This window comes from Desmodus rotundus, chromosome 6 (assembly GCF_022682495.2).
Source record: "Desmodus rotundus isolate HL8 chromosome 6, HLdesRot8A.1, whole genome shotgun sequence".
In the NCBI taxonomy this organism is placed as follows: Eukaryota; Metazoa; Chordata; class Mammalia; order Chiroptera; family Phyllostomidae; genus Desmodus; species Desmodus rotundus.
Window position 1 is genome coordinate 138,891,805 of NC_071392.1, and position 141,112 is coordinate 139,032,916.

At 46.7% G+C, this 141,112-nt stretch overlaps 1 protein-coding gene, 1 non-coding gene and 1 pseudogene across 5 annotated transcripts; 2 read left to right on the top strand and 1 right to left on the bottom strand.

The window, feature by feature from the left end:
• Positions 1–58,914: 58,914 nt before the first annotated feature.
• SH3TC2 (SH3 domain and tetratricopeptide repeats 2) lies at positions 58,915–103,797 on the bottom strand. Of its 4 annotated transcripts, none has more exons than XM_071221808.1 (17): positions 103,450–103,797; positions 94,352–94,450; positions 90,783–90,910; positions 87,726–87,831; positions 86,024–86,272; positions 84,771–84,999; positions 83,931–84,004; positions 81,785–81,980; positions 76,895–77,028; positions 74,572–74,613; positions 72,767–74,464; positions 72,479–72,659; positions 68,127–68,277; positions 66,107–66,229; positions 63,792–63,942; positions 61,403–61,599; positions 58,915–59,756 (listed from the first exon to the last, which is right to left on the bottom strand). In XM_071221808.1, exons 1-17 carry the CDS (start codon positions 103,499–103,501, stop codon positions 59,565–59,567), a joined length of 4,002 nt encoding a protein of 1,333 aa, XP_071077909.1. In that variant the 5' UTR covers positions 103,502–103,797; the 3' UTR covers positions 58,915–59,564. The 4 variants fall into 4 exon arrangements, with proteins under 4 accessions (XP_071077909.1, XP_045041063.2, XP_071077910.1 ...); XM_045185128.3 differs by having other exon boundaries at positions 84,771–84,978; positions 103,450–103,796; XM_071221809.1 differs by having other exon boundaries at positions 86,024–86,167; positions 103,450–103,795.
• LOC112319771 (small Cajal body-specific RNA 11) lies at positions 64,581–64,731 on the top strand (annotated as a pseudogene).
• On the top strand, positions 89,552–89,657 carry LOC112319756 (U6 spliceosomal RNA). The gene has a single exon (XR_002976358.2). It is a non-coding gene; the product is annotated as a U6 spliceosomal RNA (small nuclear RNA).
• Positions 103,798–141,112: the final 37,315 nt, after the last annotated feature.

The following is a 141,112-nucleotide window of genomic DNA, read 5'->3' on the forward strand; positions in this document are numbered from 1 at the left end:
TATTATATATGAATATATATATTTTTTTTCAGGCTCTTCTTGCCTAATAGACTTCCTGGACTTCACATAGTCTTACCCCTTCCCCTCACCCCCAGGGCAGTGGAGAAGCCCTAGCACACACCCACAGGCATCATAAAGCCCTGCTTACGTAACTGTTTGTGCCTCAGTTTCCTCCCCTTTTGAATGGGGACAATGATTAGTCCTTCTCACAGGGTTGGTGGTGGGGATTAAATGAATTCACAGAGCCCTTGGCACAGTGCCTGGACTGAAATAAGTGCTCAGTGACGGTTAGGCATCAGTATTATTAGTACTGCCACTTGATCATTACGGTGTCTGTCAGCCAGAAGCTGTAGGAATCGGTCATCATGAGATGCACCATACAAATGTGCCTGTGTATAGGGACCGTAAATTATTCCCCCACCCACCACCCCGCTGCCGCTGCCTTTGTGGAAGTAAGAAGAGATATGTTACTTCACAAGATGGAAAAATTTTGTTTCTATTGGAAGTTGTGTATTATAAGAGAGTAATTCAAACTTTCTTTCACTCCTTGACTCCTTTGACAAACGTTTACAGAGCTCCCATTCTGTATGCTGGGGTTGGTGCTAGGAATATAAATAGAAGAGACAAGTAATGGGAAGAAAGAACTCGCATTAATGATGCCAGCCAGTCTGTGTTTAGCAGCTCGTGACCCAGGCAGACATTCATCCAACAAATATTTATTGTGCAACTACTATGAACCAGGCAGCCTGCCGAGGAGCAGCAATGATGAAGAAAAACTTGCTTATCCCCCTGTGGAGTCTGCTTTCTAAGGGGTATGGATAGGAAGGGCTACAGGAATTGCATAGAAAGGAAGGAACCCAGGACACGAGGGTGTGGGCAATGGCATGGGGGAAGGGAAGGCAACCAGAGTGCAGAGAACAAGATAAGACGCCAGCAAGTTCCATTCAAGAGAAGGATAAGGGTGTAGCCTCAGGTGAGGTGGGGCAAAAAGGAACAGTATGTACCAAAGTATTTATCCAAGGGTTTTCCAAGAACATTCCTGTTTGCTTCTATTAACTTGCTCCTAGGAGGACAGGGACACAGTCTACTTTGGGGGGAACCAATTTCATTTGTTTATTTGCTTGTTCTAAATAAGATCTTCTATGAACAATTATTGAGGAACAAATGACATAGGCAATATGATTTTAAAGTGACCCATTAATCTTCCCTTCAAATAGGTCAGGGTCTTGTTCCACAGAACTTTTCATTCTGGGAAGTTCATTTGAAAAAAATTAATTGCATTTAAGGGAACCTGAGCATGACTTTGAATATGGTGCACAGGAAAGAGCTCAAGATCTGGAAAAGACCCGAGTTTGGATCTTACATTTTTACTAATTGAACTTCCTCTCTCCAAATGCTTTTTATCACAAAACGGGAATAGCGCTTGACATAACATGTGAAAGCCTGTAGATGCTGACGCATAGAGAAGCCATTTGTGTTTATGTCAATAATTTCCTTTCTTTGTTTTTATGTTTTCCTTGTCCCTGAGCATGATGAAATAACATTATTTTTGTGGCTCCTGTATATTTAGCGTTAAGAAGGAAACGTCCATACCCAAGGATGCCATTGCATTTCTCTTGGACTCACGTGTGGCCCGGGAATCTCTGGTACAACCTGTCATGGAAGCCTCTCCAGGTCAAGAGCCTCCTTGGGCTGATCCTAAGATCCCAGGAAAGCAGGTGGGGCTCTCGCCTCTGCTTACTGACAACCACTTCCAACTTCCAACTTCCAAGCTTCCCAGACCCTTGTGTCTGTCCCCACACCCTGGGAGGACCTCACCTCTGTCCTTCCCACCGTCCCTGCCTCCTCCATCCCAATCACCCTACCAGCTCTTTCCCTCTTTCTTCACATCTGAATCCACCACTTCCTACCTGCTGGTCCTAAAGATAGGATAATATTTGTTAATCTTATCCTATCCTTAAAATGAGATAGGATAAAATAGGATAATCTAAGATAGGTTAAGATCTCCATGCCTGGTGTTTTCTTCTTTGTCCATGAAAGGAACCTGAAAGAAGAAACTACCCCATACGGTTGTTTTCAGGATAAAAGTGATTGCATTTTAAGGACTTCATGCAATCGAAGAAAATTGTCAGTACTCAGAAAGTATTGATTATTGTTACTATTCCCTATATTTTCTTCCTCCCTCCTCCCCTCTCTCACTTCCTTCTTCCCTATTCTAACCCTTTTCCTTCTTCCCTTCCATTCAAACTTTCCTTCTTCCCCTCCTTCCCTTGCCCTCATATGCCCTGCCTCCCTTCCCCCTGACTGCTTCCCTGGCCGTGAGTCATGGGAGTTTGCTCCCACACTGGCTCCCGAAAGGCTCTGCTGGCAGAGGCAGACACAGGCCTGGGGCGGGAGGCGGCAGCTGCCTGGCCAAAATTCACCAGAAGGCATGGCCTGGTGCTTGACTTTAGGGTACTTCGAGGACTGGCACATGCGTTTGTGGAGCCATCAGGCCTTATTTGGGGGAACTATAAGAGGGCTAAAGTCCCCAAGGACTGGGAGGGGATAAACATGATATTGCCCATCTTTGCTAAACAGGGAGAAAGATGGATTCTGATCATCTTAAGCTGTTCTTTTAATATCTGGGAAACTCTCCCCAAAGTCCTCTCCCAACCTGCAATGCCAGGACTCTCAGCTGAGCCCTGACCTTCTTCCCATCTTTTTCTTCTGTGTCTCATTTCTTTCCCAGTTGGAAATTGGCAATGAACTCTGACACCCACTGGCTTTTTCTCTCTTCTCTCCTGGGCTCAGAGCCCTGTCCCATTACACTGAATTGTCTTAGCCCTGTCCACAGGGGTTAAGAGCATGACCTCTTGGTAACAGGAACTGGCTCATAATCTTGTGTATGTCCCCAGCCCACCGCACAGAAACCAGGACTCCTTACTAACCTGGGGAAGCTCTTGCAGCATAAATTTAAAGTCGCGCACACAGAGACAGGACAGAGTCATCAATGTCATGGCCCTGAGTGTGGCTTTGATTTGATCTCAGATGGTCCCAGTTTTCACTGATGTGATAGCTGATTATCACTAGGCTTTTTAGTGAAGTACGGCCTCATACTTCACTAAATAGCTTCCCCTCTGCCCCACTAAGAGAAGTACTCTGTGGAAAGCTTATTCCCCCACAGGGAGTGGCTGATGAAAGATAATATTGCCCTTGGTCTTCTCCCCAGAGCAACTGAAGGGGCCTTTCCTTTTCCTGCCCAACTGGTTTGAAGCCCCTGATTTCCCTTGTGCGTGTCTAATCTCACCTCCACACAGGCTTTGTGGCTTGGCCAGAAGACCAAGAGGCAGTTGCCTTCAGATTTCCATGCCAATCTGGGGTGAGCAGGTTGGCATCTCTCTGAGTGTCTTGTTCTCCTTAAAAGTGGAAAAGAGAGGAGAGGAGGTCAAAATGATGCCATGTGAGAAAGATTCAACCTGCTTTGCTAACTTGGAAGATGGAAAAGGGGGCCACGAGCCAAGGAATGCAGACCAGCCTCCAGAAAGAAATGCAGCCCTGCTGGCATCTTGATTTTAGTCCAGCAAGGCCCGTGTTGGACTTCTAAGCTACAGAGCTGTAAGACGATAAATTTGTGTTGTTGGATAAGCCACTAAGTTTGTGGTGCTGCATTACAGCAGCAACAAAAGTGGCAAAAATGCCATGCACCTGTTTGTGGAGGGGTTGGGCTGCAAGTGATTTCTGAGGCTTTTCTGCCCCTGATACCCTCTGAGCTGCAGCTCTGTACTCATAAACAGCTTTTAATGAAGCAGGGGAAGGAGCACAGGAATAAGTGGCAGAAGTACTTGTCACTGGAACATAACAGGGAACCAGCCCAGGGCCAGAGTCTCAGCTCTCGCCTATCTAGCCCCACCCATTGCCCTCCTCGACACCCCTAACCCCCAGCAAGCAGAGCCCCTCCCCCTCCAGCAGCCCCTCCTCAAACTGATGGCAGCTCAGTAGGTCTGGAGCCAACAGAGGAATAGAACACCCACACATTCATCCTCATACCATCAGTCCCTGCAGAGCTACCTTGTTTGGGCTGTTTGACAGACATAGGTCCAAAGTCACCATTTATTTTAACATATGAGCAATGAGAAACAACATGAAGTACCATATCTTTCGGACTATAAGATGCACCGGAACATAAGATGTACCTAAGTTTTAGAGGAGGAAAATAGGAAAAAAAAACCCTGCCCCCACTGCCGCACCCCCCACCCAGCAAGCCAGGTAAGCTACATTTGGACTATAAGATGCACCCCCATTTTCCTCCCAAATTTGGGGAGGAAAAGTGCATCTTATGATCCAAAAAATATGGTATTGAGAGGGAGAGGCAGGCATTCACCTCCCCCACTCTCCTTGTCTCTTTCTGTCCCCCCTCCCCCCACAGATGCTCCAGATTCTGGCCATATGCCCAAACTTCTTGAAACAGAGCCCTGCCAAAACAACACAGGGGACTCTTCAGTCCAGAGTGTGGTTTCATATCATATTTTCAGGAGCCGTGGGAGAGTTGAGTGGGAAAGAGTCAGCCAGGTGTGGAGGCTGCTGGTGACAGGCAAGCGGCCATTACCTGGGGTCCAGGTCTCCAGGCATTTGAGGGGAATGGGGAAGTCTTAATGTGGACAACTGGAAAGGGGGGATCTCAGGAAGAGGACTGGGCAACTGAGGTTTCTGAGCAGAAAGGGAAGGGGACATGGGGCCAGCATCCCTCTAGGAGGGACCTCCTGGAAAACTTGGATGGGGGCCCCTGGCAACAGAAGGCTTAGAGATCTCTGCAGAAAGATGCTATCTAGCCTTTGTCGCCAAATCTGACAGCTCCATTGCAGCACAGGGAGACACACCTCTCAGGCTGGACGGTCCATTCTCATTCCACCTTCTCTATTTTTGTCATTAGTATATGCCGTCTACACCATTCTTTGCATTCATTTTTTCTTTCAGTGACTCCACTTTTTCCTTCAAGAGATTTATTTTTTAAAGGACATTTTGTATCACTGTCTGTGTAGAAACTTTTAGGGCTCACCCTTTTCAGCCCTCATCTCTTTCCAGGCACATGGGAAGACGGTAGCCCTGCACCCCACCCCTGCCACACACACTCCCTTGAGCAGGGAGGAGCCTCGTGATGTTTCTGGCCTATGGATTGTGGCAGAAGTGATGTGTGATTATTCTCATTTCTATTCAATATTTTATATTCTTTTATTATAGGTTTCAGGTGTATAGCATTCTACCTTGACATCTGTAGACACTACAGCGTGATCACTACCACAGTCTGGTTACCATCCTTCGCCATACCATTGACTCCATTCACCCGTTTGGCCCACCCCCAACCCCCTTCTCCTTTGGTAACCACTAAGATGTGTGTTTACCAAATAAATACAAAATGGTTCTATCTAGTTTTATATACGCTCTTCAGATTTAGCCATAAGTCATAGATTCTAGAGATGTATGGAAGGATTCATAACAAACTGACTGTAGTATTACCTCCAAGGAAGCACCTGAGATCCAGATGGGGAAGGGGGCACCATGATAAAGAAGAACTTTAAATTTACCTGTATTGTTTGAGGTTTTCATGAGGAAACAATATTCACATGTTACATAAATAAAAATTGCTTTTGAGGTGAACAGCAAATTGAAAAAAGGAAGTGAAACTGGAAAATTGTACTAGAACTCTATCTGGAAGCATCTCAGATATCAAGCTAAGAGGTTGTGCTTCATGCTATGGCAGCAAGAAGCTAAGGGAGATGTATGAATGGTCATGACTAGGCTGATCTGGGCAGGGATAGCGCCTCCTCCAAGGGCAAGCACAGACCTGGAGGGGCAGACAGACATAAAGTGCCCAGAAGACATCTGAGTCCAGTGAGGGCCTTGTAAGGGTTGGCTGTTGCTATTCCCTTCTTTCCACCCTGACCATTCTCACGAACAAGCCACGTTCTTTCTGCTTCAAGGTTTTCATATGTGCTCTTCCTTATTGTTATCCTTCCTCCATTTTTCCCTCCCTCCCTTCCTTCCTTCCTTCCCCTTCTCATCCTTCAGAGATCAGCCTAAATATTAGCAGCTCAGTGACACTTTTATGACCTGTCCCTCCAGCCCATTGTGTGTGTCTCTGTCAAAGCATCCTATGGGACTTCTTCAAAATACGCATCACAGTTTACCATCACATCTGTGGGGGGTTAAATTTTTACCTGTCAATTACTTTTCTGCCTGCTCACAAGTCTATAAATGTCACAAAAGCAGAGACAGACTGTGTTGTGTTCACTGCCATTCCCACGGTGCCCAGTAGAGTCCTTGGCATAACTTAGAGGAAGAAGTAGCAATAGTAATGATAATAACAGTAATAGCCATTATTTATTGAGCACTTAGTAGATACCAGGCTTTTGTTGACATGCTTTACATGCATTAACTCATTCAAATGTCATAACAAGCTTTTTGAGTAGATTTTAATATCATCCTCATTTTCTAGATGAAGAAACTGAGGCACAAGAGAGCTTAAGAAACTTGACCAAGGTTACACAGCTGACAAGTTTCAGAGCTGGGATCGAGCTTTTAGCACCTGACCTTATCTTACTGAGGATGAATTAATTCACACAATGCTGGTTGGTGGTAATCCTGATGTCCTGATACACCAAGTGTAAATAGTGCAATTTGCTTTAGAATAAACGAGAATGATTAGTCCAATCCACAGAGTGTTTGTGGGGAGGTCTGAACCCCCAGGAGGAGGGGACAGCTATTGTCCATTGAGAGGCGGGCAGCCAAGCTCTGTATGATGGGAGTGATGGCAGAGACATGGGGAGCTCACCCAGCTCCAGACCACGTTACCTGGTTCCTTAGAGAATGCTCCCTGCCAAGGCCAGTCATGGCCAGAGTTTGAGAAAGGAACTCTGGGACCAGCAGAGGACTGGCCACTGGGGAATGATGCCAAGGAAGTAAGAGAAGCCAGCCTCTGGGCCAGGCAAGACATTTCTGTCTTGCCCTATCCTTGAGGGGCAAGATCTTCCCAGAAGCCACATCCTACCAGGTCTTGTTAGATGGTTCCCAACAGCTGCCAACTGTGATGCTGTGTGTGCAGATGGCAAGAGGAAAAAATAGTCATAGGTTAAGGTAGCTAAATTCACCATGTTCTCACTATGTGCCAGGGACTATGTGAGGGGCTTCAGGTGACAACGTTGTTCTCATAACAACGTTGGAGGTTCCTTCAGCATTCATGTTGTCAGTAGATAATTATGAAGCTCCTGCCACACTGATGAGCTAAGCACTGTTTCTAATTCTGTTTTACAGATGAGGAAAGAGACTTGGAAAGGTGAAGTTATTTGCCCAAGTCAGATATTGGCAGCATTAGAGCTTGAACTCGGGTCTGCCTAATGCCAAAACCCTCCTTCATTACCTCTACTCTAAATTGTCTTCTAAATTTGAAACTATCATGGATTTCTATCTATGTGTCAAATACTGCACTATAATCAGCATTAGGAATAAGTCAAGGACTATATGTTGCCTGGCCCATAAGTAATAGTAAATATGAGCTGTATTACTCTACATATTATGTTTCTATACTGTGCTAGTTAATTTTACATGCCAACTTGGCTAGGCCACAGTACACAGGTAGTGGGTTAGACACATCTGGATATTGTGGTGAAGGCTATTTTGCAGATTAGGTTAACAGGTGTTTCAGGAGACTGAGGAAAGCAGATTATCCTCCACGGTGGGTGGGCCTCAGGCAATCAGTTCCAGGCCCCAACAGAACAAGACTAACCTCCTCTAAGGGAAGGGGAGTTCTGCCCCCAGATGGCCTCAGGGCTCAGACTGCAATGTCAACTCTGACCTGGATCTTCCTCCTGCCGGCTTGCCCTGCAGATTTTGGAATTGGCTACCAGCATAATCACATGGGCCAATTTCTTAAAATAACTCTGTCTCTTTTCCTCCACACACACTCTCTCTATATATCACATCCCATTGGTTCTGTTTCTCCGGAGAAGTCTGGCTACTACAGACAGAACAGTGACAATGACTGGATAAGCAGCGGAAAGCTGGGAAGGTCTGTATTGGAGGAAACAATGAAAACTGCTTGAATTCTTTTAGAAATTCGGCTCCTAGTGAAGAATACAGCCTATAATTGCCAAAAGCATCTCCACTTGTATGAAAAGAGCTGATTTTCCTAATTTGGTTAGAAATTAACTAGCGATTAACCCTAGTTCTGCCCATCCTCTTCTCCCATCCATAAGACGGGGGCCTCACGACACCTTTGTGACAGGTACAGGAATGACTGGAGAAAAACCCCTGCCAGTCAGGTCCTCCCTTTGCCACTTCCGAAGCTCAGTGCAGGTGGTGACAGCAGAGGCGCCCCAGTCTAGGAGCCAGAAACTCTGTGCACTGGTCCCAAGGACACTACTCACCCACCAGCTGGGTAACTGGGGGCAGATCTCTGTCACGGGTCCCAGCTTTAGTTCTGTCCTCATCAAAATAGTAATGATAACAATCACTGAGGATTGTTGCAAAAATCAATGTAAAATCCTGTATGTGCTATTTTAAGGGCAGCAGTTTTTCATTCTCAGAAAGAGCCAGGCGTCTGTTGAGTAAATGTGAGCAGCGCATGGGCTCCACGTCAGGGCAGGGTCAGCCCTGGGTAGCACCCTGGGGTTGGCCAGCATGGTTCATGGTCACCACTCTCATGCTTCATAGCTTCTGACAGAGCCATAACAACCCGTTCGATGGCAGAGCCATCTCAGCCCTGAATGCTTGCTCACATTTTCTCTTCCTAACAACCCCATGAGGTTGGTTGGCAGCCCAGGAGGAAGGGGTTAAACTCGTAACCCCTTAGTAGAGGCCACCAAAGTAGAGGCCAGTTCCAACCCCATCTGGACTTGAAATCCAGGGTCTGTCCCTCCCATCACCAGGTAAGCCCAGCTCATAATCAGGACTTAACCTAAGGATTCAGGCACCAGGAGAGCCAAGTGACTCAATCACAAACCCTCGTTCTGAAGCCAAGGCCTTCTCACCACAGCAAAGCATCTGGGAGACAGATGAAGACTAGAAAGAGAAATTGACTTGAGAAAAACCAGGGGAAGCATCAGCAAGATTCTAATCAGAGAGGCTGGCCGCCAGCAGCACTGAGAATCATTTGTCAAATGTTGCCTGGAACTCCAACTTGATGTATCACTTTTCCTGTTATCTTAGGATTTAGGGGAAATGAAATACATTTTCATATGACTAAACTTGGTCACCAGCTCATTCTGTGACATAGAGCAAGTCACTTAGTATTTCTGACCCTCAGTTTTCTCTTTCTATTAAAAAGAAAAGAAAAGAAAAAGTAGTACATTATCATTTTCCCACACTTCAGGCCTTAGACCTCTGGGGTCCTGATGTCAGGCTGGTTCCCTCTGCTTACCCCTTGTGGCAGCGTTAACGGAGCCTTTCTGTGGTCATCAGACACTCTGTTCCCTGCTCAGAGGCAGTGGCTGAGCCGATGGGCTGCACGACTGGAGTTTGAGCAATGGCGCTGACACTGCTCCATGTGTCAGCCTTGTCACCTTATTAATGCCGTCACTTCACATCTCCAAGACTCAGTTTCTTTATCCTCAGAACAAGGTTAATTTTTCTTCACTGAATGGAATCTTGGAAAAGAAAGTGCTACAGGTAATTTGGGTGAGAAAGACAAGCCCAGAGAGTTGAAATCAAGGAAAAAATCTGTCAATTGGGAGAGATGGGGGCATGGTCACTTTTTCCAATATAATTCCCTCCATTCATGTTACTCAACAGAATCATGATGGCCACAGCTGATGCTCATTTAGTGGTTACTATCATGTTCCGTGCTTTTCAAGCATGGTTTCATCTTCACAATCATAATTATTCCCACTTTACAGATGAAGAAATTAAGGTTCAGTGAGATTACCTGTCTCATCGAAGGACACACCTAACAAAGCAGCAGAAACCTGAACTTGAGTCTAATTCCAGGGCCCATGCTCCCACCCATAGGGGAGCAGGGTTCCTGAGCCAGGTACCACAGTCACTACTCCTCCAGGCCCAAACTGATCACCCACTCCCCCCAGAGGCTCTGTTGCTTGTCCCATGACCAATTGAGTATGATTCCCGATAAGACACTGCAGCCCATGACACCCCTTTTGCTTCCTTTTGAGTCATCTGTAGAGAGCAGGACCAATAAAATGGCATTGGTCCCATCAAGATAGCATAAAGTATATAAAACAAAGTGGAGTCACTCAGGTCAACCAAAATGGCTGTCAGCCATGACACTTTGGTTCAAGAGGGAAACTATCTAAGTCACACTTAAGATATCTGCCCACATGGTAAGAATAGACCTGTCTGGCACGGAGACACCCCTAACATCCCCACATGTAACTGGAACAGCCATGTCTGCAGAGACCACCCACAGATAGATAGGCTCCTGGGGAAACTCCACACTTGCCAGCAGGGGTATCAAGCAGAACAGCCATGTACCACCCACAGGCTCCTGGGCAGATTCCCCACTTGGCGCCAGGGGTCCCAAGACATTTATTGAAAAGACCCAGAAGGACGGAGTGCACCACTTTCAAGGGTATAACTGAGGCAGTTTCCAGACCACTGCTGAGACAGCCAAGCTCCACACACCAGAGGGCTGCTCCACACCATGCTGATCTCCCTTGGCATCGGCTGCCAGAGGCTCTGCCCTGCTGGACTGGGGACTTCACCTGTCCCACTGTCCACCTGGCTCTAGAGATCCTTCCTTGCAGGATGCTGACAACTCCCTTGCCCACTGCTGTCTCCCAGACCTGCAGACTGAGAGAGACTCTGGGACTCACGTTCATTATCCTCTGTTGATTGCTCTGTGTGTGTGTGTGTGTGTGTGTTATTATTCTCTTAGATTGTTAGAGTGGGAGTAAGATATTAATGTATATCGATGTTCTACTTTGAGTGAACCTGCATCCAATAAAAGCTGGGTGAATAGCATAGTTTCTCTGTGTGACTCTTGTCTATTCCTTGGTGCCGAGCTGCTCAGCAGGCAGCTAGCCGAGCAGTTGCCTGGTTGACTTATAGGAAAGACCATCACATCATGAACCTACGCTCGTGACATCATCCCTCTTCCTGTCTTTTCCTTTCTGATCTTTCCTGCGTGCATCACCAGATTAAATGACCCTGAGCACAGCCTTCATCATCATCATGTTGCAGCGAGTCAGCACCTCTTCCCTTCAAGGAGGGACAGTCGCTCTGGGTGACCTATGCCACAAACACCAGTAAACCTGGTGGCTTCCAAACAGAGTTCCAAAGTGGCACCTCAGGAGAGAGCATCCAAAAGGCTGGGTCGGCCTCATCTTTATGACACAATTGTTCCCTGCATAAAGCGTCATTTGAATAAGGCTAACCTTGGGAAACTTACTAACAGAGCGTCACCAGGTGCAGAGTTGGGAGACCCAGGCTTACTCCGGTCCAGGCCACCACGTAGCTGTCTCTGGGCCTCTGTCTCCTCACTGGCGATAAGGCAATGATCGGCCTGTCCTACTGCAGCGGTAGGGATCCAAAGACAGTCTGTGGACAATCCTCATGTACACGTATGAAATATCCATGAAGGGAATGTGTCAACAAACCTATGTGAGGGATTGTGATTAAAATCAATGCCTTTGTCTAGCATTTGAACCCACCTTTTCTTCCCTCCTCCCTTTCATAGGTCCTGGCTTCCTCTAAGGCTAATCTCCTGTTCATGCTATTTTTATTTCATCTTCCCAGTCCCTCCAGATGCCAGCACCTCTCTCTGTATCAATGAAAATCATAGGGAGGGTCTTTGGCCCCCAAATCCAATTCATTGTCCTTTCTGATCCAACAGCCTGGGCTGCTGATGAGCCACCAGCATGAGCAGTCCTGCAGCCTTTGGGCTTAGGTACATTGCATCGTCCCTCATCACCTTCCTATCTCTTCCCCAGAGAGGTCTGACCAGCCTGGGATATATGACAGCTCCATTGTCACAACTCTGAGGACTGCTGCCCTTGGAAGCCTAGCACCTACTCCAATTGCCCCCATGAAAGGGAAAATGATGGACAAGCCAAGAACAAGAGCAACAGGTCAAGGAGATAAGGGCTCTGATTGAAATATTCCTTGTCAAGAGCCAAGACGTGTGCTTGATGCGAGACATCTCAGCCTGAGCTCCTTTTCAGTCCAGAATGAGGGGATTGGAGTGTTCCCTACCTGCCATGGATGGCTGCTTCCTCAGCAAACTCAAGGGCATCAGGTTCTTAGCTGCATTCATGGGACACTGAGTCAGGGCTCACCTGCCCCAGGTGGGCAATGATTATAAATATGACAATAAATAAATGCTTTAACCTGGAAGAGCTTAACTCTAGACTTTGAACTGTAATTCTTTGTGCCTCCTGCCACAAATCTTCCCCCACCTCCCCCCACCTTCTAGAAATTAAGACTGCCAAACTGCCAATATGCCACAAAGCTGAATTCAGGTGTTTCTAATTAACTAATAAAACTTACTCTGTGAAGCATAAATAGGCATGACTGTCACTTAGGAAAATTAACACGTGTGAAAGAACTCCAGTGGAGTGAAAATTCACATCCTAAATGGTTGACTCTTTAGTCAGTGAGGATACAATTTGAATCACAAAAATTGAGTTTTGCCACAACTTTTTTGGAATACACATAATAGAATATAAATCAAGGCCATTTGGAAGCCTGATTCCTAAGTCCTTTCTACAGCAAGGTCAAGGGTAATAATTTCCAGACCTTAAGGTGCATCAGAATCACGGGAGGGCTCAGGTTCATGCAGATTCGGGGGCCTTCCTCCAATCCCACCTTATCCCTGGGGGTGGCCCAGGGATCTGTATCCTTGACCAGCTCCAAGTGCTTGGAAGCAGACGGGCTGAGCCACACAGCGGGAGGCAGGTACTAGGTCTTGAGGTGGCCATCCTCCTGGCCTGAACACAGCTGTCCCAGAGCTTCCACAGCCCGGAGGTTCATGCCTGACAACTGCCCAGTGGGAGGCCATGAGGGAAGATGCCCCTCTTCACCCAAGACTTGGACCCCTGCCTCCTGTGACTGTGAAACCTGCACAGAGTACCCCAGATATCTAACATACAAGCCCTTCCTAGTCAATACTCATGCTCGGAGAGCTTTTCCAATTACATGGATGGGAGAACAGAAAACAGGAAGCAGAAAAAACCTGCCGAACAGCACCTGGCAGCCCACAGGAGCACATGGACAGAAGCCTGGTCTTCAGATCCCTCCGCCCGCCCTGGCTGCTCAGCCTCCGGGTTTCTGCCGAAGCTTCTCAGAGAGCGAGCTTGAGAACGAAGTAGGGTCCTGTTATATCCTGTCCTCAAACCCCGCCTTTCTCCTTTGCACTGATCACGATGGGTAACCATGCATCACTTCCTGATGTTCATCTTCCCAACAAAACAGTCGACCCTGTGAGACAGGGGCTATTCTAGCACCTACCCCTGTGTCCAGCACATAGTAGAAAGTCAATAAATATTTACTAGATGGATGGACAGGCAGAAGTGACAATGGTCTGTCTCACATAATGGAAAACACGAATATTGAGAAGGAGGGGTCGGCCACGGCTGGGAACAAGTCCATGCCGTAGAGCCAGTGAAGGCAGAGGGGACTCTCCCAGGTTTCAGAGTGCGAGATTGGACCAAACAGGCTCTGGCAAGCCTTCCTTCTTAAAGCGGTCTATGTAGTTTTAAATTTTAATCGATGACTCTAGGGGATGCCGAGAATAAAAGTGATGCAACATTAGACTACCACTTCTCAAAAAGGGGCCCAGGGGTCCCTGAGGCTGCCCAGCTTTATGGTTTCACATCGCCCTCTAGTGCCCAGGATCTGTTCGTGACGTTTGAAAAACTGGGCTTTAGTTTATAGGCCTGGCTTGAGTGTAATTAGTAACTCACATATGAAATGCATTGAATCCGTTAGATATTTTAGCCACTCGACAACTAATCCCTCAGTGCCTGATATGTGCCCAGGACAGTGCCAGGTGAGAAGACAGAGCAGTGAGCACGTCAGCTGTATCACCCGCTTCTGCAGCATGTCTTACAGGGGGTGGGGCGTTCGGTGATCACACAACACTGGGTGACGTGTACAGAGTGTTAACAGAGAATACGGACCCACTTCAGGAAGGCCTCTGTCCATGCTTGAGCTTGGATTTGAAAGGTGAGGATGAATTTGCCAGGCAGAAGTGAGGAGGGTGAGGGAGCAAAGGAGGAGGCAAAGACTTCCAGGCAAGAAAGAGCTCCAGGAGCTTGAGGGAGAGAGAGAAGGCCAGGTGCCTGGTGTGGACAAGGGCACGAAGAGAGACTGGAGAAGTGCATGATATCATCACCCCCATCACTTTCCCATCAATGTGGAAACTGAGGCCCAGAGATGGGACATGAGCTGCTTGTGGTGACAGCTTCTGGGTAGTGGCAGAGGAAATGAGGCCAGTGGCCAGGGGGACACTGCAGGACAGAAAGGGCTGTGGGGACAGACATAAGGCAGAAGCACAAAATGGCCTGTGGGGGAGAGGGCAGCACACAGCCCTTCCCGCCCGAAGAGAGCTCAGGAAGTGTGCGAAAGGTCATGGAGGCCTCCCTGTGCATTTGACAGGAAAGAGCAAGGTCCCAGAGGATGACCGGCCACGAAGCTACGAGAGACACAGCTCCTCCCTCAGCCTGTACACTCTGGTCTGGAAGAGCCCACTGCCCCTGAGGTGCAGCAGCCTGCCCTCACCCAGCCGCAGACAAAGTTCCAGGTCCTTGAGGGACTGGTCCTCTCTCAACCTGTAAGTACTTCAGTCCTGGGATCCTTCTGCCATCACCCTGGGGTTGGGGGGTTTGGGGGCCACGTGGACGAGCCCTGCATCCCCCTGGACCCTGCCCCCCATACCACTCCATCCGGACCCACAGCTGCTACCGAGCTGAATTACTGCCGTGTCACTTGGTGGCCCTCTCTCCCCTTGGGACCTGCCCACAACAGGTCCCTCTGTCCCCTTCTCCTAGCCTGCCACTCACTCTCCAGGACTTAGCTTCTTCTCTCCAGAAGCCATCCAAATCCACCCCCACCACCCCCTCCAAGAGCTTCTCTTCTACACATCCCCATGGAGCACTCCCCGAACTGCACTGTGATTGCCCGTGCTCTCGTCCATCTCTCCAGCAGACCTGAGTACTCAGAGGTCACGGACTATGGAGATCTCATTTCTCCTGTATCCTCAGAGTCAGCAGCTAGGAGGTGCCCAGCACTGTTGCTTAAATAAATAAATGAAGGAAAACAAATCACAGCTCTTCCTCGCTTTACAAAGTTTGCATCAACCCATGATAAAGTCAAAATACACTTACTACACCTAACCTACCCCACACCATAGCTTAGCCTAGCCTACCTTAAATGTGCTCAGAACACATATTATTGGGATATAATCCAATCGTAAGTCAAGAAGCATCTGTAGCCATCTTCTTGTTCTCACCAGAAGCAGGAGGCACAGCTAGGTGTTCTGTAGACACGATGGGATGCACAAACAAAACACAATGTGCAAAAAGCGCTGGCAACACAGTACACTGTAGAGAACTGGTTGTTTACCCCTGTGACTGCGTGGCTGCCGCTGCCCAGCATCGTGGGAGAGAATCCTACTGTATACCACTAGCCCAGGAAAAGATCAGACTTCAAAATTCAAAGCACAGTTTCTACTGAATGTGTATTGCTTTCACATTTTTGTGAAGTCAAAAATTCGTTCGGTGAAACCAATGTAAGCTGGGGACCGTCTGGACTCTAACCCAAATCACCTGCTTTTCACTGCCCTGCACTGCAGTCCTCATTTCCATCAGTCCATCATTCTCTGTCCTCTTTATCTCTAGAGGAGCTTGCTTACTGCCGTCATCTGGACCAAGAGAAAGAAAACAGTTCTGTCCCAGCCCCAGAAATGACTCATCAACCTTATTACTTGTGGCAGCTGCTGGTGTCCTCTAGCCTCCTGGGGGAAAGCAGAGCGAGAAGCAATAAGGAGCTGTCTGCATGTCAGACTTATTATACATTCAATCCACCACCAGTACTTGTTTTCCTGGCGAGTTTCCTGCCACCTTCCACAGCATTCTGAGGCTTGGATCTCTCAGGGTGAGCCTCCAAACCATCACAGACCCCACGGACAAAAATCCTGTGCAAAGTAGCCCCACTGCGAATCAGCTTATTCCCTAGCATGCATGAAAAGGGGGACAGCTGGTTCTGGTCTATCAGAGGCATGAGTCTATCAAAGGCCTACTATGTGCCAGGCCACGTTAGTTGCTTTGGGTCCATACAGAATAGTCAGGCTCTGTCCCTGCCCTCTGCAGAGCTAACGTTCTAGCAGGAAATATAGAATCAAGCAACTTATTACATGATTATTCAATGACAAATGAGAGGTAAGCAGAGGAGGAAAAGTGCAAGGTGCCAGGAGGGCTTGGCCTGAGTGACCTGGAGTCACGTTGGAGGTCAGGGCTGCTGTCCTGAGGCTGTGACCTTTGGGATGAAAGCTGAAGGATGAGTAGGTGTTAGGCAAAGAAGGGGAGGGAGTGTGCATATGCAATGTGGGCATGTGAGCACATACATGTATGTGGGTGTGTGCAAACATGTGTGAGTGGGTATAGCCATATAAGTATTGTGTGTCATGTGTATGCATGTGAGCACGTGAGTGTGAGTGGGTATATGCCTCATATATTGTGCGTGCACACACATGTGTGTACATCTGTGTGCCACTAGTGTGTCATGGCCATGAGTGCAGGTGCATGTGTGTGTCCCAAGTGCATGTGTGTCTCTGGTAGAATCTGACATTCTTTAGCCCCTGGGCATCCTTCCCACCATACAAGTCATCATGGTGAAGCAGACCTCGAGGCTTCTCTGCACAGAGCACTGAGCATAGTTCTCAGGCCTCTCTCAGCTGGCAGATCATTTCAGTAACAGTAACAGCTACTCTGTGTTAATGTGCAGCCGTCACTGTGCCAGTCACTTAAGGTGTGCTCTCTCATTCGCTCCTCCAGCTACCCCAGGATGTGGCCATGCTTACTGTCCCATTTTGCAAAAGAGGAAACAGAGGCTCGGGGAGAAGAAGTGTCTTTCCCAAGGTCGCCCGGCAAGTCAGTTCTGGAAATGGAGTCTGTGACTCCCAAGCATGTACTATAACCCATGGAGCTCTCTTTCCTGTCACTAAGGCAAGAGACATGGTGGATCAGCCCTATGGCACCCCCTCCAAACAGTGAATGGAAAAGGTCTTCAATGAAGTCCTGTCTCGGTTCAGAGTCCCTGTGTGACCTTGGTGAAGTCCCCCAGCCTTTGTGGCCCTTGAGGATTTCCAGAGCTCTGCCATTCTATGGGGACAGCTGGGTTCCATTACCCCACACTGCAGGCAGGTGACATCATCCCTCAGAAGCTGTTTCCTCATCTCCAAAAGAGAGTTCATAATGGCGCCTCCCAGACAGTACTGTTAAAGGGATTAGCCGAGTCCATGCGTGCAAGGCACTCATCCTGGAGACCACCCCATAAGTGAGCTCAGTGCATGGTAGCTGTCATTGGTGTTGAGGAACCCAACAGCCTCCTAATGGTCAAGTGACTCTGGCAAAAACTATGCAGCGGTCGAACTTCCCTCATTCGTCAAACAGGAATAAAAATAGTACCGACTTCATAGGTGTGGCTGAGACATAAATGAGATAATGCACTCTGCACAAAGTGCCCTGCAAGTGTTAGCTAATATTGTTATTTGCATATATAGTGCAATATTATAAACAAGGATTATTTGGAGTCTAATTTTATTCCAGGTTAGGGCTTTAGAAGCAAATGCAAGGATATATGTGGTTTGACAGCTTTGCTAGAAATTGGAATGTCTGTAAAATTCTTTTTAAAAACCCAGACCTGGCTCATGGGTCAATGGAAAGTCCATCTCCCTTTGGCGTTGAGGCTGGCAGTTCAGTGCAGTTTATTCTGGTGCTGGCTCACAGTTTGGTTAGGTTCAAGGCCATAATCATGAGTAAGTGATTCCCCTTGCCAAACAGTATAATCAAGGTCATATTCTAAATATTTATACTACAAGAAACCAAGCCTGCCTAGCCTCCCAGGTTCACAAGGGAACTCACTTTGTGGAATTCATTCATTCATGCAGCTAAGAATTATTGACCACGCACCTCATGCCAGGCAAGCTGGTGGCTGATGGGATAGAACCCGTGGTCGGCCTTGGTCGATTCGGGAGGAAACTGCATCAGGGCCCTCAAGGATGGTCACTGCTCCCAGGCTGTGCCAAGCCCCAGAGAGAACAGAGGGCTGTGTGTCGGGTGCCTCCCACAGTGTGGCCTGTCCAAGCTGGGGAAGCTCAGGGGTCATCTCAGCCAACACATGCAATTAATGGGTAGGGAAGCAGGAGCCCAGACAGAAAAAAGGAGCTACTGAGATTGCAAAGCTGGATTGGCATCCTGCTCTCCTCGCTCCTCGGTCATCAGAGTCCCCTCCCTTACCCCCAGGATTTCAGGTCCATCTCATACATAATAGAGGGTCTCCAAGACATTTTAGACCACAGACAGCCTCACACAAAAGAAGACATCATAAGAATAAAAAAGCCTCCTCATTAATAACAGTATTTACCATTTACGAGGCGATTACTTGGTGACAGGTACTTTGTTAAGCAGTTTATATGCCTATCAATTTAATATGCAAAATTACCCCATTGTGTAGGTCATTATTACTCCATTCTACAGAAGAGGATGCTGAGGCTCAGAGAGGGGAAGGGGTTTCCCCATGATAACACAGCTAGAAGTTGCAGAGCCATAATTAAATTTAACTCTGCCTGACTTCAGAACTCAGACTTGTGGCCACTATGCCATGTCCCTCAGTAAAACACAGGGCACGGGGTTCCAGAGTTGCCTCACCCTCCTCCTGAGCTCACCCAGGCTGGTGATGGTTTAACGCATGCAGCCAGGAAAAAAGAAGGAAGAGCAGCAGGTGAGCAGTGAAGAGGCTTGAAATCTAGTCCTAGGATTGAGCACCCACTAAGATACAGGACTGTGACCAGCTCAAGGGGAGTGAAGATGGAGTGATGGAGAGCTCACTGTCTGGTGGGGAGATGGATGGACCGTGTACAGACTGTTCTAGTGCCCATCCCAGGCTCTGGGTGGCACCACATGCAGTGAGATAACATGTATTGTGTGACATGGAGCGAACCATTTCCTCTCTTCAAGAGAGGGAGCACAGTACAGCGACTAAGCCCATGGCCCTCTAGAGCCAGACTGCCCAGGGTTAAATCCTAGCTCTGCCTCTTACCAGGTGTGTGACATGAACTCATGAGGTTTTTGCACTTATTGAATGTCATGTTTTACTCCTGTAAAATTGAGATAATAATACCTATTTTCTAGTGTCATTATGAAGACTAAATGAGTTACTATTTGGAAAGCACTCAGAACAGTGCCTAACACATAGTAAACACTGTACATTTTTGTTACTTATTAAAAAATTATATAATTTGAATCAAGATGCTTTGGGCTATAAAATAACATAATACCTGATCTAAAGTGGCTTTAATGAGAAAGTTTAATTAGCAACTCCCATAACAAGAACTATCTGAAGAGCAATAGTTCCAGGCTCACAGATGTCCCCAGGAGCTCAGGATTTTCTCAACCCTTCTCCCAATAACCTCTGTATATCATGGATGCCTTACCTCATGTCCCAAGATGGCTGCAACAGCTCCAACCATCACACCCTCACAAAGCCACACACAGAAACAAAGGGAAGGGGACACAGGAATCTCTCTTGAGCATATTACTTTCTTATAAGGGAGGAAAATATTTCCTAAACACCTCCCAGAAGACTTCCCTTATTATTCGTTAGCCAGAATAAGACCATGTGATCAGCCCAGCCATTACAGAAGGCTAGAAAAGCAAGATTCTGGCATTTTCAATCATTACTTAGAGCTGGGCCCCACAACAAGAAAGATGGGAAGAAGAAGAGCTGTTCAGTGGGCAGCCAACCTGCTTTATAAGATAGTCTTGAGAAGAAAACGTGAGCAAAGTTACAGGAATACTGTGAGAGAGTTAGCCACTTCCACTACACATATGTAAGACATTGTTCTCATTAATGACAATAACAACAGCAATTCCAGTCCCTGTGCATTAGAGGTAGAGTCTACAGAAAAGCAGCACACCAGTAATTCTAAGTATTTCCCCATGGACAAGGCAGACAAGGGGAAAACAAAAAGAAGCCAACTGCCCAATAGATTTAGCTGCTAGAACCGACATTTTACACCCAGACCCCGGGAATAGTTGGTCACCAATTTCCCCTCTCAGTTTGGCATATTATAAATAAAGTCTTGAGAGAAAGAAAATGAAGTAGCAGTCCTCTAGGAGGAAAAACTTTTATTTAGATAACACTTGGATGGGCCATTTTGTAGTGAAAAGTCAGCCCTCTGGCCGTGGTCTACATCAGGGATCAACTAACCTTTCCTACAGAAGGCCAGATAGTGAATGTTTCAGGGTGGGCCTCTCTAGCAACCACTGCTCTCTGAATAGTGCAGAAGCAGCCGTGGACCATATAGCAACAAATGAGAGTGGCTGTGTGCCAATAAAACTTTATTTATACAAACAGGAAAGGACTAGATTTGGCCCACAGGCCAGTTTGCCAACCTCTATTCCACACGGCAAGTTACATAAGACGACAGCCTATGCCAAGGGTGTCAAACTCAAGTGTATACAGGGCCATGCAGGTAATACAGAGACGGGAAGCAGGCTGGGACTCATAGAACTGGGCAGTTGCAAAAACCAATGTTGTCATACCCTTCCAGTTTTTTCAAGAAAACCAGAAATGCAGATAGTTTCCAATTTTTAAATGTTACAACCAATGTAAACCCGATGCAGACCCAACAGAACCCACCCGCGGCTAGCACAGCTTGCAGGCAGCCGGTTTGTGACCTTTGGCCTGCAAGATCACCGTTTCTGAGCAGCACGCCAGGACAGCCAAGTACACGTGACACATGTGAGTGACATGATCCAGGAAACTTAACACAAAGCCAGTCTGACTTGTTGGGGATGGAACGCATAGCCGCCACCGTCCTGCTCGGTGGGCAGGTACCTGTGGGAGGCCAGACACAGAGAGTGCAGCCATTAGCCTGTCTGTTCTGTAGTTCTCTTCCGACCTCATGAATGTCCTGCTTTCTCTACACGGTGGTAGCACTGACAGTGTTCTGTGACATCGGGCACTGTGGAACCTTCCTCATACAAACCCTCCCGACATACCTCGGAGGAGCCCTGGGGTCATGGGTGCGAAAGGACTGAGCAAACCATCAAACCACATACACAACAACTGGACCGGTTTTGGGCTTCCACAGCCCCAAACGCTACCTCAGAGGCTCCTATCATGAGTATATTCTTTAGAGGGAGGTCGAAACCCCTAGTTCCATGGCAAGTAGGATAGACACACAGCGAAAGGACTGGACCAGCTTTCCTGCTGGTACAAAAGGCTCCCCACACTGTGCCCGGCACTGCTCTGAGGGAGCCTGGACACCATATCAATGCCCGGGGCCACAGACAGCTCAGTGTGTGGCACCCTATCCTTGGCTGTCTTCAAGCCACTCGCCTATTCTGTGGCTTCTTTGCTCTTCCCACCAGTTCCTGTAAATCTGAAGCATCCCAAGTACTTTGGCGGGAGCAACTTTGTTGCCCAGCTGAGCTCTCCATCATCTTCCATCTTCTGCCTGCTCTTTGCCTGCAATCTGACCTCGTGAGGATACACTGACTTGCCTTTGTTCATCTCTCAGTAAACCATCCTCTCAGTCCCTTTAGCCATATCTTGGCAGGGTTGGGGGGGGGGTGGAGGGGAGAGGAGACAAAACAGAGAGAGAGAGAGAGAGAGGGAGAGAAACAGAGCAAAGCATTATAGCTCAGACATTGTTCAGCTCTGTGTCCATTGAATCAGATTTAGTTCAAATTAGCTGCTGGTCCAGCAGTTTTCTGATCCTTCCTCACTGCCTGAGCTTCCTCAGAGCTGCCTCAGGGACCCAGGGAGGACAGTGGAGGGGGATGCCACTGGCAGGGGTGACTTCAACAGAGCAGCCCCATCTCAGCTGTTTTGTATATTATAGTCCCACATAAAACTAATGGAAAAAATTATTCCATTGCTTAAAAAAGAAAGTTGGAAAACTCCTATGCTAGCCACTGTCCCCAGATCGAAGCTCCTAGATGAAGAAGCCGACAGGTTGGCTCAAGGGAAGAGATATTATTTGGCAAAGGGCAAATGGACTAAGTTTTTGTTCAAAATAAAAATAAGTTTACTGAGTTTCATATGGGAAACACGTGTCCACACAATTCACATAATCTGCTTTGTTGAATGAAGAATAACATCAAGGAAATGAGGACTGCTTCTCAGCCACTAAATTTAAATATCTGTTTCTACCTGTCTAGTGGTGATACGAGGCGGCATTTCTAATCCACACTGCAAGGAGATGGCAAAGCATTTCTCGAAGCTGCCGTGAGGCCCTGCTCACTGCTGCTTCGTGGCTAGACCACTCCTTGGGCACCCCAGGGAATTGTCTGCAGGGCAAAAACTCTTGTCATCCAGTTTCAGCTTTCTCCTGTGGGGTCTGCACATCTCTCCTAGGGGATGGTAAGCCCAGGTCCACAGACTAGCCAAGGGACCAGGCGGGCAGGCCTTCCAATGCAGAGCTCACAGGGAAAGGCAGAGAGTAAAGGGATGAGTCTGTCAGCTGAGCTCAAGTCAGAAAGCCCTCACATACCCTGCTGCTAACTCAGCCCACAGCTCAAGCTGTCCGGATTTGCAGGTGTGGACCCTGACCGGCTCTGAAAGAACAGAGAAGGAATTAATCAGATCATTTAGAATGATCCGAGAAGAAGCAAAGCCTCTTAGAACCTTGTGCCTAGGAGGAAACAGGTTTCAATGTTGCATAATAGTTAAGTTCATGGGCTCTCGAGGCAGGCAGACCTAAATTCAGGATACCTCGAAGTCTCTGGCTAAAAGGGAATTTACTGGAAGGTGGGGGGCAGCTCACAAAAGGGAAGAGGAGAGAAAGTTTAGGATGAACTCAGAGCAGACAGCAGAAGTTACCTGGCAACCCAGCCCTGAGCTGGAGCTGTGATCAACAAGCCTGAGGATTTCTGCTCTCTGACGATAAGCTCAGGACTCCAAGGCCTGGAAGGGAGAAATTCCAGTTGAACTTTACCTTGCCTCACGAGAGTGATTTGGAGAAAGTGTCAAGCACTGTAGTAAGAGAGGAAGACATCTGATTTCCCATCGCACCAAGACCATAAACGCTGAGAGGGGGAGAACTCCCAGAGGGTAATTGGGGGCCCTTGGGGAGTGGGACTGCTGCCTGGGACCAGCAACAAGGGACATCTATGAGCACACACCACTGTGTGCTCTGAGGACTGGTGGAGATAGCCCACATAAAGAGCTAACCGTGATGCCTGGCACACAGAAAGCCCTCCATGAAAAACAGCACCTTCCATTGTAACTCAGGCTCCCACAGGACCCCTCCACAGTGTGCCTGTCCAATAGTTACCTCCAGGTGAGGCCTCTGCACCTCAGGAATTGTGGTCCTAAGCTACCTCGAATGTAGAGGCCATTTGGCTGTGGACCTTCAGCAGATTTACTGACCACGAGTCCATCCGGTGTTGTTGGAGTCCAACAATAACCAGATGGCCCAGACAGAGACTGCCATGTGGATTCTGTCCCCTCATTATTCTGATAATGTCCTATCTGCTGTCCCGTCTCCTCCAATCAGTCTGAGTAAAATTTGGGGCCCTGGCAGCTTAGCTGCACCACACCCTTAGGTCAGGAGAGGAGAAACAGAAACTCTTAGCAGAAGACAGCCTTAGAGACCTAATGCTCCTCCTTAATGTTCTAAGTCAGGAGCAAACTCCTTGGTTCTCATGCCAGACCTCAAAAACTCTAAAAGCTTTTGCCAGACAGGAAATGCCCACCTGCTTCTCTGCTCCCAACTACTGCCCTATTAAAGGGCACTGTAAAACCCTGGTGTCTGGAGCACATTGACTTAATTGGAGGCATATTTGAACTATAAATCAGTTATGCAGAAAGAGAAGGGTAAATACAACATCATTCTGCAGTTGTCTGGCCAGTCAAAGCCACCCTGCCCTGAAGGTCATCGGCTGGGCTGATGGGTGCAGACCCTGGGTACTGTCTCTGAGCTCACTTCCACTTCTATGTTGATGGGTGATGGGAGTACCAGGACCATAAGTCAGTAACACACATCTTCATCTTGGCCACCTCTAGCTTTCTCCCTCTCAGGTGGCCACTTCCATCATTTGCGCATTCAACAAACATATACTGAGACCCACTGGGAGCCACTTACTGCATGGGGAGTTAAGTAATAGTCCTAGCTATTATTTATGGGGTGCCACCAGGGAGCAGGACATGGTTGGGATGCTTTCTCCACATTGTTCTAGTCCAACACCACAGCAGCCTGCAGAGTCTGGAGCTTTATTCTTTTTGCAATAACTAGTGGTGCTGCTTGAGTGGCTAGGAAGTTTGTCAGCATACTGCCACAGTTCTGCTTCCATTTTCTTGCCCGTGGTGCTCCTACCCTCAGGAAAGGCTAACCGATGAAACCAAGGGGCTGGAACTGGGCTCAGGGGCAGGGATGGCCCCATCTGAAAGGTGGTCTCAGACCCCCTGCCCTTCCCCAGGGAAGTGCAAGGCTCCACCAGAGCTGGGAGGCAGACCAAGGAGGACAACCCATCTCTGTCTTTCTGCTCCACTCACTCTGGTCCAGAGGAAGCAGTTCCAGGTGGCTGCTGGAAGTCAGAGCCAATGACAGCTACTGGGAGAGAAGAAAATAGGAGGTAGAAGTGGGTAAGGGTCAGCAATGACTCCCCTGAATCCAGTGGTCTCCCCTGGACTTGAGGACAACACCCAGCCCCTCTGACACCCCTGCAGGGCCCAAGACATTGTTTCTGTGGAATCCGCCCACCAGTGACTCTCCCGGCGGGACCAGCTTTTTGGCTGTGTTTAAACTGTCACCCAGCCAAAGCAGCTTGGTGGCATGCCCAAACCCCAACCCAGCAAACACACCAGGTCTGTAGCCCGCGCCAAAACTTTTTAAAAGTAGAATTTGAACCAAACAGCCAGTCAATTTAAAAATACTCCAAGCAGAGAGCCAATGAAATTTGGAAACAAGGAAAACTGAAAGTAGAAGGTAAATGTATTCATTCATTCATTAAACTTTGCTTTTTTCCAGGGAGTATCTAACATGTCAAGAGCCAAATTATTTTTTTAAAAAAACAACAGTGTACATATGCTCTGCAAATCTTAACGTTATCACAAAAATTCAACTTGAGTTTCCAAGCAAAACATATTGTGCTTGAGTGTGTGTGTGTGTGTGCGTGAGTGTGTGTGCCTGCCCATCTGTGCCTGCTCACTACTCCACCAGGTCTGGAACGCAGGGCTTCCCTTCCCTTTTGCTCCCAAACTGAAAAAGATGTCACAACCCCGTATTTTCCTCCTAAGCCATACATTTGTTTTTCAACCATTGGCCACGCGCTAAGCCAGACGTTTCAGATTCCGTGGCCAAAAGCCACCCACAGCCGCCGCACACACAAAGCTTACATTTAAGTCCGTGGAGACCAGCAGGGTGTGCTCTGGGGCTTCCGGCCATGGCCCCGGAACTGGAAAGCACTCGGGGGTCAGCCAGCCGGGGCTTTTCCAAACCGTAGGCACCCACCTCGCAGTTTGTGCCACCTGCCAGTGCCACCTTCGTACATGTCTTGAAATGTTCTCATCCACAGAAACACATTTGTTTTCAGAGAAAACACTGCATCGCTGCCATGCACGGCAAACCAGGATGACTTGTCATGAAAAAGGTAACCTTAAAAATCAATAAAATGACAACAAAACAATGGGATTAAATTCTCACAGAGGCGGGTGTGCACAGTTTAAGGAGGACTGAGCCCGAAGTCTGCTCTCGCTTTGTGACAAAGGAAGATGGGGGTTCGAAGGCGTTGAAGGTGTTAGCACTGCTCTGAGACATTCGCGGTCCCTGACTCAGGAGGATACAGTGTTCACAGTTTTCCTGCTGTGCGATTTAATTGTTTTTAATGTTGTGATACTGAGTCACAGGATTAAAGGAAAATCATGATCTAATGTAGCCCTCTCATTTTCCAGAGAAAGCTGGGGCCCAGAGACAGGTAGCGACTTGCCCAAGGTCACACAGCAAGCCAGTGGCAGAGCCCATCCCGAGCCCCAACGCCTGTCCTGTGAACAGGGGACTGCAGATTGCCACACTTATATTTGCTCGTCACCATGGTTGAAAACCAGTCCTGATCCACTGGGAAGAGAAGAAACCCAAATCCATTTCAAACTGGCAGACGTGGCAATCCCTCTCATTAGCACAGTGAGATATGTTTTATTTTTTCTTCTGTTTTCTCCAACCACTCATTTGCCATGTGTTACAGAAGTTCTTGTAATAGAAATATCTACTAAGATCCCACATAAACCCAGAAAGTTTATAGAGACTTCTGAACATCTGAGAGGTTTTTTAAAAGATTTTATTTGGTCATTTTTTTAGAGAGAGGAGAAGGAGGGAGAAAGAGGAGAAGGCATACGTTAATGTGTGAGAGAAACATCAACTGGTTGCCTCTCTCACACCTCCACCTGGGTACCTGGCCCACAACCCTAGCATGTGCCCTCACTGGGAATTGAACCAGTGACCTTTCAGTTCATAGGCCGACACTCAATCCACTGAGCCACACCAGCCAGGGCCCAAGAGTTTAAATAGGATCCTTAGACAGCCTGCTATGATAAGGAATTCAGGGGGAAAACACGTAGCCCTGCCTGGTAAAGACTCTGTGTCCTATAAAAACTCTCAGGTGTGGGCCTTCTGGCCTCTGCGGCCTTTGCCACACAGTGATGGTAATGCTTTAAATCAGGCCTTGGAGAGACAGGAGGGGAAAATCCTCACTCCACCGAGAAGGTCCCCTGCAAGTTGCCTGCCCCCGATCCACCTCCAAGAGCAGTTTTCAGCGGTGGACCCAGGGAAGTCACAGGATGTCGGAGCACACAGAAGCTGCCAGCCTGCAAGGAGGTGCAGCCCGCACCCAGTGCTGCCTCTCCGGGAAGGGGAGGCTGGGCTTTCCAAGCTACTCTCCCAGGACAGGAAGCAGGGAAAGGGGGATATGGCAGTCATGGGACCTGGCCACGTTTTCCTCTTTCCTTTGAAGCTGGCACCAGAATATTTCAAGGCTCCTCTGAGGGACTGAAATCCATGTCTTATGGTGACCAGTCTCGAGTTCAGCTTTTCCCTGCCTGAGGGATGAAGGAAGCCTCATTATGGGAGCAGCATAACAACCTCGGAGCCCTCCAGGTGCCGTGTGAGCACCCAAAGCGGAGAGAAGCGACTCTCGCTCCTAATGTGGAAAGTTGCAGGACTTCCTACGATGCAGCTGGCGTTTCCTGAAATAGAACAGGATTTGAGCAAACGGTTTGACTAGGCGGGCAGACACAGCTGAGTGTGGCTAATGTTTCATTCGGGGTGACTCAGACCCTCGCTGCTGGGTGCGCACATTCTGGCTGGGCCTGACTGCGTTCCAGTGATCGCGCTCAGCCTTCAGGTCTCCCTGTTGCCAGTGCTCATTGTCTGCCTGCCTGTTTGATTTCCTGGAGAGGCCACGCCTCTGTCCTTCCTCTTAGGTCATTTGTACTTAGTTCCAGATTCTATTTTGAAATGTATTAGGTTTTGATCAACCACGCATGTTCCTTTCCAGAACATCTCCTGTCCAGGACTGCCTCCACTTGGGAGAGATGGTGATTTATTGTGTTTCTGTCAACCAGAGGCAGGGTTTCTTCTGAAGCCGTTTCAAACTGGGGCGCAGGCCCAGTTCCTACAAGAATTAGTTGGGGAACCGTGCATTGAGGGTGCTGATTCATCAGAGACCACCTGAGACGGGCTGCCTCACCAAGACTCTATTCCCACGCTCTCCTTCCCTGTCCCAGATTGGCCCAGGCACTGTTCTGGGACTGCAGACATGACAAAGCCCGGTCGCCAATGCCCCAGTTACACCCCAGCAGGGAAAGGACTTCACAGAGTTGCTGTGAAAGCTTGTGGGGGATGCAGAGAGGCAGCGTGGTCTCCAGCTTGGCTCCAGGCTCTGCTGCCCCCCTGCCCCCCAGCAGCCTGGTGGAAAGAACCCCCACTTTGGAGTCAGACAAGCTGGACTCAAGTTCCAGGACATTTCTAAAAGCTGCCAGATATGGAGGCCCTGCTGTGTGCCAAGCATTATGCTGAGCACATGACATGTTTCATTTCATTTACTCTTCCAAGAAATCCTCTGATGCAGGCAGAAATATCCTCAGCCCCCGTCTGCAGACGAGAAAAACAAGCTGAGGTCCCAGAGCTCCAGTTTCAGCTCTATAAATTGTGTTCCCCAATCTATGTGATGCAAACAAACACCTCACAATGGGGTGATCATGAAAACCAAGTGGGCTGACAATGGGGAGTGTCACCCAAGGCTCTGTACTCCTTGGGCCGGCAGTGGCAACTTCACCCTAAATCTTCATATATATATATATAATTGATTGTGCTATTACAGTTGTCCCATTTTCCCCCCCTCACTCCACTCCGTCCTGCCCACCCCCTCCCTCCCACATTCCCCCCCTATAGTTCATGTCCATGGGTCATACATATAAGTTCTTCAGCTTCTACATTTCCTTCACTATTCTTACCCTCCCCCTGTCTATTTTCTACCTACCATTTATGCTACTTACTCTCTGTACCTTTTCCCCCTTTCTCTCCCTCCCACTCCCCTGGTGATAACCCTTCATGTGATCTCCATTTCTGTGGTTCTGTTCCTGTTCTAGTTGTTTGCTTAGTTTGCTTTTGTTTTAATTTTAGGTGTGGTTGTTAATAACTGTGTTTGCTATCATTTTACTGTTCATATTTTTTATCTTCTTTTCCTTAGATAAATCCCTTTAACATTTCATATAATAAGGGCTTGGTGATGATGAACTCCTTTAACTTGACCTTATCGGAGAAGCACTTTATCTGCCCTTCCATTCTAAATGATAGCTTTGCTGGATACAGTAATCTTGGATGTAGGTCCTTGCCTTTCGTGACTTGGAATACTTCTTTCCAGCCCCTTCTTGCCTATAAGTTCTCTTTGGAGAAATCAGCTGACAGTCTTATGGGAACTCCTTTGTAGGTAACTGTCTCCTTTTCTCTTGCTGCTTCTAAGATTCTCTCCTTATTTTCAATCTTGGATAATGTAATTATGATGTGTCTTGGTGTGTTCCTCCTTGGATCCAGCTTCTTTGGGACTCTCTGAGCTTCCTGGACTTCCTGGAAGTCTATTTCCTTTGCCAGATTGGGGAAGTTCTCCTTCATTATTTGTTCAAAGAAGTTTTCAATTTTTTGTTCTTTCTCTTCTCCTTCTGGCACCCCTATGATTCGGATGTTGGAACATTTCAAGATGTCCTGGAGGTTCCTAAGCCTCTCCTCATTTTTCTGAATTCTTGTTTCTTCATTCTTTTCTGGTTGGATGTTTCTTTCTTCCTTCTGGTCCATACCATTCGAGTCCCAGTTTCCTTCCCATCACTATTGGTTCCCTGTACATTTTCCTTTGTTTCACTTAGCATAGCCTTCATTTTTTCATCTAATTTGCGACCAAATTCAACCAATTCTGTGAGCATCCTGATTACCAGTGTTTTGAACTGTGCATCTGATAGGCTGGCCATCTCTTCGTTGCTTAGTTGTATTAGTTCTGGAGCTTTGATCTGTTCTTTCATTTGGGCCATTTTTTTTGTCTTGGCATGCCTTTTATGTAAAGGGGCAGAGCCTTAGGTGTTCACCAGGGCGGGGTAATGCCCTTGCTGCACTGTGACACTATAGCGTGGGGAGGGTTCTGATAGGGAGTAATGGCACTTTCTCCTCTCTCTGCCAGTTTTCAGTCACTTCCTCCGTTACCCACAGCAAATTGGGCCCTTCTGGTGCTCATTCCTGAGTGGATGGGTTCGTGTATGTTTTGGGACCCTATGGGTCTCTCCAACGAACTCTCACATGAGGCTGGGAGTTTCTCCCACTGCTACTTCAACCCTCACAGCTGTTTTCAATCAGAGGTTTGAGGTTTTATTTCCCCACACTGGACCTGTGGGTTGCGAGGTCTGTGGCCAGGTCTACCAGCTGCTGCCTCGCTGCCAGCTGCAGCTTTGCCCATCTCACTCCACAGTCTGCTACCTCGCTGGGTCCACCAGCCACCTCCTTGCCGCGAGTCCTCTCTGCCCCTCCTACCGGTCTGGATGAATGTTTCTTCTTTATCTCCTTGGTTGTCGGACTTCCATAGAGTTCGATTTTCTGTCAGTTCTGGTTGTTTTTTGTTTTTAAATTGTTGTTGTCCTTCTTTTGGTTGTGCGAGGAGGAACAGTGTATCTACCTATGCCTCCATCATGGCCGGAAGTCCCTCATAAAACCTCACCCTAAATCTTGTTAGAAACACAGACCTCGAGGTCTTGCTCCAAACTTCCTGAATCAGGATCTGCATTTTAACAAGACTCCTCCATGATGTGTATGAGCCTCAAAGTTTTGAGAAGCACCAATGCAAGAAGTTATTAGCCTTGGCTATTAATTGTACAGCTGGCATCTGACTCATGCCTGTCTTCTCCACTTGGTTAGTAAGAGTCTGTTACTCTATACCCTGATTTCTGCCAAGCCTGTCCTTCTTCAGCTCTCAGGGGAATATGAAGTGACTGGGGATACAGATTCTGATTCCACCAGTCTGGGGTGGATCTCTGGAGTCTGCATTCCTAACTTGCTCCAAGTAACACAGTAGGGGTTCACGGAGCTCACTCTCCATGACAGGGGCAAGAGAAACCTGACAGATCAGCTGCCTGAGTCAGCAAAGAGGAAGAGCAGACGTGGCACATGGAATGACTGTCAGGGAGGCACCTTCACCCCACAAACACATCTAGAGGGTGGACAGCGTCTCTAGTCCTCCCGTGCTCTCAGCACCTAGCTCTGTGTGTGTCACGAAGAGGCACTGTCATCTCTACAGGAAGGAAGGAAGGAAGGAAGGAAGGAAGGAAGGAAGGAAGGAAGGAAGGAAGGAAGGAAGGAAGGAAGGGAGGAATGGGCATCATTCAGTTCTCACTTCTCCCCTGCTTGACACTGCCCAGTGTCTTCCTACGTCTAGGAACCCCACTGAGGCTCACCATGGGCCACAAACGGGATCTGACCTGGGTCCTGCCACTTCCCTGACTCCTTCTTATCTGCCCCCCCCCACCCACATGTGTGCGCACACACACACACACACACACTCATTTTCACAACACCAGTTTTTTTCTTCTTTCTCAAGCACACCAAGCTCACTTGCTTGCCTCAGGGTCCTGGCACCTGCCCTCCCCGAGACATGGCGTGCCCTTCCTCCAGCTTTCCCCATAACTGGTTTGTCCTTGTCATTCATATCTCAGCTCAGACTTCACCTCCTCAGTGGCTGTCCCCGACTGACCTGTCGAACCTGGTGCATACACACCCCACCCCAAAACTCTCTCTCGTGCTTTTATTTTTATTAGCCCTTATCAACCTGCAAATAGTTCACTTGTTTATTTGGGTATTTTTTTTTAATTTCCTATCAGAAAGAAAACTCTATGAAAGCAGAGACCTTGCCTACAGCCCCTGGCCCATAGTAGGTGCTTAATAAATAGTTGTGGAATGAATGGATGAATGATCAAATATACCCCAAGAAACCCAAAATTTGTTCCTATCTTTGCAACTAGGGAGGGAGAGACTTAACACTACATGAGGCCAGAAGAAAGAGCCATCACTACCTCCTGGATAAGGAAGTGGAGGTGGTAATCAGGAGGTCGACTCCCTGAAGGAGGCAGCATTTAAACTTCACCTTGATGGGTAGAAAGGACTTTGACAGGAAATAAAAGGCAGAAGTGGCCATCCCAGGCAGAAAAAACATCTTGGGCAGAGATGAAGAGCATGGGGATCAGGGGCTGGGGGAGGGGCTCAGGGAACACAGTATGCAGCTGATGGGCGGAGACTCACTACCTGGCCCATCCCTGCCTGGCCCAGGACACAGGCAGAGACAGCTTCACTGTAGATGTGACAGAGGCTGACAGGTTCCTACCTCTGAGAAACTGAGGTCACTGACTTCCTTCAGGCATGCCTTGGCCACACCCTTAGCCAAGGTGACAGAGCCCAGCTCTCTGAAGAAAGACAAGGCATTAGGAGGGACCAGATGGGCCTGAGTGTTGACCCTCTTCCCTCCAGTGGGCGGCTCTGAAGCTTGCCAGCTCCTGTCTTCTTGTCTGTAAATGGCCAGATAGTTGTAATTATTTCATTAACCTCCTGTGATTACTGTTTCAGGTCCAAGGCCTCGTTTACATCTAAGGTCCACAAGAGAAGGAGCCACACTGGTCAGCCTTATTTTCAGCTCTACTGCCAGAGCTCAGGGCAGGGAGACTGGGGTCAAAAAAGCTCAACAAGACTTGTTCATTCATTCACCACTATTGATCAAAACCCACAAGGTGCCGGGCCATCCACTATACACTGAGGGTACAGGAGTGACATACTCCAGCAGCAAAGTCTGTACCTCTCAAGGGGAGAGTTCCCATTCTATTGGGTACAACACCTTCTGAAGACTGGATGCTGCCAGTCTCCCTGTGTAACCTTAGCAAGCCACTGAATCTTCTGGGATGCATAGAAAATAGAAGGGGATCAACTAGATCACATAGTCCAGAATTTCAAACTAAATTTTGAGGAATTCTGGGATTCTTTAGTGCTTCCTATTCAGCAAACAATGATGTGTTTCTCTTAAGGAAGATTGAATTAGCTGAAGTAACCCTCTTTTTTGTTGTTCTGTTTTGTATTTAGGGATTCCACTTGAAAGTTCATGTGCAAAATAAGTTGCACTGCCAATGGAAAAGCTGGTTGGAAGCCACTTCCCTGGTCCAGCCTTTCTCTGGCCTTGGCACGGGCCAGGGTGGGAGAAGGTAGTAGCCTCCAGGGTGAGGGCAGAGGAAGGCAGTGGGAGGACACTTGAGGAAATGCAGTGAGGGGTGCTAGCCAGAGAAGGAGCAACCTGATAAAATGTCCAGTGATGTGAGGTGGAAACAGGCACTCCCCATGCCTTGGGGACATGGAACTGTTAATGGACAGAGAATTTTCTGGGAGGTCCAAGATCAGGTAAGAGGACCGGGCCTCAGGGAGAGATGGGATGGGGGAGGCTAGGCAAGGGCCCCCTGGGAGAAACTGGGACCTAAATACAAAGAGACAAGGCTCGTATCAGAACTGAAGCCCAAGCCGGGGGTCTGGCTGCCTTCTGAAAGGGGAACCATGACCCATGGCTAAGGTCAGGGTCAGAATTGCAGCGAGCTGACTCTTCTTTGACTCAAGCTGCCTGTCCAGAGTCTTTAGGTCTCCAGACTAAGTGAGACTAAAGCTGGTGCAAAGTCACGGACACAGCAGGGAGGAAGCAGAAGCACAGCTCCCTTGACCTGGTCCTCTGAGCACCTGTAATGTAACCGGGCTAGATCCCAAATCCAAAGAAGGCTGTCTAAAGCTGCAGCAGACCGTGCACTGTTTACTGAGTTTGGGGGAAAGAAGGACGGGAGATCCTCTTAACTGAGTCCTGGCTCGTGTCAACGGGAATTGGACAGACGCTTGGGCGTTTAGCACTGGCTCACAGGGGACCTGCAGTGGCTTTTTCTGTCTCTAGCTCAAGAGCATCTGGACCAGTGATAATGGTGATCTGAAAGTTCTGTCTACATAACACCAAGGCAACAGGTCGATTCAGGCCAAAACTAATAAATAAAAAATGCTACTATTTCATAGCGAGTGTGGGAGAGTGCTGTTTGCTCTTAACAATCTTGGGGGGGGGGAGGGGCAGGCCATTCTGTCCCCACCTCAGACCCCTCTACCACATCACCCCGTATTATTCTTCAGGGCACTTAAATTCTTTTCAACAATGGTTTTCCCAAATGGAATATAAACCCCTGAGACAGGCAATGTGTCTGTCTTGTTTAAGGCTTTATCTCCAAGGCCTATATCTGATAAGTACTCAGGAAATATCTGCTGTTTGAATGAATGAGGCAGATCTGTCAATGATGTCTTTTGAGTGAAGAAAAGGTGCAAATACGCCTAAAGAGATCACTATCATCAGAGCGGTAATGGAAATTATCCTGGAAATGGGGTTCAGGAGAAATGGAGAAGGCAGATTCAGTTATTAGTGTCCCTACTTCTGCAGTTTGAATTGAAAAACACTGAGATACCATCTCATTACTATGGAACACACAAAGACAGACCACTCGATAACAGGCCGTGCAGGCGAGGACCCAAAGAAAGAGGCGCTCTCACATAGGACGAGGGTCTGCCATGGAGTCAGCGACAACTAGAGAAACAACAAATACACACTTACACTTGAGATTCTGCTGTTTCCTTTTTTGTGGAATTTATCGTGATCACAAGCACATGAAATGACACATGTATAAAGTTGTTTGTTGCAGTATTGTTTATAGAGTAAATGTTGGAAATCATCAAAATTGCTGTAAAGATAAATCAGGATGCATATCACATACCCATGTGGGAAGTTTTCCAAGGTAAGTACTCCAGTGGGGGAGGGGGGAACAAATGCAAAAGAGAGCTTATTGTGGGCTATAATTTTTTTAATGGGGAGTGGGTGCATCACTGAGTTGTTTGTGTATGCACAAAATGTTCCTAGGAGAATAAACCAGAAGCTAATAAAAAGTCGGAAATGAGGGCAGGCGAGAGAAGGAGGCTTTTATGTCATTCCTCGTTTAATTTTTGATTCAGGAACCATGAGAATGCATCGACTGGTCATATAAATTGCTAAATAAATTTTTAAATAAAAATGACCTATTTCATCATGTGTGGGCCATACACACCATTTTCGAAGGCTGGAGCAGCCAGAGCCTGGAATCTGCAACAGAACGAGGTGTTGGAGCTGGGTCTGCTCATGCGCAGACAGTAGCATTGAGGCTGATGTGAACTCTGGGGAAGTCGTTCCCTCCCCTCAGTGCCCACATGCGATAATGAGGGCAAACTAGGGAACTTTCAAAGGTCCCTTATTACTCTGACACTTGGAATCTTATCTAGGGCGAGGCTGTACTTCACAAGAATGCAGCCACATGTTCTATACACTATGTCCTGTTAAGGCATTTTGAGTACTGCATTTTCTTTTAATTTGCTTCATTGGTTTCCTTTTTTTTTAAATTGCCACTTATCTTCTTTGGTAACAATTCTTTCTGAGAAGCTCCCACCTTGTCTCCGCAAGAGGGTGACCTGGGCCATGAAGATGACAATGACCTGGGAGGTAGTGGTGGAGGGGACCAGCCAGGTCCTGAGTGGCATATGACCCACAAGAGGCAGAGAGCAAGGAGCGTCAAGAAACAAACTCAGATGCAGGCTGAACCCATGGACTCAGTTTACCCAGCTGGATGTTACAAGAAAGCAGATGCAACTCCCTTCCCCCTACTTACCTGTACCTGCAAGTTAAACGGCTCCAAGTAACCAGACTTCAGATGAGATAAGAGACGCTGGTTTCATGTCACTGTGGTCAGTGTCGCCCTTCCTGTAACAATACTTTGCTTCCCTATTCGGGGAGTTTCCTGCCTCTCCCCGATGTTCCCAGTCCATGTGCTGCAGCCCTGGGTCCCGGTGTCCCAGGCTGGCCCAGCAGTGGAATTCTACCCTGTCATGATGATAGTCAGGCCCCCGGCTTTGGCGCAAAGCGTTGAGAAATAAGATGCTCCCTTTGCTATCACCATCAAAGCTGGGGGAGGAGGAATGTAAGATAAGGAACTGCTGGTCACCCTGCTGAAACTGCATGAGGCTCAGGAGCTGACGGAGCAGAGGCAGGAGATGGCTACACCTTAGAGGGACTGTCAACCTGCTCTTGGAACCGGCTGAGTTCTTAAGTCATATGAACCAGCACATTCTTTATTTTGTTATTGTTCTTTAAGCCAGTTTCAATTTCACCTCCTCTTTTTCACAGTCCAAAGGACCTGGGGACATAGGCCAGCTGAAGTGGAGTGCGGGTGACTGCCTGAGAACTACAACGTACGGGGAAGAGTCCTGGGGCCCTGCCCTGGGCTGATGACTCGTGAGGAAGGTGTGCCGGCAAGCCAAGAGAAAAGAAGATCTGTGAATTGGTGCATTCCTTTGACTAAGATGCAGCCCTTGACTCAGTCCTCTACCTCATCTCGACTGGGCAGTGCTTCACACTTTTTCCAAAGGCTTGGTCTTTCAGGTTGGGCTGTGGAAAGGAATTTGTCAGCAAGAGTCCCTGAAAGGTAAATATCCACATTTCCTTAGAGGTTTTGTGGGTACTCCTGCCCTCAAAGAACTATGCTTGGTGCTGTAAGTCAATTTATTCCTGATACCTGCCCTCAAACAACTTCTGCTCTGAAGGAAGTATCTACTTCCTGTGGGTATCCTGCATGCTTTGTGTTCCACTCACTTCCATATGTGGCCCTCATCCATATGTGGTCAGAATGAGGGAGGATGCTAAAATCATACTGGATTATTATAGAGGTAGCATTTAAAAAGCTTACAAAACAGAGAAGAGAAAGTGAGTCATAGGGACAGAACAATGAAAAGTTACTCATTGATTATTTGTAAACTGTATATCATGGTTCCCTGACTTGGGCAGGCTGATCTGGTTAACAGAAATTCTTCTTGATGGAACTATTATTAATTTTGACCCCATTTGACATCCTCAGAAAATAGTGCATAAGAATAGGGTGTCTTTTTGACAGAAAGCTATTCACTCAAAACATTTTAAAATCAAAACACACTATAGATGTTATGACTCTTTTCAGGCAGATGTTTGACTCTCATGAAGGTATAATTTACACACAGCAAAATAACTCAGATTTATTCTCTTAGCACATTTCAAGTGTACAGTGCAGTATTGTTCACTGTAGTCGCCACACTGTATGTGGGATCCCCAGAACTTATTCATCCTTCATGTCTAAAACTTCGCACCCTTTGATCATCGTTTCCTCATCCCCACACCCCCAACCATTGGCAACCACTATTCTCTCTGCTTCTAAAGGTTCGACGTGTTTTAGGTTCCACGTGTAAGTGACATCACACAGTACTTGTCTTCCTGTGTCTTGTTTATTTCACTTAGTAACATGCCCTCCCCTGTTGTTGCAAATGGCAGGTTTGTCTCTGGGCTCGCTGTGGCCTTATTCACAACAGCCAAGATGTAGAAACAACTGAAGTGTCTGCCGATAATGAAACTGTGAGGTTATATGTGTATAAACACACAGCAGAGTATCAGTCAGCCTTAAAAAGGAAGGAACTCTTGCCATTTGAGTAGGGTGTTCTGAGCCAATCGTAACCAATCCACCCAGTGTGAAACTGGGTATGTTGCTTAGTTGCTTTAATCCTCAGTACCTTCATCTCTACAAGGTTTTGTGAGGATGAAGAGAACCATGTGTGGGGAAGAGCTCTGGAATCATGAAACAACAACCAACACATTAAGTATTAATAAGAATACTGACATGACTGATGAGATTAAATTTCTATGGGCAACCTTATCAAGCCCCAGTGTTCTTTAAACCTAATAGCATGGATCATGTGATTATTAAATGTTAGAACTAGAAGAAACTTCAAGATCTTCCCCCAAGTCCTAGCTCTTAATGACAGGAAACAGAGGCCTGGAAAGGCCAAGGCCATGCAAAGTGACTAGATGCAAAGCTAGCTGGAGAATCCAGAACTTCTGACCTGGTGCCTGTGCGCTCAATTACCCTGCACAGCCTTCTACGGGCTGGTGGGAGCCATTGTCAGACACAGCCAACCTGTCAAAGGCCAGTCCCCACCGTGATGGAGAAATCACCCAGCTGAAAGTGACTCCCAATCACTCCTATCCCATGTGCCTGATTCCCACCTCCACTCATTTTGTGTGCGTGTCTCTGCCCCACCGGAAGTTAAGCTCTGCCAGACTATGGGCCTCTATTAGCCATATTACTGCACATTGCCTGGCCCATCCTAAATCCTCAATAAGTGTTGAATGATGATTAGAAAAATAGACTTTCATCAAATTATTCATGCTTACATCAGGTTTGACTAAATGACAGATCTCTTCTTTGACACATTGTTAAACCATGCGTTTGGATGACTGGTACATGGCATGAGCCAAACAGGAGAGCAGGAACTGCTCCGGCACCCAGACACAAGGGGCCTGCATCCCATTCCCATGCTGTAATCGCTAGTCCTGCTCTGTCTTGCTCTTCTAAAGCACACGTTGTCTAAATAGCATCAAGCATTAACTTGTTAAATCAGTTACACCCAAAAGGGTTGAGATTATTTAACAATGAAATAAGATGAGGTCATATCAAGAATTCAGAGGAGAGGCAGGGTTTTCAAAGACTCCAGTTTTATGCCAGGGAGCTATTGTTTATGAAATGATTTTTGGAAAATGAAGAATTAATTCAGTAATAGTTTCTTTCATAGGAATTCATTATGCTTAATTCTCCAATGTAAAATTCTATATACATTCTATTATCACTTTATTAGTCTCCCTTTTTAGAAGAAACATGTGAAGCAAATGCCTCCAGATTAAATTTAAATTAAATTTGAATTATTGTAATTCGTCTACGTGGAGGAAAAAATACGTAATTGCCAACCATCTTTGTTCTGAACAAAGATTGTTTCCCCTTGCCACATTGGGAATGTTCAGTAATCTTCTAGCTGGATTTTAAGTTGTTAGAGGTCAGGGACTTTGGGAGTTTTGTTCATTGAAGGAAACTAATAATTATTTGTTGAGAGCATAAATTAATGTGAGGTTATTTACCAAAATTGAAAACTTCCCATGACTTATTCAGGGAGAGATCAGACTGTGCGACCCCCAGCTCTCAGCTCCATCCCAGTACAGACCTGTGCGGCCTTCACACCCATGGTCTCAGGCTCATTCATGGTTCTTTGCTCAGTGCCTCCCTATACGAGCACTGAACTAATTGGATGCCAGAACCACTACAGAAACAAAAGGCAGCCTTGCAGCCTTTGGTGGAGTGACAGAGGCAGAAATATGAGGTTAAAACTTAGATGAACAACATTCTGGCCACTCCCACATACTCAACTAGCATGTGAAGCTCGCCAAGTCATGTCCTCAGTCTAGCCCTCAACCAACAACTGAGGAGGTTCTTCAGATCATGGGTTTTCTCATCTAAAATCTCCACTCTGTGGCCTGGAGTTAAGTTTTTATACTGAGCACACCCAAAAGGGAGCCCCTGTCCACTTCTGACACTACTGCAGATGTCCACAAGCAAGGCCTAAGCCATGCCTGCCCACCTGGGGACTTGCCTCATATCCTTTCTGCATCTCTTAGAGATAAGACTGATTTCTCTCAGCCCTACTTAGATAAGAAACCTGTGCATGCAAGGAGTTACATGGTAGAAGTTTCAAGAAAACCAACTGGATTTTATGAAAATGGGAAACAAAGCATCTTTTTCCTTTTTCCATGGAAATGAAAATAATTTTCAAAAATCCGACCCTAGATGGAAGTGCTATCTGGTCTCATAAAGCCCACTTCATTTCTAGGCTTCAAATATGACCCCCAATGAACCACCCACCCCACCATTCATGCTCCCAAGCAGTCCTTTCCCATACCAGATCTAGGCTAGACCTGTGTGACCAACAGAATGTGGCAGGGTGACAGTGTGTGACTTCTGAAGTGAGGTCATAAGAAGTCTTGTGGCTTCTACTTTAACCTCCTGGAATCTAGGTCTTGGAATGCTCAACCTTGGATCCCAGCCACCGTTCTGAAAGAAGCCCATGCCACACAGAGAAGAAGCCACGTCTTGGCACTCCAGTTGACCACAGCCCCAGCTAAGCTCCCAGCTAACAGCCAGCATCAGCCGCCAGCCCTGGGGTGCCATCTTGGATGCTCAGCCCAGACGAGCCCTTGGCTTCCTCCAGCCCCAGACACCACGGACTGTTACCACATGACAGTCCCCAAGAGAGAACTGCCCAGACGCACCCAGTCAACCCCCGAGACAAAGAGAGACAATAAGGTGTTGTCACAAGTTTTGGAGTGATTTAATTTATGCACAATTAAAACCTGGAACACTGCCTCAGATTCCTTGACAAGTGTCATTGACCCCCGTTGAAGCTGTGTACACTCACTTCCACAGGACTTTGCCCTTTGTTAGCAAAGGTTCACAAGTAGCCGGTTTTTGTTTCAAACACCTCAAAATTAAATTCTGAAGTTAGGATATTTTCCTATTGAATTTGCAAAGGTTTGCACTGGATGTAAAACAATATGGTCGAGTTTTTTAAAACATATTTTAAAATTAGTTTTATAAACTTGGCTCCAAATACAGGTCAGTGACTATGGGTTTGTAGTTCCAGTTACGGTGTTTTTCATAGTTGTCCTGATTTCAAGTACAGCAGTGCCCCCTTCTCTGCAGCTTCATTTTTTGCAGTTTCAGTTACCCGTAGTCAACAGTGGCCAGAAATTATTAAACAGAAAATTCCAGAAATAAACAATTCATGAGTTTTAAATTGCATGATGTTCTGAGTAACAGGATAAAATCTTGCAATGGCCCATTCCATCCTGCCAGGGACATGCATCATCTCTTTGTCTAGTGTCTCCATGCTGTATGTACAGCGCAAAAGATATTTTGAAAGGGAGATCACATTCCCATTACTTTTATTACAGTATAATGTTATAATTGTTCTATTTTATTGTGTCATTGTTGTTACTCTCTTTCTGTGCCTAGTCAATAAGTTAAACTTTATCATAGGTAAGCATGTAGAAGCAAAAACATAGTATACAGTCAGCCTTCATATGGTGGCTCCACATCTATGGATTGAAAATATTAAAAAACAAAATGTTACGTTGTTGCTGACATGTACTACATAGTTAGGCCTAAGAACACATACAGACTTTTTGTCATGTCATTATTCCCTAAGCAATACAGTTAACAATGACTATTTACATGGCATTTACATAGCATTAGGTATTGTAAGTAACCTAGAGATGAATTCAAGTATATGGGAGGGTGTGCGTAGGCTACATGCAAATACTACACCAACCCATATAAGGTACTTGGCATCTGCGGATTTTGGTATCTGTTGGGGGTTCTGGAACCAAATCCCCTGCCAATACCAAGAGATGACTGTATATAGTGTTTGTTACTATCCACATTTTCAGGCATCCACTGGGGTTTTGGAACGTATCATCTGCAGATAAGGGGAGATCACTGTAATCTGTCCCATAAATCACAGACATTTTTTAGAAATTATAATTCGGCATCCAAACCGCATCTTGCAAGCTGCCTCTCTTACCAAAGAAGAGCACAGAAATCCCAGGTCAGATCACGTGTTCCCTCTTACAGTTCAAAAATATATAATCCCCATTACTAATTTTCAGGGGGGTCTCATTTTGCTTTTGGTCTTTGGATTTGGGGTGCTGATTTATCTGGTCTATTGTGCCCCACTGAGCCAAAACATAAGGGAGCAAAAACAACCCTAACCACACACACAGCTCACACAAAACAATGTCTTGGATTGTGGAAGAATTTGCTGCTGTTGTTCTCTCCTAACATTTTTCTTGAACTTCTCTAGGTTCCTTTTGGAGTCACCGAAGTCACCTTATGAAGAAGCCTGTTTTTCTGGATGCAGTCATAGCTCCAACACAGCCATGACTGAGTACGTATCTCCTATGTTCCATGCACTGGGCTGAGCACTTTAAACACATTAACTCCTTAAGGTTACAACCTTGTGATATAGATATTTATTAACCCCACTTGATAGTTGAAAGAACCATGGCTCAAAACAGGGATGTAGCTTTTTCCATCTGTTAATGCCTCACAGATGCTCGGTTCCCAGAACTGAGAGGTGCCCCTAGACAGGCCTCTCAGGCAGCAGAGACATAGCTGGGAAGGTCTCTGAATTCCCGCATGTCCAGAAATCACACCTCAGTCACTGAATCATTAGGCAGGATCCAGAGCTTGGCCAAAAGAACTCTGTACACTTGGGGAACTTCCTGGAGGAAAGACTTAGTCTGAGCTTGGGGGATTGCAAAGTGCTGCATGGTGATATCAGTACAGCCGTTGGCACAATTCTGTGTTGTCCAGATCCCCCTGGTGGTTTCCCTGTCTGATGAGATTTTGTGCCATCCTTCTAGTGCATGGATGCTGGGGATTACTCCATCACAGGGCTTTGGGCAGGGGCCCAACAGGCCATCTCAGAGAACCAAGAGATTCAACAATCAGAAGCAGCTGGAATAGGCTACAGTGGAAGAGCTAAGTAGCACTCAGGATACTCAGGAACCATCACTCTGGGCCAATCCATGCACACCAGGGAAAGATGGGACATATAACAAAAAGAAATGGGTCCCGGCCAGTGTGGCTCAGTTGGTTGGAGCATCGTCCCATCACCAAAAGGCTGCAAATTCGATTCCCAGTCAAGGCACATACCTAGGTCGCAGGTTCCATCCCAGGTCCAGGCACATATGGGGGATTCAATCAATGTTTCTCTCTCGCATCGATGTTTCTCTCTTTCCCTTCCTCACTCCCTTCCTCTGTCTCTAAAAGCAATGAAAAAAAAAGTCCTCAGGTGGGAATAAAAAAAGAGGAATGGGTTCCTTGGGTTGGTATGTGGGAACATGTGTGTGTCATATTGGACATGGACTGTTTTTCCTCCCTGTGCCATTTCCACACAAACTTTTCTTGCACTCAGTCTGTGTCTCCTTCAAACCAGCTTTCTCTGCACCTCTCATATACAAACCACCCTGGGGAACCTGAGACAGCCTTGAAATGGGATTTTATGGCAGAATGCTCAGGGAAGGGGTAGGTGGCTCTCTTTGCTCCTTTCCTCTGACTTATTCCTGTCTCTAGTTACACCTGCAGTTCTGCTGTCCCCTTAGGACACACTGGCCATTGAAAATATATCCACCATTGATGATCAGTAAAATATATTCATTAAGATGATCTTATATTCATTGAAGATCTCCAAAGGGCTGACCCTTTGGAAATGCAAACATGTGACTCCCTGCACCTCAGTTTTCCCATCTGTGATGCCCACACTTCCCCTCACAAGTGGGTCAGCCTTTGTGCAGACACATGTACACATACACACACACATGACAACATGCTGTCCACTGGTTGGAAGGTGGAGATTTGAGTGCGACAGGTTTATTTGGAGACGAGACTGCTTTAGAAGCCGGGTCAGGAAAACTAGGGATAAGAACAGCCTGGGGGTGAAGACCATGGGCCCTGGAGTCAGACTGGCCGAGTCCCAACCCTGCCCTTGTTACTCACAAGTCGTGAGATCTTGGGCAAAGTATTGAATAGCTCCAGGTCCCGGTTTCCCCATATATAAAGTGGAGATGTTCATAGCACCTACCCTGAGGTTGTTTGACCATGAAGTCAAACAACAGGCAAGGTGCTTAACCCAGTGCCTGGTACACTGCAAGTGCCAGGGATAGTAGCAGTTGTTATTTATGACAGTGCATGCATACTCAGGGTAACAGTGACAACAACTGTTACTTAGTGCATATTTGTATGCTACCCTCCTTTTTTGAGAGCGGCAGCCCAAGCCACCCTACCAGTTCTAAAATCCACAGTTCCTTCAGCAGCAAAGCTAACTCCCGTCTTTACAGGGTCACCCTGTGTTCCTCAGTGCTGGTAGAATTCGGAAGTTTCTCGAGAGGGCTTCCACCTTGGTCCAATAAGAAAGTGATTAAGGCACCAGCCAACATGGAGGCATAGGTAGGTATACTTTGCCACCTTGCACAACTAAAAGAAGGACAACAACACATTTAAAGACAAAAATAGCCAGAACTGCCAGAAAATCGAACTGTATGGAAGTCTGACAACCAAGGGTTAAAGAAGAAACATTCATCCAGACCAGTAGGAGGAGCGGAGATGGGCAGGATGGGCTAGAGTGGAGAAGACGTGCGGCAAGGCAGCAGGTGGCAGAGCAGGCTGTCCCACATTTGTGTGCGGATGAACCTGGAGGAACAAATGGGGAGTGAAACAGACCACGCAACCCAGGGTTCCAGTGCAGGGAAATGAGCCTCAAAATCTCTAATTGAAAAAACCTGTGTGGGTTGAAGTGGCAGGAGAAACTCCCAGTCTCACAGGGGAGTTTGTTGGAGAGACGCACAGGGTCCTAGAATGTACACAAACCCACCCACCTGGGAGTCAGCCCCAGAAGGGCCCAAATGTAGATAGAGCAGCTTGTGGGAATTGAGGGAAGTGACTGAAAGCCTGCTGAGAGCTGAGCAAGCAGCACTGTTCCTACTCAGAACCCTTCCCCACATACAGTGCCACAATGCAGCGATGTGGGTTGCCCCACCCTGGCGAATACCAAAGGCTCTGCCCTTAACTACATATCAGGTGCATCAAGACAAAGAAATACGGCCCAAATGAAAGAACAGGTCAAAGCTCCAGAGAAAATACAACTAAGCGATGAAGAGACATCCATCCAATCAGATGCAGAGTTCAAAACACTAGAAATCAGGATGCTCACAGAAATGGTTGAGTATGGTCGTAAAATAGAGGAAAAAGTGAAAGCTATGAATAGTGAAATAAAGAAAAATGTACAAGGAACCAACAGTGAAAAGAAGGAAACTGGGACTCAAATCAATGGTTTGGAGAAGAAGGAAGAAACAAACATTCAACTAGAACAGAATGAAGAAATAAGAATTCAAAAAAGTGAGGAGAGGCTTAGGAACCTCCAGGACAACTTTAACAGTTCCAACATCTGAATCATAGGGGTACCAGAAGGAGAAGAGGAAGAGAAAGAAATTGAAAACTTATTTGAAAACATAATGAAGGAGAACTTCCCTAATCTTGAAAAGGAAATAGACTTTCAGGAAGTCCAGGAAACTCAGAGAGTCCCAAAGAACTTGGACCTAAGGAAGCACACACCAAGGCACATCATAATTACATTAGATTAAGATTAAAGATAAAAGATAAGGAGAAAATCTTAAAAGCAGCAAAAGAAAAAGGAGTTCCCATAACACTACAAAGGAGTTCCCATAAGACTATCAGCTGATTTCTCCAAAGAAACCTTGCAGGCAAGATGGGCCTGGAAAGAAGTATTCAAAGTCATGAAAGGCAAGGGCCTACATCCAAGAGTACTCTTTCCAGCAAAGCTATCATTTAGAAATGAAGGGCAGATAAAGTGCTTCCCAGATAAGGTCAAGTTAAAGGAGTTCATCATCACCAAGCCCTTATTATATGAAATGTTAAAGGGATTAATCTAAGAAAAAGAAGATCAAAACTATGAACAGTAAAATGACAACAAATTCACAACTGTCAACAACCAAACCTAAAAAAACAAAAAACAAAACCAAAACAAACTAAGCAAACAGCTAGAACAGGAACAGATTCACAGGAATAGAGATCACGTGGAGGGTTATCAGAGGGGAAGGGGGAGAATGGGGTAAAAGGTACAGGGAATAAGAAGTGTAAGTGGTAGATACAGAAAAAGGTACAGACAGGGAGAGGTTAAGAATAGTATGGGAAATGGAGAAGCCAAAGAACTTGGCCCATGAACATGAACTAAGGGGGGTGGAGGGAATGCTGGTGGTAGGGGAGTACAGGGTACAGGGGAATAAAGGGGGGAAACAAATTGGGACAACTGTAATAGCATAATCAATAAAATACATTTAAAGAAAAAAAGAAAGTGATTAAGTCAGAAGGGTCTCTCCCAGTGCCTCCCTTTCTTTCTGTAATGGTGACAGTAAGCAGCCCTCTGGCCCTGTAGCTGGGTGGTTGAAATGCCTGATCTGGGAGGGGCTGCCAGTCATGGAAGTGGGTGTCATGGAAGCCTTGTCGTTAGAGTTCAGGTGACTAACTTCAGGTAGAATCAGAGGCTTTTGCAAGTTGCTCTTGTAGAAAGTATCCCCACGGTGTCCAGCCTGTACCAATTCACTCTGTGCTCACACACAGAAACAGCTAGTGTCAGAGAGCTCTACAAACACAGTAAATAATCACATGGGACCAGGTCTGAGGGGACAGGCCTCCTCTTGCATTGGAAAGTAGCATGCCAATGACGTCATATTGGTGGTGAAATTTTCCCAGTGTCTAAGGGACGTGCCAGACAGCAGCCCTAACACAGGTGACTGGGACAACCTCAGGGGAGGCCCTTCCCTTTTCTGCTTCCTCCTTTCTAAGAGGAAAGAGTTGAACTAGAATAGAAGATAAAATTAAGTTAAATTAAATTAAATCAAATTTTTAGAAAAGGAAAAAAATGAAAGAGTTGAACTAGATGATATCCAAAGCCCACCAGCTATAATAGTCACCACTTGCAAAATATAAAATTCTCTGGGCATTTGTTCACTTGAGAGGTAGGAGGAGGTGATATAATTGAAAATCTAGCTATTTCACCCAAAAACCTATGACGTGGGTACCATTAACATACCCATATTACAGATGTAGAAACTAAAGTCTGGAATAGTTAAGCATCTTCCCCAAGATCAGGTGTGAAACTGGGATTAACCCCACAGTGTAACTGCAAGGCCTATGCTTTAACCAATAGTAATATTAATCAAAATATTAATGAACCAGTTATGTCTACTAAAGGTCCCAGATCCTTCTTTTCTGGATTTCTCCAATTTTATCTATAAAGAGTGTATGTCACCTCTCAGGAATCACTTAGCAGATGATGATATAAATATAGATAGATATAGAGATAGAGATGGAAATAGAAATAGATATATAGAGATGTAGAGACAGATATCGCCTACCTAAGTCCCAGCACGTAAACCCTGGCACACCACTTACGCTGGTGTTCATAACTCATCATCCTTGTGCAGGCATTAAAAGGTCCATGAACTCTGAAGTTACATGCAAAATGTGGGTGTGTACAAAATTCTGAGGGTAGATTTCATAGATTTCTTCAGATTTTCAAAGGGGATCTATGAACTTTCAGAGACCAATACATCTTTTGACAGCTGGGAAAACTGAAACCTAGGACTGGGGAAATGGATTTTCCCAAGCACACTCAGCAAGGAGTAACAGAGCTGGGTTCAGATCAGCTGACCCAAAGCCCAGGGGTCTTCGCTGCATCTCACTGACCTAACTCCGTCCCCTCCATCACATACCAAGGGCCTGCCAGGGTCGAGATGCCACAGCGGGATCACGTGCATGGCTCACAGGCTGGGAGCTCGGTTTAGGAAATCCTCGTGCTGTGAGTTTGACCCTGGGCCTCTGCATCCCTCCTTTTTCTACAGTTCTTATCATTGCTAATGACCACTGCTCACCATGCTTCACTCAGATCTGGTCCTGTCTGCACCTTACCCGCACTTGGCCACCACAAATGCTTCAGGTAGTCGGGCATTTGTATCTCACTGTTTGGGTTAAAATAACTAGTCCAAAGTAAAACTGACAACAGCTGTACTGCACAAAGCAAAATGTGTTAATGACTAAACATTGACAGAGGAATCCAATTGTCCCCAAAAAGCTGAGGTCAACCAAATGTGAATCAGAAAAATTGGACTTAGTAAAAATAGAGCCATAATAGAAAATTCACTCTGGCAGAACCAGCCTTCTTTTGTAAAAATTCACATGCAGAAGAATTAACCTCTACAAAAATGATTTTGATAAAATATAAAGGAAAATAGCAAAAAAAGTAGCAATGGCTTCACTGCACTCTGTGGCGGCTGCAGCCCTCTCCCGGCCTTGCTCTGACAAGGTGGGTAAGCAGACAGTCACTGTTTCTGCAAAGCTCATGTGGACAGCCGAGGAGGTCCTGCAGAAGGCCCTTTACTTCCTGGACAAGAGGGGCCTCTCACCTCTTTGCCTTCCGCTGGCTCATCCACCAGCCCCGTGGACCACATGCCCGCTCACTCTCTTGACCTCCTCTGACCGGGCTGGGGTCCGTGGTGTGCTAGAGCTGGCTCGAACCTACTGCTGAGAGCCAACTGTTAAATTTCAGGAATTTTGTGAGCTGGTTGTTAAACCCAGTCATTATTAAAAGTTAAATTATATAAAAAGCATAAACATGATTAAATATATCACATTAAAAAGAGGTAATAAATACTCAAAACTCATCACTTTCTAATTCGTTTCGTGGATATTGCTGTGACTGTGCGCTTGAGGTTGTTCACACCTGGAGAGTGGAATTACTGTATAAAGGTGTATACCTTATAACGTCTTTCTCAGCTCCTTATTCAGTGACCTCACCTTAGCAGCTTGAAATCCACCAAGGCGACAGTATTTATAACACAGAAATTGTAAATGCTATAAATGAAGGCTTCGTTTATGGCCTTGCTGATTGTACAGACGTAAGAAACGATGCTAATAATGCTACTTCCAACAGTGTCAAGTCTGTAGCTGGTGCACTGTGATGAGCACGCAAAACAGGTACTATTCTGTGAGGTTCAGCAGAAAAGTCACTCACACCAGTGACAAAGGAGTGGTTTCTTAATTTCTTTCTTGTTTCACTTGCATGTACTTGGTAAGGAAAATATCAACCATTATTCATGCCAAAACTATGCTAGTTACCCAATTGTAACCAGAGTTGACTCTACACACGAGAATTCCACCGAAATCAATGAGTGCCTTGTCTGAGAATCAATTGGCTACAGGAAATTTACAGTAAAAGTATTTCTACTTTATTGTCATTTGTAAATTGTGTGCTGCACACCCTTGGGAAAAGTAAAAGCAATGATAAACTTAAGTAAGCATATTCTCAAGTGGTCTTATCAGGGGCACATATGTGCACACATTTTCGTCTTCAGAGAATCTAAAGAGGTCGACACTTACCTCTGACTTCCCTCGGGAGCCCCTCATTTCTTCCTACAAGACCACCAGGCCCTGCGGCAGCCACCAGAACTTCAGGCCACGTGAGGTCACGAGGGGCCCATGGAAGCGCCTGGCACTGCAGGCCAGAGGGCAGGAAGGCCAGTGTTTACAGTGAGGGCTGGCTTCAGAACAGCCTTTGTCTGCTCCCGAACTTTATTTATTTTCACACCAGCCTAAGGCCTTGGACCCCAGTTTGAAGTCAAAGAACAGGAAGAAAGATCCTTTTTTTCCATAGGGATTGACCACGTAGTTTGGAGAGAGAATTTAGGGATGCTGCAAAGGTCTGGCCTGGGTCATCCCAGAGAACCGGGAATGACAGCTCACTTTAGAACCAGGAAGAGAATGACCCCCCTTCTCCCTGTAGGCTGCTCATCCTGTGGAGTCTCTGCTGGAAGCCCACCCTTGTTCAGGTACCTCTCTGTGTTGGGTCTTGCCGTTGTCCGACAGGGGGCATATTTATTTATTTCATTATTTTATCCACGTATCATTTGCACCCTAAATCACACCTACAGTCCATTCATGTTTCCTCTATCCTTTTACCCAACAACTCGACGCTGAGCACCTTCCCTGGATCAGGCACTGTTCCCATGCTGTGGGTGCAGTTGTGACCCAGACGATCTCTGACCTCATGGCGTATAAGGTCAAGTTGGCAACGTGGATATAAAAGTGGCTTTCTACACAATTGGATGCAAACCCTGTGTGCTTGCTCCACGTGTTCCAGGCCGAATCAATTATCTTCTTCACCCAAAAAAGTACTCTGTTGAAATGTCTGTCCATAGAGGAACATCAGTCAGAACCACCACTAGTATATCACGCTCCAGGTACTAGTCTAAGCACTTCACATGCATTAACTCATTCGCCCTTGCAGCAACCCCATGAGTAAGTATTCAACACTATCATCACCCTCAGTTTAACAATAATGACAGTAAAGCACCAAGAGCTTAAAAACTTGTCTGAGGTCATGCCCTGGCCAGGGCCTTGGTTGGTAGGAGTGCTGCCCCATACACAAAAAGGTTATGGGTTCGATCCCTGGTCAGGGAACATACTTAGTTTGCTTGTTTGATCCTTGGTTGAGGCATGTGCCAGAAGCAACCGATTGATCTTTCCCTCTCCCTTCCTCTCTCCCTAAAATCAATGAAAATATCCTCAGATGAGAATTTAAAAAAAGAACAGAAACTTGTCTGTGGCCCCACATTTGATAAGCAGTGGAGCTGTTCAGGCCTGGGTGGGATGTTCGGTCAATGAGACCAATCTAGCTGAAGCTCCAGGAAACGTAGCAAAAGTCTAGTCCCAGTTTTAGGCAACGCTTGGCAATATGAATGAGGCCTGTGTTGGTAGCCTGTCTCTGCCCTTTCTACCTGCAGGACTTTGACTAAGGGTTAATCTCTTAACCTCTCTGAACTTGTTTCCTCATGTGTGCTGTATGGACAGCTGTAATTCTCAATCACTTCCTCAGCAGGGAGAGACTGTCAAGAGGAGTCACAGTGATAAAATGGGAGCACGCATGTAGCATGGTGTCTGAAGTGTAAGGGCTTAAGCTCAGCTATGATGGTGAGAATGATGGAAAAGATCATCAGAAGACCCTGGTCCATACAGGAGTCCATAGGCCCCATGAGGTCAGGGACTGTGACTACCTGGCTCACTGGAGGGTAAACCTCACATATAGAGGTGTTGAATATTGGTTGGATGGATGGGTGGATGGATGGATGAGGGATGGATGGATGGATGGGCGGATGGATGGATGGATGGGTGGATGGATGGTTGGATGGGGGATGGATGGATGGATGGATGGGTGGAGATGGATGAGGGATGGATGATTGGATAGATGGATGGGTTGATGGATGGATGGATGGGTAGATTGATGGATAAGGGATGGATGGATGGGTTGATGGCTGTCTGCCTTCTCTGTCCACAGGGGCTTCCCCATGACTCAGACTCTCTCTCTCCTAGAGCTTTTCATGCACGTATCTAGTATCCTCCAAGCAACCAGCAGATGCTCAAAAGCAGAGACTAAGACTTTTGTCTTGCATCTCACCACATCCCCAATTATAATTTCCCAAGGAAGAAGCATTGGGATTCTGAAGCAATATTCTTCCCACTTAGGCCCAAAAATACGCTGAAGGTGTCACCTGTCCCCTGGTGCTCTTTATTCCACAGAGCCTCCCACACTGAAGGGTTTTCCTGTGACATGTGGTGGAACAATGCTTGTGTAAACCAAGGTTCCTACCCCTAGGTTTCCTGGTCATCCCACCCCCCCAACCCTTAAGACAAAGGAGAACCATCAAATATTCTCAAGGGAACTATTTCTTCTTCTTAAGACATTAAATTCTAAAAGAGAAAGTGTGAAACCAGAATTGCATAGTTATTAAAAGCACTGATTTTCAGGTCAGATAGAACTGGTTTTGAAATCTCTGCAAGTGTTTCAATTACCTTGAACCTTGGTCCCCTCATCTAGAAAGTGGGGATAATAACACCTTCTTGTGGGGACATTTGAAGGGTCAAGTCGCATGGATTACTTAGCACAATGCCCAGTGCAGGGCAGGTGCTCAGGGAGACACCACATCATAACCGTTCACAACTGCTCACAATTGCTACCTTTTTGAAAATTAGGAAGGGCCCAGCACATCTACGGCAACTCAATCTAAACAAATGAAAATCATGCTTATTATTCTTAATAGACTTTAACTGAGCAGCTGCTGTGAGTGTGAGTAGCCTATCACCCAGTTTTCCAGTCACTCATGAACAAAAAGCAGGTAGAGTATGGTTTTAGTACTTTCTCCCTCTCGTAAGTGATAAAAGAGGTCACAAGCTGAATCCAAAGTTTCAGTCATTCATTTTTTTAATTAACCCATTCACCAAATCTTTATTGAGATTCTACCATGTGTCAGATTCTGGGCTCGACTCTGTAAATATAGAGTAAGTGGGCCAGACAAGGCCCCTGCTGTCACAGAGTTTCTAGTCTTAGGTGGCGGACAGGGATTACTTACTAAAAAACACACGTAGACAGTGCAATTATGAACTGTGATGAGCAGCCTAAGAGGGATCCATAAGCACATGGAGAAAGACAGACGGACTCTTTATATAACTGGAAAGAAAAGAAAAGAATGTCACAGGACTTGGGAGGGGGTCAGAATATCAGTCTCTATAATCCCCCAGGACTTTCAAACCACCAAAAATACAAACCCTCCAGGTCATCTCTCTGCTTAGCTGTCCTCCCGCCCACCCAATGGAGTCCCAAAGCAACATGTGCTGCGACAGACAAAAGTCTGTTTTGTTTTGTTTCATGAATAGGTGGCTGTGTAGTCACCGGGATTACCACGCAGCTGTTATTTTGGCCTGACCCATGGCCGCTCCCCCAGGGAGGAAAGCAGCTGTAGCCAATGCCGCTGCTGTCTGGTACGAGCACGGGGAAGCCGGGGACACTCCTCGGAGCATCTCTATGAAGCAGATGTCCAATATATCCCCAGATGAACAAACATCAAAAGTTCTCAATTTACAAGAAAGTCCAAGAACAAAAATATCTCCTTCGCACACAATATTTGGCCCATGCTGGAATGGCAAAGTAGCTGAGACTTACTTACATCATGTTTAAATATCATACTCTAGGCCTAAAATGTTAGAATCAAAAACAGAAGAGAGTACCTATTTTAAAAATCCTTTCCATAGGAAGTGGTAAAAATTTGTAATGTCAAATAAAAATAAAATGGAAAATTAAGACAATAAGCATGCATTCCTGAATACTAAAAGTAAAAAACTGTTTTTAACAGTATTTATGCATAAGGATTTTTTAAGGCATCTCGACATGAGCATGCGCTTCTCCCAAGCTATTTGGTACACCAGACGCATTTGGAGGGTGACGGTGTCCCTACCAGCTTTCCCATGATTTCAGAAATAGGTAATCCTCTCAGGGCTGTGACCCCCTTTCTGCCGCTGCCTTTCGAGCCACAAGACCAGGCTGAATGAGACCCTCGGGTCTCTACCTGGCTGCCTCGCTTGATCAGGCATCCATAGTCTTCTGTTATTGCCTCTGGGTCTCTTGAAAATTCCCTTCACTTACCCTACTCCACACCTGGAGTATTCAAAATCTAATTTATAATTTGCTTTGACCTACCATCACTATATCATCATATAAACTTTCTGTTCTTCCTTTCATTTTTCCATTTGGAAAAGATGGTTCATCATTTTTTTCTAGACTCAGATGGTAACCCTCATGTTTCTCTTAGGTCCTCCTAGAAATATCAGGTCTCTCCAACTCCGTTCTGGAGTAATTCAGTTTTTAACCCACCAGAATCACAGTGCTGATTTCAACCCAATATTCCAGGCTGCTGAAACAATTTTTAATCTTGCTTCTGTTATGATCACACTAGTAATAGCATCTGCCCCAGACATGTGGCAGCTGACAAAGATCCACAATACATATAATGTAATGGGTTAGAGCTCTAGTTCCAACATCAGGGAGACAGAAGTTCAAATCTCACCTTGACCACTTACTAATGGTAGACTTAAACTAGTCACTTCATTCTCTAAACTTCAGTGGAGATAAAAACAATACTATCTTCTTCAAAATGTCGTTGGGTCACATGAGAGAATACTCAGAAAGATTTTGCACAGGGCCTGGTGCACAATATTGATTCAACAATGTCAACTATTATTTTTCTTTTAGGAGCAAAGGCCAGCGCTTTCCTATGCTCTCTGAGAAACCTCCCTCCAGGCCAGTGCTTCTCTAACTGCAGCTTAGTGGATCTCAAAGATCATTAGCCAGACATTTTAAATTAGAGTAGAATGTAAAAAAATACCAGAATGGAATAGAATGTATCAAAGTACACTTTGTGTTGTAGGAACTACATGGTGATGTGCATACTAGGATACAATGTAAAAGCATATCTTACTGTGTCACAGTGAAAAAAAAAAAAAAGGTTTGAAAGCCACAGCTGTAGGCTTATCCAGAACTATTACTTTCTTTAGTATTGCTATACTGTTTAGGAGAGACATTACTGCCCCCTACTGGAGCTATTCTTGATTTATCACAGAGATGGGACACCATAGATTAGCAAAGGCCTCATTTATCATTGCCCATGTGACCTCAGCCATCCTCCCCTACCCTGTCTGGAAGCTCACTTGGAGGGGACTCACCCCTTGAGCTACCTTGATGGCTCCAACAATGAATCAAAGGCAGCACTAGAGTGGGAGCTGGCGTCCTCACCTTTAAACTAATTTTAAAGCACAGCGTCCTTCCCTCTCACAGCCTCTCCTGGGAAACTGAGCTGAGCAGCCCCATGACTGAGGCACAGCCACACATGTTATCCTGGTCCTGCCTCGGCCCCATCCTACGTCCCAGCTGGGCAGAGCCACCCCAGCCCCTACACAGCCACCTGTCTCTGCTTCTCTGGGGAGACAACACCCCTTAGAGGAATGCGCTCCAGCTGCGTATTCTCAGGGCCAGGATTGCCAGCAGCGTCCATCCTGCAATGCCCCCTGGAGGCTGAAATAACTGACGGGCTAGGGAGTGGAGAAGTACACACTGGAGCCATAGGCTGTTCCACCCAGGAGGTCTCACCAAGAGGTAAAGGTCCAGAGAAAACAGTGTCCCTAACACACACACACCCATAAGATACAGGGCCCAGAACAGGATTCGCTTACTAAGAATCTGCTTAATCCCGCTTCATGATGACAGCTACCAGGGACTGAGTGTTCATAGCTAGTCACCCACATGTGAGGTCTCAAGCGAAACTCCAAGCAGAATTAAAATCAAGGCCTAAGGGGCTACAGTAACCTGCTCAGGTCACTCAGTAGAGAAGAAACAGAGGCTGGCTCCAGACCCAGTGTCCCTGAGGACAGGGACATTATTCCTGGCTGCCACGCTAGGTTGGGCCGTACCTAACTTCAAGGCTTACATGGAGAAATAAAACGCAGTTGAACTGCTAAGTGGCAAATAAAGTCGAGTTTGAAAAAGACTCTAAATCTGAACTTTAAAATAAATTAACTGATGGGCGGGATTATAGCAGGCATTTTTATAACATAAACCATTATAAAAACTCCCTTTAGAAATAGCCTCATTTGTTCTGTGTCTTGAGTCAGCCTTTTTTCTTCCCTGGAGGAAGGGCTGGCCTCAGAGACAGGTAGGTGGATGTGCTTCAGCATTTCCTCCTCGACGAAGCAAAGAGGTGAACAAATCTACCAGATCATCCAGTGTTTACAAAACGTGCCAGGCACTGTGTGTGCTCAGTACTTTTTACACGGGACATCTGATGTAATTCTGACAACAATAGGCTCAAAGAACTTAATTAATTTGCTGACGGTCACACGGACACGAAGACAGATTCTAACGCAGGCATGCTACTGCCCATCTGGAACTGCTGCCTGGGTGAGCACAGGGCCCGCCCCCTGAATTACTCCTTTCTCTCTTCCCCTTGTGTGCACATCTCAATGGGTGCGATCATCAAAAGGGAAGGAGGTCAACATGGTCGATGTCAACATGGTCAAGGTCATGAACAACACGGAAATACTGAGAAACCATCACAGACCAGAGATGACTAGGGAAGCATGACAGCTAAGTGCGGTGTGGTGCGCTGGGACCCTGGATCACAGGGAACTGTAGTGGGGAAGCTGGTGAGGCTCAAATGAAGGCTGCAGCCCGTGGTTGCACTAGTCGGGTCCTAACGGACTATTCCCTCTTACTGTTCTGTAACCCCTTCTCATGCTGCTTCCAGAATCATCCTTCCAAAGCACAAATCTGACCACTCTGTCTCCCGCTTATAACAGTTCTGTGACCCCCCCTCCCCCTCAGGGTGAAGACCAATCTCCTCAGGGTCTGTCTCCAGCTCTCCTCTCTAGCCTCTCCTCTTGCATCCCCTCCCTACCTCCTAGACTTGGCTCCAGCTTTGCTGAACTTGCAGCTGTTCTCAGAAAACACCAGGCCCTCTCCACCTTCTGGACCTTTGCTTGATACATGCCCTGTCAACTCCAGACCTCCTGGCCTGCAGTTAGAATTGTAGATCTCTTTCTTAGGACTCAGCTTAGATGTCACTCCTTCCAGGAAGCCCTCCCTGATGCCCTCACTCCTATTCCTAGGTTAAAATTCCCTCTCCTAAGCTCCCATAACACTCAGTAATTAGCTCCCATCACAGTGCTTCTCACCTGAGTCATATTCATATTACATAATGTGACCCTTCCCTCTCACACAAGTGAGTCCCCACTTCCTTAAACAGGACGTGCGTGCCCAGACACGCCATTGAACAGCCCTGACTCCCCGGAGGGGGGACGGGGGGCGGGGGGAGGTTAGTCCTTCGAAAAGCTTCCTCCGTTCCTCTGCTTGCACAAGGAGGACAACGTTAGTCTGTCTTCAACACTCCTGCCACTTGTTAATCTCTTTATTTTCAGATAATGCCAGGTCAAGCCTCGGCTGGGCGGCTGGGCACTTGCCCTGGGCAACAGCATCTAGCTGGAGTTTACTGACTTGTTTTGCCTTCACTGTATTTGTTTTTGTTTATGAAATACTTTGTATGGATAGCAATGCAAGATCTTCCTCTACCTAGACCAGTCACCTTTTATAAAGTTAATTTTTATGAGTAAAGGAAGTAAATCAGTTTAGAAGAAGGTCGGTAAATGGCGGTTTGGGTGGCGTGTGTGGCGGGAATCGCAGGCATCCACACACACGTACAATGTGACGCTCGCTGCGCAGGAGAGAACCTGTCACCAGTGCGGCTGAGTCCTTGTGTCAGGAGATGCTGGTCTGCTGTCTTCATCGCTAACTACCCGTGAGACTGGGAGAAAATTATGTTTCTATTTCTTAGTTTACTCCCCTGTGAAAAGAAGAGAACAAAATTGGGCCATAGAAGTAGATGATTTCATCTCCCAGATCCAAATCTCTCTACCTGCCCAAACGCTATGGAAATAACTTTGCTGAATAGACCCCACAGGCGAACACACTTTTCACATTGGAGATCAGAGATCTTGGGTGCCTAGAGGCTAAGTGACTTACATGAGGTCACACTGCAATTTAGTGTCATATTCAAGGCCCAAATCCAGGTTTTCCTACCCCCTGGTGATCTGTTTCTCTCCCCATTCTGAAATTCCCCACCCCCTTACAAAACACACACACACACAACATGAACACATCTTGAAATAATGGAAAAGCAAGTAAGAAAAAGATCAAGGCAATATCGGGTGTCAGAGCATTAACAATGTTAAATAGGGAAGTAATGTACCCGGAAGCTGAGAAAATATGTTATAGGGTTTTCCACAATGTAGTGATTCCTTCCTTGTTCTTTATTTGGGTTTGATACCAGCAGCCAGGAGGCAGGCAGGCCACACAAGCTTAACTGATCATCTTGGGCTACTGCGTATGTGTGGTGAAACCTGCTTCAAGAGACCAGAGCCAGTTGCCACTAGACAACTCTGGGCATCGCGAAAAAACACTTCAACAAGATTTCAAGGGGAACAGGCACCCCTATTTTTAAAATGGAATTTTAAACACTGTTAAAACTATTTCAGCGGAGCACTTTGCTGATAGGATATAGTCCTCACAATGATACCATACAGTGTTTTCCTCATTAAAAAACAAAACAAAACAAAGCTGTCTTTGCACGTGTGCTTAACGTTTTTATAACGGACCTGGTTAGAGGCAGATTCACCAGAATTATAGAAGAACCAAAGTGCACAGAACCAAAAAATGGTAACCAAAATCCCCAATGAAATGTAAAATGGGTAGATGTAAGGCCCTTCACATAAATGTATAAGTGTGTGTATATGTAAATTATATGTAGCAGTTGAGATAGAGCTGATCAAACAGAAGCTCATGGGAGAAGATGTTTCAATTGATCATAAGCTTGGTGTGAGCCAATGGTAAGGTGTCTGCTGGAGAAAAGAAAAATCTTAATACGACACTAAAACATAATGTTAAATAACATTGAGTACTGTAACATCTCTCTGTACTCTCCACCTGCCAGCCAATACCCAGAGCCTGGTGCAGTAATGGGAACCGCATCCGTCAGAGCGGCAGGAATTGGCATCTGTCCCGGAGAGTAATAGGTCAGTGGCAAAGGGAGAGGGTCTGTCACTGGAGTCACATGGAGAATGGGTCATGGCACCTGCTCACGGGCCAAGCAAGCCTTCAAATGTAAGACGTGTAATGGTTCTGCAATGCATGTGCCCCTGATCAGCTCCCAGGAATGTTGCTAAAAGGGCTCTGGGAGGTAAGACCCCACCACATCCCTCCCTGCTTGGGATTTTCTGGTTTGTGGTGGGAGTAAAACCACATCCATTTTACATGCTAATGATTAGCTCACTTCAGTTCCTTTCTGGAGAAGAGTATTCTGTAGAAAGTGTTTTGACACCCAACCAAGCCCCTCAGAGAAAATAAGACGGACGGACGTGTAGACAGGCTTGGTGACTAAAAGATGCAATGCGGACCCAGTTCACCACCCACTTCCCATCCTAAGACACTGCCGACCATCTGGTTGGCCCGAGAAGCTAGAAATCAAGGGCAGAGGGTCTGACAGTAAAATCGAAGCTGCCGGACTAGGCGCAGCGAGCCCTATGGCAGATCTCTGCTTTTGAGCAAGGGTGCAGCACCCACCTCAGGGGCATTGGAGGTGCTTGTTAAAAATGCATGTGCCAAGGGCGTCTCCCAGACCCAGCGAATCAGCTTCTGAACAACCCCCAATTGTCCCCACCTCCTGGTATTCACACCCTTTTGGTGTGGGCTGGACTGAGCGACTCATTTATAATGAATAGAATAGGCAAAACTAATTGGATGTCACTTCTGAGATAAGGTTACGAGAAGCCCCTGACTTTCTCCTCTCACTCTTCTCACTCGCTCACTCTGTTGAAGCCAGGAACTTGGGCAGCCTCGGGCCAACAGCAAGCCAGGTGCCAACTCCTGCCAACGTGCGGTGAGTGGGTTTGAAAGTGGAGTCTTCCCTAGCTGAGCCTGAGGAGGCTGCAGCCATGGCTGACACCTTGATCTTAGCACAGGCTCCCTGAGCCAGAGGACCCAGCTAAGTCACCCTGGGTTCCCGCCTTCCTCCAGAAGCTGGGAGATGACAAATTTCCAGCCACAACGTGTGCTATGCAGCGACGGACAACCAATAGAAATGGTTTGAAAAGAAGCTATCCTGAAACCATTATGACACCCACCCTTCAGGTGTCCCATTCCATTTCCCTGTATTATAAAGGAGACAAATGTCTGTATAAATGTAAATGGATGATATTTAATAATATACACAATTCACATGTACTTTGCATAGCTTGGTTAGTGCTCAATTTTTATGCCCTGGCCCTTGGGAAGCCTTTAGGGGTTCCTTGGGCGGGATGGACACAGTGCATCCACGTTAGACCTCACACCTTGTGCCTTCCAGGGCCATTTGAAAGCTGTGTCTTCTGGGCTAAGAGCATGGTGAATTAGCCCCACCAGTCCCCATGTCTCTCCACCGGCAGGGGGAGGAGTCTTTCCCTGAGCAAAGTCAGTGAAGAAACCAAGTCCAATCAGCTTGCCTTCTCCCTGGGGCAGTTCCTGATTTCCCTGGGGAAGGAGCCAGGTTTCCCAGGGGCACAGTTTTTCATTTTCTCTAGGAGAATTGTGTGTCAAGAAAGTGCATTTCCGAGGCCACCTGTGTGGAAGGGCCACTGTCTACTGGTAAGGTTCCTAATCCCAGCCCCATCATCTGCTGTTTGTGTGGCCAGCCCAGAAAGCCCTCTCCCTGGGGACTGTGGTCTTCCTGTTGTAAAATGAGGGGGCTGGGCCAGGTGAGGACTCGGACCCTCCAATTAGTGTCCAGGAGCCTAAGGCAGGGAGGCAACTTCTGGCTATGGCAACTGGTCAGAGATGGGACAGCCGCTCCTCAGAGGGCCAGGCCCCCACTACTCAGCCACCGTGCCCTCTCTGAGGAACGCCCGCAGGGGCTGCTGAGCCACAGAGGGCTCTGGCAGATGTTGTCCAGCCTGCTCCGAATGGTGTCCTGCAGTTCCTCATCACCCAGCAGGACCGCTGCTGCCAGGGCCAGCCAGAAGTACTCAGCGGCGTCATGGGCATCCTATCCCCATGGCATGGGGGCAAAGAAGAGATAGCATTAGCAATACAACATTTCCAGGAGAGGCTGGGAGGCAGTGTTGGGTGGGAGCCCTAGCTATTGTGTGCCCGACATGTGTTCCCATCCCGTCTCCTGGTTGAGGGTGCGGGGGTGGTAGGGGGAGCCCCTTCCCTACTCTACTGCAGCCTGGGACTTTGCTAACCCTAGCACCTTCCTGCCCAGGCACAGGGGTGGCACCTTACCCAGGGCCAGCAGACCACAAAGCAGCAGACCCCAGAGCTTCGGGGATGCATAAATGACTCAAGCTGACCTATCGCAGTCCCACCCAGGGGCCTTGCAGTGTGTCCTAGCAGAGGGTCCCTTACCCTCCTTGATATGGGCTGGAGCCTGCCAATAGTGGGAGGGGGAGGAGAACAAGAAACACAGCCAAGAAGAGACAACAGAGCCGAGAGATGCAGAGAGAGGTGGGGAAATGCATGATGGCATTTGAGTACCAGCATCCAGAACTACTGGAAACTGAATTTACTCCTGAACTTTCCCGTTGTTTAAACCAACAGATTGCCTTATTTTTCTTTTTTTCTTCCTTTTTTTTTTTTTTTTTTTTTTGCGTACACTAGTTTGAGTGAGTCCTTCCTCTGGCAACCCCTGGAGCCTTTAGCTCACATAGTTCACACTTTGTCCCTCCCTGAACCACCTGGCTGAACGGCAAGATGACAGGGGAGTCCTTCACACCCAGTTGTCCCTCCCCACATGGTAGGGAGGAGAACAGAGGCTGCTTTGGGTGAGACTCAGAAAGGGATGTCTGGTTCCCATTAACCCTCATAACTCAATAATTAATTCAGGCCAGAAACAACATCTGGCGAACAAGAAACACACAGCAGAGTTGCCTGAGGATCCCCTGAGGGCCAAACGCAGGCGCAACTCGGAAGCCCCAGCATTGAGAGATTAAGGCTTATGCTGGAACAAACAGGGGATTCTGGCCAAGGGGAGCCAATGTCTGAGGACAAGAGTTGAGGGCCAGGATCGTACCAGGGGGTTTTAGGTCACCGACACAGTTCTGCCTAGAAGTGGCTGGGAAAATGAGTTCTGGGTTCAGCCCCAGCCGAGAAAGCAGGACTGTCGGGACTAAGACCTTCTGAGAACCTAGACGTGTGGACATTCGCAGACCCCATGCCTCATCATCTCAAACATATTAACACTCAGATTTCTCCTAAATATAGTTCTATGTAACTTTATAATTGACTAGTTTGTCTATTACATTTAAGCATTTACCTGTAACAGTTCAGCATTAATTTTGATTTTAATTTTGGAGCTTATAATTCTTTTGATCTGGGTCTCCTACTGTATATTTTCACAGGCCATTGAGATGCTCTCAGGTAGGTGCCCACAGCTCCTGACAGATAAAGTGGTCGCAGCAGTCAGAGCAGAGCAAGGAGAAAGGGGAGCTAGGCTCTGTCCTCAGAGGTGAGAGACATCTTTGAGGTCTCCAATGAGGCTGAGTGGAAAGAGCCTTTGGGTCCCCTGTGGCGTCACTCCCCGCCCTGTCACTCTCCATCTGGGCCACCTCAGGTCTCTCCTGAAGGCTCAGGGTCAGGGAAGAGTATAGTTGAATGGTAGCTCTCACATGACCTTAGAAGCCTGGCTCTTACCTTCAGCTGGTGGAAGGTGAGTCGGCCCAGGCGGTAATACACCTTTGCATAATACAGGGCCTCCTTGGGACTCTGCAGCCAGGCTGGGCAAAGGGACAGCGTCCTCAGGTAGCAGTCCTCAGCCATCTCATACATGTGCATGGAATAGTACACAGTGGCCAGGCGGTGAAAGGCCACCAGCTCCTGCTTCTGATCTCCTAGGAATTGGAAGACGGAGAGTAACCCTTGGCAGCCACCACCTCACCTCATTTGTTCCCTCATTCATTCTGTGCAGTTCTTTGAAGGTCTATTAGGTGTCAGAGGTTGCACTTTGGACAGAAGGAACAAAGCAGAAGAGGTCCCTGCCAAGCTGAGGTTACTGTCCTAAATAATCCCACAAACAAAAGTAAAAGTACGCCTGGAATAAGTGCTGCAAAAGAAAACACAAAACTCCCCGAGAGTGTGCTGGTCAAGATTTTCTGGGATGAGTCCTGAGGGAAACGTTCTCCTCTTCACAGGTGTCACTTTAACTCAAGATTCTGGGAAATAATTATTTCCAAATTCCTGTGATGGGACATGGTGACAAGACCAGCGTGATGGAATAACTAAAAATTCTTTACAATAAATAACTCCACATAACAAATGTCTCCTGCACATAAAGGCTCCCTCGGCAGAGAACCCTGGGGCCACCCCAGCAGCAGCCAGCGCTGCTCCTTCACCAGCCCAGGGCTCAGATAAGATAGCGAGACCCAAACCACACACCCATCATTCTCTTGGGTCTGGGTCCTGTGGTTTGGGTTTTTGGTGGGTGGTTGCAACTGCTTTAATACAAAGTGGATTTTTTTATAATTTTTATTGTTATTCAATTACAGTTGTATGCCTTTTCTCCCCAACCCTCCACCCCACCCCAGCTGAACCCACCTCCCTCCCCCACCTCCACCCCCCCTTGATTTTGTCCATGTGTCCTTTATAGTAGTTCCTGTAATCCCCTCTTCCCACTCTCCCCACCCCACTCCCCCCTGGCTATTGTTAGATTGTTCTTAACTTCAATGTCTCTGGTTATATTTTGTTTCCTTTTTTTTTTCTATTTATTATGTTCCAGTTAAAGGTGAGATCATATGGTATTTGTCCCTCACCGTCTGGCTTATTTCACTTAACATAATGCTCTCCAGCTCCATCCATGCTGTTGCGAAGGGTATAAGCTCCTTCTTTCTCTCTGCTGCGTAGAATTCCATTGTGTAAATATACCATAGTTTTTGGATCCCAAAGTGGACTTTTAAAGAGCACAAAGGTTTCTAATGTTTTGTTTTGTTTTTTAATATTTGCAAGGTGGCTGTTTGATACAATCTAAAAACCTCACTTTTAAGCTTCAAAGGGCCAAAAGCCCAAATTAAAATAGAAAACCCAAAGGACAGAAAAGTCTCTGATATGGTTAAATCCGGTCACAGAAAAGTTCATGAAGGATGGAAAGAGCCTCCACTCAGTGTTCAGCTCCATCCAGGGAAGGGTAAACCCTGCTCCCAGAGGCAGCTGCAGGGGGGGAGGGGGGGAGCAGCTGCCATCCCGGGTGGGGGTGAGGGGGGTGGGGGTGGAGAAGGCCTCCTCTGAGATCAGCAGACAGTCGCTCAGGGGGGGTTTGCAGTAAAGAAAAAGATAGGAAGAGAGCTCTGAAGTGCAATTAGACACAATAAAGTCCAGTAGCATCCACATCTCAGGCTGCTGAGTATGCCCAGAGTCCCTTCCAGAATCGTCACAGGAGACTCCATTTGCCTCCACATCTAATTAAGCCTCCTCTAATGGAACCTGCTTTCCTTCAAGCATCAACTTTCAAAATGAGGGGTTTTCTTATTGCTTTCTATTCTGCCTTCTTTCTGTTTTAATGACTTGCATTGTATTCCACTAGCTTTTGTGGTAAATGTGAACTATTTTGGCTACATACTGAGTTAGTTAATAATCTGACCTTCATTGACATTTCAGTTCCATGGGGAAAATATGCATTTGACTAACTAATGATCAACCAATTAAAAATGTAGGGCACAGTCTTTTTGTAATAGGGCATTGTCTGTGTGTAGAATGAAATACCACTTGCCCTAACACCAGCAGCAATATAGTGATTAGAGTAGCACAGGTAACAGTTATCAAGGATGTATTATGTGCCCAGCACTGTGCTGTGGGATTTACATGGATTCTCAGTGGTCTTCATAACAACTGCATGACATGGGTACCAGTTTTAACCCTCACTTGCCAAAGACAAACTCCAGACTTAAGCAGCTTGCTTAATTAAGGTCTCCCTGCAGTTGGACCTAGAATTTGAACCCATGCAGTTGGAATCCAGAGCCTGCACTGGGACTGCTTTGTTTCATCTCCTGGGGGAGTGTTGGCCCCTTCCATTCAAGAGGGGACCACCTACCTGTGACTGTGCTGAGTCTGGCTGCCAGGGTGGCAAATTCCAAAGCCCTGTCATAGCCTTCCAGGCTGATCTGCAGCTCCGTCAGCTTGTTGAAAATCCGGAGCTCAGTTCTCACCGCCTTCATCCTCCTTGCTAAAGGAACAGCCCCAGCCTGAGAAGAGAGGCACAAGGAATCTTAGATTCCCAAGAACTTCCAGGATATACCACACTCTAAGACAGCGATTTTTGATTTTCAATTGGTGCCCCACAAGAATTTTTAAAACATGCAACGCCTGACTATTTAGTCAGGGGCACCAGCCTCTTTTCCCTGAGACTGTCAAATTGAAAAAATGACAACAGCCAACACAACAATAGCTGTCTAGTTCTGAATGAATCAAAATTATACCTATTTTTGTCAGATCAGCAAAAATATAAAATATTTTTTATGCGCTACAGAATTTTAGGCATTAGTTTATGTGCACCACGAGATGAAAACAGTTGGAAATCACTGCTCTAGGGGGCTCACATTCTACTGGCAGGTTGGGGGATGGCAGTGACTAAAACCCAGGGCATCCGTCATGTTTCCACGCACAGATTCTCTCAGCTTGCTCTCTTGGTCCTTCCTCTTGGTTTCTCTGCCCAGATCTTAGAGGTGGGAGAACTGGAGGACGTCAGGCCTCCTGAGTTTGGGAAAACTGAGAGCAGGAAAGTTGTTCACCTCCCAGCCATGTGCTCCCTCAGCACCCACAGCGCTCATCTCTGAAGCATACACGTGCATCGCTGTACAAGAGTGCCCAAAAAATAGAATGCTAGGCCTGTCACTTCACCTCTCTGAGCCTGTAAAAATGCGTATGACTCAGTTGTAACAGGTGAGTCTGGCAGGACACACAGCAATCTCCCTCTTAGTTTAGGAGGGCTGTCCTGAGTACAGGGCTGGCTCTTAAAGGCACGAGAGGACAATAAAAAGAAAAAAAAAATGCGTATGACTATGAGCACCTCTACAGTCATGGATGTGTCTCCTGTCCAGCACCTGGTACATAGTAGGTGACTGATAAATGTTTGATGACTGAATAATCAATTGAACAAGCAAATGAATGAATATCTGAATAAGTGAGATTTTAGGACCAGAGAAGATGTTTCCAACCTCAGTCTGTGATAAAAATTATGATTTTTGACATATCTGTTTAACATCTAGACATTTATTTAATTAATATTATTTCTTAAATCACCCCCCTTGTATTATCTTGCCTCACCCTTTGTAGTAATACCGGTGAACTCATGGGTCTGATGAGCTGGTGTTACACTTAATAAAAATGTAGTAAAACAGGAGTGCCCATCCACGACCGCTCCTCTCCCACCCCGCCACCAGTGACTCACGGGGACATTCTGGTAAACACGGAAGTGTGCTACAAACCGTGCACCCCAGAGATGCAATTATCATAGTTTGTTCTCCCAGGAAGAGTAAGTTATCAAGCCTGGGAATGGCAGAGTGTATCAGCTCCTTCTTTGGGAGCCTGATAGATCGAAGAGAGAGAAGGCTTGTTGGCCCAGGACGAAAAAGGACCCACGTGCTGAACCTGCGAGCTCAGAGGAGCCAGCATGGCAGGTCCTACAAACTCAGAGACCGAAACTGACTACACAGGATGGTCTGAACACAAAAACTCCCCACTAAAAGTGGGTCATGGCAGCTAGTCGTGTCCTAGGCCTGTGGCTCCCTTGGCAAAGGTCAATCTTCACCTTAAGTGAGCCTGTCTAGTGCCTTTTTGCGTCTAAGATATCATGCCTTTGAAATGTCAGAGCAATTTCCTTTTCCAGACCCCTCAGGGCGCACCTGCAAACCAGGAGGCCACAGGACCCCTCATTGTTGTCTTGTTCCCCCTCATGCCATCTCCACGTGCTGTAAATGTTCACTGTTAACTATCCTGTGCCCACCAATGTAAAAGAAATGTGTCTCTGTGTTTTACCTTTTATCCAACCCCAGAGATTTCCCTGCTTTGCTTTCTCCCATCCCCTTAATCTACCACCAATGGATTTCAGGTAACCCTCCTTGCATCTCCTCCTCTGATTCTAATGTATAAAATAAGCTGCAACACTGCCATTCTCTGGAGCATTTTCTCAGTCTGTTGAGATTTGCTTCTCAGGAATTGTCATCAGTTTGGCACCATAAACCCATAAAAATTATCTCCAGGCTTGGACATTTCTTACATTGACAAGTGGAAGAAAAAGAATTACTAGCAAAAGAGGGGAAGGAGGGTCCAGGCTGAAGTCCACATGGCCCCACCCACATCTGTGCCCTGCAGGGCCTGGCGGGGCACACTGTGAGGCCTGGGACTTACCCGGTAATACTCCACCGCACGCTGCCTGTGGCGGGTCCCATTGAAGAAGATATCACCGGCTTCTTCGTAGAGCTTGAGAGCCAGGGCGGGCTCCTCCAACTTCAGGGCTTTCTGGATGGCTGCCTGGGTGGGACAGAGATGACTGTCAAAGCGAGAGAAGGACTTCAAAGGAGCATAGGACTGGCAGAAGTGAGACCCTGACCACCTAGTTTAGCCCTCTGCTTAAGTCCCCAGAATCCCTAACTGTCCTCCACACTCACAGAGCTGGTTGGAAGCCTTTGAGAGTCCCTAGTCCAGCATGTCCCCATCACTGTATGACAGAGTACACTGGATGGCCCTAGAATAATTTTCAGCAGTACAAACAGTTTATGTTTTAATAGCTAAGTAATTATTTTAATGTGTTTTAAGAAGAAAGGTTAGTAATACATCAACCTGTGATTTCAGATAGTATTACTTAGTGTAAAAAGCTAAGGTGACTTGAAGCTAAGTCAAAGGAAAATAAGTAAATAGTGAAATAAACGGTACACGGATATAGCAGAACCGTGAACTCGATGTTTGAATGGCTGAACTTTGGAAAGCATTGATCTCACCAACACCTGCACTTTCCAGATGGTGGAACTGAGGCCCAGAAATATTAAGAAACCTCTCCACGTTCACATCAGCAGTTAGTGGCAAACAAATGCTAGTGTCTTCCAGCCTGGTACCCTTCTCCTGGTCCCCATGACTGCTTTCTCCCCAGCAAGCCATTTTATATTGCATCGAAACAAATCATAGTGAGGAAGATGAAGAGTGAAGAGCGCCCCACAGCATGGCTGCAGGGCCTCCCACAGCCTCAGACAGAGAACAATTCACTTCCATGGGAATGACCTGCAGAACTTCACGTTGGATGGTAGTCTGCAGTGGGGTGGGCTTGAGACCATTTCTGGCCAGTGAATCGCCACAGTTATTGTTACTGTGTGCGCAGCTACACAGAGAGGGGTGGGGAGATGCAGTCCTGGGGTCAGGAGGCTCTGCCGCCAAGCCTTGAACAACCCAAATAGCCTCCGTCTCCCGGACAATGAGAGGCAAGACGGAATTATCTGCTCTTGGAAACTGCTGCCAGCGCCACAATGCCTTGGCGGAATAGTGTGAGAGTGAAAGCTTTAAGTCATGCAGCCAGGGGGCCATTTTCACCACTTACTGCTGTAACACCTTGGGCAAGTTACTCAGCCTTAATGAGCCTCATCTGGAAAATGGAGTTTCAGTAGAAACTCCTGCCGTGTTTGTAATGAGGATTAAACTGCATGATGCATGTGATGTGTTCGCCAAAGCCTCCTGTGCATAATAAGCTTTCTATCAATGTTACCATTCAGTCCCCGTGCAAGTGAGTTTGTGCAAGTGTAAGTAATGGAGTAAGGGAGAGGGAAAGGAAGACAATATGAAGTGGGGAGGAAGAAAATATAATACGCATGTTTTTGATGGAACAAATCTTATATACCATTGTAATGTCAGTATTTGCAGATAATAGTGATGATAATGAAATAGCATTTGTTGAGCATTTACGAAGTCCCCAGCACTTAGTAACTGCTTACTAGGCATATGCATTTACTCCACAAGTGACATACCCGATCCTTCCCAGAGGTCTAGAGAGCTCAGGTAACACATCCAAGGTTACACAGCTGGAGAACAACACTGTTAACACTCCACATACATCAATCTTGCCTCAAATTGCAGCCAAACCCTGAAGTCGAAGCGTGTGTCAAGCTTTGGAAAGATGGACATACTTGACATGACAGGTGGGAGGGAGTCTCCCAGCACGTTCTTGGGGAGGGTACCTGTGTGTGTGGACTCAGATACTGGCCCTTTGCCACCTGTGTTCAGCCCGCCAGACTGCCTTGGTTTCCGTCTTACGTCAAGGAGCACTAACCTGCCCTCCAAGGAGAGGACGTCACCTTTCTCTAGCTCCAGATGGTCACTTTGGAGGGTACAGCTGCCTCCCCAAATGGCCCAGATCAGCAGGTGAGCCCTGCAGGAGGCCTACCTGCAAGTACAGTTCCACCAGCTCGTCTTCCTGCATGAGGTAGTGGAGTCGCCCAGCCCCAAGCCAGGCCTCAGCAGCCTTGTCTTCCTCTCCCAGGTCGATGAAGATACGCAGGCTCTCCTTGATGCAGGTAAGGGACCTCCTGAGGGACCTGAGGGGCAGCGCAGACACAGACTCATAAGGCGTGAGGGTTCAAAGGGGCCTCTGAGTCCCTAACAACAGGAGCACATTGAGGCTCTGGGAGGGGACAACATTGTTTCAGGTCACACTGGGAAGTCCTGGTGTGATCTGAACACTAGCTCTTCCTCAGACAGCAGCGTGACCTTGAGAAAGTATAGGATTTCTCTGTGCCTTGTTTTCCACATCTGTAATATGAGGATGTAATTGTCCCTGCCTCTGAGGATTGTTGTAGGATTAAATGTAATAATGAAACTAGAGTGCTTAGAACAGTGCCTACCACAGAGTAAGCACCTGGTAAATATTTAAATGTTAGTAGCCATTATCATTACTGACCCATGGTCCATCCATCCATCCTTCTGCTACACTATAACATTTTTTTTGTAAGCACCTAACGCACAGTAGATGCCAAATGCCTATGGATTGAATAAATGCACAAATGAATGACCACAGTGATGACTTTCAATCAGCAAAAACATTTCGATGTTGTAAGAAAAAGGATCAAAGAAGAGTAAAAGTTTTAAAAGGTTGGTGCTTGACAGAGTACTCCTTAATTATCTGGAAAAAATGTCTTATCTGGGATAGACTTCCCCCATGACAGGGATTAAAGAAGAAACAAGGCATAGGTGACGTAACATTGCAGATTCAAAATTCTAGAACAAGAGGGAGCACTGGGCATCATCTAGTAGTAGTTCTCAACTCCAGCAGCAACTGGAATAACCTGGAAGCCTTTTAAACCTACATACACAGGCAAACTCACCTCAATGTGTTGACATGCCCTGCTAAACTGGGACACTCAGAGAGTGTGGCCCGGGCACCAGCATTCCGTCTCAGCTCTCCAATAGTGAGTCCATTGTACAACTTGGGTTGAGACTTGTGAACATAGTCCAAGCCCCTGATTTTATAGAGGGAACAGGCCCAGAGATGGGAAGTGACTGTACAAGTTTGCACAGCACATTAGGGGAAGACTCAGGCTAGAACCCCCTTCTCCTGATGTGTCCCAACCCAGGACTTGTCCCATAACACCCACATTCCTCAAAGCCTGATTCACAGCCCACCTGATTCAGCATTACCTAGGGAGCTTACTAAAAACACAACCTCCCAGAACCACCTCAGACTGGCTCAATCAGATCATCACGGTTGCGAGCCAGGCTCCTTCAGCTCTCCATCGCTACAATTCTTCCTACCTCATGCAGGTATCCTGAGATCGTGCGTTGTTGGCAAACAGTGCATCGCACTGAATGCCTTCCGTTACTGTTGTGACTGCCACTTTCCCAGTGGGTGCTCACTGGGCAGATCCAGATCCCTGCTGCTAATCCCGCCCCCATCCCCAAGCTCCACATCCCCGCCTAGGGGACAAGCTGGAGTCCTCCCTCCTTTTGTACCCACATCCAGATGAACATCAAACTCTGTCTTTTAAACCCACACAATGGCTTTCAAATGTGACCCCCACCTTTCCCACTTTTCCGTTGCTACTGCTATCCCTTCTACCCAAAATTCCATTCTTTTACCCTTCTTCACTGTCAAAATCTTACTTATTATCCTTCAAGGGCATCTCAAATGCTACCAGCTTCATGAAGTCTTCCCTGACCCTCAGTTCCTTCCCGTCCCTCCAAACCTAGGCTTGCAGAAGCCTGCCATCACCCGTGATGCATCCTGCCTTTGCCTGCTATGGCTGTGAGCTTTGGGGGAATGGAAATGCCTTCGGGGAAGTTCAGTGGAAGAAATGTGTCCATTACATCAAACCCCACTTAATAAGTTCCTCCTAAAAACCAGTACCAAGGAAAACTTTGCTCCAACAGATGTATTTGCTTGTGTTCCTTTATCAGACAGTGAGACTGTACATGGCTTTCCCCTGTTACCTCAGCCACCAGGAAGCTTAGCACTAATTTACAGTAATCACCTGGGTGCATGGGAACACCTGTTTTTCTATGACTGTTAACTGGTTTTGTTCTCTTTTTTCTTTGAGTGCTCATAGAAGTGGGCGATTTACACATGCTAAATAAACATGACCTTACGACATATTCTCCTTGATCAGCTGGGCATTCTATAAAGGGACAGTGGCCATATGTGTGTGGAGGTCTCCTCTGTCACTTTAACGTACTTCATGACCTTCCTCTTAGTATCACTCATATTGATGGTAAAGAAGGGGATGTTCATTTCCCCCCAATTATACAAATAAGAATCTCAGATCTCAGAATTATAGAATGTTAGGATTAAAAATTCTAATCTGGATCAACTTCCAGAACAACGGAGTAAAGACCTCCAAAAATCCACTCCCACAAAAAACCAGTGAGAACACTGGCACAAATGGTCACGATCAATTTTTTCAGAACTTCCGAAGTTAACCAAAGGCTTGCAACAGTTTGAGGAGAGTGTATTCAAGAAAACAGCTGAATCCTGTTAAAAACAGTGAGTTTTGTTGCTTTTTCACTTGCTCTAGACTACAGGCATCTCCTCTGGCACCTCTGCAGCAGCCTTAAGAACCAAACACTTCGCGGCCACGGTAGCTGGGAACACCAGCAGCCTAGCAGCCACTGGAGGGGATGCAGTGAGTTTGGAATTCCCCAGCACTCCATCCCCAGGGAACTGTCACTACCTGACACGCCCAGAAGGTCCCTGAGAGCCCCCTCATAGGGCTTGTTTTTATTTAACCAGACCCGGAGCTCACTCCTCACTTGTTAGAACACCCTTCCCTGGGGTGTTTGTCCCTGACTGCTTGGTCTCTAAGGTCAATTCAAGCCTGACTTCTGGATCTGCTCCTGACTTATCCGGGCTGCTGTGGCGTCCAGAAGGGAAGCAAGGATGGACCTGGGGCCAGACTCTCTGCCCCCTCACATGCGGCAAGGATTGAAAACTCCCTTCCTGGGACCAAGGCACAGATGGTGGGAGATTTGTAGGGTACCTAATTCTTGTACGAGAGGAAAAGGGTGAGAGAAAGGAGGACAGAGAGAGAGAGAGAGATCATTATCTGATTGTTCCTAATCCGATTGTCGGGGTGTCCAGGGTCACCAGATTACTATGTTGCCTAGAAAAGCAAAATTATCATTTAATTAGCTTCTCCTCAACCACCTCTCTCTGCTCAACACTAGTCATTATCTTTGCTCTATTTCAGAAGTCATTCATAATGATGAGTTCAATGCTACAAGGCTAATCTGTTGCAAAATGAAGCTGAACAACTTGGAAGCCATGGAGAATTTAATAGAATGCATTAAAGGCTTGTTCGGCAGAAGAGCAACAGACCACATGCCACTGGCAAATGAGATCGAGCAAATGAGGCCAGCGAGGAGACAGGGGAGGGAAAAATCACAGGAGATGGCAAGATGCTTTGAGAATAATTTAAACACTAATGGGTTAAAAGAAGCCTTGGAGTAAAACACTTAGATTTTGGTATACTTCTGCAAAAGTGAGCCTTTTTAACGAGATGACTGAGGAGTCAATCACAGAACAAAGGATGTTTCATTGTACTCAACACAAGCTAAAAGTCAACACCTCTTTTGTTTATCCTAAGACTTACTGCATAGTTGCAGTTATAACCTAGATATTCTTAACTGAGAAGTGAAATAAACTTAGTTTTATAATTTCCGGTTTCATGTCAAACGTAAGGATCCAAACAAACATTCTTTACCATGAAGTTTTACACCCCTGCTTTCAGTGAATGTATCTACTTTAAATGTTCTTTCTCTAATACTGATTGTCTTCAGGAAAGAAAGACCTGAGGGTCCCACCATCCTGGTATAGCCACCGCCTCTCTGAATTACACATCCTCAGCCATGGTCCCGTGATGGGTTGTTACGGAAATACACAACTATTGGTAACATAGGCAACATTTCTGAGCCCTTTCTATGTATCGGGCACTGTTCTGAGTGTTCCATGTGCATTAACGCATTTATTCTTCACAAAAATACTATAGGATAGATGCCATCATTATTCTCCTTTGACTGAGGGGGAAACTGAGGCATAGAGAAAGTGAGCAACTTGTTCAAAGCCACACAGCTAGTAAGTGCTGGGTGGCCCTGGGCTGGCACTGTGTGGCAGCTGCGAAGCCCATGCTTGCCTCCTTGATGCCACACACACAGCGTGGGCATTTGGACCTGACTTCCTGAGGGAAAGAACATTGTTTCTGCTTAAGGAAGGAAAGATGTTTCTGGGACTGACCCTAGGCCCAGACTCACCTGGCCGTGTTCAGGTTCCGATAGAGCTGCCCAAGGGATTCCAGCAACTGCCCCTCCATCTCCCGGTCCCTGAGTTGCTGCACCAGCATCAGCCAGTGCTCGTGGTAGGTGATGCATGCCTCGGGGTTTGGGGACACAGAGCTGTAGAAATGGCAGAGGGATTTGGTGACCTGAAGCTGACCTGAACATAAAGCAGGGACATGAATGAGACGACCTGCAAGAGGACAAAGGCAAAGCCATGCTCTAACAGTTTTCTCTGAGCTTCCCAGCAGCAGGGGGCATACTCACTCTTTAGGTGTCGGTGCCTCAAGCCAAACAGCAGTGCCATTTCATAACAAAGGCGGCCCCTGGCCAGCTGGCATCTGTACACCAGGACCTGGGCCAACCAGAGAAGCACCTGTACTAATTCCATGTCTGTCTCCACACTGGCCTGGAGTTTACAATAGAGTCGGATGGCCTGAAGGATATAGTCTCTGGCTGGCTGCTGAGCCCAAGACTTAAGGGATAGGTGGCCAAGATTGGCCAAAGTCACTGCCTGGTTACGCACATTGCCCATCTCCCAAGCTCTGTTCAAGGCCCGGAGATAGCTCTTGGCTGCCCTGTTCACCAGGCCTTCACCTTGAAGTGCAAGTCCCAGAAGGTTATGAACTACCCCCATTTGGGTAACACTCTCTGTCTCCTTCAGGGAGTGTAAGAGTGGATAGAGGATGTCCAAGGCCTTCTTCGCTTGGCTGGCCAAGAGGTAGGCCCATGCCAGGCAAAGGGAAGACTCAAAGGTTTCCTGCTCTCCCAGCAGCTGCCCTAGCATCAAGGCTTGGCTCAGGTAGTAGATGGCCCCATCAGGAGACCTGTGTTGGAGGTACACTTTGGACATGATGAGACACAGGGCCCTCTGGGTATCCCAATCGGCCTGCTCCTCACAGGCAGCCAGTGCCTGCCTGAGGGCCGGACAGGCCAGGGTGGAAATTTCATTCCAGCTCAAGGAGGGAACAACAAGGAGCTTGCGGGCATTCTGAAGGGCCAGGTGGACCTGCCAAATAGGGAGGGACATCCCTTGGGTACTCTGGGGACCACGCTGCCGAACAGAGGCCACTGCAAGGTGTGGAAGATATTTCTTATCATAGAGGAAACTCATGACGGTGGCCACAGTGTCTGAGGCAGGAGGGTGTCCAGAGAGAAGCTGTAGCCGTTCGGCGAAGGGCACGACTTCTTCATACCGGCCAAGGCTGAGGAGCAACCGGACGGCCAGGAAGCAGGCCCTGGCCTCCAGGGGGCAGCTCTCCGACGCAATGCCCTGGCGCAGCACGTAGGCCACCACGTCAAGCTCATTCTTGGTGCTGGACTCTCGATCAGGCAGGCAGGCCAACAAGGCACCCGCCTTCTCCAGCAGGGCTGAGCCTTTATGCCTCAGCCTCTGCCTCAGGTAGATGGCTGCCAAGTTGATGTACAGAGCAGCCACCAAAGGCAGGTCCTCAAATGCCCCATCGAGAATATGGATGGCCTCCTCAAAGTACACCCTGGCCTGAGAGAGCTTGACCTTCCTGACACTCAGCCGGCCCAGGAGGAAGCAGAGCCGGGCATGGGCCCAGGTCCTGTGGCTCCGCTTGGCCCACTTCCTGGAGGCCTCCAGGTAGACCACCAGCTCATCCTCCTCAGAGTAGCCATAAAAGGAAGATGCGAGGAAAGAGAAGGAGGAGTCATAGAGGCTCTTAAAGTGGTCAGCGTAACCTTTGTGATCCAGGAAAGCCAATATAGGGGTGAAGCTCTCAGCCTCCTCCTCCTCCTGACCAGCATGCAGGTCCATGAGCAGCTCCGGGTCATCGAGGTCATCTGGCTCCGGCAGGTGGTAACTGTCGGAGGCGGCAGAGAGGAGCTCCTCCTCCAGGTTGGAGTCCTCGGAGCTGCTGGACTGTCTGGAGCCCGTGGCCCAATGCTCCTTCCAGGCCGCACCAGGCCGGGCCTCCCTGAAGCCTTCTGGCTGGGACGCTGTAAGGGACAGGCAGAGTTGAGCGACCCTAAGCACCTGTCTTGGCAAGAGGACAGGATGCTGCCCTGAGGGACTGGAGGTCAGGTTCAGCAGGATCTCTACTCACCGCTCAGATCATTTGGAAGATTCTGGATGGATTCAAAGCCACCTGGACAGAGATGAAGGACAGACCTGTGTTAGGTCACCATGAGCCACCATGTCTATGCCTGCCAGTGTGTCCCAGACCAGTGGTCCCTCAGGAGACTTTGTGTTTATGTTTCAGACCAGCCGTCTTTAAGGAACTGGGGAGAATCATCCCCTTTATTGTCTGCTTAGAGTCGCTGGACCCTGAGGATTATCTTACTCAACCCACTCACTTTGCAGCTGGGAACTGAGGTAGAAATGAGACACAGAGGCAGAAAAGAAAAGCTGAAGACATGAACTCCATGCCAAGAGGTGTGGGGAGGGGAGATGACACACCTCAAGGCTCCAAACCTCTAGCAACTTTACGACCAAGCTGTGAACAGAACCCCAAGCACACTGCACTGTGCGGCACGCAGCGCCTCCCGCGCCCACATACCCCAGGCCCCTCCTCTGCTGTCCATCACCCACCACTCAACAGGCCCTGACTCAGTGTGCACTACGTGCACCAGGCGACCCAACATGAGTGACAAAGGAAAGAAGTTGAAGATGTGTGAGGGTCGCAGTTTCATTCTCGGAAGCAATGTAGTGGAATGAGGTAGGTGAATGCACAGTCTTGAGCCCAGTTTTAGCTTTTTTGAGCTGGCAGTACTTGCAGGAGCTCTAAACAGAGAATTAGATAGAACTGGCAGGAGTAAGGTTGGCAGTGGGAGCCAGGGAAGGAGACTAAGAAGGCGCGGACACCAAGAGCACAAAGAGTACAGAGCTACAAAATGGTGTCCTCTCTAGAAGAGGAATTGCAGAGGGGCACTTCTTCGCTGGGGCATAGGCCCTGGGGGAGCTGGGACTCACAAAGAGGCCACTGCCTCTGCCAGTAGCCCTGGCACCAGGCGCAGCCGGCTCAGCCACAGGCCCAGCTTTGTGGCCGGCTGAGCTGCTCACCTGGTCTTTAGATGAGAGGCACCGGGCTGCCTGAAACCTGCCCCTGGATCTCTCCCAAGCACAGGGTCAATAGCTGGTAGACACCTTGGATCCAAGTCTGCAGCCTGCCCTGCCCCATGACAGCCCACGTAGTGCTAGATTCCAGGGCTCCGCTGCCCCCAGCTGGACAGCACCCGTAGTTTCAGATCCCGGTCTCAGTGTGATCTGCTAGGGGGTGCAGATGTCCGCACCAGGGGCTCCCCACAAATGCTCCTTGTGCTAGAGAAAGACGCCAGTCCCCACCTCTGCTCCCAGGTTCTGACCAGGGGGTCCCTCCTGCAGAATCTCTGGCTGCGCCCATGGAACATGCCCCAACTAACCTCGCCACATGAAAAGTGGACACAACAGCACCACCGCTGAAGGAGAAACCGCCGTCACAGGGAGAATGTGCTTCCTGACACAGGGTGATGGGCCCTCCCCAAAGTCAGACAAGAGAGCGCCATTCATCCACTTAGTCAGTCATCCTGACGCTGCTAAGAACCGTGCCAAGTGCTGAGACCCCCGCCCACCCAGGTCTGACGTGCCCAGCCATCCACTGCCATGTGTGTCAGGGTCAGTGTGAGGAAGCAGGGACTGTGCTGACTAGAAAATGGGAGTGGGCAGTTCCTATCCAGGCTCAGGCACTAACTCACTTGGGCCTCAGTTTCCCAATCTGTGAAATAGGAGGAGAGGCCATCTCTTAGGTTCCTTCCAGCTGTAACATTCTGTGCCCCCACCTTCATCACTGGGGCCCTGGACCACTTCCAATCCTACAAGGAGGGACCACAGCTACAGCCTAGGAAGCTTTTCTCCTCCAGGGTCAGAGTAGAAGGCTCAACAGGGCTGGCCTCCCAAGTGATAGTTGAGTCGACCTCAACATATCTCTCAGTTTCTAGGCTACAAGCCCCACCCAACCCAGAATTGGCTGAAATCTAAAGTACAAGTGCTGCTAATCCAATATGGTCAACCCAGGTCATCACTGAATAGTGGCCATAGCCTCAAATTCATGGGTGGGATTAGAATTTAAGGATATTCTATTCCCACCCTGGCTGGTGTGGCTCAGTGGGTTGAGCACCAGCCTGTGAAATGGAAGGTCGCCAGTTCCAGTCCCAGTCAGGGCACATGCCTGGGTTGCGGGCCAGGTCCCAGGCTGGGGGTGTGCAAGGGACAACTGGTCAATGTTTCTCTCACACATTGGTGCTTCTCTTCCTCTCTTTCCCCCTCCTTTCCCCTCTCTTTAAAAAATAAATAAAATCTTTAAAAATAAAAAGATATTCTATTCTTGGTTAAACACACTCTTAATCTTGAGGAGTCTGGGCTTTCCAAGGGGCTTGAGGATAAACACTCACTAAGCCGGTAGACAGACGTGATGTCAGTATGAGCAAGCGTGCGGAGGAAGCCGGCGCACTCAGCTGTCCTGTCACTTCCCAAGACCCACAGAGAGCATCTTTCCTCCTCACTGAAAAAGGCAGAGTTCTTGCTCCTGCATTGAGACAAAAGATGGGGACACAGGTCAGTGAAATGTTCCAGACACAACCCCCTCTCCCTCTACCTGAGGAGGTAGGGAAGGACATAGAGAAGCCATGGGCCCTTACACCCAGAGCTGAAATCTGACTCTTGTCTCTCCCTTGTGTAACGTATTTACTTACCCTGCCAAGGAGAACTGAGCTGTGTGCTACTGAACAGGACAAGGTGACAATGAATACACCCCTCCTGTTCAAACTCCATCCCCCAAGAAAAACAACTCCCCTTCTCTCAACTTCTACATATTCTTCGGGACCACGTGGTACCCGTTTTTAATGGGAGAAACAGGAAATGGCTGCCCTAAATGTGAGGGTTGGAAAGGGACATTAAAAGAAGTTTCTTTGTTGGGTTGGTGCAAGAAAACACTAGCAACAGGTGACACAATGAAGAAAGTGTGACTGTGGTCACGGGGCACCTTTCACAACTGCCTGACATTGGATTCCATAACACGAACAACGGTATTAGCTCATCAAGAGAGAAATAAATGCCACGGATGAGAAGCGGGTAGGGAGAGGACCAGGGGCCTGGAAGAAACGATTACAAATAGTAAGGATCTTTATATTCACCCTGTTTTATAAACTGAAAACTAACTTGCTTATGAGAGAGTTGCCTTAGACTCAAAGAATTTGAAAACTAGAGGTGCCTCAGGAAGTGTTCAATCTGGTGTCTATCTAAACAATTTTTAAGATCCCTTTTGCTTATAAAATGGCTTTTGAACAAAAAAATATATATATCTTGGAATCCCAAGAGTTAATAACAGCTAGTACTTTTGGGGGGATTTTTATCAATTAGACACTATAATATCATTTAACATACACAATTGCCTTATGAGGCATCTATCCTTTGTCCCCAGAGCTCAGATAAAGGCTGTTTGAAAGCCAATGATGAGAATACTAGCAGCTAATATGAACTGCTCAAGCTCACAGCACTGATCAGTGGCAGAGTTGGTACTAAAGCTGCGTCCTGACATCTGGCCCAGGGTTCCTTCCACAGCACGTACTGAACCCCATCTCCCTGGCCTGACCCCCAGACTCCACAAGAGTGTGTAATTGACTGAAACCTACAACTAAACTCACTTGAGATAAAAAGGGTAGCACAGTTCCAAGTTTCTGTACAACTCTTAAATTTTACAAAGCATTCCTGAATTTACTATTTCATTTACCCTTTGTAACAACCCCATGATGTAGATACTTTTATCCATATTTGGAAAAATGCTACGTACCTGCAAAGAAATGGCTATGAGACTAGCAGCAAGCCTCTCATCAGCAAAAATAGATGCCACAAGAAAAGGAATTATAAAGAAGACACAGCTAAAAAATATAAAGAATAAAAGAGGGGATGCAAGAAAGATATTTCTTAAAATGTCTCATACTATGAAATAGTAGCTTTCCATCTATATTCTTTCCTCTGGTTTTGAGTGCATTAATTTTTCAATCTTGCTTATTTTTAAATTTAGGCATTTAAGTATATAAATGCCCTTTAAGTAACACTATTAAAAAGAACTATATCTACTACAATGGGAATAAATCCTAAACATACAAAGTCAATTGAGAAAAAGGTCAGCTGCAGAAAAAAAAAATGATATAAACTTTAACATACACAGACCCATATAGTATTTTTTGTTTGTGAACAAATACTTATTTTTAAAATGTATCAGAATAAGGATTGGAAACATACATAATACCTTCAAATTGCATTTGCCTCTAGGGTGGGAATCGGGATGGAGGGGGGAGAGGCATCTTCAGTTCCATCTAAAGACATTTATTCCTTTAACACACACACACACACACACACACAGATTATTTTTAAAGGGAAGAGTGTGGAGTTCTGTCATTCTCAAAAGCTCCGAGAGCCCCGAAGTCACTCTTGGTGAATGCAAGGGCAGAATGCCTGCCACAAGGTATGAGACCTTGTCTTCCAGCTGCTGTGGCTGTGAAACTAGGGAGCTGATGGTGAACCTGTGCTCCAGAAAAGGGGGACCTACACATTTGCTCCCATGGACAAGCAGGATCCCTTTCCCATGTGCCAGAGACACGGAGTAATTGAGTCAGAAAAGAGCTTCTGAAAAATTTCACTTTCAATATACTGCCAATTTAGTTCTTAATTAATTGGCTACTAACACATACATACATACATACATACATACATACATACATAAACTTTAAGGAGTAGTATCCCAGACAGTGAGGGAATGTGTGGGAAGAGGATGGAGACTAACAAATGCTGGACCAGCTGCAGAAACTTGTGACCAAACATGGACTAAGAGTGACACCCAGTGGCCAACCACCAGCACAGCACACAGGAACGATGCCCAGGACTTCCATACCCTGGTGGCTGCTTGTGTCCTGGATGTCTGTGGGTTTTCCTGACTGCTGTGTCTCAGGGTGTCTGTAATCTAGAAAGTGAGGATGCACTGAGCCCGTTGCCCTCTCCTCTCCTTCTTCCACCCTTCCCTGTGTCCTGGCTCACTTTCACCTTCCCTGACGAGTGTACAATCTCTCGGGTCCCACAGGTGACCGGGCACAGGACAACAGACAATACTGTGGAAATAAGGAGGTCTCATGCCACCACTTTGGTACAGGGGCTGATGTTCTTCAGGGTGAGAGTGCACCCCCTACAACTAAGCAGCTGAAATGGGATAAATTTAGTGGTACTGTGTTATTTTCATTTGGGGCAAGGTATGAGGTGAAGTCCAAACACAATTTATGAAACCTGACATCTGCCCATGTCATCCTGTTAAAACTGTCTCTCAGAGGTTACCAATGGTAACAGCAATAGTAAGAGCTAACACATGTTTATCGCACACACACTGTGTCAGGCACCAATCCTAAGTGCTCTGCTTGTATTTGCTCGTTTCAGCTCATGACAGTCCTATGGGGATGTATAAATACGGTGAGCATTTTACAGATGACGGTGCTGAGGTGTAGAGAGACGAATGAACACACCCACAGTCGCAGCTGGGTAGCTGAGGGGGACATAGGTTGTGCCCCCATCTCCATCAGTGCCTCTCTGGAAGTGGGCTCTGAAACTCTTAATCACTAAGCTACGCTGCCTCCCATGACCAGTGACCTCCTGGTGACAAGTCCCAAAGGCCTTCAACAGTGTTGGGTGCCCCCCACTCCCCTGTGGCTGGTCCCTTTCAGTGGGCTCCTCGGTCTCCTTGGCTGTGTTCCTCTGCCCTGTAAAGGGTTCTTCCCCACCATGGCCCTGTCCTCTGTATTCTTTCCACCTTTATCCAGGATTCATTGTGGCACTCACTGGATTTAATGCCAGGATTCTGGGGCGCCAGGCCCAAGGTGCTGAGTCCAGCCCTCTCACTCCTGGGTCCTCACTTCCCCCTGAGGTCTCCCCCTGGCTGCACACTGCCCCCCAGACAGCTTTTGTACCCATCACTGCCCAGGCCCATCCAGACCAATGAGATGGAGCCTCCAAGGTCAAACACAGTCGGTCCTGAGCGGTGCCCTCTCCTTCCCAAGTGCCACTTGGCCTGGGCCTTCTCACTGGTCTCCTGCTACAGGTCCTCCCTTGCTCATGCATGTCTCACCCAAAGCCAAGGTCAGCTTCCCAGAGAGAAGTTGCAGTCATGCCTGGTCCTTGCTCGGACACATTCAGTGGCTCCCCTTCTGCCAGGTGAAGGACAGCCTCGGCACAGGCACTTTTGGTCTTGTACATCGTGGCCCGTTAAACCTGTACTAGACCAGGGCCCTCCCAGTAACCTGCCTCACAAAGGACATGAGTTGTTCCTCAATATCCCCCCCACTTTCCCACCTGTCACCTCCTCTCCCTGTGCGCATCTGTTGAAATGTCTTACATCACACAGAACTGAACTGAAATGTCACCTTGATCGAGGAAGTTCTCTTGATAGCCTTTTCTTCCTTACAAACTCCCATCACACCCCATGCCCCTCCAGGAGCTCAGAGGGTGATCTTTCTTGTTTAGAGTTCCTTGGGTTCCCCATTTCTATGCAGGGAAAATGAGCTTCTGTCTCCTCTCCCTACAAAAGGCAGGGCTTCGAGAGGGCTCTGCCCTTGGTCCACTCTCCTCACTGGCTTTTTCCCACAAGAGAAGGGTTTCCAGTCCTGGTGTTCGGAGCCTGAGACATCCGTGAGCCACATTTTTCTGGTGTGGAGGTCTCGACTGTCTCAGTGTTAGCAGCCAGATCTGCATTCCCTCTCATCCTTCCTGGGCCCAGGCTTCCTACCGTTTGCTAGCCCCATATAGGAAGCCCAGCTCGGAGACAGCAGGAAAATACCCGTGGGCTCTCTCCCTCTGTGAAACACGTTAAGCTTTCAGCCAACAGACCTTCATGGGAGGGACTCTCGCTGACTAAGCTAAAATCTATAGGCCCCTGCGTGAGTCCCTCTCTTGATGGGGCCTCTTGATCAGACAAGATGAGTGTCAGGGTACAAGGACCCCACCCCACTTCCCGAGTACACAGCAGTAGCCTTTGTCCTGGGGTCACACTCCTCTCCTTGCACAGAGGAAAGCCTCCATGACCATCTGTCCAAAGGACCTGAACTGACCCTTTCCTCGATCACTCAGCCTGTCCTTCCTGTCACTGCTGTGTTGGCCTTGCTGGCCAGAATGTGCTCCTCTGGCCCTGTGTTCCCAAGGAACCTGAAGTTCATTTGCAAACCCGCTCGGAACAGGGTGGGACTCCTGAGGGAGGCGGCCCAAGCCCAGAACAAATCCGAGGGTCTCTCTGTCATACTCACATTGGGGAATAAGAATCAGGATCTATGTTCCTGGTGGGGACAAAGCCCACTTCTCCAGAGCACGTCAACCTCCCGATGAACCACTGAAGCCCGGGTACGACGAAGCCGATGATCTCGATGCTGTCTCCCTGTCGGAAGTTCAGTTCATCCTGCTCTTCCCTCTCATAGCCCTTCCAGGCCTTACACTTCCCTCTGCCTGTGGGGAGAGCACACAGGTCCCCTGAACCAGGCAGAAACAGCAGAGCTTTCCACTAGCTTTCACAGGGGGGAGGGGTCCCACCCTTTCGAATTCCAAGGCCCAGTAAATTCGGCCCCTGCCCAAAGAAGAAATTCACAGAATGCTGTAAGCGAATTGGCTTTTCATTTTGCCAATCTAGGACATTCAATAAAAGGAACTACCAACTACTTCTACCATCATTTCACAAAAGAAAAGGTGTTTGAACCCATGTAGGAAAGATAATCTCAGAATAGCGGATCTACCTTAAAACTGGACACAGTTAGTGCATGGAAAACTGGAAAGCCCCCTGCATCGTCCCACTGAGGCTGATCTGCTATTATCGTGTGAACACTCTATCATGACTGACACAAACCCACAGAGCAGAGAGAGATCCATTGCAGGATGTCTTCATTCCCCCCCAGCTCCTTCAGCCACTATGCTCCTCAGTCTCCCCTGCTGTAAAATGGGAGTAACAAGAATACCTGTCTCTTATAAATATTAGGAAGAGTCACATGACGGCTACCTAGCCAACACTCAATAAGTGTTAGCCTCATAGTCCCGATGAACAAAGAACTGCTGTGACCCGGAGGGATCTTGGTCTCCACGCTGTGGTCATTGCCCAGCTTGACAAATTGCCCAGCTAGGATCTAGCCATGGTATATTGATGAGCATTGCACTCCAATTTACAAAGCACATTTATGTCTGTTCTCTCAGATTTCCCCAGGACCCCACAGGGCTGGTAGAGCCAACTACCAGCATCCTCGTTTTACAGAGCAGAAAGCAGGAGGAACAGAGAGGGCATGTGATTTGTCCAAGGAACTATGTGTGACAAAGCTGGGTCTCTCCACTGCTGATGACCCTTCTTTGTCCTGATTCTCCTCTGATTCAGTTAACGATTTTCTATGTGCCTTGGTTTCCATATTTGTTTTAGCTCCTCTGCTAAAGCTACTGGCTCTTTTTTCTGACATTTTTGGTCAAATTTCCATGGACTGTGTTTTCAAGGCCAGAAATTCCTACCCCTTTGTGGGTTAATAGGACCAACAGTGTGTTAAATACTTGCCGTGTGGGAAAGCTGCACTAAGTGATCTACGGCGGTCATTTGGTTCGGTTCTCAGGACATCTGAAGTCGGCTTTATGGTACAGCTTACTCATGAGGAAGTGCAGTGTAGCAGGGGCACTGAGCTGGCTGAGATCACGCTGGTTTTCGGTTGTGGAGTCAGAATTGGAGCCAGAACAGACATCACAGCCCTGTGTTTCTAACTAAAAAGCTTGTTTATGGTGAATTGTTGATCAGATTTAATTTCTGGGTTCCATAGTTCCTGCTATTTCTTTTTTTCTTAAGTGTTATTCGGGCTTAGAAATTACACAATTTTACTTTGCACTGGAGTCATGGGGGCTCTAAGGGTGAAGATAAAAGGAATATATATTATAGATACCTATGAAGTTTGTTATCCACTAGATACACCTAAATTATAATTATATGTGTGTATGTGTGTGTATTTCATTCTTTTACTCAAAAATTGTTTTCTAGGTACCCTCTATGTGCCAGGCATTCTTACTCTTCCCAAGTGCAAGATTAATTTCACAAAACTCTAAGGAAAATTAAAAACATTTGGACCAGGTAGCCTGCTTTCCCCCATATGTCTTTAACTCCCTGCAGTCCCTCCCATTCCCTAGCATCTCACTTCCAGGACCTCACGCCTGTGTGTGCTGCCTGCTCCTGCATTTCCCCCATGGCCCTGGGTTGGGACCTCTCATTTCACAGGCAAGGAAATCCACATGCACAGGCGGCGACTGGCTTCCCCACAGCCAGTGATAGCTGGGTGGGCAGGAATTCACTTCCACCAACTCTAAACCTGCAGACAGAATTCGGAGGCAGGGCAATGTTATCTCCTTAACACCACCACACTATGTCCAACTCAGCCATACCAATCTGATCGGAGCCTGTCCAATCCCTCTTTCTGGAAAGGCCACAGCTTCCCGGATAATTCCTCAGGAACCATCTGTCAATGGAAACACAGGGTTTGCAAACGTGGGAAAAATCAGAGCAGTGAACAGAATAGTCCATTAAAATAACAATGGTGGTGATGAGGGTAAGTGCTGTTGCTGGTTTAGTATAATGCTAGCAGGCGCTTACTGAGAACTTACTCAGGCACTGTGAAAGGAGAGGAGGCCCCCGTGTACGCGGCCTGTTGGCTGCCTCTGCAATTAGTCTGTCAGTTAAATCACTAACAAAAGATCCCTTTCCATTCTGTCAGATTCTCTGCCAGAGCTGCAGAGAGCCCACGGCTGGGTAATGTTTAGTGTCACAACGTATGTTTGAGTTTAAATATCTTCCAGCAAGGATTCTCACATTCTAGTGAGAAAAACATCCCCTTACGTTTAAGGGGAGCTTATGTAAAATGCAGGTTCCTGGATCCAACCCCAGAAGAGTCTAAGGGCTGGGGGTCTAAATCTGTAGAACAATCCCCGGGTGGCTATGATACCCACTGTCCCCGGTCCCTACACGGAGAAACACTACACTGGAGACCAAGCAGTATATTACCTCTTAGGTACACTGCCCACCTGAAATTTAGCGTTGTCTCCAATTTCACCAAATTGTGCAAACCTTGGTTGTTAAACAAAAAAATGACAAAACAGAAAAAGCCACCCCGACTTTGTTCCCTCTGTGGCACTCAGCATGCTCAGATGTGCGAGCATGCCCGCTCTGTTTAGCCCAGACCTCGGTCTGCTCCGGTCCCCTCTCCCAGGAGGCAGGTGGCTACTCACTGGTGGAAAGGGAGCGGCAGAGGTTCCAGAGCTGACACTGGCACCAGGCCCCGCTGACCCGTCACCAAGGACACGCCTTCCCACTCGGACTCGCCTTCGCCTTCAGCTATTTTCACTGAGATTAACTCGTTCTTGCAGAGTGTCAGACACTCCCCTTCCTTCTCAGCTGGCTGAGCCACAGCGCACATGGCTCTGCAGAAGAAGTGGCCTGTAGATAATGAGAAAAGCCCTTCCAAGAAGTAGCAGGAAGTGAAAGGGGATTGCCACACAATGCAATGTTCCTCTCCGTGGCCCATACACTTTTCTTCCTGGGAGAAAAGTACACAGTTGGTCAAGGTTGGGGGATGGGGAGGTATGACAGGAGGTCCTTGACAACCCCGGAAAACTGATACCAGGAAAAAAGCCACTAAGAGGAATTCACTTAAAATAGACACCAAAACTTCTGAGTAAATTCGTGAGTCTTAGGTTTAATTGGGACTTCACCTTCAAAAAGAATGACACAAAAACTTATGAAAATATATTTAACAGAACTTCAGTTATAATTGCAACCTCATGCTTGATCTTAGGACCAACAAAGAATGAGTTACGTTGATTCGTGAATATAATTTCTCTAAGTAAATTTTATGGTAACATGAAATTCTTTCCTTCTTATATTGTTTGTGTAATTCAGGCACAAAGAGAATCATTTTGCAGAAGATTCTATGCAAATCTTGCTCTCTAAGTGTCTATGGCATCATCATTTGTCGCTGGTCAGGTCCTCCCTGGTGAGCAGATTGGTGGGAGCTTCATGTGGTTCTCCAACATCCCTTTCTTTGGTCTCATGAAATCTTTTAGGTTTTGCAAGATTTGCAATTTTATTCTACAGTCAAATTATATCATATGTTTAGAAAGGTGATTCTCAATCTTGGGTGCACATTGGAACTACCTAAGCAACTTTCAATATATACCAAAGCCTGATTCTCCACCTCTGGAAATCTAACTCTCCTGGGTGATCCCTGGCAAAAGCATCTTCTGAAAATTCCCCAACTGGTTCAAACTTCAGACAATCAGTGACACTGGCCAGCAGAGCTGTTCCTGTGATGTCAATGTGAAACTGAGAGAGATATTTGGAGTAATATTATAACAGGTGGGTTCATTTGTGAATATTATCACGTTTGAATGGTTTTTGTCTCTTTTATATCCTGATTATTTCAGGGACTCTGATAACAAACATCCAGATAAGACCTTCATCCCCACCCCTACTCCATGCTCACCTTCCTGTATCAGGAGCGCCAGGTATATTGTTTCCAGGTGTTTATCATCTACTGACACTTGAATCTCCGTATCCTCCACCAACCTGCAGTTGAGCCAGTACTTCTGGTCAAAGAGAAGATGCTCCAGACAGGCAGAGACATAGCCTGAGGAGTCAAGCCGACAAGGTTCCTGAGCAGCCAGAGAAGGGTGAGCAAGCTCCTGCCTGAAGTCCCCTCCCCAGCTTCGATCCCCAACTTGTCCCCATTTAACTGGAATTAGAAGAGTGTGAGAAGGGTAGCTTAGAAATTTCCAGAATTAACTTGATTCTTGTCAGTACCTGTGGGGAAATGCAAGTCATTTTAAATGCTCTCTACCTTGTCCAACATATTTATGGGTCTCCACAGATGCAGAATGAGGTGAGCAAACCCTCCTGCCTTTTTCTAATATATCTGCAGAGGAATCTCCACGATGGCAGTGTTGGTTCATTCCTGTCTCCCCCTTAACGTGACACGAGGCTCAAATTCCTGTACCCCTGGTGACACAGCGGCGGGGGCGGGGGTTCTCCATGGCCCACAAAGGAGTCAGGATTTACTTCTATGTCCCCACTCTGACCTTCCAACTCGCCCATGCCCAGCAAGCTCTCCTTTGTTAAAATCAGACTAGGAACTATGCAAATTGCAGAATTCTAACAATTAAGGACAGTACTTTAAATATGCCAGTAAATGTGAAGTATTTGAATTAAAATTTTGCTTCTTTTGAGACTTCCTCTTCTCTTAAGTGGCAAAACACGTCTCTTTCCATTCTGACTCTGTGTTGTACTGACTTAGGCCTCGTGCATCTTCTGTAATGGTGCTTCTTGTTCTCTAGTGTGCACACAAATCACCTGGGGACCTTAGTGAAATACAGGTGCTGGTTCAGTAGGTCTGGGGTGGGGCCTGGGAGTCCACCTTTCTAACACTTGCCATGTGATGCTGGTACTGCTGGTCCATGGAGCACACTTTGAAGAGCGAGGGTCTCTAATGGTCGCAGAAGGACATGTGTGGTATAGAGAGAAGGAAATCACCGAGACTACAGGGAAACATGAGTCCCTGCACAAGGCTGCTTCCTGTGTCAGTCCGCACGGAGACCAGCATCTTCTGGGACGTGTACAATGTGTGTCAACTCGAGTGGCCTCCTCTCGGTTCGTAACTTCCCTGTCACAAGTTATCTTCCATGGGGATGGTAGGGGAACCATTTCCCACCACAGCAGTACAATGCTGTGCCCCTAAATCCTCCTTTACCTTCTAGAAAACCCTGTAACCAAGGCATCATTAGCAGATTACTCCTCCATCTCATGCTTTGGCTCTCTCTCAGGAAAATGGAAATATGGAACTTTACTATTTTAAGCAGCTACTTTGATCTTACTCAAGACTGGTACCTTTTTCCAAACCATCACGTTCACATTTATCTTGGTACTTTGAATTTAGCCTTGACCAATAACTCTTTGCCAACTGATTGATTCTCCAATAAATAAGTCTCTCCCTGAATACAAAGAAGTGTTGCATGCGGCATTTTAGAGTCATAGTTAATATCTGCTTTAGATTTAGTTTCAGGCATTTTGTGGTTAACTACCCATGTTAGGGCTCTACCCCTTAATTATCAGAGCCAGACCAATTCCTTAATGTCAAACCCTCCAAATTGGCTGACGTGGGTGCTCTTCCACCTGCCTGCTCCGTGTCATACCTAAGTTCAGGTAGGTGGAGAACTTCCAGATTTCCTCCATGGTCTTGAAGGTGATGAGGAACTGGGACTTCTGGGACTGGATGCCCACCAGCCTGGCTGAGAGGTCCTGAGCAAAGAGAACAGTGAGCCAGCCTGGCATGACAGCATCCTGTAAGCCAGCTCACATGGGTACCAAACACTCGGTATGAATTTCTTGATTGTGGCATTGAGTTTCACATCAAAGACACACAAAAAGGAAACAACCTAAATGCCCATCATAGGACACTGTTTAATATGAATTATGGTTCCTCCAGACAATGGACTGTTATGATATCATGCAGCCATAAAAAAAGAATGGAGAAACTCTTTGTGCACTGATATAGCCTCTAAATATACTCTGCTAAAAGGAACAATGGTAGTGACCAGAAGGAAAAAAACAGGCATAGATGTGCAGTGAGTGCTACCTGTTGTGTAAAAACAAAGTTGTGTTGGGGAGAGTGGAAGACAAATCATGGAAGGCACTTTGATTACGAATCTATGTGTACTGATTATTTTTATAAAGCTGGCAAACAGAAAAGGCACACAAAAATAAAAATGATTAACCGAGTCCTTTTTCCTACACATGAGTATCTGCGTAACTATATTAATATAAACAGCATCACATCACTTAAATTGTTTTGTGATCTCTTGTTGCTAAACAATATTTTGTGAACTATTTTCCATGTCATTTCCATATTATTTTGAATGGTTACATGTACCATTGTTGCATTAACAGAATTAATTCTTAACATTTCCTTAGGGCTAGACATTTTAGTTGTTTAAATTTTTTTCAACATCTTAAATAGCACTGTGATAAGCATCCTACACCCAAACCTTTGTACACATCCTGGACTGTAATTTCGAGAAGTGTCACTGGGAATGGAAGGATAAGCATGCCTTCAGTCCTGTAATGCAGGAGCCCCAGTGCCCTCTGAAGGCGGTGCCATTTACAAACTCACAAACAGAGCCAAAGGAGGCCTGCAAGCTGCACCCCCTTTTTCAATGCCTGAAAAAACAGACCTGAGTCACTGCCCAAACCTGGTTTTCCCCTAGAATCCTTCTCTCTTGCTTGCCCAAGCCTCTGGAGTTGACTGTCAAGAGGGACAATCAGAAAGTCCCTGTCCCCCCAGGCCAGGTCCCACCATCAAAGATCGACCCCTGTGACCCTGATCTGGGAGAACCCTGGGGAAAGAAGGAGAAGATAGAAGGATCCGAAGGAGGACCCAGCCCCTAGTTCAGCAAAGTCGGAGTTCCGGTGTTTGCCACACCAGGCCCCAGGAGGCCCCAGCTCCTGAAGGATGAAGGTCCCAGTAATCAGGGAAGCTGTTCTAGGCAGAAATTGATTTACAGAGAATTTACTGATTGTTGAGCCCTTCACCAAGGGCTTTATGAGCAACGCCTCATTTAACTCTCACAGTCACCCTGTGGAAAGGGCACAATCACAGTACTTAATCCATTCTAAAATGCACTTTCACCACTTTTAACAACTTCTGAAACAAAAGATAAGGAAGCAAGACATCATACTTAATTGGCAGCATTTATTTTCTTTCTTGGAGGTAAAAAAAATAATGGTGCATTTTATAATCACACGGCATTTCAGAGTTCATAGAAAATGGGATTGTCTCTATTTTAAAGTCAAGGAGGCCCAGGTAGAGACAGGTTACACAACCTGCCCAGGGTCACCTGTGAGGACGCTATGGGGCCCTGGCTGGATCCAGCGGACTCCAGGGCTCGGCCCAGCAGACCAGCTCCTCAGCTGAACCCAGCCCTTGTCCAGGACAACAGGGACTCAAGGGAAAGGCAACTCTGGGCTCCCTTAGGCAGCACTGATACTAACACTGGGACAATACAGGAAGGTTAGTATGGCCCCTGCATAAGGACGACACGCAAATCCGTGAAGTGTTCCGTATTTAAAAAAGAAAAGAAACGAAAAAGAAAGTATGATGCCAGTTAGCAACTAATGCCTCCAAGTTCCTGAATTCTGGAAATTCCAAAACAAAATAAAAAACACTCCATGGTTTATAACTGGTCTACTATGTGTGGGGCGTACACCACTACCCCAGCACATGCCGAGCTCTCTGCAGACACCACCCACATATGCCTTCCAACAAAGCAGAGGTGATTGTTTTTGGTTACATGGCAGATGAACAGAGCTCGTTTCTCTTTTTAATTTGTATCAAATGAATGTGGAGATAGTAAAAATAACCAGAACATAATAGTTTGTTATGTAAAGTGATAGTCTCCTTCCTCCACCTCTATCGCAACAACTTTCCACCAGCTTATACTTGCGTTCTCCTAGGAAATACCTCCTAAATTGTGAACAGTTCAATCCTACTGTTCTTCCTTGGTTTAACAATTGAAGGTAACATCTTCCCACTATGAAAGACCAGAAACTGGTTTATTTACCTAATTGCCTTTTCATTTTCATTCTAATATTTATCGTAATTAATTTTCGATTAGCAAGCTTGGTACGTAAAAAAAAAAGTGTGTGCTTAGCGGTTACCAGTGGCTGAGGGAAGGGGATAGATGGGCATTATGGTCTCATGGGTACAGAGTTTTGGTGCGACATGGTGAAAAAGTTCTGGAACTGGATGGCGGTGATGGTCACACAACAATGTGAATACACCGGATGCCACTGAATTGTACGCTTCGAATGATTAAACTTGAAAACTTCTGTTTTATACACATTTATCACAATAAAAAACAATAACATTCAAATTCACCAAATTTAAATGCATATACTTAATGTGGTAAGTATTATAATGACTCCCATCCTACAGAGGTTAACTTGAGGAAGTGAAGCCACTAAGAGTGGCAGATTTGAGACAAAGTTTCTCTGACTCTGATACTCCAGGGGCTCCTGGCTTCTGAGTTCTTGCCCTCCAGCTGAGCAGAGAATGTGTACATTTTCTTCATTCATCTGCTCAGTCAGATGTTCTCCCAGGACCTACTCTGTCCCCAGCGCTGTCTTAGGTGCTGGGGAGACTACAGCAGACGGAAACACAGGCTGGGAGTTCACACCACTCGACCTGAGCTCACCTTAAACAGCGCACGCACCTCCTGGTCCTCATTCTCCAGCGCCCAGAGCCGCCTCCTGGCCGCTTCCTGCAAGGGGCCATTTACACACCTCCTGGAGCGGCTCTTCACACTGAAGGAGAGCGTCAGGTCTGCAAGGGGACAGGGGAAGGATGAGGTGAATGCAGTGCAGGGGAAGAAAGAAAGAAGCACGAATGTTTCTCACACCTAAGTGTTTCTCACCCTTAGTGGGTGTGCTCATTAACTTAGAGATTAACTTAGTGATTTAACAATCCTCCAAACGGTCCCCCTGCCAAAAAAAAAAATGCTGAAGTCCAAATATGCTCTGGAAGCCCAGGACTCGGTGCACTTGGGTTGGCTATTTCTGCTGCGAGTGAGGTTGTTTGCCGTGCTGCCCGGTACTAGATGATAGCGCCGACACCGTCACTAAACGTTCACTAAACACATTAAGCATTAGCTGTAGAGCCAGCTAGGATATGTATTTCCTCCTGTGGATAATTTGTGAAAGTTTCAAACTGTTTATATGTTCATGAAATGTATTTATATATCAAATTATAATATGTAACAGATATTCTATACCTTATGCATTATACATACACACACACTTGTTTCTTTCTGATAATGCATTTATTAATGTTTGTCAGGGTAATTGGCTAATGTATGAAAATCTATCTTTAAGTTCTTCAAAATGCACATTCACTCATCCAGCGCAGTGAGCAGATGCTGTTTTAAGTGCTAGGATGCAGCAGGAAACAAAACAGATATGGTCCCTATTCTCATGCAGTTTGTATTCTTGGCAAATAACTAGTTCTGAACACAGTAACTTCGGATGCAGGAAGGTGCTGTGGAAAAACGCAACAGGGTAAAGAGACAGAGTGATGGAGCCGCTGGAGGGTGGGGTAGGCTTTTGGATCGCGCTGCCAGGAGAGGTCACACTTAGAAAGTTCATTTTACAATTGCACTTTGCCCTGAGTCTTCTTCAGACATTAAGTAGAATTACCAAACACAATAAACCAAGGCAATATTGAACTGGATAATCACAGAAGTCTCTCTTCTAGCCTCAACTTGCCAGGGGCTTTGTCCACCTGGCAGCCCTGGCCACCTTTGAAAGGCCTGTACCTTTCCCAGAAGCAACTAATGTCTCCAAGAAGGCCTGAAAATGCTGTGGCTGTAGACCAGCTCCAGGATGGCATGCGCAACTGACCTGACATTGGTGTGAACTTCAGCTGGATGTTTGTTCCCTTCCATTCCTCTCTGACCTGTGTTCTGACCTCATCCAAACCCTCCATCTTCAGTAGGTCAGCTCCAACCCTCCGTCTGGTAGGCTCTCTGCACACGGATCTTGAGGAGGAGGGGAAGTCCAGGGCAGGCGTCACACAGACCTGGGCTCAAGGCTTGGCTCTGTTCGTGCCAGCTGCATCCCCTGAGCAGTTAATTACTTCTCTATGCTTGGCTTTTCTCATTAGCAAGTGGCTTTGAGAGTTCTATCCCACCGGGGTTTTCAGAGGCTTACTAAATGAGATTATGCACATAAAGATTTTGTTCGGTGCCTGGTACATGCTAAATGTTCATTAAACAACGTGAAGCATGAGCTGTTGCCCCTCGCAAATCCCCCACCCTCACCCCAGTACTCCAGCAATTGCTGCTCTCCCTGCCCGCATCTTGTCACACCTGTGGTTAACCTTGACTTTGTGATTCCACCAAACTTGTCTCTTCTGTTCTTGCCCAACCTGATCCAAACTCCCCCTAGAATCTCTCTCTAATAGCCCCTGATGAATGACAGCCCCTTCGGTGTAAATCTCCTTGCCACACATGCACATGAATCCCTGGATGTGGAACTCAAAAGACGTGGATTTAAATAAGCAAACTGCTTCTGAGACCTCAACCAGTGAGAGCTAACACTCTGAGCGGAGCCTCTGGGCCCACTGCGGGGCCTACAGCGCCCTCTGCACCACCACGTAGAGGAATGAGTCAAGTCTGCTCTAGTTCAGGTTGAGTGCATTTTGTCATTCTTTTTTTTTTTAGTCCCTCTGAAAACCGGTTTTTACTCATGATAATATATCTGACTGATTCTGTCTGCAACTCTTTCTCATAAAGGAGAGGCTGGCAGCAGGAGCCGAGTCTCCCCTTCTCTCTCCGTGACCTTCGTGGAAACAGCATCGTGGCAGAAAACAGTGAAAGATGAATAAGCCCAGCTTGGGTGGATTAAGTTTCCCCTACACATACCCCTTGTCCCCTTGCTCATTGGTCTTCGTGCACAGATAAGGCAAAATGCTGACTCCACTGTGTTCTCAAAAGAACAGATGGTGATTCAGCTTTTGGCGGGATGGCCCAAGCTGACAGGCAGATAAGCAGATTGACACAATAAAAAGAAATGAAGGGCAAGGTTTTGCTTATTGTCAGCCAGGCAGTTTGGCAGAATTTGAAATTAGGAAAAGAAAGAACTTAGTATGACACTTCCACAATATCAATTTATGTGATTTATGTCCTTTGAAACATGCATAATATAAACCTTTTCCGCAAATCGGTATTTGGTCTGCTGGAGAGAAGTATATGTTTGGAGGGGCCGGGGAGCATCGTGGTTACGAACAAGGACTGGGTTTTGAATCCTCTTCTCATCATGGACTAACTGTGGCTGTGGGGAAGTCCCCCCCTCTCTGAGACTCTCTCTGCCACCTTCAAAATGGGGAGTATGGTGCCATCTCCCACATGTGCAGATGGGAAGAACATATGAGGGTCACTTAGCACTTGCTTGGCACATGGTTTGCCCTCAACAAAGGTCCCAGTTACTATACGACAGAAACGGGGTCTTCTGCAGGCTTATCCTCAGAGTTTCTGGTACGAGGCTCACCCCAGTGTAGCTCCCTCTGAGGGCAACCTGCCCTTCGCCAGCTTTACCGAGGGCTCTTACGGGGAACCTTGAGAGAGGCTTGCATTGAGAATAAGAATTTGCTCAGAATTTCAAAATCTTTTCCTGCCTCTGAAAGATTCATACAGATGTCCTTCTGCTCAGTCAACCCCACCTCACATGTTCAACGCTTTATTCACTCATTTATTACTTTAACAAATATTTATTGAGAGCCTACTTTGTACAGGGTACTGTGAGGTACTGTACAGAGTACAAATGTGACCTCTACCTATTTATTCAACTAGACCTGTATTTATTTACCAGACTCTTTGGAGCACCAGCTATGTGCAAGTAATTCTTCTAGATACCATGTAGAGTACATAATTATTCAAAAACATCACTCCTTAAACTCTAACCAGTGATGTGCTTTTGTTAATACAGCAAATATGTGTGGAGCTCCTGATATGTGCCAGATTGTGAAGAGCTTTGAGCGTTAAACCTGGAAAGGTTTCACTTAATCTTGTAGACAATGGAGAGCACTGGAAGATTTGTGAGCAAGTGCATGTCTTTGTCAAGGTCATGCCTACAAAGACACGTTTGGCAGTGGTCCTGAAAGGGATCAGAGGGAGGGAACCTGCTGCTGGGAGAGACAAGGAGCTTACTGCAGTATTCTACAGGCAAACTATTTTTTCAAAATTAGGGTTTGCCTTTGGCATTTGGATACCTGGAGTCATGTTCTGTAGCGGGAAACATTTTTCCTTGTCTTCGGGTGTGGATCTAAACTCGCTTGATGTGGCTGGATCCTGCGAAGGAGTTTCTTTACCTGGAGGAGATCAAATGAAAGGCCATTTGTGAGAATGTAAGCAAGTTATAAACAAAGACTGCAAGTTTTTGTCGAGTGACAATTTTTCTCCACAGCTGGAGGCACAGAAGAATTCTATCACCATCACCCTGTAATTATTTAGTACTTACCTGTTATCAAAAAAAAAAAAATTGTCATGCATGCCATCCCAATCATGCAACAGTCAGGGTGTCCCTGTTTTATTAAAATAAAAACAGATTTCCACCCCCAGGTCAGACTGAGTCCCAACAGCATAGGATGCTGAATGTGCTTGATGCATGTTGAGCCAACAAGGTCAGCACAGATGGGACTGCAGCACGGTTTGAGGTCAGTGGGTGGGGAACAGAGGTGCTGGAGCAGAACAAGAGAGAAGGGTGTCATCGGGGAGATGGCTGGTGCATAGCTGTAATGGCCCTGAAAGGTCTGATTGTCCCCAGACTATCCTTCTGTCTGCCCACTAAATGGTATCCTGTATGGGACGTCTCTCTTGTCCCCAGCTCTCCAAAATGTCCCTGTCTTTGCAGCTGTAGAATTGGAGTGAGAAGGAGAAAAAAAAAGATTGTGGCACAAGCTAGGGCTAGGGAGGAGGCTGTTTTGATGGCAGAGGGTTGAGAAGAGGTGCGGCTAAAAAGCATGAGGCAGTAAATATTTTTAAAAGTTAAAGGGGATTTCACAAATATGGCTATGCAATGTGGACCTCCTTCACAGTATCCCCAAAATACAGCAAGAGAACTCAAGTCCTTAATGCATTACTTTTGGTCACTCTGATCTTTTGACCATGACACTGCTCAAGGACGATATGTAGCATGGGGTCTGAGTATTATGTTACCTGGCCCTGTAAAGAGGGTCAGCCACTCTGACAACCATTGTTCGAGTCCCTCACTTGATCCTCCCCGTTTCTCCACTTGTAAAATGGCAGTGGGTCAAAGTCAAGCAGGCCCACCAGGTTCACTTCCTAGACCTTTGCTGCCGTCGATGCGGCCCAAGCCTGATATGGTGATCAGTGACAGGGCGACCGGGCTCCCTCCAGTCACTGCTGGTGAGTGCGGGACCCAAATCCGCACCCTGCGGTGCGGAGGCGACGCCACCGTCTGTGCACTCGCAGCAGGACTTTGAGACCCAAGCAGAGGGCCTTCCGTTTCTACATGGTGAGACAGTTAGCACTTTTCTGTGTGTGGTGAGCAGGGAGAATGAGATGGATTTTGGCTTGAATAGGCCGAAGGAGGGGCCCATCAGCTCACAGTCCTTCATTCAGTAAGTCTCACTGGGGTTCAGTGCTGAAAGCTAAGCAGCTTAGCTGGAAAGCTGGCAGTAACCATCTCTGGTTGAACAGGATCGTTTCGTAACTCTACCCCCAGCAACCAAAAGTAACTGTAGCAAAAAGACACTGACTGGCTGGAGAATCATGGGATCTGAGGTTTGACACAATCAGATTCTCCCACACCTAGTTAAGTGACCTTGGCCGAGACATTTCATGTATCCGTGTTTTGAAATTTGACTTTTACCACCCCTAAGCGAGGAATTGATCTAAAGGAGTGCTTCTCAACACTGGCTTGCCTATTTGAAACACCCAATGAGCTTTTTAAAAATACCAGTGCCTAGCCACATCTCTATGGATGCCGATTTATGTGGTTCGTTGTGCAGCCCAGCCACAGGTATTTTTTTAACCTCTTCAAATGCTTCTAATTTGAATCAGTGTTAACAACCACGTGCCTACACTGGCGGTTCTCAAACTTTAATGTGCTGTGAATCACCTGGGTGTATTGATCAAATGCAGATTCTGCCTCCATAGCTGAAAGCCTGAGGTTCTGCATTTCTAATGGGATCGATCCCAGGATCACACTTGGAGTGGCAGCCTGCTTTCCTGCTCTGGGACAAAGTTTAGAAACTGGTAAACCAGAAGCTACAGGCCAGAGAAAACCCACATTTTTTTCTTTTTCTTTTCTTTTCCCCACACAGTGAACTTTTGAAGTGTGAACGGCTGACATCATTTAGAAATCAGGATGTTTTGCATAACTTGGATGCTGGGCTTCACTTTGAGGCTGAAGATCTGTAGCCCGAAGCCCTCGCTCTATGTGGTAGCAGTCAGCTGAGGCTGGGTGATTGAGGACCCTCTGCTGGGCACTTGCTCTCTGGCCACCATGGTGTCCCCACATGGACAGGCCGCTCGTTCACACTCAGCCTCTGCTAGCTCAGAGAATGTGACCCTGTTGTAGGGCTGCATGAGCAGGAACAACAGCCTGAGGACAATGAGGATCCATGAGGTGAGTCCACCCTCACACAACAAGCATGTTGCGTGAAAACTCTGTGATTTTCTGCTCTGTCCTTCACACATCTTTACAAGCTGTGCACTCGTCCCTCCACCCCCCAAACCAGGGCCACCCTGAAGAAGGAAGTCCAAGAGGGTGGCCCTGGTTTGGGGGGTGGAGGGACGAGTGCACAGCTCATGAAGATGTGTGAAGCACAGAGCAGAAAATCACAGTTTTCACACCACATGCTTGTTTTGTAAAAGATACCTGTACAAAAAAAAACTTGTAGAAAAATATAGAATATCTGCATGACTTGGAGTAGCCAGTGATCTCCTAAATAGGATGGAAAGAGCACCACTCACAAAATAAATAATGGATAAGTTAGAATCCATTAAAATTAGAAACTTTGTTAATCAAAAGACACAATTAAGACAGTGAAAGGTAAGTGGCAGAGTAGAAGAAAATATAGACAATATGTATATTCACCAAAGAGCTCAAAGCCAGAATATACAAAGAACGCTAACAGATCTTTAATAAGTAGGCAACCTTCTAGAATATTGGGCAACAGGCTTGAATAGGCATTTTATCAAAGACAATATCTACATGGCCAATAAATGTATAAAAACTCTTTCAAGCTCATCAGGGAAGTAAAAATTACAATCACAACGAAATACCACTACATAGCTGAAATGCAAAAGACAGATAAAGCAAAGGGTTTGCAAGGATACACAGACACTAGAGCTCCATATACGGCAAGTGTGAGAATAAGTTTTGAAATTTTCACTTTGGAAAACTGTTTGACAGTATCAGTTCAAGCTGAATATATCCATATATACATATGCATAAGATTCAGCAATTCTACTCCTAGGTATATATCCAAAATAGTACATACATGTGTTCACCAAAATACATCTACTAAAATATTCAGAGCAGCAGTGTCAATAACAGACAGAAACTGGCAATGATGCCGATGTCCGTCTGCACTGGAATGAGTCCGTGAAAGGTATGTGTACAATATGTACAATGCGGCAATGAGAATAAATGCATTACCGCCCCAGGGGGCAGTGCAGATGGACATGCTCCCCTCGGGAAAACACAACACGTTGCACACATCTAACTTCATGCACACATCTAACTTCATGCACAGATCTAACTTCATGCACACATCTAACTTCATGCACACATCTAACTTCATGCACAGATCTAACTTCATGCACAGATCTAACTTCATGTACACATCTAACTTCATGCACACATCTAACTTCATGCACAGATCCGCATGAATGGTAAATCCTAGTGACAGGATGAGTTTAACAGTATTCCTGCCACCTTTCTCTGCCTCCGAATATCTAGGTATAGGCTGGAGAAGTGTGTTTTTAATTAGCACTCTGGGGGTTTCTGTGGTCCCCAAGAATGCACAGACAGAGCCAATTCACCAGGTGCCTTGGGACGCATGAGCCAGAGGCCAGCCCCTTGAGAAACAGTAAGGGATCTGGAACGTGACATTGAGCTTTATAACAGGAAGGGCACTTAATAGTTGCACAGGATTTACAGTTCACCAAGCTTTTTCACACGAAATTATAGTTCGACATGAAAGAATTTCAAGACTTGAGCTGGGCCTTGAGAAAGAACCAGGCACTATTGAAGGCAACAAAAAAACTATCATATAGAATAAAGTACTTTAGGAAAAATATATGATTTTTTTTTAATAACTGAAAGGAAATAACCCAAAAGGTCCATGGTGGCAATTGCTGAGTCATTTTAAATGACTTTCCTGTACCTTTGTCTACTTTCCCAGTGTCCTGCAATGGGCATGCCTTTGCTTTCTAACACTAGAGGCAGGTGAAGAAGTGTCTAGGAACGAAGAGTCTGCAATCAGAGGGTGCAGGACTCAAACCCCGGCTTCTTCATTAGCCATGTGACCCATGTGAACCAGTCTATGTGGTTCAGATGAGGCTGACTCCATTCATCCCTAGCTGTAAAAGTGGCCACATGACTCAAGCAAAAGTGGATCACGTTATGCTGTGCCATAGCCTTACAACCAAATTAAACCAATGAAAATTAGTCATAGGACCCTCATCAGCATTCTTAGAGAAGAGAGGATTTCTTCCACTGGACGTGGAGCTGTGAAAATGATAGCCTGGAGCTGTGGGGCCCAGCTACAGAGAGATGCCTGCCTGAGCTTGAGGCCAACCCAGTACAAACAGAGCCCCGGAAAGATAACTTCCTGATAACATCATGGATTTCTTGATCAAGCCACACCTGAAGCAAATAACCTCTGGACTTTTCATTTATGAATCAGTAAATTACTTTCTAGAAACTAGTTGCTTTATTATTATTTTTGGTTAAAAAGTTACTGACTTAATTCAGAAAACCCTGCGATTTATTTAAAGGCTGTCGAACTACGTTCCAAAGTGGCTGTACCATTTTGCACTCCCATTGGCTATTGTAAGAGTTCCAGTCGCTCCACATCCTCACCAGTACTTGGGAGTACTGGTCTTTTTCATTTCAGTTATTCTATAGGTGCGGTTTTATTTCACTGTTTTAATGTGTATTTCCCTAATAACTACTGATGCTGAGCATTTTTTTCATGTGCTTATTTGTCATTCCATATTTTCTGAATGAAAGTGTCTGTACAAACATTTTGCTCCATTTTAATTGGGTAATAATTACAGAAAATGAATGTTAGAAGAGATCACTCAGTTTCACCCCTGATTTTACTGCTTGAGAGCCTGAGGCCCAGAGAGTGGTATGGACTTGTTTAAGGTCACACAGAAAGTCATCCACAGAGTGCGGGTGTAGACCTTGTTGTTTCCACCACATTACCCTGACCTCAGAACTCTGACGTCCAAAGTCTCTAATCCGGGAAACATCGAACTCACAGAAATTTGCTGCGAATGAGAATCCACTCCCATTTCTCCTCTCTGTCTCTTCTCCCTCACCCTCAACTTTAAGAAAAAAACTAAATAGTAAACATTTCTCCGCATGACTTTTTTCTCTACTCACATATTTTTTTTCCTCCTTTGACCTGACAAGCATACAACCAGCAGTTTTATGATGTGAGCCCCCTTGTTCTTGCAGGGACAAAGATCACATTAGAGCTACGGCCACAGCAGATATAGCTTAGATAATAATGTTGAGTGGGGGAAGCCAGTTGCATAATGACAGAATTTTGTTTAAGTTTTTAAATCTTCAAAAAGTCAGTTTTTGCAATGAATATGTAAAAATGTAAAAAAGCACAAAACCACTGAATTCATGAAAGTAATTAGCTTTGGGGAGTGAAAAGGGGAATGTGATTGGGAAAACTACCAGGGGACCCGAATTGTATCTGCAATGTTTCATTTTTTCAAAAAGTATGAGAAAGATTAAAAAGGTCTGAAGATAATACGGCATAAAGTAGAGACTTACTAAAGCTAGATGGTGGGCTTATTATTCTAATATTCTCTATCACCAGGAGGCTCAAAGTGCCTCACAAGTTTTCTTAAAGTTCAAATGTGAAGTGTCATTTACTCTTGTCGGCATTCACCTTCAGTCTCCTATTATCGTACTGATGATTACTACTGACCACAAAGGTTGAAGGGGAAGTTACAAACACTAACGATCAATATAGGCAAGTGTATCTCTCGCACATCCACTGTTTAAGGATGTACATCTGCCAGATTCCTTCGGGAATGTGTTGAAGATAAGGGGAAAGCGCTAGGAGGTTTTGGACCCACAAACTTGGACGTGGCTTGCTCTGTAATCCTTAGTGAGCAACTGTAGTTTATTACACAATGTCAAGAACACTGAACGGTCCAGGAAGTCAGAATTGATGGCAATTGACCAGAAACTCACCCTCTCGCCATGTGCAATCAGGAGGTTTATACGACCAAATGAGAGACATCACAGGAAACATGTTGCAGGCAGCATCCATGCATGAGAAGGCGGCGTGCCTGCGGCCATCAGAGCCCACATTAGTCATCCTGTCCCACAGCAGCAAGCCAGTTGGGCAGCTGTCCGGGGCTCAGTTCTGTCAAGAACCTTCTCCTTTGCTGCTTCCCTTGCCCCTGGGGACTGTTGGTCCTCACTGTTCACTCCCACTTAAACAGACACAATGGCAGAGGCAGCCAAAGAAACACGCGCACAGAGCCTGCTCCGGAGCATCCAGGCACAAGGAACACGGAATGCTGGGGTGCTCCTTTCTAGCTAACAATAACAGAGCCCACAATCACTGAGGGGCTATCTGAAGCCAGACCCTGTGCTCCATCCGTGAGATGAATTATCCAATTTAACCCACACATATGCTCCAAGTAATAGATACTACCATTAGACACAGTTTACCGACAGGAAAACTGAAGTCTAAGGAATAGAGAGAAGAAATACAATGAAGTCCCTAGAGTCAAGATGCTAAACTACTAAAATCAAGTAGGTTGAGGTATGAGGAAGCAATCCTGTTCTTGTTTCCATGAAACAAGAACCTAAACCTTTGACCTTTATAGTCTTGTGTTGATACGTGGTGTCCATCAAGCCTCCAGATAATCCCCTGGTCACCACTGAAGGACTAAGGAGAGAATGTTCACACAGCCAGACCACCTGATATCCATCGCCCAGGCCACTGGTCACCTAGAGGATTTCCATCGCAGACAAACCCAGAGGCTGAGCCTACCGGCCTTATTCTTCTCCAGAACATGCCCCTTCCTGTAACAACCCTCGGCTTTTCGTTCTTCTTCTGACCACTCTGGGTATTGCCTAGTTATGTTTTTATGCAAACCCTAAGACCCTCAAACAAATCTTTATCTTTTACTTCTAGCCACAGCCTCCTGGTGCATTTATGCTTATTCAACAGGTTCAAAGAATATAAGAGACTTGCCCAGCATCACATGATTTTAAGTTGCTCCAGGACGTGTCTCCTATTTTGTTCCATTTTTCTAGGACAAGTAAAGACACCTAGAAGGCGATATTTACATCAACTGGCCTCAGACCTACAACACTTCTATCAACCACCCTAGGAAAAGGCCCTGACAAGGATGGGGGATAAAACGAAAAGATACCATTAAAAAGCCTCAACAGAAATAAATAGCAAGCTGACTCTTGGTGAAAAAGCGAATCTAGGATGCCTGCCAATTATTAATAATAATGTCAGGTAAACCAACAAAATAACTGAATGATAGTACTGAAGAACTTTGAGGATGTTTTTTCAATATTGGTTTGGTTGTCTGAGCTGCAGAATGCTCTTCCGTGAAATCCTGGTTGAAGGATAAGATCTGAAGCTGAAGGTCAGGGTGCAAGAGCAGGGGTCCTGAGAAACCCACACAGGCCGAGTTTACACCCCCCTCATTTTATAGATGAGCAAACGGAAGCCTGGGGAGAGAGCGTGATGTGCTAGGGCCACAGAAATGTAATTAATGTGGCTAACATTTATTGTGCTTAATTAACTGTGTACCAGGTTGTTTGAAGTGTTTCACATGTAGTCTTAATCCCCACCACAACCCTAGGAGGATTTTATGATATCATAAAATCTACAGATGAGAACACCGAACCACAGAGAGGTTTGTTAGGTTTGACTTGCAAACTGTGCAATGCAAGTCAAAGAACCAAGATCACACCCAGGCATTCTGGCCTCAAAGGCCAGGTGGTCAATGGTGATGATGCCTGCCTTGGTGGCCTTGTTTGCAGGTTTGCTTATACTTTCTCAGTCTGGGGTGGCCTTAGAATGGGAGCCTCACCCTGCTGGAGGTACCAAGGGCCTAGGCTAGAACTTCAAGCAAAGGAAGCAGAACATGGCTACTTCCCGTTCACCTTGACATTGCCGAGCCCAACTAGCAAGACTCCCAGGGGAAATCCTCTGTCAGAGACGAGAAAGCCTGGTCTAGGGGCTCTCCTGGGCACCTCCTCCGATGAACCATGGCAGTGCTCCAGGCAGACACGGTATGCTAACCAGGGTTAGGAATGGCTTCTTGGTGTGATGCTCTTCTAGCTCCTCACTGGTCTTCCCCCAATTCAATAACCCCCTCCCCCAAAGCTGCCACTCACCCTGATAAGTGCCATTTTCAAGACCACAGGGCCTCACCCTGGTCCTGGTCTGAAGAGAAGCAAGGAGCTTGCATTAGGGTGACCCACCATCCTTGTTTCCTGGGGCCGTCCCAATTTTAGCCTTGAATGCATCCTGGGAAACCCCCCATCCCGGGCAAACCGGGACGGTTGGTCACCCAATGTCAAGTCTCAGTGGCTTGACAGTTTCTTAGAGCAACAACTCTCTGTGGCCTCAACGTGACGTACCGAAACAATACATCACACTGTAATAGATAGGAGGCAGGAAACTGCCTGTTTTTCTTCAGTAACAGCAACCCTGATGAACGTAGGGTTTGAGGGACAGAGGCCAAGTTTCTGACCACCCAGAGGCCCCAGAGGAACTCACAGCCTGAGCTCTTTTCCTGACCTGGAGAATCTTGGGAAGAAAGGAAGGAAGGGCTTAGTCACACCCTGAGAGAAGCAGCCAAAAACAGCACTGGCTCCTCACAGAGCCAGCTCACAGCCTCTCTCTTCAGGAAAGGTAGATGCTTCCCAGGCTTTTCACCCTTTTCACAAAGCCAGACCGGCAAATACTGACAGAGGGAGGGAGCAGGGAGCGAGAAGGCACAACCATCTCCCCGTCTTTGGAAGAGCAGCTTCCCCAACCCAGCAGACCCCTGAGCCTTCACTGGACCAACCACCTCAGCCAAGACACAGGCCAGGGCCCCCCAGGAAACTCACCTGGGCCCCAGGACAGAGTTGGCTCCCTGGGGATGCAGAAGCAGCCACCCATGTGTTCACCATCCTCCCGGGGCTGAGGACCCTGGGAACACCAGCCAGAAGAGCACTGGGAGGGGACAGCCTCCCCACGGTGTTCCTCCTCCCGCCTCCACCCCGGCACACGAGGGACCAAGGCCCCAGCTCAGTGCACAATGCAGCCTTTGATATCCTGGCTGCAGCAGGAGGCCCAGGGAGGATGGGAGGGGCTGCCCTTCCCTCAGGCCCCATAGCCCTCGCCCTCGCCCTAGCACAGCCAGGCCTCTGCCTGGGAGCAGAGCTCCTCCCTGCCTCTCTGCAGATTGCTGCATGCCTAGCAGGCTGTGGCACATTCCTGGCATTCTAAGATTGAGATACATAGTTCAGTTCCTGCGTGGGCAGCCAGGGTGGAGGAGGGCAGAGAGCACCCCAGGAACCAGGCTGCTGGTCTTGCTCCCTCCCGGACTGACTTGGCCTGCACTGAGTTGTCTGCCTCAAGAAAGGGATTCCCCACCCAGGCTCTCTGCAAACACCATCCCTGGCTACCAGTGTAACACTGTAGCGGGAGCTTTAGCCAAGGCATCTCACCTCAATCCCAGTGGCATCAATGAGCCAACCGCCTGCTGGTGAAGGTGCCACGCCCCAGCCCTGGCTCTGAAGGCCTTGGTCAGAGGGAATCTGTGAAGTCTCCTGATGTGGCCCAGCATCTCACAGGTGAGAAGGTGGAGGACCAGGTATGTGAAGGCTACAACTATGCACAAAATACTGGTCACACAGACCAACCTCTTTTCCATTTTGGAAAGTCAGCAGAGCAGGGGAATGCAACTGACCCAGTGTGGCTGACTCTCAGCAAACCTCCCCTCACATCACCCAAAGGAAATGGAGAAAATAAGGCTGACGGCCAGCCAGGTTAGACAGGGGCACGGGTGATCTAACAACCACACACAAGGATCAGTCATCACTTAGTGTTTGTTTAGTGCCAAGAGCAAATGTCAGTGGTGAGTGGTCCAAAGAGTGAGGAGATGTGGGCTGAGAGAAAGCAGGGTCCTGACTGCCGGGGGGATCGACTTGGAGTCCCTCTCACAAGCATTTGAAGGAGGGGGGTGGCCAGGTCAAGTCAAATTCTGGAAGGAGCCCTGGGGTGACAATGTGAAGGATGGCCCCGGGGTCAATCTCACTGGAGTGGTCCAGAGTGTTCACCTCACACAGCAGCTCAAACCCAGGGGACAGCCTCTCAACCATGTGTCTGAAGTCTGGCTCCAGGTTCAGACTGACTCAGCCTGACTCCCAGTTCCTACAGAGCAGGCACTCAGTGCACAATACTTCACTTAAATCCCATGGGGTCGGCATTATCGTCCCTACTCGTAAGGGAGGAAGCTGGTGAGCAGGCGTGTGTAACTTGTCTCAGGCCCTACCGTGTAGGAGTGTCAGATTCAGGACAGGCCAGCAGCTGCACTTTCCTGCTACGGGTTCTTTCCATGAGCACACTGAGGGAGGACTAGGCTGGGGCGGGGGCAGGGAGTGCAGGGGGCACAGGATCTCTGATCACACTGCCACCAGGCAGGATGTGTGCAGTATCCGCTTCCCATAATGTGTCCCGTGCCTTTTTCCTCACCAAAGCACAGCATTTGAAGTATGAATTAGGATGTTTTCTTGGGCCCAAGATAAAAAGGCAAGGGCTTCTTCAGAAAGCAGCCACCTGAAACTCAGGGAGGTACGTGCGAATCAGACACAGAAGAGAAACCATGGTCTAACTTGCGGAGGACAGCAAATCTTAGACTTACCGTTTCCCCTTTACTTGCCTGCACACCATTGTCATACAGGCGCAGTCACGGAGACCAGAAATTGTAAATGATAGAGACCAACCAATGGAAGCTCACCTCTCATAGGTGGCACCCTGGAGCAGTGGACTGAGACACATATTTTGTCAAATCTGAAATGAATGGTCCATTCTGGGTAAAGTCATTGCTTCCCTTTGAGGGGAACTAGTGCTATTCTGCTCTGGGTAGCTCAGACGAATCAAGCAGAACAAAGAGCTTTTCAGAGACAGCAGCATGTCCAAAGGCCCTGAGGCAGACAGAGGCACTCAATCAGGGGGTGAAGGTATGAAGGTCATCTAGAAGGCCACACACGCGCAGCCCGAGGCTGGAACATGCATGGTATGATAAAGGAAAAGTATGTGTGATTGGAATCTAGGAGGTAGGACATAGTACAGAGATGAGGTCAGAGAAAGCAGCAGGAGGTCAGATTGTGTAGGACTTCAGCTTTTACCCTGAGTGAGATGGGAGCCAATGGAGGACACTAAATGGAGGAGTCATGTGATTGACCTGGGGTTTCAAAGGGTCACCCTGGTTGCTCCTTGGATCACAGGCCGCAGCTGGGATTCCAGGTATGCAGCAGTTGTAACATCCAGGAGAGAGGGGATGATCGCTTGAACAAGAGTGATGTTAGTGGGAATGGCGACAGCAGCTTAGGTATTTGACATATTTTCCAATGAAGAGTATCTTGGTCAAGGTTCTCCAGAGAAGCAGAACCAATAGCATATACTCATGTGTCTGCGGTGCAAGGAGGGCACTGCCCATTCCAAAGAGAAGCCCCTGCTAGGCTTCAGGCAATGAGGAACATGCTGGAATGTTCCCTGTGGCCTGGCGTGTGACTAGACAGTCAGATTTGTCATAGAAGCCAGACATTCATATTTTCAAACTAATTCTGAATATCTCCCAAGCACTGTGGTGGGCCAGTACTCCAGGGCAGACAAACGTGCCTGCCAGTCAGATTCGGCCCAAGACCAGCCTGTTTCCCCCTTCAGGTGTAAAATTGGATTGTTTTCCTTGGAAAAATTTACAATCTTCTTGAGAAAATAAGATATGTTCTTGGGTATTATAATTCAAGAGAAAAACTAAGAGACCATGTTATGGGTGGAATTGTGCCCCCGCAAAATAATATATTAAAGACTTAATACCCAGTGCCTCTGAATGTGACTCTATTTGAAAATAGAGTTGTATGTAATTATTTAAGTTAAAATAAGTTCATACTGGAGTAAGGCAAGCCCCTAAACCAGAAATATGACTTATGTCCTTATTTTGTTTAAAGACACCTTATGAAGGGGTACAGATGCACAGGAGAAGCTCGTCTGACAGTGAAGGGAGAGCGATGAGTGACATGGCTACACGGCAACGACTGCCTGCAACCCCTCAGGCGCTGGGGCGAGGCGCAGAAGGCTCCTACCTCGGTGTCATAGGGAATGTGGCCCTGCAGACGCACCTTCATGGTGAACTTCGAGCCTCCAGAATTATGACACAATAAATTCTGTTGTCTTCAGCCACCCAGTTTGTGGTCCTCTGTAAGGGCATCCCTAGGAGACAAATGCAGACCCCATGAGAGATGAGGAAACATGTCACCTAGTCATCCTCTACTGGAAACATAAACTTGGGAAGCATCAGTGTCCAGAGATAATATTGGCAATATGAGGAGAAAGTTAGCACATCCCAAAGGGAAAAGCAAAGAAATCTGTGTGGAGGAGGTGGCATGTGACTAGGGCCTTTAGGCATGGAACTTTGACAGGCAGTGGGAAGGGTATCCCAGATTGAGGAAAAGCCATTAGCAAAGATGCTATGATGGCATCGGAGACAAGTTTAGGGAAAAGTCATTCCACTTGAATGAGCTGTAGAATGATGTTAGATGGAACCAGGGGCAGAAATATAAATCTCTTAACTTCTGGTTCACTCATTATTTGTCCATTTTTCATCAAACATTAATAATAAAACTATAATAATAAATGCTTACTGAGTTTTTATTATATGCTCAGGTGAAAAGTCCACATTTAATCTTCACCTACTTACTTAAAAGATAAGGAAACTCAGTCTGGTGACCCGCCGCAGCTCCCTCAGCTGACACAGTGGAGTCAGGGTTCGAGGCGGGGCAGTGTGACTCCAGGGCCGTGGTCCTCACCACTGGCTGGTGCCTGATGCCCTGTCAGGAAGACCCAGCCAGTGTCTGGGGCAGAGGCCCCAGAAGCCAGCAGAAGGTGCAGGTGACCAGGCCACGGCCCAGGTGTTCCCCAGACCTCCCTCGGCAAGGGAGGGGACTCATGCCCTCACAGAGGGTCAGCAGAGGAACTGGCCCAGCAGCTCCAGAGGAGGAGGTGGGGCTGCTGACCTGCTGAACCAGGAAGAGGTCACCTCACTGCCGGCTCTGACCTCACCCGGAAGAGCTGACTATTCTTTCCAACACATCAGTTTCCCGTTCCTGGACCCGCAGCAAACCTGGGCTCAAGAGCAGGCAACCAAAGCCTCCACCCGGGAGGTTAGGAGGGAACATGTCCTTAAGCAGTGATATGTTTGCTCCTCTATGACTTGTTCTGGCCCCAACCCATTTTAAAGAGAAAGAAACTGAGGGTCATGAAGTGGGTGAAGATGAAAATGTTGGTTCAACACTTTCAGGCAATTGTGTGGAAAAGCCTGCATTAGAACTCAAACCCCAGGACTCTCAGGTCTGCGTGCTTCCACAAGCCGTGCTAACACTAAGCAGCTCATGTTCTGAAAGTCAGGTCCCTGGGGAGAGGCGGGGTTGGGGGGCAGGGTGTGCACGCACCCCAAGTGCAGGATGCAAGCCCAGGGCTGACTCTCCTGCCACTCCCAAGGAAAGGAATTTCTCTCGGCCCAGCTTATCTTTCTGGGAAATTCAGGTTTTCAGGCATCCCACCCATTGAGTGGGACAGGCAGAAGGAGCCCTTCTACCCACCCGAGGAGTCCACCTCAGCGGCCTTTCCTCTCACATGGGCAACAGGAGGCCTGGACAGGCAGCACGGCTGCAAACAGTGAGAAAGGGCAGGAACTGAAAGGCTCAGCCGTGTGGGAGGGGTCGAGTCATGAAGGCATATTTAGTCAGCAGTGAAAACGAAGGAAGCAGGTCCAGACAGAGAGTCCAGGGAGGGTCTACGGCGCGTGGTGAAGCAAAGTCTAAAGCAGCTGGCGTACAGTCCACACAGCATGGTCGCATTTTTGTACAGAACCAAACCGTGTGTATGAGTTTGACTGTGGAGGAAAAGGGTCCCATCAGCCTGATGATGGCAACCTGATTCTTCCCCCCACACATCGAGTGCCCTCTCCTGGCTGCTGGCACTGGGCCAGACGCAGGGATCAGCAGAGAACAGAGCAGACAGCACCCTGAGCTCCTGTAGGTGAAGGAGGGGAGTGGGCGGTGGGGGAAGGGGAAGAGACACGATGTCCTTTTATGTCATGTACTTCTGTGTTATGGCAAGTTTTCCAGCTAGAATGTTTCATGGATTACACCGAAGGACACACCATTTCCCACCCTGCCACCTCCCAGTCCTGGGTTCGACTTCCTTTTTCTCCAGGCAAAAGAATCAGTAAAACTAGCTATTGGCCAACAGGGTAACAGAAATCTTGCCACCACTCTGATATGCTTCTACCTCTCAGTGGTCAGTCTGGGCATAGATTTGTGGTCAGACCAGAGTTCAAATCCTGGTCCTGCCATTTTCGAGTTGTACACTGTTACACATATTTCCCCCTTTGTAAATAATAGTAATAATAATAATAATTCAATGAAGATAACAAAAAGAATTCTACTTCACAAAATGGTTGTGAAGATTTTTAAATATTTAACACATCATAAATAGTTTAAAAGTTATGGAATTTATTGGGGTGACATTGGTGAATAAAATTATATAGGCTTCAGTTTCAAAGTGTTTATAGGTGTCTGTTTCCCTCTCATGCAAATCTTTTAAGTGTGTGCATGTGTGTGCGTGTGCATGTGTGTGCAATCACTAATCTTCTAGACCTTGAAGGATTCTGAGGAGGAAGGGCACACAGAAAGTGCCTGTCAGCTATTACAGAAACCCAATCTCAGTACCAAGCAGAAAGCCTACAAGGAAGCGCATCCCAGTAAAACCAGACAGACTCACACGTCCTCAGAGATAATGAGACAGATTCCTGTAGGTGACCTCGGCAAAGGCACGCAGCCTAAACCACCTGCACTGCATTTCTGTCCTTACTCCTCAACTGAGCAACCCTCTGGAAGATGGATTTGCAAGCTGTTTACTTAAGAAAGAAAGATGAAATCTGGTGCTCAACCATTTTCATTGTTATAGTATTAGGCTGTGTGATCAAATAAATTGGTTTAAAGCAAAAAGAAATGTGTCTCTCTTTTCTAGGTGTTTTCATTGATAAATTTCATGGGGCAGCCTGAGGGAAGCCAGCCACTTGCCTTCAGGGCCTTCCACTCTTCCTTGTGTGATGTAGCTTTGGGTCCCCCCACCATCTGGGTCTTGCTCCTGTGAAGATTTTGTCCAAGTCTTGTGGGGAACCGTTCCAAGCGTGGGAAATGTGGCTCAGCCCCCACTTGGAAAAGCCAGTGGGGAGCGAGGTTGGCGGGCAGGACCCACGTCCATGGATAAGTTCTCCAGTGGGAAATCAGGCCTGCATTGTACTTAGACTGCTATGAGACTTGCTCTTGCTAAAAAACTCCCTCACCCTGAATTGAGGCAGCAAATGTTTACTGAGTATCTTTATCTTCCCAGAATCTGGGCTAGACCCTCCAGGTATGGGACAAAGCCTTTTCGACCATTTCTTCTTTTACATTGCAAATATCCTCCTTTGATGTACTCAGTGACTTCCTCTCCTGTGTCTGCAAAGATAACCACCCAAACAAACCTATGAATAATAAATGAGGACCATCTTTGATGTAGGAGGCCTAGAAAAACAATAAAGCCTGTCCAGGCAGGGGTGAAGGGGTCTCTCTCTAACTTGGAGAGTGGCCACGTAGCCCCTTTTCCCCCACTGGATTTCTATAGTCCGCGTGTATGTGTGTTTGAATACTGAAACCTCAACAGCAGATCCTGAGGGCCGAGATACGCGTCAAAGTCTGTCTGGACGTGGGCTGCCAGATCTCCTTCCAACCATCTGATACTGCTCTGTAATTTGTTCGCAGCTCTGGTGCACTGTCCCCTCCTTTGCTCCACTTACTGTACTTCTAGTGATAGATCCCAAGCTTGTATCAGCCTGCTGAGTCAGGAAATAGCTCACATCCTAATCACTTGGAGAGATTTATCAACATTAGATGCCTAGATGGCACTCAGCCCCAGTGAATCAGAACCTCTGGAGGCAGAATCCTTGGAGGTTTGCTTTTAGACCCATTCCAGGTGACTCTAATATGCATACAGATTTCTGCAAACAATGTCCCAGTGGTTTCCTTCACAGGGATGAGGGACAGGCCCAAGTACAGATTTCAGGGACTTAAATGCCCAGCACACCTTTCTTAATCTTCTGATCCACGCCAAAGGTAATTAAGAACCTTAACCACAAGGGGGCAGCACATGCAGGAACAGCCCATCTCAGGGAAAAGAATCTGAGGGGTTCCCTTTCCTTCCTCAAGGTTCAGCAAATAATGAAATAACGAAATAATTATACAGGAGTTCTCTACAGATGAAATCCATCATCTCACTCTGTCCTCACACCATATCCGTGACATAGGGGGTGGACCTGCCATTTAGTAGGTGATGAAAGGGTGGCCTGAGAGAAATCAGGTGACTTCCTTAAGGTCCTATTTGCTAGTAACTGGCAAAGGTGGATTTCCTTGAATGTTCAAGCTTGCCTCAGCACATACAATAGTTTTCACCACTTAAAACATCCAGGAGGACAGGAACCAGACACACAGGGCCCCAGCCCTCAGCTCCTTCCTCAAGCAACACTGGTCTAATATTAAAAATAAGGATTATTTTAAACTACACATAACCACATATGTGCAGGGATCAAGTAAATGAGCAAAACAAGATTATTGTACAGGCACCTATGATGTTTCAACAATACATCAGCATCTGGGGGAAGTAGGAGAGAAAAACCAGTTAAATACCGGGGCCAGGGCTTTTCAAACTGTAACTTGGATGTGCATGATCTGGTGGGCAGAATATTGCCCCCCAAGTATGTCCTCATCCCCAGAACCTGTGAGCATGTTACTTAATGTGGCTAAAGGGACTTGGTTGAGGTAATGAAAAAATTTGAGAAGGGGAGATTTGGGGGATTGCCCAGATATAATCCCAGGGGTCCTACAAACAGGAGGCAGGAGAGTCAAGTCAGAAGATGGGAGAATAAGCTAGAAGCAGTGGTCAGGATCAGAGAAGGAGGTTTGAAGATGTTGCTATCATCTTGGCTTTAGATGGAAGAGGAGACCACGAGCCAAAGAATGTAGGAAACCTCTAAAAGTCAGAGAAAAGAAGGAGCAGATTCTGCCCTAGGACTTTCCAAAGGCACCCGGCCCTGCCAATGCCTTGCCTAAGCTTAGCCCAGTAAGAACCACTTCACACTCCCAACATCCAGAGCTATAAAATAATACATTAGTGTTGTCTTTGGCCAGTGAGTTTATCATTTGTTACAGCGGCCATGGGAAACCAATATACCTGGGAACCAGTAAAAACGCAGATCCCAAGCTGGGTCTAGGATTAGGAGTGAGAGGCGTTCCTGGGAGCCAGCTGGGGCTGCCTGGGGCTGGTCCTTAAACCACACTTTGAGCACTGCGGCCATCAGCAATGCCCCCCACACGTTCCTTCAACGTCTGGAGGCCTTGGGTGAGCGTGGGTGGGCGCACGACCTCTGAGTTCCCTGCCTCTGACTGCACCAAGAGTCTGTCCCACAAAAAATGGTGCAGATCTCTCATCAGTCTTACTTCCAATGTCCCCTCTTCTGAGAGGTACACCCTTAATTCCCTAACTCTGCCCCATTTGTTTACTTCACAGATTGCCATCATAAGTGTTTGTTTACCGTCCTTCTCCTTATGTTTCTGCTGCCCCACCCCCACTGACCACGCAGCACAGTGCCTGGTGCAGAGTGGGCGCTCCTATGTGAATGAATGAGAGAATGAGTGAATGAATGAACTAGAAAATTAAGGAATCTCTTAGTTCTTTTTCAAATCAACGTCTGCCCAAATCTCTCCCATCTTGTATTTGTACAATTGAATTTTTTTAAACTACATAATCCAAAAGTTTACACTGATCCAAGGAGCTTTATCCTCTCAGACTGGGCTCCATGTTCTGAGCAGATGAAATCAATCTGAATATTGATTGATCTTTCCCATCCATGTTGAAGATTTCTCCCCAAATTTGAAAAGCCTGCTATAGCAGGTCAGTTCCTAAGAAGCAGACTCTGAGATGAAGATCTGCAAGCAGTAGGCTTATGGGACGTGCTCACAGGACCCACTCAGGTGGGGAGTGAGGGAACAGGAGTGGGCAGAGGGAGGGGTGGGCCGTGATACAGACCCAGGAGAGTCCTCGGCTGGTTCCTGCAGGGGGTTCAGGAATAGGCATGGCCCTTGAGAGCTGTCCGGGTGCAAGGGCATAAGGTAACAACCAATCACTGGACTGGTTACATCTCTGCAATGACCAGTCATTGAGGGCAGATCGGCTCAGAGGGGAACAGACTTTGGGATAGCACTCTTCAGTCCTAGGCGAACCCCAGAGGAGGACTCGGCTGAGAGGTGTCCACTGGAAAGCTTCCAGCCAGTGGGGGAAGGGGTGGGCCGGCTGTGATAGGTGGGAGTCCAGGCAGACTCCAGGCATACCTTTGGTTTCCTCAGTCACTGGGAGAAAAGAAACTATTAAAGCAGAGTAAGCCCAGGTTAGAGTTCTGGGTCACACCAATGTGAACTAGGGCGGAATAGACTAAAGATGCAAGAGAGAAGAATGCTGATATAGAGGAGTCCAGAGGGAGGAAAACTGAGATGGAATTGGGGGCGCACACAGACAGCCTGTCTTGGAAACAAGATGGGGCATCGGGAGAATGTGATGCATGAAAGCGTTGAGAGGACCGAGGAAGGAGGTGTACACCTGGGGCAGTTCACAGGCAAAGGCTACAACATAAACAAGGAGAAGGGGAAAGGGGTACATGAAGGCAGCATAATAAGAAGCCAATTAGAGAAGAATAAGAACACTACTGGACACAGTGAAGGCCCCCTGGGCTGGCTGGTAGGAGTTTGCAAGGGCCCAGCCAGGGTAGTTTATGTCTTTCTTCCAGGAGCCTGGAATGGAGCAGGACAGCAGACAGTTCAGAGCTGGCAGAACAAGTGGGGCAGGGGGACCCCGGAATGAGAGAACCCAGGGGACTGGTGAGAGAGTCACTGAAACAAGTGACCTCAGAGACAAGCTGGGTGAGGAGGCCAACAGCAGGTGGGACAGGAACGGCTGTGAGAAGAGGAGCAGACCATGACACCAGGTCATGACAAGAATGTCCAGCAGTTTTGGGAGGATTCGGAAAGTGGGCGAGCCACAAGGTGGAGGGTGCAGAGGGGAGTTTCAGGGACCATGTTTACAATGGTGGAGGGTGAAGAGGAGGGTGGAGAGGAAAGTACTATCTTTCTGGAAAGCCAGGTATTCTGCTTAAAACTGTGACATTATAGTAGTAATATATGCATGAGGTTCCAACCATATATTGAATAAAAATGCAAGCTGTCAAACCATTTCACCTCTAAGCAAAGCTCAGCCCCTCTGAAGGCAACCACTGGCGATCTCACTGCATTCCAGACACGTGTATATGTGACCCCATTTCTGTAAGAAAAATGTTACATATATACATGTGTATGTGTGTGTATGTGTGTTATAGACATGAATTATGTATACCTATATACAGGGGTGGGCAAAAGTAGGTTTCCAGTTGTGAGTATGTGAAACACAGTTTATTCTTGTATTATTATTTATTAATGATTGTATCATTTCCCATAAGAACAACAGTAAACCTACTTTTGCCCTCCCCTGTATATATTCCTAAAAAGGGTCATATTCTGTATACGAATTTGTATATATGTAATTATACTGCTTTACACTTGCCCCACAGTGTGAGAATGGCAGCTCTGATGGCCTGATTGACTTGACTTGTGGCTCCACCTTCAAGTAAAGCAGGGCGGGGCTCCCGAGGAGAGGAGGGCCCTAGTGAGGGCGGCCCAGCCACGGTGGTCTGTGGAGGGTGAGGCGCTGTCACGGGTGAAGCTGGCCCACAGGCATCTCCCCTTTCCCCTCAACAAGGCAGAACGAGTTTTGCCACACGGTTTTCCAACATCTAAAAATCTTTTCCTGTTTCTGGGTGAAAGTCAGGCATCTTCCTTCCTGGAAGCTAAACAAAGTTCAAAACAAACTTCTAAACAAAGGGCTCCTCTGCTCCCCCAGTCTCGGTGCCATTCCCCGCAGAGGAACGAGCCAAGGTACCAGCATGCTGATGACTTTTCCAGCCGAATCCCACACCGGGCTTCCTCTTGCACGTTGCTGACAGCCACCGATTGTTGTGGACGTCCTCATGAGTGTAGCGTTTTATTTCTATTGGCTCCTTTCTTCATGTCCTCATAATTGTACAGAGAAAAGAAGATTGTTTTCCCAATAGAAGTTATTTGGGGCTTTTAAATGTCCCAAGGTTCCGTGTCTCTCCTAAGAGCCTAATTCACCTGCATCCAGCTAGACAAGGCGACAAGGACACTAGACAAAGAAAGATAAGGGGCCCCACATTCAAGCCTCCTGCTGCCTCTGCCTCCATGTCGAGGGAGGGGCTGAGCTGCTGGTCCAAGGGCAGGTTCATCAGCTATCATCAAATGAGAATGCAACCCCTGCCCTGTCCGATTTCCAGGGTGGTCGTAAGGGGGAAATGAGAAACATCCCTGGGAGAGTTTTGTTAATTGCGAGGTGCCTGGAGGCACTGGGCGTGTCCCATGAAATTAAGCCACCACAAACGGGAAAACGTTTGGTCACACAAAGGAAAATCAATCTCAACCTGAAATCAAGAGAAACCACATTCGTTCTGACCCTCACACGCTTTCAGAAGATAGCAGGAGCACACAGAGCCAGCGCGTGAGCGCACACCTGCCACTTCCCACACTTGCCCCGGACATGGTGCAACCCTGTCATCTCGATGATCCCGGACCCTCAGCCTTCGTCACCCATGGCTGAGTCCTGACAGTCATCTCGTTGGTTCACCACGCAGCCACGCTCGCAAGGAAGAGGAGCTGTCATTGGCTCATCCACACAGAAGCAGGCTGAGCAAACTGGACCTAGACAAGTCCCTCCTCATAGCACCTTCTCTCATAAACCAAGCACAGCCCTTCCCCTAACTCCATCCTTTCCTTGAGACCACATGGTCCCCATTGTCATGGGAAATGTAGAAGATGTCATCATAGATGTAAAGTGAGAGAGGGGCCATTAAATAAAATGTCTTTATAGTTAGGAGATTTCAGCAAAACATCTAGGGACAGGGGACACAACATGGGGAAATCATGAAGAAGTCTGACCCCAGACAGAAGGAAGCTTGCACAGCTGTGATGACAAGCCCATTGTGAGTTGTTAAGAAAAGAATGGAATTGTCAAAGGATGGGAGGTGGCGTTGAAGAAATGTCAGGGGCTGGTAGGAAAACATCATAAACAATCGAGATCTTCTTGCCCACCCTGCTAGGGATAAACCACACTTGGCTAAAACTCACTTCCCTACTGTAGAATGACGTGGAATTTTCTCTAACCAAAAGTTCTTTTAGAAAGTATACAGTGTCTAGAGAGTTCTGAAATCCCTCATTTTGAACCATTTTTAAAAATAAATATCACATGGAGTTCAATAATTGACAACAAAGATCACTTGCCAAGAGTGTATTTTGAACCAGGCACTGACCTGGGCACTCTGTGTGCATTCTCTCATTTAACCCTCAGACAGTCCTGGGGGCAGCACTCTTATTGTCCCCCTTTCGCACATGGAGACACGGGCACAGAAAGATGAAGTCCAGGCTGCGCAGAGCAGAGGGCAGGGTTTGCCATGGGGGCAGGGCCAGGAGCCCTGTCGCCTCGCCTTCTCCCCCTCATCCCAGATGACCCAGTTTGAAAACCTCTGGTAAGAAAACTAGAAGGTAAACTGAATCACTCAAGGCCAAGGTAGGATAAAATGTGACAAAGATAAATATTTTAATATATATTTAGATTTAAAAAAAGAACAGGAAATCCCTGGGGTCCAGAAACAAGCACAGAAATCAAAGTTCTGTGGGTAAGTGGGAGCAGGTGCCACGGGGACCCCGCAGGTTGGAGTTGGAATATTGGTCCACAGAGCTGGGGTCCATATTCTGATGCTGGCTCCCTTGCTACAGATGACCTTGGGCCTCTGTACAGCAGGAAATTTGCTTCCTGCATAAAGCCTACAGCCTGGAAGGGCTGCTTATTCAATCAAAAAAGAATTAGGAAGCCTCCTTCCGCCTTCCAAGGACACCCTGAAGAAGGCAGGCATCTGTCTGAGGCCTTGTGTGCAGAATTCAAACACCCAGGCCTGCTGCTTGAGAAGGAACAAGAGCTGAGTCTCCTGTGCACCCTGCAGGGACCCCAGGGAGGGACCCCAGGCAGGGAGGCAGTGACATTAGCTCTCCAGGAAAACAACAGAAACAATCACAAAGCTACTCTATAGGGTTACTTTCACAGTGTAGGGCTCATGAGAAGCCCCTCCTTCTTTTTTAATTTTAAAGAGTAGTTCAGAGTACTTTATAGTTAAAGAGATACAAATCACACAACAAAATTAATTACTGAGGGAGCAAACTGGCAGATGCCAGCAGCCAGGGAGTTAGCCTGGAGAGAATGGGAAATGAAAGACCTGAAAGTGAAATAGAACTAGAACAAGCAAGGTAAAGCGACTCTAGAGAATTTAAGAACCATAATGAAGGAGTAGAATATTATGGACAAATTTGACCAATAGCCAAATAAAACTCCTGAAAACAAACAAAAAGGAAAGCAAAGGCATTGCAGTTAAGGACTCACTAGATAGGTTAAACAAAAGAGTCAACACAGCAGAGGAAAAAAATAATAGTGAACCTGAACACAGACCTGCAGAAACCACACAAAATGCGGCATAGGGGAACAGGCAGAAACTACGAAAGAATTAGCCAAGACGAGAGGGTGAGGGAGATGCCCCTACATAATCCAACAGAGCTTCCAGAAGGAGGGACTGGGGGTCAACATTCACAGGGAGATAGTAAGACTATTCCATAAGTGAAGGCATTGATACTCAGATTTAAAAAATGCACCACGTTAAGAAGAAGCTAAAATAAAATAATAGATTTTTTAAGAAAATGATTTGCATTTCTTTAAAGGTTTTGTCTCTTCAGGTTTTCTCCTAATCCTTTCTGAGTTTAATTTCTATTTCATCTAAATACTCAATTTTGTAGAATGAAAGAAAGAAATAAAACTTAAAGACGTAAATTAAAAAAATAAAAAAACAGAATCTACAGAAAGAATGAAATAATGCTGAATGGTAAAATCAATGAAATAGCTCTATGTGTTAAGAGCTTGTTTTCACGTTGCTGCTGTGGAATTAGTTACTAATGCTGGTCTCTGCTTGTTTCCATGACAAAGAGGCAACTTTCCCATGTGCAGATCAGAACTCCGCTTCTGGGGTGACTTCACTCTCGGTATGCTTCCTGTGTATCTGGTCATTAAAGCCTTCCAGGGGATACATCCCAGAGGATGAGGGAACCTGTCAGAAGAGGATGGAGACTTCAGCAACTGCCGCCAGCTGCAGAAACCTGTGCCCAAACATGGACTAAGGGTGACACCCAGTGGCCAACCACCAGCACAGCACACAGGAACGATGCCCAGGACTTCCACACCCTGGCGGCTACTTGTGTCCAGGATGTTTGTGGGGTTTTCCCAACTGCTGTGTCTCAGGGTGTCTGTAATCTAGAAAGTGCTTTGTGAGGATGCACTGAGCCCGCTCCCTTCTCCTCTCCTTCTTCCACCCCTCCCTGTGTCCTGGCTCACTTTCACCTTCCCTGATGAGTGTACAATCTCTCGGGTCCCACAGCTGACCAGGTCTCAGGCTGCCACTGCGGCACAGGGGCTGATGTTTTTCAGGGGGAGAGTGCACCCCCTACAACTAAGCAGCTGAAATGGGATAAGTTAACTTAGTTCATTGAGGTCATTGATAAGTTGGAGAAGGTAAGCGACCAATTTCCCACCACAGCAGTACTCAGCTGTGTACAACACGCGCCCCAAGACCTCTGCAGATAAGCCCTGCAGCCTGAGCCTGCAGTACAGATAACTCCCCCAGTCTCCTCCCCAAAGCCGCAGGGGATCTGGAACTTTTATACTTTGGACTGCTTCTTTGCTCTTATTCAGGACTAGTTCTTTATTTTTAAAAATTCATCAATTGTACATCTGTCTTAGTACGTTACATTTAGTAGGTAATTGATAACTGTTTGCCAGTTTTGTTTGATTTTCTAATAAAGAAGGGTCTCCCTGGAGACAAAGAAGCCAAATTTTCACATGGCATTTCCAAGAAATGATTCTCATTTGCTTTAGATTTATTTCTGGGTAATTTGGGATATTTCAAAAGCCAACCATGCACATCCTCTGCAGGCATTTACTTCTTGCAATTTTAGAGCCCGATTAATTCCTTAATGTCAAGTGCTACGGATTGGCTGAGCTGGGAAGGGGCTGTCTCTCTGCCTGCTCACTCCATGCTTTCCCAAACTTCTGCTTTTGACTGTCACTAGCCATGGTCCAAATGTCCTTCCTCCTCAAGGCCAGATCACTTCACCAATAATCAGCTAATAAAACCAGCATGTGATAGGTGACATGAAAATGCAGTTCAGTGGAGCTCAGGAGAGACAGACAGAGAGATAGAGAGGGAGGGGAGGGGAGGGGAGGGGAAGGGAGGGGACGGGAGGGGAGGGGAGGGGACGGGAGGGGAGGGGAGGGGAGGGGAGGGGAGGGGAGGGGAGGGGAGGCCTTTAGCCCTAGCGCTGCCATGAAAGGAAAGATCGCTGAGCTGAGCTGAGCTTTGGAGGATGCAGAAGATCCTGAGTAAAGACTTGATGGAGGGCAGACAAGTAGTGGGGAAGAGATGGACGAACACTTAGCAGTCAAACCTGCTACGTGTGTTTGGGGGATAATACAAAGTCCGTATCTAACTATGCACCCCACCCCCGGAACCATAGGGAATGGAGTACTGTGAGTCATGATGGGGGGGTTGGGGGGCAGTGGGAGGGAATGGCAGCTGGATTATGAAGCCTTTTTATGTCAACCTGAAGAGATTTAAATTGCCCTTGCAGGCAATAGATAGTGATGGAAGATTTGTAAGCAAGTTAATGTCATAGTCAAGGTTAATGTCCTTACAGAGATGTGTTTGGCTGTGGTGTCCAGACAAGGTATATGTTTGAGCTTGGGTCATATTCTTCCATAAATTCAGGGTGTCTTGGTAAATGTGCCACATGCATAGAAAAAAACTCTATAATTATAGGATATAGTGTTCTATAAATATCAACTGTGTCAAGATGGTTGAGTCTTTTTAGATCCTCTCTTTTTACTTTTTTGTTCTTCCAATTGTGTGTGATCTTTGTTTGGTCCTCTAGTTGTTGAGAGAGGGCGTTAAAATCCCCAGCTGTGACTGTGGAATTTCTGTTTCTCCCTCTAATTCTCTCCAGCGATTCTGTGTATATTTTAAAGATCACTCAGCACACACACAAATGAGTGCATGTCTTTTTGTGCGCCAATACGGCCGTCCTGCCTTTCTTGTGCCTAGTTTTCATGATATCTTTTTAAATCCATTTGCTTTCAACCTGCCTTTAAAATATATATCTGTCGAATGAGCATGTAATTGGCCCTCATTATTTTTTAAAATCAATTCTGACAATCTCTCCCTTTTAATTGAAGTGTAATTTTATGGTCTTCTGGCCCCCAAGGCTTGTGATGAGAAGTCAAAGATATTTGAAATTGATTTTTTTTTAAAGAAAAGCTACTCGTGACACTGGCTAAAGATGATGAGGAAGACTTTATCCAAGTAGAGACTACTGTTGGGGGGTGGGGGTGTTGTTTCAATAGGGTAGAGAGATCAGACTCTACTCCAAACACAGGACAAGTGAAGATTATGGCCAATGAGCAGGATGGGGGTCGTGAAACGGGAAGTTACACAGAGGAAACTTCGGGGATAGTAGGTTTCTTGCTAGACCTGCTTAGAAGGATTCTTGCTGAAGGCAAGCAAGCATGATCACACGTTAAGGATAGGGGATGAGGAATTTGAGATGATCAGATACTGAATGGAGAAATTTTGCTACGCTAACTTATCAGTATTATTGCTAAAACTGGGCTGAGTGCTCCAGGGACAGAGCCCATGGTCGGGGCCTAGTGGGAAAGAGGACACAGAGGAGCTTGATTCAAGATTGGTCTTGCATGTGACAGGATGGAGGACCAGTTATGTGAAGGCTACAAGTATACACACAAAACTGGCCACAAAGACCAATGCTTTTCCACTTTGGATAATCAGCAGAGCAGGGGAACACAGTTGACACAGTGAGCTGATCTTTAGATTTCCCAAAGGAGATGGGAAAAAATATGCGCTGAATGCAAATAAGATTAGACAGATGGATAACTGAGCTTGACTGGGAATATGTTCATTAATGCTTCCTTGGACGCCATTTTCTGAGCAGTTTCAGTTCTCATTCCAGTTCAGGTCAAAATTTATTAAAGTCTTGAATGAAGTCACAAATTCACGCCTTTAAATAACACTGAATGAGCATCTACTTTGTAGTGGCCACTAGAGTAGTGAATGAAAACACTGTGAATGAAAACAGCCCCTGCCCTCACAGAGCCCACAAACCCATTGGGGAGTTAGGTGTCAATCAAAGTGTCATACCAACGATTGTGCAGTAAGGGTTGTGACAGGGAGGAGGTAAGTACTATTGGAGCACATAAAGGAGCGTTTCATCTAGGTGGGGAATCAGGAAAGGCTTTGCTACGGAAATGACTCTTAAGCTAAACTCTGAAAGGTAAGTGTTACATAGCCAAAGATGGGAGGGAAAAGAATTCCAGAGAAAGAGGGCAGCACGGCCCTTGGAGGCTCTGTGCCAGGGGAAACCATGCCTAGTGAGAGGGAACAAAAGGCCAATGAGCAGAGGGTGCAGGAAGCCATGGGGAGCTGAATTCATCTGCTAGAATGTAAGCTCCATGAGGGGGGGAATTTTCATTACTTTGCTCGCAGCTGTGTCCCCAGTGCCCAGAGCTGTACCCAGCACATAGTAGGTATTCAGAAATATTGAATGAATGAATAAGTGAGTGAATGAATGAACATGATGTATGAAGCTAAGAGTACATAGAGGGATATGAACAATAGACATTTTGAAGGGTTTTAGATAATGGAATGTTGCAAAGAGATTTCTCTGTTTTGTGGAGATTAGCTTGGCTTCAGTGTAGTGAAAATGTTGGATGGGGCAGGAATAAATATGGGGGACCGGCTAAGATAAGTGTTCCTTTTCCAGATGAAGGCAACTCAGACTAAGCTCTGGTACCACAGGGAGTGCAAAGTGAGGAGTGCTGAGAGATGTTTAAGGGACGTGGTGAGGAATTCCTGGACACAGACCGATCAGAGTCATCAGTGAGGGAGCCCAGAGGGTACATAGGAAAATAGAATCTGAACTCACATAATCCAAAAAGCTTGAAGGAAATGCCGCAGTAAGTTACCAAGTGAATTAAATAAATGTAAAAATCAACTCAAAACACACTAAAAAATACAACGGCATGAGTGAAAGTAGGGAAAATGGCTGAGAATAACATGTAAGAAACACAGCGGAGTTTTAGGCACCTTCTAGCTCTAAGCACAAATGGTCCATAACTGAGACTACCACACGCTGATGCAGTGTCGGCCACAGAAGGAGAATTTCTGTGCACGGTAACAGGAGGGCAGATCCCACTGGTCTCTGGCCCAGCCGATAGGACCATGCATTGAGCTCTAGGTGACAGGTATTAAAGTAGACATGTATTGGCTAGAACTCACCAAGAAAAGGGCAACTGATAACAGTAAAGAAAGTTAGTATGTGAAGGAATACCCGAGTTAATGGAGGACATTTAGCAAACACGTGAGAAAACTCAGAGGGAATAGTCACATTTAAGTGTTTCAAGGCTCTTGGGAGAGTGAGAGATTGTACTTTTACGGTCTATGGGAGCCTAATCCACGGTGGGTGTTACAGGGACAAAAATTTCCACTCAGCGATGGGAAGTGTTTTCTAAATCAATCTCTCCCAAAATAGAAGCCTCAGCAAGCCTGGAGACTTCCTTGGGGAGAGTAAGCAGATGAAGGCCAAGAGAAGTCAGGGCCAGGTCATGAAACACGGAGCCTGTGTTTCCGGCTGCTTGGTAACTGGACTTGATCCTCAGAGCTGTGTGGAAGCCCGTGAGCACTTTAAGGAGTTCAACAGCCTGCTTGGTGTATCTTCTGGGAGGATCTCTCCGGTGTTGAGAGTGACCTGGGCGCTGGCCTCAGCAGGGTGGTCAGGAGTGTCCATAGCAGTCACCAGCTCATATCCAGGTGCTGATACTTTGATTGGAACTGCATGGAATCTATAGATGGATTTGGAAAGAACTGATATCTTGACAACATTGACTCTTCCTATCTGTTTAGGAACACTTCCTCTCTCCATATATTTAGGTTTAGTTTGATTTCTCTTGTCAATGTTTTATAAATGTGAGCATACAATTCTTGCATGCATTTTGTTAGACTCATTTCTATGTTTTTGGTGCTGTTGTAATGTATTATTTGCAGATTCTTTAGGATTTTCTATATATATAATCATATCATCTGCAAATAAAGACAATTTTAATTTTTCCTTTCCAGTCTGTACACTCTTTATTTCCTCTTCCTTTCTTCAGTATAATTTTGAGCAATAGTGAGAATGGATATCCTTGCCTTGTTTCTGATCTTAGAGATAAACCAGTTTAGAGAACCAAGATGGCGGCGTAGGTGGACACACTGTGCCTCCTCGCACAACCAGAACTGACAGAAAATTGAATGGCAAGGAAGTCTGACACCAAGTAGATGAAAAAGAAACATACATCCAGACCGGTAGGAGGGGCGGAGATGGGCACCGGGGCGGAGATGGGCACCGGGGCAGAGAGGACTCACGTGGCCGTGGCGGAACCGAGACTGGCGAGTGTGGGACAAACGGGGCAGGCAGTCTGACCACTAGCAGACCCTGCAACCCCACATTCGCGCACAGATAAACTGGGACGAACAGCGGGGAGCGAAGCAGACCACACAACCCAGGGCTCCAGTGCGGGGGAAATAAAGCCTCAATCCTCTGAGTGAAAACACCCGTGGGGGTTGGGGCGGCAGCAGGAGAAACTCCCAGCCTCACAGGAGAGGTTGTTGGAGAGAACCACAGGGGCCTAGGGTGTGCACAAGCCCACCCACTCGGGAACCAGCACCAGAGGGGCCCAGTTTGATTGTGGGTAGCGGGGGGAGTGACTGAAATCCACTGGAATGTGAAGCAAGCGCCATTGCTCCCTCTCGGCCCCTCCCCCATGTACAGCATCAAGGCGCAGCGATCAGCATTACCCCACCCCGCCCCGGGAACACCTAAGGCTCCACCCCTTTAAGTAACAGACACGCCAAGACAAAAAAAAAAAAATGGCCCAAATGACAGAACACTTCAAAGCTCCAGAAAAAATACAACTAAGCAGTGAAGAGATAGCCAACATATCACATGCACAGTTCCAAACACTAGTAATCAGGATACTCACAGAATTGGTTGAATTTGGTCACAAATTAGATGAAAAAATGAAGGCTATGCTAAGAGAAACAAAGGAAAATGTACAGGGAACCAATAGTGATGTGAAGGAAACTGGGACTCAAATCAATGGTGTGGACCAGAAGGAAGAAAGAAACATCCAAACAGAAAAGAATGAAGAAACAAGGATTCGGAAAAATGAGGAGAGGCTTAGGAACCTCCAGGACATCTTGAAACGTTCCAACATCCGAATTATAGGGGTGCCAGAAGGAGAACAGGAAGAACAAAACATTGAAAACTTATTTGAACAAATAATGAAGGAGGACTTCCCTAATCTGGCAAAGGAAATAGACTTCCAGGAAGTCCAGGAAGCTCAGAGAGTCCCAAAGAAGCTGGACCCAAGGAGGAACACACCAAGGCACATCATAATTACATTAGCCAAGATGAAAGAGAAGGAGAGAATCTTAGAAGCAGCAAGAGAAAAGGACACAGTTACCTACAAAGGACTTCCCATAAGACTGTCAGCTGATTTCTCCAAAGAGACCTTACAGGCAAGAAGGGGCTGGCAAGAAGTATTCCAAGTCATGAAAGGCAAGGGCCTACATCCAAGATTACTGTATCCAGCAAAGCTATCATTTAGAATGAAAGGGCAGATAATGTGCTTCTCAGATTAGGTCAAGTTAAAGGAGTTCATCACCACCAAGCCATTATTATATGAAATGTTAAAGGGAGTTACCTAAGAAAAAGAAGATAAAAAATATAAACAGTAAAAATGACAGCAAACTCATAGTTATTAACAACCACACCTAAAACCAAGACAAAAGAAAACTAAGCAAACAACTAAAACAGAAACAGAACCACAGAAATGGAGATCACATGGAGGGTTATCAACAGGGGAGTGGGAGGGGGAGAGAGGGGGGAAAGGTACAGAGAATAAATAGCATAAATGATAGGTAGAAAATAGACAGGGGGAGGGTAAGAATAGTGTAGGAAATGTAGAAGCCAAAGAACTTATATGTATGACCCATGGACATGAACTATAGGGGGAGAATGTGGGAGGGAGGGGGTGGGCAGGATGGAGTTGAGTGAAGGGGGGGAAATGGGACAACTGTAATAGCATAATCAATAAATATATCAAAAAAGGAGATAAACCAGTTTTTCAACATAATATTTTCATATTTGACCTTTACTAGGTTGAAGAAGCTCCCTATTGTTTCTAGTTTCTTGAGAGATTTTATTAGTAGATACTGAATTTTGCTAAAATGTTTTTTCTACATATATTGAGATAATCATGAGGTTTTTTCTTTTCTGTTGGTATGATGAATTACATTAATTGATTTTTAAATATTGAACTAACCTTGCATTCCCAGGATAACCCACTTGTTCACTATGTGCTATCCTTTTTATATATTGCTGGATTTGATTTGCTAATATTTTGCTAAGGACTTTTGCATCTATGTCCATGAGAGATATTTGGGCTACAGATTTCTTTTCATATAATATCTTTGTCTGGTTTTGGTATCAGGTTAATACTGTCCTTGATAAAGGAATTAGAAAGTACTCAGCTGCTTCCATTATTTGGAAAATTTTCCATAGAATTGATATTCTTTCTAACAGAAGTGTTTGGTAAAATTCACCAGTGAACTTATATCAGCTAGAAGCATTCTTTGTTTTAAAGCTATTAGCTACAAATTTAATTTGTTAAGAGATATAGCATTGCTTGAATGATCTACATCTTCTTGAGTGAGCTTTTGGAGTTTGGGTCTTTCAAGCAATTTATTTCATGTAGGTTCTCAAATTTATTGGCATAAGTTGTTTATAATATTCTCTTATTAATGTTTTAATTCTGTAGAATCTGTAGTAAAGTCTTTTCTTTCATTTCTAATACTGGTAATTGACTGCATCTCCCATTTCTTGATCAGAATAGCTAGAAATCTATAAATTATATTTCATTAATTTCCCTCTATTGCTTTTGTTTTCTATTTTATTGACTTCCGCTCTTATTTTATTTCCTTCCTTCTGCTTGCTTTGTGTCTAACTTGCTTTCCTCTTCATAATTTCTTAGAGATGGCTAAGGTCATTGTCATGAGATTTTTCTTCTTTTGTAAGTAATTCATGCTACATATTTTCCTCTAAGCATCTCTTTAGCTACCGGAGGCATATTTTTATATGTTGTGGTTTCATTCAAAAAAACTTTAGAATTTCCTTTATGATTCCTTCTTTGATCCAGTATTTTTTTTACTTTTCTAGTTACTTTGAATATTTGCTATATTTTTCTCTTATTCATTTCCAGTTTAATGCTATTGTTGTTAGAGAACATGCTTTGTATTGTTTCAGTCCTTATACATTTGCAGAGATCAGTTTTGTTGACTGGAATGTGACGGGTTTCGGGGCATGACCCGTGTGTATTTGAAAAGTATGTCTATTTTGCTATCAGGAAGCAGAATGCTCTGTGCATGCTAACTAAGTCAACGTGGTTGATGGTGTCCTTCAGGTTTCAGCCTCAGGTTCGTTGGTAGTGTCCTTCAGTGTCCTTCTGGTCTTCTTCAGGAATCATGCCATCATAACTATGTATGCACCTAATAATAGAATTTGAGAATGCCCAAAGCAAAACCAACATAACTTTAAAAAGAAAAGCACAATCCATAATTATATTTAGAGATATCAAGACTAATTGATAGACCAAGTAGATAAAGAAGAGAATTTACAAGAGAAAGGGATACAAGAAGTACAATAGAAATTCAATCCATATTTTTTCATCATCAGTATCATATCATCATTATCAAAAGTTTATTGCTTTCCTGATACACTCTTGAGCATCAGAGGTTGCAGATTCCTAAGTCTACAAGGGCCCTGCAGGTGAGGACACAAGTAGAGTTGGCTGGGTAACTCCCAGCCTTAGACGGGGTCAGGGGAACAGCAGGAAGAGGTGAGCTCTTGTGCATGGGAGGGGGCAAGCCCCTGCTCAGCTGTCAGAGAATAAGAAGCATGACATCAAATATGACCAGACCTTTTGATTTGGCATCTTCAAGTGAAATATCACCATTTTTTTTATGTTGCAAAGGTAATTCAAAATAATAAAGTAGTGTAGGCCACTACAGTTAGTGCAAAAAAAAAAACCAAACCAAAACAAAAAAGCCTGCAGGCCACGTGCATCCTGAGGGCTTCTGCTTTGTAACTTCAAGTGTAAATGCTAATTTTTCCTCTTGGAGATCTCACACTTCAGTTGGAGTAATAAGACACACACCTGGGTTATACATTTCAAGGGAAAATGTGATGGGATCCATTGAGAAATAAGAAAAACTGGGATATACTGAAATGTCTATTCATTCAACAAATATGTGTTGATCTGCCCATGCCAGGCATCATTGTAGGTAGTAGAGATTCATGATGAGAAAAACAGGTGAAATCCTTGCCCTCAAGAATCTTATAGTCTAGTGAGGGGATAAAGATAGTGAAGATCGCAAATAAATTAATAATATAGTAAGTTATAAGATGATAAGTACTATTTTTTTAAAAAGATTGAAATTGCCAGGGAGGGTAGAGAAGCTGCAATTTTGATTAAGGCAGAGAGCGATGTGGTCGCTAAGAACATGACAACTGAGGAAATATTTCAGGGAGGGATCCAGGACACCCAGGAGATGAGCATGCCAGGAAGAGGGGAGACGAGAGCAAAGGCCCTGAGGCGGAGGGTGCCCAGCATGTCAGAGGGCAATTAGAGTGTCAAACGTTACTGGAACTGAGTAAGCCAGGGTAAGGAAGCCATGAAGGCTGGGCAGGAAGCAGAGAGTACCTTAAAAATGAGTAACTGAAGCGTGTAAAAGAGCCTATTAACAAAGCTGTGGACAGAGTTAGGTAACCAGCAAGGTCAGGCTCTGGAGAGGTTGCGAGAGCTGGCTGTCTTGAGCGGGCCTGAGCCAGCAGGGACCAGCAGAGAGCAGGGTTAGGGAAGCCTGGAGAGAGCTGGTTGAAGAAAAGGGAGCTGCTGGCAGGAGGTATGGTCCTTGGTAAAGGAACACATCCTTGGCCACCAGCAGGCTGAGCAGGGAAGAAAGCAGAGGACTATGTGCCCCAGCCTCTCTCAGCTCCCAGCTCCCCACCCCACACTGTACCTGCCATCCACTAATCTAACTACGGGACAAAAGGCAGAGGAGCATGCTTGAAGATTCCTATAGCCAGGCTCCTGGGGAAAGGAGCAGGGTGGAGAAGACTGGAGTGAGCATCTGTAGGGATATCCCCCCAAAAAGGGACATTGGGACAAAGAGAGTAGCGGGACATGAGGGCAAATAGGCATGTGGTTTTTAAGGCCTACTTGACCATTCTAAGAACACTGACTTTCACTCTATTTCACTACTTTCACTCTAGGTAAAATATAGAGCCACTGCGGGATTTTTAGCAGAAGATTGACATGATTTGACCCATATTTTACAAAGTATCATTCTGGCTTCCCTGCAGAAATGGACTGTGGATGAGACAAGGGCAGGGACCATGATGGCAGCAATGGAGGTGGCAAGAGATGTTCTGATTCTGGATATATCCAACCAGATGCTGGAGGATTTCTGGATGGATGAAGTGCAGGATGTTAGAGAAAGAGAAGCATCAAGGATGACTAATGCTTTGGTGTTAGCACAGGGAAAACTGAAGTTGCCTTTAGCTGAGATGAGAAAGCCCACAAGTGAAGCTAACCTTGAGTGGGTGGGTGGCAGAGACATTAAATTTCAGTCTATTAAATGTCCAAATGGAGATACTGAGTAGATAGATAGTTGGATATACTAGTTTGGATTTCATAAGATTAGGACTAATCATCAACAGAGAAATATATTTGAAATATGAAAAGGAAGAAGTGCTTCCAAGTGGGGAAACATAGCAAGTTCCATGGAAGAGGTGGCATGTAATTTGCATGTTGAAAGATAGAATTTAACAGCAGAAATGTGAGAAGAGCACTCCAGACGGAGGAAAAGCTAGTGGTACAAATGCAGGGGTAGGAAAGTGGAGAGGAGTTGGAGAAGGTCAGTTGAGTTAGGCAGGGCTGTGGGCTTGTTGTTAAGGAAAGCTAGAGGCAGAAATGAAATTAGAACATGGTTTCTTGCTTTCGCTTCATTCATACATTTGTCATTTACTCCTCGAATATTTTTTAACCTCCTACTTGGTCTAAGGGCTATGCTATGTTCTGAATATTAATAATAAAAACACTTATTGAGCCCCGGCTGGTGTGGCTCAGTGGGTTGAGTACCGGCCTGTGAACCCAAAGATCACCGGTTCAATTTCCAGTCTGGGCACACGCCTGGGTAGTGGACCAAGTCCCCAGTTGGGAGCATGCAAAAGGCAACCAATCAATATTTCTATTTCTCTCTCTCCCTCCCTTCCTCTCTCTAAAAAATAAATTAAAAACTTAAAAAATAAAAAAGGATTTAAAAAACACTTGTTGAGCAATAATTATGCATTCAATGAAAAAAAAACTTCACCATCAACAAAATGATAAAGCAACTTACTGAATGGGAGAAAATATTTCAAATCATGTATCTGATAAGGGCTTAATACACAAAATATATGAAGACCACATACAACTCAATAGCAAAAAAACCCCATAATAACCCAATTAAAAATGTGCAGAGGAGAGACTTCCAGCCAAGATGGAAGCATAGGTAGACTCACTGTGCATCTTCGCACAACCAAAAGAAGAACAACAACAAATTTAAAAACAAAAAACAACCAGAACTGACAGAAAATCGAACTGTATGGAAGTCCAGAAACCAAGGAGTTAAAGAAGAAACATTCATCCAGCCCAGTAGGAGGGGCAGAGAGGAGCAGCTGGGCAGAGAGGACTCACAGCAAGGCAGCGGCTGGCAGACGGGGAGGTCTCACATTCACGTCCAGATAAACCAGGAGGAACAACTAGGGAGCTGGACAGACCGTGAAACCCAAGGTTCCAGTGCAGAGAAATAAAGCCTCAAAACCTCTGACTGAAAACTCCTGTGGGGGTTTAGGCGGCAGTGGGAGGAACTCCCAGCCTCACAGGGGAGTTTGTTGGAGAGACCCACAGGGTCCCAGAACGTACACAAACCCACCCACCTGGAAATCAGTACCAGAAGGGTCCAATTGGATTGTGGGTAGCAGAGGAAGTGACTGAAAACTGGTAGACAGAGGCGCAAGTGGCACTGTTCCTTCTTGGACCCCTCCCCAACAGACAGCATCACAACGCAGCCACGTGGGTTGCCCCACCCTGGTGAACACCTAAGGCTCCTCCCCTTACTATGTAACAGGTGTGTGGAGATAGAAAAAAAAAAAAATGGCCCAAATGAAAGAACAGATCAAAGCTCTAGAAAAAATACAACTAAGCGACAAAGAGATAGCCAACCTATCAGAGGCACAGTTCAAAACACTGGTAATCAAGATGCTCCAGGAACTCACTGGGTACTTCAACAGCATAAAAAAGACCCAGGCAGCAATGAAGGTTGCATTATGTGAAATAAAGAAAAATCTACAGGGAACCAACAGTGACAGGAAGGAAACCAGGACTCAAAGCAAAGGTTTGGAGCAGAAGGAAGAAATAAACATTCGACTTGAACAGAATGAAGAAACAAGAATTCAAAAAAGTGAGGAGAGGCTCAGAAACCTCCAGGACATCTTTAAATGTTCCAACATCTGAATCATAGGGGTGCCAGAAGGAGAAGAGGAAGAACAACAGATTGAAAACTTATTTGAACAAGTAATGAAGAAGAACTTCCCCAATCCGGCAAAGGAAATAGACTTGCAGGAAATCCAGGAAGCTCAGAGAGTCCCAAAGAAGCTGGACCCAAGGAGGAACACACCAAGGCACATCATAATTACATTACCCAAGGTTAAAGATAAGGAGAGAATCTTAAAAGCAGCAAGAGAAAAAGGAGTTCCCATAAGACTACAAGGAGTTCCCATAAGACTATCAGCTGACTTCTCAAAAGAAACCTTGCAGGCAAGAAGGGACTGGAAAGTATTCAAAGTCATGAAAGGCAAGGGTCTACATCCAAGATTACTTTATCCAGCAAAGCTATTATTGAGAATGGAAGGGCAAATAAAGTGCTTCCCAGATAAGGTCAATTTAAAGGAGTTCATCATCACCAAGCCCTTATTATATGAAATGTTAAAGGGACTTATCTAAGAAAAAGAAGATCAAAACTATGAACAGTAAAATTACAACAAACTCAAAGCTATTAACAACCACACCTAAAACAAAAACAAAAGCAAACTAAGCAAACAACTAGAACAGGAACAGAATCACAGAAATGGAGATCACATGGAAGGTTACCAGTTGGGGAGTGCAAGGGGGTAAAAGCTACAGAGAATAAGTAGCATGAATAGTAGGTAGAAAATAGACAAGGGGACGTTAAGAATAGTATAGGAAATAGTGTAGAGCCAAAGAACTTATATGTATGGCCCATGGACATGAACTAAAGGGGGGGAATGAGGGGGGGAGGGGGTGTGCAGGGCAGAGGGGAATAAAGAGGAGGAAATTGGACAACTGTAATAGCATAATCAATAAAATATATATTTTTAAAAATGTGCAGAGGAACTGAATAGACATTTTTCCAAAGAAGGCATACAAAGGGCCAACATGTACCTGAAAGGGTGCTCGACATCAATAATCATTACGGAAATGCAAATCAAACCACAATGAAATATCAGCACACTCACACCTGCTGGGATGGTAAGTGTTGGCAAGGATGTGGAGAAAAGGGAACCTTTTGCACTGTTGGTGGGAATGTACATTGGTCCAGCTGCTATGGAAATCTGTATGGAGGTCCCTCAATTGAAATCAGAACTACCATATGATTCATCGGTCCTACTGCTGGGTATACATCTGAAGTAAATGAAATCAGTATTTCCCGTGTTCATTGCAGCATTACCTACAAGCGCCAAGACATGGAAAAAGCTTAAATGCCCACTGACAGACGAATGGATAAAGAAGTTGTGGAGTATATCTATAATAGAATATTATTTTGCCACAAAAAAGAATGAAATCCTGCCATTTGTGATAATATGGATGGGCTTTGAGGGCAATATGCTAAGGGAAATAAGTCAGAGAAAGACGAATACCACATGATCTGCCTCATATGTGGAATCTTAAAAAACCCCAAATTCGTAGAAACAGATTGGTGGTGGCCAGAGATAGGGGATGGCAGTGGGTGAAATGGATGAAGGTGGTCAAAAGTAGGAACTCACAGTTAAAATACATTAGTCATAGGAATGTAACGTACAGCATGGTGACCATAGTTCACAACATTGTATTGTATATTCGACAACTGCAAAAAGAATAGATCTTAAAAGTTCTCACCACAAGAAAAAAATAAACCAACTATGTAAGGTGATGGATGTCAACTAGACTTACTGTGTAATCATTTGGCAGCGTATACACATATCAAATAATTATGTTGTACACCTTAAGCTGATACAATTCAACTATATCTCAATAAAGCTGGAAAGAAAAGTAATAGAAAAGATAAAAAATATAAGAACAGTGAACACCTCTCCCGCAAAAAAGACAAATATCTATAAACACCTACTTTGTGCATGACAAGCTCCAGACACCAGGGACAGAACAATGAGTGAAACAGTGAGACTCCTACTCTCGTGGAACTTTCAGAAGGACGTTTGTCCAGCTGGGCAAAGACTCACTCAGCGGGTCAGTTTCCTTTCTCGAGACTCAGCTGCCGCCCCAGTCCAAGAGGCTCTAACTCTCACCCTACTTTCTGCTCCACTCTCCACCTCAAGACTCCCAGATGCCAATTCTTTGGTTTTTAAAAACGAATGCTTTATTCCAAATTTTATACTTTCATAATGAATCTTCTTTTTACATCTCTGGAATAAACTTTCTGTCAACAAAGTACAAAATAAGAAAAAGAACTTCATTTAATCTTTACAACACCCCATAACAGTCAAACTAAAATTATCCCCAGCTTAAAGATAAGGAAACTCAGTGTGGTGACCCGCCGCAGCTCCCTCAGCTGACACAGTGGAGTCAGGGTTTAAGGCGGGGCAGTGTGACTCCAGGGCCGTGGTCCTCACCACTGGCTGGTGCCTGATGCCCTGTCAGGAAGACCCAGCCAGTGTCTGGGGCAGAGGCCCCAGAAGCCAGCAGAAGGTGCAGGTGACCAGGCCACGTCCCAGGTGTTCCCCAGACATCCCTCGGCAAGGGAGGGGACCCATGCCCTCACAGAGGGTCAGCAGAGGAACTGGCCCAGCAGCTCCAGAGGAGGAGGTGGGGCTGCTGACCTGCTGAACCAGGAAGAGGTCACCTCACTGCCAGCTCTGACCTCACCCGGAAGAGCTGACTATTCTTTCCAACACATCAGTTTCCTGTTCCTGGACCCGCAGCAAACCCAGGGTCAAGAGCAGGCAACCAAAGCCTCCACCCGGGAGGTTAGGAGGGAACATGTCCTTAAGCAGTGATATGTTTGCTCCTCTATGACTTGTTCTGGCCCCAACCCATTTTAAAGAGAAAGAAACTGAGGGTCATGAAGTGGGTGAAGATGAAAATGTTGGTTCAACACTTTCAGGCAATTGTGTGGAAAAGCCTGCATTAGAACTCAAACCCCAGGACTCTCAGGTCTGCGTGCTTCCACAAGCCGTGCTAACACTAAGCAGCTCGTGTTCTGAAAGTCAGGTCCCTGGGGAGAGGCGGGGTTGGGGGGCAGGGTGTGCATGCACCCCAAGTGCAGGATGCAAGCCCAGGGCTGACTCTCCCCGCCACTCCCAAGGAAAGGAATTTCTCTCGGCCCAGCTTATCTTTCTGGGAAATTCAGGTTTTCAGGCATCCCACCCATTGAGTGGGACAGGCAGAAGGAGCCCTTCTACCCACCCGAGGAGTCCACCTCAGCGGCCTTTCCTCTCACATGGGCAACAGGAGGCCTGGACAGGCAGCACGGCTGCAAACAGTGAGAAAGGGCAGGAACTGAAAGGCTCAGCAGTGTGGGAGGGGTCGAGTCATGAAGGCATATTTAGTCAGCAGTGAAAACGAAGGAAGCAGGTCCAGACAGAGAGTCCAGGGAGGGTCTACGGCGCGTGAAGCAAAGTCTAAAGCAGCTGGCGTACAGTCCACACAGCATGGTCGCATTTTTGTACAGAACCAAACCGTGTGTATGAGTTTGACTGTGGAGGAAAAGGGTCCCATCAGCCTGATGATGGCGACCCGATTCTTTCCCCCACACATCGAGTGCCCTCTCCTGGCTGCTGGCACTGGGCCAGGCGCAGGGATCAGCAGAGAACAGAGCAGACAACACCCTGAGCTCCTCAGGTAGCTGGGTAAGTGTGGGGGTGGGGGAGGAGGTAAGGGGGCAAGAGTGCTACCTCTTTTTTTAAAGTTCTCTGTATTATATGACATTTTTAACAATAATTTATTGTTGATGTGTCCTTATAAATATGTTTGTTTATGTAAACAAACAAAAGAAGGAGTGAGGGGAGAAGGAGGGAGAATTCATGGCTGATTCCGTGTGTCATGTGCACATGGTGAGGGGGCCTGGGCTGACTCCTTTCACTGTTACGTCACCACAGGCAACACCAATTCCCAACCACAAGGTCCACGGTGTCTTGGAAGGGAAAGGAAGTAATGTTGTATGTTCTGCAACAGGCAGATTTCAGTAACTAAAGACTCCACACCTCGTTTGGGTTCCAGAGGCCCACACAGAGTGCTGCCTGTAGCCAGTGACAGCCCCAGGAGGGGCTCTGTGGGCCCGTCTCATGACACTCGCATTGATTTCTGTGAATGTGCTCCCCTAGGACACGGTCTCTACACTGACCTCTCCCTGATCCTCCGTCTCCTTCCGGCCCCTGTCCTCAGTAGAGCGCTGCTTCCCTGCTCTCCCTTCCCGGAGGTACGCTCTGCTGCCCACACAGGCCAGTCAGGAGCAGATCGCAGAGAGTGGCACAGATTCACAGAGGGACAAACCTGCCACCCTGGCCCCGACTCTGTCCTTGCACTAGTTTTCTGGTCTACACAGAAAAAAGCAACTAGATACGTATTAGCCAACAGATAGCAAAACTCTCGCTCCCAGTGTGATGCCCTTGTACTTCTTGGTACTGAACTGGATCAGGATCAGACTTGGAGTCGGAGCCCTCTGTTCAGATCCTGGCTTTGTCAGCTTTAAGCTGTATCCTCTTGCACATATTTACTCTTATGTAAAAAAATTATTGCTATTATTATTCAATGGGGTGATAGAAAGGCCTACCTCACAGAATAGCTGTGCAGGTTAAAAGCGGTATTTAAGGTGTTTGAGCTTTTTACCTGTGCACAGCTTACCCACACACATGTGTGCATGAATGCCTCAGTCCTGGTTCTGCCGGTGGCAGGTGCCTTCCATGCGCCTGGAACATGCAGGGCTGGAGGAAGAGGTGCCCCAGTGAGCAAGCACTGTGTGCCTGGAGGTCGTGGCAGAGATAGAATCTCAGTTCCAACCAGAAAGCCTGCAAGGAAACGCCTGCAAGTAAAACCAGACCCGCCTGTCCTCAGAGAGGATCAGGAAGGTGCCAGTCAGTTGCCTCAGACCAAGCGCACCCTGACTGCATTCCTCTCCTCTTGCTCTTCAACTGGCTGGCATCTTCAGTAGACTTCAGTTTTGAAAGCCATGTACTTAGAAATAAAGAATGAAGTTATATCCTCAGTTATTTTCATCATTATGATTTTTGGCTTACAGACTAATGGATCTATTTTAACGATGAGGAAAATATAAGCGGCTCTGTCTTGTTCTTTTCCTGAATGTTGTTATTGATAAATTTCAGAGGGTGACCTTGAGTGAATGAAAAACTTCCTCTTTCAGTCACTTCGGAAGTCCCATATAAGGCCCAGGATACATGACATAGCTGAGTCCCCACACTACGCTGACCGTGTTCCTGGGGACTTTGGCCATGTCCACCTGGAAAAGGCATTCCCAAATCTGCATCTAGGAGTCCCCATGTGTCCTGTCCGATAACCAGCCCGGAGGCACTGGCCCCTTCCTCATGTCACTCACTGTCCTGCTGTTGTAGCCCACTTTACACCAGTGACTCAGGAGATGGTTCTAGAATCACACTTTGAGAAGCATGCCACAGACCAGTGCTTCATAAACCCAGCTGCACATCTAGCTGCACTTCCGACTCAGACATGTTTATCAAAATGCACATTCCCACACTTTGCCCTAACCAGTGAATCGTCAAAGCCTCTGGAAAGAGGGACCCTGTTTTACATACTTCCTAAATGATTCTGATTAGGTGAAATTTTGCCCAACCCTGTGCCAGGAGTTCCTTTCACAGGGATCAGGGACAGGGTATAGACTTCAAGGGTCTTCCATGCAGGGTTCTCCTCTCTTATTTTGACTCCCACAAAAAAATTAATTTAAGCCTTAACCAGCAGGGGGCAGCACAGATAGGGCATTTGAGCTACAGGGAAAATAACTTGTAATGTTTTTGATTCTTCACTGGTACGATGATCACAAATAACCTATACTTGTACAGGAAGTCTCTGTTTATGAAATTCCTCCAAAGTCATCGACTCCTTAAGTCCTTTTCCATGCCCATGAAGCAGTAGGCCTTTGTGTCAGAGAAGTCATGTGGCTTCTCTAACGCCTTATTTCTAAGGATTGGTAGGGGTGGATTTTCTCACACATTCATTGGGGGGAAGGGGGATGAGAGGGACGGAATCATAGACAGCAGGTTCATTATTTAAAACTTATAAGAGAACATGTATCAGAAACATACCCACACACACAGCACAACCTTCACTCCCAAACCTCAGCTCCACCTTCAGCAATTCTGCCTGTCAATAAAGTCCAGGTGCTTCTAAACTACACAAACCACATTCCTCTAGCAGTTAAGCAAACGAGTGGAACAAACTTATCCACATACTTATACAGGCACAGTCAACTGAAGTAAGAGTGAGTGAGAGAGAACCATTTAAATGCACAGGCTAGTTCTAAATTCTTAAAGTATACCTTAATGACATACACTGCTACATCTCGATCATTAAAGTGAAAACAAGCCACCTGGAAACCTTATCAAGTTGCATATTGTGATTCCGTGGGACTGAGGCAGAGCATGAGTTTTGCATTTTCTAGCAAGCTCCCAGGTGATGCAGTGGCTGCTGGGGCATGGATCCCACGCTACATCGTAGTAGCCGATGACACCCACTGTCACTCCTTGCCATGGATGGAGGCCTCAGTTAGCACAAGATGGGAGAGGCAGAACTGCCACCCCCCTAGCTCCTTGCCTTTCACTGTGCAAGTGTCTGCCCCCACTGAGAGTAACTCTAGTGTTGACAGACACATATCGCTCATACGTGGTCCTTAAACTAAGCCCATCGATTAACCTCAGACTCACCTGAGGACACTACGGGCATAGTTTCCTAACTACGTGAGGTTTTGAGGCGCTAACCTCTGATATGATGTGAGTCCCATGCACGCAACACTATAGTGGCAAAGGAAATTTTTTGTGGGTGTTTTATTTTAGTTTTTTCATCACTCAGTTCCAGTAGTTTTCAACCAGGGACACTTTTGTCTCTATGAGGACATTTGACAATATCTGGAGACGTTTTTGGTTGTCACAGTAGCTACTCCCTTCTAGGGTAGAGGCCAGAGATGCTGCTCAACATCCTGCAGTGCACAGGGCAGCGCCCACAGCAAAGAATCATCCAGCCCAAAATTTCAGAGGTGCTGCTGTCAAGAAATCGTACTCTCTGCGACTCATGCTGGTCCACATCTTTGGCAACTTATTGAATAATTATTTGAATAGATCAGGGGAAAGAAAAAATAATAAAGGTAGCCACTCAAATCAGACACCTTTCCCTTGGGCGGGGAAGGTTAGTGGCTGAGGGGCCCCATGGTGGGGTGTGAATACCTGTTCTGCTACTGCCAAGCTGGGTGGACTAGATAGGTTATACAACGCCTCTCCACTTTAACTTCCTCGGACATCAAATGGCCATAAGCCCCGACAGAGCAGGCACTACCTCTATTTGGGGCAGCAAAGTATATACACTTTCCTAGCACATAGTAAATGCTCGTGTGGTTATTGAAGAAGTGCATAGGGCCTTACTGCCTTATAACAATCTTTTTCACTCTGGCATTGGTTACTACTTTTAAAACCTTGATTAGAGACTTGAGTGTTAGGGATTACTATTATTAGCTGTACCTTGTCCTGGCAGAGCCAGACTTGCACTCCAGGCTATGTTTAGTGTCCTTTACTACGCATGTACAGTATTGGTAGCATGAAAACTGTAGGCTCTAGTACCAGACCACCGGGGTTTAAATGTTAGCCCACTGTTACGGGAGCTTAGATATTTGATTTATTCTCTCTAAGCCTACTTTCTTGATTTGATAAACGAAGGTAGTAACAATTTCTACCTTACAGGGCTCTTGGATGAATTCGAGTTGAATGAGATGATGGATGCAAAGTCCTTAACAGAGTGCCTGGCACACAGCAAGCTCCCAGTAAAAAAGAGGCTTTATTATGCTTTTGGCCTCAAGCCTCCAGATCAAGGGCACCTGCTCTGTTACCGCTGCAAAAAGAAGTCGAGACACAATTCTGAAATCAGAACCTGGCCCCAGAGACCAAGTTGACCAGGCTCCCTTCTGCTGGGTGGAAAATCAGCATCTCCCCCTCTCGCTTCCAACTCCATGTGCCTGAACGAGGAGAGCTGGAACAAGTATTCCACACTCTCCTACGCGCCCACTCAGTCACATCCAGAATCCAGCCCCAGCAACTAGGTACACAGCATTCTCATTTTGCTAAAGGGCCAAAAGACACCAATAAAGATGTCAACGCTGGAAATTGTTTGGAGAGCAAAGAAACAAATGAGGAGAGGAAAGCGCAGCCTTTGATTCAATAATGAGTTTTGCATGAAGGCTCTGTGTCACAGTGCGCTAGAGAACAAAGTGCCGCGCCCCCCTTATTCCATTTTTTATGAAAGAGAGGAAAACCGGAGAGGGGAGAGCTGATATGAGGAGCACAGGAAAGAAAGTGTATTCAAGCAAGTATCTTGACTTGTGCACGTGGACCCAAGCCATTTATATTTTATAACATAGTGAAAGCTTGGAGCTGAAAAGAAGCATCTAGTCCAATCCTTTCACCTTTGAGACGAGCAAACTGGAGCACCTGGGCCTTAAGTGGGCACCTGGACAGGCCGCACACCTTCAACCTCACGGTGCCTGACCTGGGAAGAGGCGCTGTAGGGCTTGTTTCTTCATCCAATCCTGCCTGACTCAGGGATTTGACCCCTGACTGTAAGGGGCTGGCAGGAAACTTGGAGTCCTTTTCCAAGTGCACCCTTTTCACTGTCTAGTGATGTCCTCACATTCCTTCATGTGATCTTTCCTGAGCACTGACTATGGGCCAGACGCCAATCTTGGCACTTAGGCAGGCCAGGTGTTCACAGCACATACCACCCAGCAGGCCACACAGGCCATAAAAGCACACAAATTGTACAACACAACTTCTGGAGGTGTCCCCTGCTCTGGGGGAGATAAAACAGTCCACTGTGACAGAGAGGGACTGACGGGGGAAAGACAACTTTGAAGGCCTTGCTAGGAGGCAACACTCACTAGAGATGAGATCTGAACTATTCAAAGGAGCCAGTCCCATAGACGTCAGAGAAAAAAGGGTTCAAGTCAGAAGGAACAGCAGCCACAAACACCCAAGGCAAGTGCAGGAGGCAGAGCAAAGAGAAAGGAAGCCTGCATGGCCAGAGCAGAGCGGGCAAGTGGGAGACGCCAAGAGAGAAGGTCATAGCCGGGGGCAGGGCAGCACGCTGGGGCTGCAGGCACTTGCCCGGGGCCCCTGGAAGGTAGAAGCAGGGCTGAGGTTCAGGCTGGGGCCCCCGGCTCATAGCATTTACAGCTCTGTGTCAACTGTGCTGTGCAGGCCCTCCCATCCTACCCCACCGCTGCCTTCTGTCTGCCCTTCTCCATGGCCTCCCTGGATGTTGGGGGATATGATGAAACCTTCTGTAAATCCTGGGTAAATGCCTGAGTTTGGATCTCTAATTTATAATGAGATGAGGGAAAAATAATTACCTCCTACCTCGTAAATACTTCAGTTTTACAGAGCATACAGTTTCTCATTTCATTCCTAGAACAACCAACCCCAAGATACAGACAGAAAAGGGGTAATTGTAATACATATTATAATGATGCTTAATAGACACTGTTATTCATTACAGCTAAAGAGATTGAGACACAAGAATTCATTGGCTGTCCAAGGTCACATAGCGAGGAAGTGAGGTCAAACCTGGAACCCAGGTCTTCTGATTCCCAGTCCTTCCCTCTTGCACACAGCAACACTGGGTTTCCCAGCTGTGTGGCTTAACAACTGAGAGAGACATGAATTCTCAGCTGATTCTAAAGGATGTGGTGGAAGACCAGATCCAGAGATAGAACTTAGGTCTTAAAGAGCCAATGAATAAAAAGGGAAGCGAGCCAAGTTTGGGGGAAGAGGGCATGGGAGCTCATTTAACTGACCTCTAAGAAGAGAGGAAGAAACCCATGGTGTCTGAAAGGCTGGCACTCCACCCATCACTTAAATATACTCTCTGGGATACTTCAGTCAGCTGGTCATGGGATGCCTCTCTAGGGAGGTGGCAATTAAGCTAAACCTGGAGGATGAGGAGATTCCAGCTTTGCAGAGAAGAGAAACCCGGTGTAGGGAACAGTGTGTGTAGAATTCCCAAGAGGGGCAAACTCACTGGGAGGCCAGGGAATCCCTGTGTGCAGGGAGCCAGCAGGAGAAGGGGCACAAGACCAGGTGGCCCCTAATGACTGGCCTGGGCAGGTGTTAGAGGAGCTCAGAGGATGGCTCCCAGGGGAGGCAGGGACTTGAGGTGATCTTGAGGAAGTGACGGAAACGACTGGCTTTACTCAGAAGCACAGCAAAGTAGGGCACTACCATCAGAACTGTAGGCAGAAGGGAAATTACTGGTGCTTAATGAGTAAGACTCAGTCTCCTCATCTGCAAAAGGGAACAGGATAGCTAGCTCCCTGAGGTCCTGTTTAGATACCAATATGGAAACCCAGCCAAGAGCAGCCTGTCTTGGCCAAGGGAAGGCTCCCAGACCTCCCAGATTCACAGCTGGAGCTGGGTCCACGCCCCCCACCCCCCACCCCACCCCCCTCTCTGCTTACTGTCAGGAAGGAGGCTGGGACTG

What these genes read in the sequence shown, in the direction of transcription:
- SH3TC2 (XM_071221808.1), bottom strand. Translation starts at nt 103,501, where the DNA reads ATGGGTGGCTGCTTCTGCATCCCCAGGGAGCCAACTCTGTCCTGGGGC. An exon ending in CGGAACCTGAACACGGCCAG is followed by an intron (nt 68,278 to 72,478) that starts GTGAGTCTGGGC and finishes GCTGCCCCTCAG; the next exon opens with GTCCCTCAGGAGGTCCCTTA. An exon ending in TCACCTTCCACCAGCTGAAG is followed by an intron (nt 59,757 to 61,402) that starts GTAAGAGCCAGG and finishes CCATGGGGATAG; the next exon opens with GATGCCCATGACGCCGCTGA.